This window comes from Mustela putorius, unplaced genomic scaffold (genome assembly GCF_011764305.1).
Source record: "Mustela putorius furo isolate JIRA1106 unplaced genomic scaffold, ASM1176430v1.1 tig00003853_pilon_pilon_pilon, whole genome shotgun sequence".
In the NCBI taxonomy this organism is placed as follows: Eukaryota; Metazoa; Chordata; class Mammalia; order Carnivora; family Mustelidae; genus Mustela; species Mustela putorius.
This window is the reverse complement of record NW_025422005.1, coordinates 81,326,409-81,470,587: the sequence shown is the minus strand read 5'-3', so window position 1 is coordinate 81,470,587 and position 144,179 is coordinate 81,326,409. Positions and strand designations below refer to the sequence as shown.

The 144,179-nt window shown below is 36.1% G+C and overlaps 1 pseudogene; it reads right to left on the bottom strand.

Annotated features, from left to right (window-relative positions):
- Positions 1-39,853: 39,853 nt before the first annotated feature.
- On the bottom strand, positions 39,854-117,541 carry LOC101671109 (annotated as a pseudogene).
- Positions 117,542-144,179: the final 26,638 nt, after the last annotated feature.

The following is a 144,179-nucleotide window of genomic DNA, read 5'->3' as shown; positions in this document are numbered from 1 at the left end:
AGGCTGATAACTGAAGGATAAGCAGAACATGGAGAGAAAAAAGGGGAAAGAGTGTTTCATAGTGTACCAAGGCCCAACAAAAGAACTTTTCAAAGCCAGAAACTGGATCAAGGAGAGTAAGTGGCAAAAGATGAGGCTGAATAGCTAAGCATCCTTCACATGAAGAAGGGCCTTAGAAACCGTGAAAGGATAGGATTTCATTTTGAGGCCAAAAAGGAGTCATTGAGGTTAGTAGGGGAGATACTAATTGATTTGAATTGTAGGAAAACCACTCTAGTTCTGTGTGTAGATTCACTGAGGAGGTAAGACTAAGACGAGGGGTAACACACAAGTGTAACCACTTATTGAGAGTAGAAAGTGCTAACAGCAGCCTGAGCTAGTATAATGGTGATCTTGGTAGTAGAATTAAGGAATCTTGGAAGTAGAATTAAAAGACTTAGTGGTTGGTGAGAAATGAAGAGTTATAAATAATAATCAGAAAATTATTAACAACTAATATTTCTTGAGTACTTGCATATATGAAAACGTGTCTATCTGTAGTACATACATAATCTCATCTTTGCACAATCTAGGTACCACTACTATCCCCATTTTCAGATGAACAATCTTAGGCACAATCTTACAGCACTTGACCTAGGTAACACAGCCAAGAGTTAGAACTGGTATACAAATTCAGGTAGCTTATCATTCTTACTTAATAGGCTAGGCTGCCTCAGAAAAATGAGCAGTGCCTACCTGCAACCCTGGGGTAGGCTGTCGTACCTGTCTTTTAGTACCAAGCAGGTGAGGTGAGATATTAGATGCTTTTCAGTGTGGCTGGAATGTAGTTTCTCAGTGGGAATGTGGTGAGTATTTCCTGGCAAAACTCTAGTTACATCAAATTTCTAAGTTTTCTTAGGAGAGGACATCTGCAGATAAAGCCTCAATCTATGAGGCTTTGCTGGAATGAGTAATGGTTTTGTTTAAAGGAGCAGACATTAATTCATACCACCTGAGGTAATGGTGAACCCAAACTGAAGGAACTCAATAACCAGGAATAGAACTGAGTCCAGAATGGGAACAAGAAAGTCAAAAACAGCCTCACTTTCTCATTCATTCAGTCTACATGGACCTTTGTTCTTGCTTCTTCCACTAAGTTAGTAACTTCCATGCTTCTCTCCATAGACATTGTCTCTATGTCTCTCAGTGTGCTCATGCCTAAAAATGGCTTCCAATTCTCAATTTACATGACCAATGACTAGTCTGGACCTGCCTGAATTCTGTATTTCTTAGAACAAAATCTGGAGAGAAGATGCTCATTGATTCACCTTGAGTCACATGTACGGCTCTGGTCCAATCAATTGGGATATAAACAAGACAGCATAGGATCACCATTTTGGAAGGAGATAAGAGTGAAGACAGATTTTTCTTAGAATAGAGAATTGGAACTAGTTTTTCCCCTTTTCAGCTCATTGTCATTTTCGCTACCACAGAGTCTGCTCAAATGCTCACTTTCTTCTGAACTCTTCACTAATCTCCTCTCCAACAACTAGTCTTTGTCAATTCTCCAATAACTCTTCCTTTTATTATTGGTGCTGGTATTGGGCTTCAGAATATTAAGGTTTGTGCTCTTGTTGTAATTTTGATGTGCAATTGCCAGTTCTTGACATCTGCCATCATGTGCTTAGTATCTTTGTATTTCCCTTAATGCCTAGCCTAGTGACAAGTGTACAGTAACCTTCCATAAAGGTTGGTTCAATGCAACAAAGAGTGTTAACAATTGGGAGTATACATTGGTGTTAAATACATGTACGGAAGTCTAACAAATCCACTTGTATATTTGTGTGTGCTCAGTGCAATTTAAATGCTCTCTATCTAGAACTTAAATGCTATTTGGCTTTTAGACAGGCATTATCATCAATCCCCAAAACTCAAAGTGGAAGGGTAGTATTGTCTATTATTATTAATATTATTCTAATACATCTTTAGTATTATGGCCTTTTGATATTTATAGGGTACTTTTTATAACATACTTTAGGATCATGGTTACAACTAATTTAATTGGATGAGAGATTTAGGTTAGGAAAACCCCATTTCTGATATAAATCCTGGTATTGAATTTTTGTAGAGTAACTTAGAAGTTAATTTTTCTCCATTTTTAAAGATTTCCACCATCAAAAGCACATTGGAAATGCTGGGTAAATATTTGGTCCTTATTGTGCTGCTTACGAAGTTTTAAATGGTTTGGATTTTTTTTTTTAAGAGTGAGAGATATGGGGGGGGGAGGGGCAGAAGGAGAGTGAGAGAGAGAATCTTCAGCCGGTTCTGACTTCAGGCTCGGTGTCACAACCCTGAGATCATGACCTGAGCCAAAATCAAGGGTTTGATACTTAGTTGACTAAGCCACCCAGGCACTCCTAAATGGTTTGGATTTTTATTTTATTTTATCATTTTTTAAAGATTTTATTTATTTATTTGACAGAGAGAGACACAGCAAGAGAGGGAACACAAGCAGGGGGAGTAGGAAAGGGAGGAGCTGACTTCCCACTGAGCAGGGAGCCCAATGCAGGGCTTGATCCCAGGACGCTGATGACTCGAGCAGAAGGCATATGCTCAACAACTGAGCCACACAGGTGCCCCTGGTGTGGATTATTAAGTGTTAAAATTCAAAGGAGCATTTGTTAAGGGTGTGTTTGTAGCATCTCAGGTAAAAAAAAATACATATATGGATTTTTTATAATTATCTCTCTTCCAGGTATTCTCCCCTTTTTTCAAAGAGAAAAATCAGTAAAAGAACACATCTAACAGCTAACTAATCCTCAGTTGTGTGCACTTACAAGGGCCTATACTTATAATAGATCATCTTGTCATAAAATGGCTCCTCCAAAACATACTGCAAAAACATTAAGCCCCTTTATTGGATTACATAGATCCAAACTGTGTGGAAAGCTCGGCTTTAACATATTTCTTCTCTGCTTAAATTCCATCTTCCTGGGGTACCTGGGTGGGTCAGTGGGTTAAGCCTCTGTGTTCGGCTCAGGTCATGATCTCAGGGTCCTGGGATGGAGACCCAGGGTGGGTTCTCTGCTCAGTGGGGAGCCTGCTTCCCCCATCTCTCTGCCTGCCTCTCTGCTACTTGTGATGTCTCTCCTTCTCTCTGTCAAATAAATAAAATCTTTAAAAAAAAAGAAATCCCACCTTCTTCTTTTAGTAGTAGAAATTGTGCTTATGACATTGGTCAAAACATTTGATTTTCTTTGGGAAACTTTCCCCTCAATTATAATTTCTCATCATCAAGGTTGGCTCTGATGAGGCCTTTGCTACTCTGCTGCAGCCTTAAAGTCACTGGAAAGTCTTATCCATACCTGACAGACACAGGCCTGAAATGTTCCAAGTCTGTACCCTGACCCTGTCCCACCCCCTGCTACCAGACATCATCCACCTCAGCTCACCTCAGGAAGATGGTCATGGCCTGTCATGGCCACAACAGAACATAGGACTCCACACCATGATTGTGACCTTCTCATGTACAACTTGACTCATCTGATATTTTTTTCTCAATGACTTTAAATTGGCACACAAAGCTTCATAAATTCAACCCATCTAAAATAGTAATAGCAATATTTATTGAGTGCTGACTATATACCAGACATCATATCTAGCACTTTACATAGATAATCACATTTGGTCTTCCCAATATTTTTAATACTAACTTTTTAAAAATTGAGTTTTAATTAACATACATTATATTAGTTGCAGGTATACAACAGAATGACTTGATACATGTATATATCATGAAAAGATCACCTCAATCAGTTTAATGAATAGCTAGCACCACACAATACAATTTTTTCTTCCGATGAGAACTTTTAAGATCAACTCTCTCAGTAACAACATTTTTAAGTAACAGCTTTATTATTATATTATTATTTCTAATTCACACATGACAAAATTCACCCTTTTAAACATAGAGGGATGCCTGGGTGATACAGATGGTTAAGTGTCTGAGTCCTTTTTTCGGTTTAGGACTTGATCTTAGAATTGAGAGATCAATCTCATGTTTGAGATTGGGCCCTATTGGGCCCTATTTTCAGTGTGGAGTCCGCTTGAGATTCTCTCCTTTTCCTTTCCCTCCACTTCTGCTTCTCTCCCCAATCATGCTCTCTCTCTCTAAAATAAACAAATAAAATCTTAAAAAAAAAAAAAAACACCCCAAAACCCAGCACCTTTAACTCCTTAGTTCCAGTTCCATAAACGAGTGGCCACATGTCACTTTCCTGGTCAGAAATAAATGAAGGTTGGATATTGTTAGATGGAGCTTTGAGTAAAGTTTCCTAAAATGTAGACAGTTTAGTTAAGATATGCCATTTTGCATCCACTATGACTTTCCTGGAATGTGATATAATAGCTGGAGCTGCAGCTACCATCTTTTTACCATGAAGGAAAGTCCAAGAGAATTGCTATTTTAAGGCTCTTAATCCTTGAACCACTCAACTCCAATGCCAGAAACTGTCTACTTGCAAACTTAATAGGAAGCATCTATCTTTATTTAGGTAAGTAATTTTTTTTTTTTTTTTTTACATGCAGCTGAATGAAAAAATCCTAATTTGGGTTATATGATGGTTTGGCTCAGTGCTATCCCTTATTTGTCATTACATGAATTTCCATAGTCAAAAATCATACTCATGTTGTAAGGTCCAACTCAAGTGATCTTTTTTAGAGAATTTCTCAGAATCCCAACTGGGAATGACCTCTTCTTACCATATTTGCTCTAATACCCAATTAGCATCTCTTACTCAGAATTCATATGTATCTTTATACAATTCTTTTTTTTCCATTTTGACTATAATAGCTTGAGTTCTCTAGAAAAGAGAATTTGGGGAATTTTTTAAGGTGTTGATAATTTATCTGGGTGGTACAGGCCTAAGGCAGTAAAAAATGAGGAAAAAGAAAAGAGAAGCAAGGAAAGATATGTTAATGTGAATCTACAACTTCATAATGAGAGACGGCAGATTTCTCAGCTCACATGTGTACTTGGCATTTGAGACTTCACCAGACAGATTTCAAAGAGGAATCAAGCCTCAGAGTGATGTATGGATGGGAGGAAGAAAAGAGAATTAATTTGTCAGACTTTCTCTCATCCCTTATTTATTATTGGGCAAAGCCAATGGGCCCATATCCTGTGAGAAATAACTAATTCTTCATTTGGATCCTCAGTAGCTTCTGAGGAAGCTAAATCTCACGTTCCACTATATGGCGTTTCATTCAAATGTAAAAGTGGAGGGAAATTTGATGAAGGTGGGTAGTCAACTGAGAGAGAAAAAGAGGCAGTCAGTGGAATCTGAGAAAACATATAAGGTTTGGGTCCGAACCTTAGATAGATAAAAGTTTATTTAAAAATTAATTTTTAGGGATGCCTGGGTGGCTCAGTTGGTTAAGCAGCTGCCTTCGGCTCAGGTGATGATCCCAGCGTCCTGGGATCGAGTCCCACATCGGGCTCCTTGCTCGGCTGGGAGCCTGCTTCTCCCTCTGTCTCTGCCTGCCATTTTGCCTGCCTGTGCTCGCTCTGTCCCCCTCTCTCTCTCTGATAAATAAATAAAATCTTAAAAAAAAATTAATTTTTAACAAGAAGATTATGTGTTCAGTATAAAAAATCAGTACCTTCAAAGAAACAAAAACAAGAAAATAAAAATTGCTATAATCATTTTTCATGTTAAAACTAATCTTTTTGGTGTGTATCCCACCACTTGTGTCTATGTCTTTTTAAAATATATACATATTCATTATGTGCAATGGCGTCATGCCATATCCAGATTTTGTGTTTTATTTTTTCGCTGATTATACCATAAAATTTTTGATGTCAATATTATTCTATTGTTTAATTTTTAAAATCTATTTATTTATTTATTTTAGAGAGAGTGAGTGAGCACAAGCCGGAGGGGTGAGGGAGAGGGAGAGAGAAAATCATAAGCAGGTTCCAAGCTAAGTGTGGAGCCCGACATGGCGCTCAGTCTTGCAACCCTGAGATCATGACCTGAGCCAAAACCAAGAACTGGACGCTTAACAGTCTCTACCACCCAGGTGCCCCTGTTTAATTTTTAATATCAGTATAGTATTATATGATGAGAAGGTGCCCTATTTTTTGACAAATCTTCCATTTCATGGTATATTGACTGTTAATGTTTTTTGGGGGGAGGTGTTTGTTTTTGTTTTAGCTATCAAAAGCTAGTAAGAATTGTATGATAAACATTCTCATTTCCATTTATGAAAACTTCAGTAATCCTTTCTCTCAGTTGAAATTCCTGGCTGTATTTGTCATACAATATGAATACTTTTAATTCTTTCAATACATGATGCCAGATTATATTCCAGAAAGAGTTTCAAATCTACAGTCAACTATTAATTAATTAGCAGGCCTATTTTTATGCACTGATATTGTGTATTATTGTTAGAAAGTCTTTTCTAAGTTGGTTGATGAAAAACAGAATTTCATTTTTATTTTAAAGTTGCATTTCTTGATTACTAGTGGAGATGAATATTTTATATATGTTTCTAGACAATTAGTTTTTCTTCTTTTGTGAATTGCCTATTCATGCCCTTTTCATGATTTTAATTTGTGAAGATTATAAGGTTCTTTGAGGGAAGAGACTAAATTTTATTCCTCCTGGAGTCCATTTCCATCACTACTGTGCCTTGGGTCTAGCCCAGGCTTGGATTTGTAAGATTTACAGAATGAATGAATGATAACCCACTATTATGTTTTTACTTAGTTACCAATAAAAGAGAATCAAATTAATTTTGCACATTTGTATGTAGTGAGCTACAAATGCCATTTTTCTCCACAAAAAGTTTTTTTCTCCGAAGAAAATTTCTTAACTTCTTTTCAACAATAACACCATTTTTAGCCTGAATGGATAAATACAAGATTGGACAGATTCAGCTATTTTCATGTTTTTTTTTCTTTTTTCTCAGCAACTGTCAGATTTTTTCTATTCTTACAAGCTATTTTGGAATACTCAGACACAAATAGGGATTTATTATCTCATTTCATTATAGAAAATGAAAGCACTAAAATAAAACATCTCAAAATCTCATCTTTGAGAATAATCTACAAACTTGTGCTTTTTCTCAACAACTGAGCCCACCAAGAAGATAATACTCAAACTTTTTTTGAGCCTAATTGTTCTTAAGCTGACCTGCTTCTTCTTTTTCAGAACATTTTATTTTCAGCAGGACTTCTATTTTCATTGAATCTGGGAATTTGAAAGTGACATGTAATAGATGTGAAGATTTTTTTTTTTTTTTACATTCTTATAGATGCTGGCACTTGAATATGCACACATAAATGTATGTTTATAGGGACCCACAAACATACATAAATTCTTCTCAGGAAAATTATTTTTCTCATTCACTTTTCTCAAAGGTTTCATATTATGCAGAGGAAATGGAAGCTGCCATTTTCTGAGGGAGTGACTGGGTCTCATGTGTATGTACTCACAACGATATATAAAACCGTAAGATTTTATGGAATCACAATTGTTTTAGTCCTTTGTTTTCTAAATAAAGTTACAAATATGAAAGCCACATATTAATTGTGTAATTTGAAAAATAAGAAAATTATAGAGGAAGAAAATATAGTTCCATCATTTAGAAACAAGAGTTATAACATTGTATTACAGTTTTACTATTTATTTTTTTATAGAATTCCACTATTTTCTATACATAACATGTACTTATAAGCCTGTAATAATAGTTGAAAATAATATGTATTGACATTTTTAATTATAAAAATAATAAATTCTCACTATGGAAAGTTTGTCAACAAATATTTGTATGCAATTTTTAGTCATTTAATATTTAGGGTTTTTTTCCTTTTTCCTTTTTTACTATTATTACAAGCAACTCTTCAAGGTCATTGTTTAAATTCAAGAGAACAGGCAATTCTGTCTGTAAATATTTAACCTTAGTATTTCCTCCAATTATATTGGATCCATCATTTATTCATTGACTTGAAATACCACCTTTATCATGTGCTAAATTCATATTTGTGTCTGGGGTTTTTATCATATTAGTGTTGCCATAAATTCATAGTCACTGACTTCAGCCAGGTTCTTATTACTCATTTTTATATCTTTATGCTTGGCTTCCATTTCTATTCCCTTCAGGTATTAGAACTTCACTACAGCTCAATGCCCTCTTCGAAACCTTCATGCTACTCTCTTAACTCCATCTTCATCAATTAGATGAGGCCACAGCGGAATTTCTTCCCAGCATCCCTGTATTAATTTTGTATGGCTACTGAAATAAAGTACCACAAACTTGGTGGCTTATGACAATAGAAATTTATTGTCTCACAGTTCTGGAGACTAGAACTCTGCAATCAAGTCACCAGCAGGGCCATGCTCCCTCTGAAACCTAAAGACAAGAATCCTTCATTGCCTCTTCCTAGCTTTTGGAAGTTCTTGGCAATCCCTGGTGCTCCTTGATTTATAGATGCATTACACCAATCTCTGTCTTGGTCGTCAGGTGGCGGTCTTCCTTCTGTGTGTATGTTTGTCTCCTAATTTCCCTATTTCCCTCCTTAAGGACTCCAATTATAATTGAATTAGCGGCCCATCCTACTTCAGTGTGGTCTCATCTTAACCAATTATATCTTCCAATGGCCCTATTTCTAGATAAGGTCACATTCTCATATAGTAGGTAGGTAAGGACTTTAACACATATTTGGGGGGAACACAGCTCAACTTATAACAATCCCTCTTTTTCTATAAACTTAACTATATTCACTCTCATCATACTCCCCTCTTTTTGTATCACAGGATAAGATTTTCTTTCTGTTCGAGTTAATACAATGTTCTTTATTCCAAACCCTCCTATCTCCTGTGAAACTCTGCTTCATTAACGAACCCCTCTTTATGGCTCCTTCCTCTGCTTTTCCAATAAAAATTCCCCTGCATTCTCAAAAAACATGCTTATATTTCTCATCCTACTAGTGATCTATCCCTTCAACCTAAACACCTCCTTTTAGTTATAATCACATCCTTCTCCTCTTCTTACCGTATCAGGTATTTGGACTTCTATCAGTGGCATTAACTGTTAGTTTACAGACTTCACAAAGAATTGACATTTTAGTCTTTTGACATGAATCATTGTGTGTCTGAGAACAATTAAAGAAAATCAAAGTTGAGTCAAAATGTCAGTGCTGTATAGTTGGTTCAGGTCCCTTCCTAATAAAGGAACTCAGTTTTCCCATCAGCCTGACAACATGTGAGTCAATACTCATGATTCAAAAGAATTATGACTATGTGTTCTGGATGTTTGCAATTGTCCATAAATTGTATTAACAGAATGTTATATATGTTACACTATAATTTTCTTGGTCACATTTATTAAATTTTAAGCTAACTAAGACTTAGGAACAAGATTAAATTATCTTTGTCTCTGCAGAACCTAGCAGAGATCTTGGAACCCATGAGGTGACCAGTAAATATTTTGGTGATGAATGGACTCATAGGTGAGCCAATAGCATTTTTTCTAAGAAGGCTAGTGTTACAAGGTGAAACTAGTTTGTCCATTAAAAGACCAGTTAGTTGTATGCCTTGACCCTATTAATTCAGTACTCTAAGCAATGAAACAGACGGATTATTATAAAAATATGTTTAAAATAGAACATGAAACTGTATTTCCCAAACAAGTATTCTATGGAACACTGTGTTGTGGAACGTTATATGAAATAAAAACATTTAAAAAAGGTGTTGTGTGGAAATAAGTTTGAGAAAGGTTGACATATGTATTTAAATGCATTCTCTCTCTCTCTCTCAAATAATTAAATAAATAAATAAGCAGGGTTTATTCTTCTCATGCAAGAAAAATAAATGCAGAGATAGGCATCCAGAATGGGATTGTAGTTTGGGCTGCCACTAGCAGTCAGACTTCTTCCCTCATTCTCCTCCATCCTTCATAGCACAGTGTGGGGCTTCCTTCCTCACACACGTTTGCATGGTGGCTGCTATACTTCTAGGCATCTTATTTGCTTTCCCTGTAGGTAGAATAGGAACTAGTCAAGGGACAAAGTTGGATGAGAACAAAATATTTCCCTTTATTTCAGAGAAGAATGCTTTTTTTAGTTGTCCACCTAATTAACTCATGCTTATATCTCAGTGGCAGTCAGTAGGTCTTGGGGCTATACATATCTATACAGGAGGCTAGAATAATGAGTGTTTTTAACTGATGCATTGCTATTCCAAGCACCATCAGGAATTTATTAGTAAGAAAAAGAAGAAGGAATGGATGCTGAGTTGGCAACCACTGTCTAAAACTAATGTACATTGTGACTTCCCAAGAGAGGAATACGGTCATATGCAGGTTTTCACACCATCTTTTTCCACAGTTCTTTGGTTTGTCCTTCCTTGATGGTGGAGAGTCAATCGTCTGTCTACACATAGGGATAGGAAACATGGGGGGGAGAAAACGCTCTTATAAGCAGTTCCTTTGAAAAGGCTTTACAGGCATTCTGGCAAGATATAATGGTCATCATGGCCTGAAGGTGGCTTTTCACAAACTTTAATCTCTTTTGCATATCATTCTGTTCTTTCTTTGGCAGGTAATCAAAGATGTTAGCCTTATTTTTTCAGACTATTTCTAAAAAATCCGAGCCTTATGTTGTTTTAGGTTACAATACTCTGGGAAGGTATAGGCCGGCTGGCGAAGATATTGACATGTTAAGGTATAATCTCAAGCAGGAACACATAAGGACACATTTAAAAAAATAAAACAAAACAAAAAGCCTCACCAGAGCTAATCCCCACTCTGTCTAGCAACTCCTAAATTCTCATAGTGAATGAAGTCAACTGGAGAAACTATACATAGGATAGTTCTTAGTTAAGCATGGTAGAATGATCATAGTAGTGGACTTGATTTTTTAAAATTTTTTTTTACTCCTTCCATCAAAAGGCTGAGTCTATACTTGCATTGGCAAATATAATGTGGGGGCTGAGGGTGCCAGTTCTCAGCCTAGGCGGTCTTAAGAGGCCTTGTGTGCTTCCTCTTCCTCTCTCTTGCTCCTCTATTCCCTCCTAAGAATAAGGTTGGGCCAGCTTGCTGGAGAAAAGCCATGAGCAACAGAGCTGAGATGGTATAGACATGTGAGAGAACACAGTCACCGTCCGCATTTAATTGACCTACAATTAGCCATAGAAACGTTAGTAAGTCTTGCTAAGCCCACCTCAGACCAACACAACTTGTAAGCAATAAGTGTTTATTGCTAAGCCATTGAGGTTTGTGTTTTCTGTTGTTGGTACGTATATTACTGTGGTGATAAATAGCTGATATCTTAACTCTGCTGAGAAGGGATGCTGAACAAGCCATGAATAAATAAGTCGAAGTGTCTGGCACACCATTACTTACCTAAAGACAACTGTCCATGTGTCCCTTCTTTGAATTTTTTGTCTTGTTTTATACATTCCATCCCAATTTGTGTACAAGCTTTCTGACTACTACCTTCGCTCCTTATTTAGTGTAATTTTAACAACTTTTTGCACGTTATATATAATTTTAATTTTTTAGAAGTAATTTTTATTTTCCAAAGCTCTAAAAATAAGAAAAATGATTTTAAAAAATCATATAATAAACCACATAGGAGGGTTAGTTTTAAACATTTTGCTCTATTTGCTTCAAGTCTCTTAGTTTATGAAAGTGTGCTCTTCTTGTGAAGTTACGAACCTCTAATAACCCAACTCCCCCATCTCATTCTCTTCCTCAATTCCCAGAGGCAAAAAAATCATTTGATGGATTTAGTGTATATACTACCAAGATTGTAAAAAAAAATACTTCAACATACACATATATCCATACAAATTTTTAAAAAGTAGGTTTTATTATTACTCAGGTGTGGTGAAGCCAACAGAGTAGTCAACAATGCCACTGAGAAGATAGTTCGTCAGAGTTCCCGAGAGGAAGAGGCACATCATCACACCACACAGGGCCACACAGGGAAGCACCCACTTTGGTCAGGAGTCAGAGGGAATGACGGGAAAACGTGGACAAGCACCTTTATTTTGATGGGAAAGGCAGGGTAAACAGGTTAAGATTGGCTACTTTGAATTCTTTCACCAGGCTTAAGAGTATAGAGATAGTCCTTAGTTCTCTCGTACCTGGCCCTGGGCCGATTAGAGCAGCAGAATAGTGGCCCTGGGTGTGAGAGCCCAAGAAAGGGGATAATTGAGATTTGGGTTCAGAATTAGTTGGTTTGCAATGAAAGGCAGCTCCTAGTCATCTACTATCCTTAGGAATTGCCTAACCCTGGGTGGAGCAGTGTCTCCAGAGTCAGGAAGGTTTCTGATATCACAGCATTAGAAATAGAGGAATAATAAAGCCTAATGTGTATCTATAAATGAGATATAATGTGTGTATTTTAAAACTTACAGATTAACTTTATTTTTCTACCCACCATCATATTCAGTGAAAGAAAGAACATACAGGTTAAGATGCATGTATTTTATTACCTACCTATTCATTTTTTATTGCTGAACTTTTATTACAATTTAATAGCATTCCTCACTTTATCTATACATTGTCTATTTTGGACATTTGGGTGATAGACAATAACTTCCCATGTTACCAACAATGCTGTGATGAGCAACCCCGTACTTGCACCTGTCTTTGGGTATGCTGGGTAATGTGGTAGACAGAATCCTAAGATGACTTCCAAGTCCCTTGTCCCCTAGGGTGCACAGCCTGTATAATCCTCTTCCTTGGGGTATAGACAACATTATAAATAGGATAGATTTCATTCTCATAATTAGGATACATCATATGACAAAGATGAAATAATTTTTCAAATGTAGTTAAATTCAGTTGAATTTGAGTTAATAAAAAGTAGACTATCTTGGGTGGACCTAACTTCATCACGTGAGTACTTAAAAGGGACTGGGCCCTCCTTGAAAAGAGATATGAAGTGTGAAGATATTCATTCCTTCTGGCTTTGAAGAAAAAATGCCCATGTGATGAAGTGCTTATGGATGAGGTCATGTAGAAAGGGCTTGCCCCCAGAAACTGATTGTAGTAGTTGGCCAACAATCAGCCAGAAAATGGGGCCTCAGTAGTACAACCAGAAGTAGTTTGCTGCTTTCAACAACCAGTGATCCTGGAAGAGGATCCTGAACTGCAGCCCTGAACTGTAGCCCTGATTTCAACCAGTGAGACCTTGAGCAGGGGCCCAGGTAATCATACCCACACTTCTGCTCCATAGAAACAGGAGATCGTACATTTCTGTTGTAAGGTGGTGGTAAATTGGTGGTAACTTGTTACATGACAGTAGAAAAATTAATACATAAGGTATGCACATTTTTTATAACTCTTACAAGATAATTTTAAGAATGCTTATTCCAGGACACCTGGGTGGCTCAGCCAGTTAAGCAGCTGCTTTAGGTTCAGATCATGATCCTAAGGTCCTGGGATCAAGTCCCATATCAGGCTCCTTGCTCAGCAGGGAGCCTGGTTCTCCCTCTGCCTGCCACTCCCCTGCTTGTGCTCAATCTCTCACTCTGATTAAAAAAAAAAAAAAAAAAAAAGTTAAAAAAGATTATTTACTCTAACCAGAAGAAAATAAGAGAAATGAGAGTTCTTACTTCTCACACACTGTTATTAGCAACTATATTGTCTGACTTTTTATTTTTAAAATTTTTGTCATTTTATTTAAATTTCCCTAATGACTATATAGAAATAATACATTCACATTACTAAGTCCCCAAACTGTGAAAGAACAACTGTAATATGCTATTCTACTTGCAAGCTAAGAATTTAGCTTTTAAGAGGTGGCCTACCATAGTTTGATTTATATGTTGCATATGTATACCCATATTTCTCTATGTGTGTGCTCTCTGGTCCAGGATATATATTCATTCACAAAGGATATCATCCATGATTAAGTTGGTTATCCATGCCGCAATGTAACATAAGGCAAGTCAATGAAGTCCAGATGTTTGCTGGCATACTGACATGTATAGAGTTTTTGAACCATAGGAAAGGAACTCCCAAATTAGGAGACTTGAAAATTATTTTGGGCAGATGCATACCTACTTTTCCTCTCCTGACAGAAAGACAGAACCTTATGCTTAATGTAAACAAATCCTCTCAGAGGAGAGGAGAAGAATATCCTTTATTGTAAGCAAATATCTTTGGATGACAGGGGAAAGTTGTCTCTGGGTTTTATCACTCTTAGAATATAAGCAAATGGCTCTAGGGAAGATAAATCTCTGAATCTTATCCAGAGCAATTTACTTTCTCTAACTTTCAAGGCATGTTTGCCATTCAACTATAAAGTCTAGGCTGTGCAGAAATATGAAAATATTCATGGAACATTGCCTGCCAACAATTGTTTAAGTCAAATGGTAAAATGGCACCATAAGTTATACATGTGTGTATAAAACCAGCAGTCTTCTGTTTTACCTTTTCCTATCCCCCAGTACTGCTCCTAAGAAGTAAATTTTTTTTTTACTCTTCTAGTTGTTTTTTTTTCTTTTTTTCTTAGTCGTTTTTTTCCCCTGATATTTATCTCCATATCTCTGTATAATCTGCATATCCCACATTTCTTTTTTTTTTTGATTTTATTTATTTATTTGACAGAGAGAAATCACAAGTAGGCAGAGAGGCAGGCAGAGAGAGAGAGAGGAGGAAGCAGGCTCCCTGCTGAGCAGAGAGCCCGATGTGGGACTCGATCCCAGGACCCTGAGATCATGACCTGAGCCAAAGGCAGCAGCTTAACCACTGAGCCACCCAGGCGCCCATATCCCACATTTCTTGATGTAATAGCTTTATCCATGACCTCTTCACTTTTTATTATAGCAGATCAAGACAATCAACACTCTTATATATTCCTCTACCCTGCCACTCACTTTGTATTTCCTTTTTCTTCTGGATAAAGTTACATCATAATTTGGGTAAAATAAATATTCCACGTTTTCATATCCATACTCTAGGAAAATTATTCACTGGTCAGTCAAATACAGATCGTCCCCAACTTAAAATAATTCTACTTATGATTTTTCAACTCTATGATGATGTGAAAGTGGTACACATTCAGTAGAAGCTGTACTTTGAATTTTGATTTCTTCAGCTAGCAATATGCAGTACAGTGCTCTCTTAGGAAGCTCGGCAGCCATGTGCCAGAGCTCCTGGTTAGCCATGTGACCATGTAAAGGTACACAACTGATAACTGACAACTATCTGTATTTATACAACTGCTCTGTTTTTCATTTTTAGTACAGTATTCAATGAATTACATGAGATCTTCAACACTTTATTATAAAATAGGCTTCATGTCAAGTGATTTTGTCCAACTCTAGGCTAATGTATGTGTTCTCTGAGCACAGTTAAGGTAGACTAGACTAAGCTATGATGTTTGGTAAGTTGGGTGTATTAGATGCATTTTCAACTCATAATATTTTTGACTTATGATGGGTTTATCAGGATGCAACTCCACCACAAATTGAGGAAGATCTGCAGTGTACAGTGATTGTATTTTCTTTCTTGCATTATTTTTGAATTTTTTGAAGATTACTATTTCCTTAATTACTCTTTTTCCTGATCTTTCTAAATATTTACCTTTCACTTTTTAAAGTCTTACTAAGATATAATTGGTGTGCAGTAATTTGCACATTAAGTGTATAATTTGATGAGCATTGACATATATATCACAGACCTATGAAATGAGGTCACAAAAAAGATAATGAACATATCCATCAACTCCTTAGTATCGTTTACTACCCCCCTTTAATCCTTCCTCCCTCCCATCATTCCCTTCCCTACTTCTCAAGAAATTACTAATCTACTTTCTGTCACTATAGATTGAATTTCATTTTCTAGAATTTATATAAATGGAATTTTACAATCTGTACTTTTTTTTGGTCCATTTTTTGTCAGTGTAATTGTGTTATGACTTATCTATGTTGCATGTACTAACACTTCATTCCTTTTAATGTGGAGTAGTATTCCAGTTTCTCCATAACCTCAAGAATATTTGATTTTTTCAGTAACCATTCCAGTAGGTATACTGTGGTTTCTTTATGATTAATAAAGGGCTTATTTGCTATCCATTTATATTTGCTGGTAAACTATCTATTTAAACCTTTTATCCATTTGAACATTTTAAAAAAATTATTCAGTTTTTGAAGTTATTTATATATTGTGGATACAAATTCCTTATCAGATTAGTAATTTGCAAATATCATTTGTTTTGATTTGGAAGTATTATCTTATGGCCTGAGGTTCATCTTTTCACTTTCTTAAAATATTTTTCAAAGAAGAGAATATCTTAGTTTTGGTAAAATCTATTGTACCAACTTTCACTTTTTGGATTGTGGTTTGGTTTTGCATCTAAGAATTCTTTGCTTAACACAAAATCACAAAGATTTTCTTCTATCATTTTTTCTAAAGTTTCTATAGCTTTCAGTTAACACTTAAGTTTATTATCCATCTCGAGTTTTTTAACCTGGTAGACAGAAGTACATTTTTTATATAAAGTTATCCAATTATTTAAGCACCATTTGTTGAAAAGATGTTCATCAATGAGTTCATTTCACTGTTGTTGAAAATCAGTTGCCTATATGTGTATGGATCTATTTCTTTACTCCATTTTTTTCCATTGATCTAGTAATGTATCTTTGTGAAAATGCCATGCTTTCTTGTTACTGTATCTATATAGTAAGTCTTAAAGTTAGACATTGTAATGCCCATTTGCACTTGGCAAGTCTTTGGAATTTTCTTATTTGGGTGTTGCTTGCTTCCATTTGACCCTGGTCCCAAACGTAGGATGGTTGCAAGTCACAATTTTTGAAGATTCTGATATCAGAGTGACAGACCAGAGGATCTGCTGCCTGTATGTAGCAGTTCTCCTCCAAGTGTGTTGTGGACCACTCATATCAAAAACAAACTTGAAGTGTGATTGTGTGTGTGGATGTGAATTACTATTTATATTCCTATGCTCATGCCTGATCTATTGACTCAGAATTTCTAGTTGTGAGGAACTAAGAATCTGCATATTTGGTAAGTTTTCTGAGTGATACTCAAGGACATTAAAATTTGATAATAATTTAGAGAGTGGTGCCTGAAAAAAAAAAAGGCTTTTCTTAGCTATTTTTCATATTTATTACACAGATGAGTGAAACAGATATAATTATTCAGGTGGAAAGGAAGAAACCACTTTAATTTACCTGGTCATTCATTCATTTATTTACTACAAACAGGTGGCAAAGACTAAAACATAATGAAACAGCTTGAAGAATTTGTGGAATCTATTTTCACAGACAGGATGGATATGTTCTTAGGTATTATTTGTGGCTGTCAGATGATGAATCCGCTGCTGATGCTTTCAGCAGTCAAGGAACAGAGAAACAATGGTCTGGCAGGGATGCCTCTAGGCATCTCTACCCCCAGGCTTTTTGCAGATTTCTTTTAAATAATCCCAGGCTAAAAGAAAGCTAACTTATTCTTAAGCCTATTTAGGACAAGAGGTTTCATAGCCTCCTTAATATATTAGATCTAGTGCTTAGTGCTACTTTTTCTACTACAAGTTCCTGAGTGTCAACAATAGATACAGATTCTTATCATGGAAAAAGCTGGGCTAGCCTGGGGCAAATCTATGGTGCCCCCTTGAGAAATATTAAGGAGTTGATGATGCTGGTATCCCTGTTCTTACTCTAGTTCCTATCACTGCTATTTCCAAACCAACAGCATAATGTGTTTTCGTTTTTGTTTTGTTTCTTTGCCCCACCTCCACCCCAAGTCTGGGTTAAGGAAATGGTTTTGGAAACTCATTCATGTCAATGACAGATGATACACAGATGCATGGAGCCTTATACTATAGAAATGAAGTGTAGAATTTCAGACATTAGAGCTGATTAAGGTAGGTACTTTGGCAGATGCTCTCCGGTGTTCCTGAAATCACTTGATAGAGGCAGTTTGTTATTTGCCTTCTCACTGAGAAGTTTTGGAGACTGTATGATGAAAACTTCCAAGAGAGGGAGAGGCCATGATTGGGAGTACTCATACACACACATAAATGACTGTGTGTTGCAGAATAGACATCACATCTATTTGGTTTGTAAGACAAAGGACTTAGGGATCAAAAGAAACTTTACTTGCATGGAACAGACTATGTTCGAGTTGACAGGGGTCTTAATACATTGGCCTCATTTTACAGGCAGGGAGGCTGAGGTCCAGGGTAGTGAAATGACATGTGCTAAGTCACATAGATAACTAGTAAGTATCTGTAATGTGGAAATCAGGTATAGCAGCCTCTGCATTATTCGGCTCAAATAATTATCATGGGCTTCCTAATAACCCAGAGCAAGTAAGGAGCATGCTAAGTACCTTCTTGTCTCATAATTATGGCAAGAGCTCTGCAGTACAAATGCAAACTAATGTCCTCTGAGCCCAGTTCTTTGCGGGAAGAGGCAGAGTATAAATAAGCAAGTAAGCAAGTAACCTCCAACTTACAGTGCTAATAATGAAGAGTTTTAATTTTTTTTTTTAATGAGTGCATCCCTAGGGGTATATATATATAACCTTATACTGTATACTGACTGGAAAATGATCCATGGTCCCTCAGAAGAAGCATTTCCTTGATTAGTGGTAAGTTAGATTAGTTAATTAAGGTTACTTTAATACTAATTAGTCAAGGCTTTAATTATGCTTTCAGGGCAAGAACATAGGAATGCTGTATTCTTACTGACCCAGTTAACCAAAGTGATAGGATTTCTCATCTTCCATCTAACAGTGATTTGTGATAAAGAAAAGAGGGAGTAGAGGTGATCCTAATGGGATTATAGGAGCATTCTTAAACCAGAGTTAACCAGAGAACAGCAGCGGACCTAAGACAAAGAAGTATCTTCTATAGCTTCTGGAATAGCCCTGTGGGGAGAAAGGCCAATAGGCTGAGGCATGACTGACTTTGTCACTGAAAGCTCCAAAGAAATTGCCCCACCAGATCAGTAGGTAAATGGATCATAGAATCTAAGAAATAAGTGAGGGCCTTAAGATACAGGAGGGGATGTCATGAGAAATAAATAGGAAACTAAGTGGGAAAAGCCTTTTCCCAGTCATGTCAATGTATTTCACTTACTAAGTGTCACCTGTATGCCTGGCTGTTAGTCTCAGTTTACAGGAAGTTGTATTATAATCTGGTGGGACAGACAGGTTTGCAGACAGATCAAATATATGGCAACATACTACATGTCCTATCTGTAAATCTGTCTGTCCCACCAGACTGCATGCAGACTGGAATACATTCTGTTTTTCACCAAATTCAGCATGAAAATGGGCTTATTTCTGGCCAGCACCAGTTCTGAAGCCCCCCGTTTCCAGGGTAATATAGTGAGAACAAAGTCATTCTAACTTGCCTAGGCTTAGAAGAATTTTTGACTTGGGTGGTACTCTTTAGGAGTGGGGATAGGAAATTTGCCAATTCAAGCCTTACTCAAAGGACTAAATTTGCAGAAAGCCGTTGGATTTGTAAAGTTTGTAGTTTTAATAGATTATATCCATTGTCATTCTTTATAAAATACTTTGCAATCCCCATTTAGTAAAGCTGTTTCCCTCTACCATAAACATGGTAGTAGGATAATTTATGAATTTTCCTTCCTACATATCAAGGCTTTGTAATTCCCCGTCAGAGGTTGTTTTGTATTGTGGACACAAGAAAAGTTTCTTTGTTTTTTAAAAAATCCAACCTAAATGAAGACACTTTGCTAGGTCTTCCCTGGAGGGGACAGTAATATAGATGGAGTTGAGAGTGGAGCTTAAAAGTAGAAGCACCCCCAGGCACCTGGGTGACTCATTTGGTTAAGTGTCTGCCTTTGGCTCAGGTCATGATCTCAGGGACCTGGGACTGAATCCCACATTGTGCTCCCTGCTCAGTGGGGGGCCTGCGTCTCCCTCTCCCTCTGCAGCTCCCCCTGCTTGTGTGTGTTCCCTCTCTTTCTCTCAAATAAATAAATAAAATCTTAAAAAAAAAAAAAAAGTAGAGGTACCACTCCGGAGTAGGGAGGGGCTCAGGGGAGGTTGATCAGGTCTGGACTTTGCACTTTCTAGAATTGTACACAGTACCTGCCTAGGATGGTAGTAGAGAATGTGAGGAGAGTCATTGACTGGCACATTCAGGAACATGGATGCTTTGTGCTTGACAGACATGTATCGGAGCTCCAACTCTGAAGAGATTCTGCTCTCTTAAACAATAAACAAATGGGCAGCAAACCTTCTGAGCAGGAAACCAGAAGGTCCTCAGAGAGTTTAGCCACACAGAATCCCAGAGTCTTTGCATAGCACCCTCAGTGATAAGGAAGATCAAGTTTTTCTGCTGGTGGGAACTCAAAGTATAAAATTTGTTTTAGAAAATTATGAGCCAGCGTGACATGACTACTGTGTGTGGCTTACACATTCTCACACCTTACCACATCTGTGTTCCGTCTTAAGCAAGTTCAATCTTTGGTCCTGAGTCAGAGACAGGTTCTCAGCAGACTCATTTCTGGGTGCTCAGCACTCTTGACACTTTAGTGCATAAAGCTCCCCTCCATTATTACTGGAAATATCTCCTTTAAAATTTGGATATCTGGCAATGGAGATGCTTAGACCAGTATTAGATATAACATGGAGACATTTCATATATCTTTTGAACATTCACAAATTCATCTCTACCTGCTACTATTTTTTGGTACAAACTATGCTTCATCTAGTTAGCACTCAACCTCAGAAGTAGCAGTCTCTTAAAACTAGAAGAAAAGCAGAGTGACTTCCTGAGGGATTTGTGTCTGTATAGGTTTGCATTATATATTTTTGCATTATATGGGCAATTTAAAAGATTTTCAAGAATAATTGAAATTTTGCCCTTATTTGACTGTAGAAACTAGTCTTTCAGGAAGACGTTTTGCCATTTTATATAGACAGATACATATCTTTCTCAATGACATAAATATTGTTCATTAAATTAAAAAACGTGAATTTTTCCATCTCTACCCAGATATTACTATAGTCACAAAAGAAGATGCCACAGGAGTTCAAAGACCAAAGGATGTTATGCATCTTCAAGGAAAGGCATGCAGGATATTTAGGAGCCATTTAAATGATAGGTTAGGGAAGCAAAAGAAAGAAAAAAGATCAATGCAGGTTTGACAAGTGTTTTTCTGGCTTCAGACCTCTGTCTTTTTGGCTTGGTACCTCCTGCAGTTCATTCCATTCTTTTTTTTTTTTTTTTTTTTTTTTAAATTTTATTTATTTATTTGACAGACAGATCACAAGTAGGCAGAGAGGCAGGCAGAGAGAGAGGAGGAAGCAGGGTCCCTGCTGAGCAGAGAGCCCAATGCGATGCGGGGCCTGATCCCAGGATCCCCGGGTCACAAGAGCTGAACGCAGAGGCTTTAACCCACTGAGCCACCCAGGCGCCCCAGTTCATTCCATTCTTGAGGAACATTCCCCTCTAAGGAGAACATTAATATTACCTAACAAATAAACACTTTCATAAGATTGTGGGACCTCAGTTTGCTTCCTCAAGTTTCCCCTACTGTTTTCCAGAGCTGCTCTCACTACTTTAAATACACACACTTTTCTGATGTCTCCTCAATTTAATTCTGTAACCGTGACCTCTCCCCTGACCTCTAGAATTTTCATCCAATTGCCTGCCTGACAAATCCACTAGAATTTTAATAGGGCATGAAATTAATAGCCCATTGCTTCTCTGACCCCAACATACACCTGTTCTTAGTTCTCCCCTTTTCAACAGTCATTTCCCTAAAAGTTTTTCTAGCCAGAGACCACGCACTGTTTTCTAATTCTGCTCTCTTCTTCACCTTAATAACGTGTCAGAAAATCCTGTCCATTATACCTGCAAAAATACATTTCCAGTCAGCCACATTTTCCCTTTTCCACCGCTACTTTCCTTCTCTGAGCACCTACTATTACTTGCCTGAAATACTGCAATAGCCTCTACACCTGTCTTTCTGTTGCCCCTTCCCTCTACCTTCCACTCTCTGCAGAGCAGTTATGGGGAAACTTTAAAAACAAAATTCAGATCATGTCAATTCCTAGCTAAAATCTCCAGTAGCTTCCCATTACACACAGAATACGGTCCAAACTGTTGAGCAGATTCTAAAACTTCCTCTAGGACTCAATGCCTGTTTATCTCCATGAAATTATCTCCTACTGCTCTCACTGCTCACTGCAGTTTCCACAAAGACATTCTTTCAGGTCTTTGTAATGCCAAGTTTATTACTCTCTTAAGGCCTCTGCACCAGCTATTTGCTTTACCTGCAGTGTTCTCCTGGGATCTCACATGGCTGATTCTTTTATGTGTTTCAGGTCTCAGCGCAAGTGATATCTCCTCAACAAGACCTAACCTTATCCCCAACTTGATTACATCAGCTCATTTTTTTTTTCATTGCGCTTATAGATACCTGCAATAGACTTTTCCTGTCATTATGGACTTGTTTTTATCTATCTTCACCTTCCTGTGCCTATCTTATTCTCTTCCATGTCTTCAGCATCTGGTTCCACGAGTGGACACAGTAGACTCTCATGAATAAGGGTTAAATTAATGCATGAAAGTCCCCACAGTGTATCTTATCTGGGTTCATTAACACATTTTTAAAAATTATCTTGTGACAATCATCACCTTTCTCTTGCTTCAATCACCCTCAGGGACTTGGCTGAAAACCCTTCTTGTCCTATAACTACATGGAGTGGGTTTTTGTGGCCCATCTCTTCTCTCCCTCTACCCTCTACTCCTTACCACAGGGAGGCAGGCAAAGGACACTTCCAACATTGTCATTTTCAAAGCTGCTTCTACCTTTCTAGAGTTAGGTCAACAGATCCATATAGGCCATGGAGCTATTTCCATACAACCTTAAGGAAAATTCCTTTGGTTTTTTTCATGGATATAATCAAACATTCTGCGAGTCATAATTTTAGTACTCCACAGAACTATCAATGAAATAAATTTTTGTATTTTTTCAATCTTCATTCCCAAGGATTTAGATAGGGCTTTAGGGTAGTAATTAACCGGCCAGGTGGGGTGTGTGTGTGTGTGTGTGTGTGTGTGTGTGTGGTAGGCGGAGGGGGTAATCTGAGAAATAGACCCAGTGCTCTGTATATACCATCACCTCCCACAAAAATTAATCTGGTCAGTGTTTGGGTCTGACACTTAGAAGGTACCTGGCTCCTCAAAGGGGAGCAAAGGGGTTCCACAGAGCTTTTCCCTCCAAGCTGCCAGCCTTGTCTGGATAAAGCTGGATCCCACCATAAACTACTTAAGCTCCAGCTGTAACCCCTAGTCCCATGCCAAAGTACTATTATAATACTGACACAGGACTGATTAACCATGCTTAAGGAGTTAGATGAGATTTCATGAGGGAGATGATACTTCAGCTTGTTTCAAAGGATAAGTTGAAGAATGTGAGGTAGGGAACTGAAGAATTTAAGAGAGGGAAGTAAAGGCAGAGGGAATGTCATATGCAAAGGCAGAGAATGATATAATTAGGACTTAAGGGAAATTTAGTAGGATGAAAATATAAACAGAAGAGGTAGAATGGGAAGAGAGGGGGCTGGTTAGGGAAGTTGACATCAGATTTTGAAGGTCTTGTGGGCCATTCTGAGGAACTTAGGTTTTAACACACAAGTGTTAATTTCTTAAGCAGGGGACTGAAGTGATTAAAAAAAAAGGTTTATTTGCTTTTAATGAAAACAACTTTAATAAAGTGGAGTGGGAGAAGGTATAAGACTGGACTAAGAGGGTGGTGGTGGGGAAAGAGTAAGACTTAACAGGCATTTCAGAAATAGAATAGAGTTTACAATGGCTCTGAAGAATCATGAAAAATAGTTTCAAGAATGATTACTTAAATTTGTTCTTGGGAAGCTGAGGGGATTATGATGGCTTCAATCAAGATCAATCAATTCAAGAAGAACAGAGATGGAGAGAAGGAATGATTTCTTGGGCTGAAATAATATGGCCCAGAAGAAAAATTTTATAACATAGATACAGTATTTAATGTTGGAGTTGTAGTCCTAGCAGGATTGGGAGACTTGCCTCCTGTTGATATTGTTGATGGAAGTGAGGAGTAATATGACAGATGTGGCATATTAACAGTTTGTACTAAGGATTTTGATCCATATTGAAAAGGTAAGTGATCCTCAAAGAGTCACTGATCCTTGTCTGACATTTACCTATGCTCTGCAACTTCCATTAGCAGTCTGTTGGCATTCCCACGCTGATACATACAGACCTCTTTGCCTTTTTGGTCTCGTTGCACAAACACTAAATCACTGTCTGTATTCTGGGAAGGAGAAACCAATGCTTTGTTTTTTGATTTTTATAATTTGTTGTATTTGAAGCAGAGAAGGGTTAGAATACAGAATCAAGAGTCCAAGAGTTTTGGTTCTTTTCCTGGTTCCTCAAAATAGGTAGCTTTTCTTCCTCCCTTCCTTCTTCCCTTCCTTTTTTTAAAACTTTGGTTTCCTCACCTATAAAATGGGGATGGGTGGTGGTGGCAGCAGTAACATTTCAGCTGCCTTGCAGGAACAAAATGTAATGATCAGGAGGGATGGTGGTTATAAAGATTCAGTGAAACTCTCTTGGATTGCTAGGTACTTAAAGCACAGTAGCAGTGACTATTTAACCAATGGAATTATCCGGTGTGTTGCAAAGAATGCTTCATGGTGCCTGGACAAGAGGGCCATGTTTCCATCCCAGTCAATCTGGTTTCAATCCCAGTGAAATAGGAGAGTCACTGACAGCAGAGACAGTAGAGAACATTGACCCAAGTACAAGCCCTAGGACAGTTACTTATTGGTGGTATGATCCTAGACAAGTTATTGGAACTCTTTAAACCTATTATCAATAAAAGGGAGATAGTTGTGCTTCCTTGCCAAAGTTGGTAAGATTTGAGGATATTGATTTACTCCACCATACTTGTATATAAGAAATGCTTTTAAAATGAAAATTAAATCTCTGAGTAGCCATTCACTAGGATGTTGAGGCAGTCATCATTCATATTTGTTCTTCCCTGCTTCTAGTCACAGATAAAGATTGCCTAAGAGTCTTAGTTGTATTTTGTGGAAAGAATAAAAGTCTTAACTCCTCAACCCATTGTAGTTGCTATTTGGGTGCTCCCTGTCCAGGTCCATATGATCCACACAAACATGAAAGGTTCTGCTATCTCTATTGGGTGTGGGGATTTTGCTAGGGCTAGGAGCTTAGGCTTTCAGTGCTCCTAGATAGAGGATAAACCATTCTTTTCCAGAGTTCTGAGAGAAAACTCATAAGTATATAATACATTTTCAGAGAAAGCTAAAACAGTTGGGTGAACCCGACATTTACTATTTGCAAAATCAGGTGAAACATCCATATCCTTCCCAGACTTGGGGGATCTCCCCCTTACCAGTTTATATATATTTTTTAAAGATTTTATTTATTTATCTGACAGACAGAGATCACAAGTAGGCAGAGAAGCAGGCTCCCTGTTGACCAGAGAGCCCGATGTGGGACTTGATCCCAGGACCCTGAGATCATGACCTGAGCTGAAGGCAGAGGCTTTAACCCACTGAGCCACCCAGGTGCTCCGGGTTCACAATTTTTAACCTCTATTGCTCCATGCTTCTTCCACTCAACCTTCGGCGTTTGTCACATAATCTTCCCTCAGGGGGTCTTTATAAACAATGCTGCTATTTCTTTCCTGGGTGTATGGTAAAGAGGGTGTTTATTGAAGTTAATGTTGTCATACTGAATCCCTGTTTTATACATATAAATCATTTATCCTACTGCTTGGCACAGGATAAGTGCTTCATTAATGACAGGTATGATAGATATCTTCTGTCTCTCCTGAGCCATACTTTAGACCTCTTGCTCTACCATGCTGCTCTGTGTCCCAGGGGGCTGACACATGCACAAGTCATTGCTTCCCATACTCTCTGGCTACTGGGTAGGTTCTGTCAATAAAAGAGACTAAAGAAGGAGAAAAGAGTTAGATTGAGGTATTTATTCCCCTGCTTCTCCCAACAGGATTGCAGTGACCTGGATGCCTCGCCCTCTGGAAGGCCACAGCTCCTGCCAGGTGGCCTGTGCTTCATAGTCCTTTCTCTCCTGTCCTTGCTTCTTCATGCCTTGGGTGTGGTAAGAGCTTCAGAGTACAGCCCCATTACTTGATGCTTTTCCTCAACCATACCCTCTCCTTTAATAACTCCCATCCTCATTCTTCCTAACAGCATCCTGATTTTATTCAAGCACTGGGATCTCAACTTCCTCATGGGTCAGTTCCCAAACCTAGAGGGGTGAATGCTGAGGTCGGTCATAATTTCATTCTTATGTTGGCAAAAACAGACATATAAGGATGCACTGGTCAATGAAATAGAAGAGGAAGTCCCTTGGAGGCACCATGAAAAGTTTTTCTTGCCCATAAACAGGAATGTCTAATAAAAGCTTGTGTTTTTATTTTTAAATCTTGTGTAAGGATGTGATACTTGAAGCCATTGAAGCCATTTAGTGACCATGAGCAAAATTTAAGAGAATCACAGAGAAACCTGAGATTGTGGAGTCTAGAATTCTAGTCTAGACTAGAATTAAGTCTAGAAAAGTCTACTGCCAAACTTTTGTTTTGTGATATAATTACTTTTCAGTGGTTTAGTGATTTCAGTTGGAGTTTTATGTTATTTGTAGCCAGAAAATCTTGACTGGTTAGTCTCAATCACTACTCATACTTGCTTACTTTTAGTGCAGAGTATTGCTGATAGAAAAATAATTTTTCAAATGCTTAAGTAGCTGCTCTTTTCCCCCTATTTTGCTAAATATATTTTAAAGCTAAGAACACAAAATAATAAAAGAACACTTAAATCTGCTTAAGGTAAAGCAGTAGACATTTCTGTCTCATCTGGGAATGGCACACTTTTGAAATGAGCATTATTGAAAGCAGGAAAATCTACAATTTCAACATATATCAAGAACAACAAAATAACATCTATAAAACTAAAGAAAAAACGTCACCATGCTTTTAAATTTTGTGTGGAAATTATGGAGTCTGAAAAGAAAAAGTATTTTCTTATAGGTTAAATGAAGAATGGACAACTTTGAAGACGCAGGAAATACTTAGTAAAGGTCCTTTCATCAACGACTAATTTATAATTTTCCATGTGCTTGGGAAAGTGGCTAGCCTATTGTTAGCATGACATAATTATTTAACATATCTGCTGCATGAAAAGAGAGGCAGAAGCCAGGATTAGTAAGTTTTCATTCTCAAATATAGGTAAGAGGTAAGGAAGTCACACAGTGGTATTTGCCTGCAAAGACTCTATTTCTAGTATGGATTGATTCATTCAGTTAACCTTAGTGATTCAAGTATCATAGAGTATAAAGACCGTATGTCACATGACTCATCCCATCCATGGTTTATTGCCAGAAACTCTATCAGCTTCCCAGAAATAACTACAGTTTTGTAAATCCCTCACCTTCTTTATGATTTCCTTCTTTCCAGTGCATTTTCCCTACGGAGAGAGAAAGCAAGGGACAGAGAACTGGGGATGGGGAAATTGTGCTATAGACATTTAAGTCCTGCTTTTTGTTTCCTTCCTCCTCACCTCTTTTTTCAATTTAGGTGTCAATTCAGGTGTTGTCCTCCCACAAATCTAGGCTGGGGTGGAGAGCTGGGTAGGAACAGATGATGGGTCTAAGAAATAGCCACCCCCTTTTTTTATACCTCTGATAGAAGATACTTATTGATACCAAAGTAAAAACAAAGTACTATACATATTATCCAATTTTTCTGTGTAAATTCAAAAAGACATTATTATTGACTTGGTTCTATATCAAGTCAGGCAAGTTATCCACAAATAGGGTGAAGATAATAAGCTCTTTGGGGCATCCCTATACTGTACAACAATCATGCCATTCCCTAGAGCCATGGAGGAATTCATTTACCTCACATAGGTGAGGCTTTCTCTTCCCCAGAGAGCATTTTGTTCATCTTAGCTCAGTATAAGATCAGAGCCATTGTCAGCAGTAACAATTTGTACCATGCTTTTTTCCACTGGGCTCAGACTTAAAGCATCTCTGAGTGGAAAATAAATGGCAATAGCTGTATCTCAATTTTTACAAGGGAGCAGGTGGAGAGGAAAAGAGAGGGAGAAGCTGAGAAAGATTAAGACCTTTACCTGAAGTCATGGGTCCATCCATTCAGTGATAACACAAGAGACTGAAACCAGGACTTGGAAAAACGAGTCCACTGATTTCCTAAAATCTTCTGTTTTCTTATTTGTTGCAGGTAAATGACAATCCTTGCCTTACTATAACTCACACAAAGACAGTGAAGAGTCCCTTGGCATTTGAAAAGAATTTTGTTTTTGCTGAATTTGGGAGACTGGCCTTGGCTGGCTCTCTATTAATGTTAGAGAAAAAGTCAAAGAACATTATTTTTCTATTAAAGCAAAGGTTTCTACATTAACTTTGAACTTTAGGACACCACATAGATCTGAAGATAGAAGTTGGAGTGACAGTGACACAGAAATGAATTGAAATTGCCACTGACAATAAAGCGGGAAGCAGTGGTAGGCAGTAAAGTCTTGTCCCTGAAATTTTTACAGCATTGCCGATGCTGGAGGGGACAGTAATTTAAGACAGTTATGGACTTAAAAAAAAAAAAAGGCAAAAAGAAAGCAATAATGTTGAAGTCAGACACAGTCTGTATGGGATGGTTATTATTTGGTTTAAAGCTGTGCAGGATGCATTTACGACTTTGGTAAAAGAGGAAGGCTGACCTTGATGCAGTGAAAATTTGAAATGGGATTGGAGGTCCTTGTTCTTGGATTGCTACTAAAGACAGGGGATCCACATTAAAAGAATGTCCTGGCACTAAGCAGACTTATGTGTATGCAATTCCATCCACTCAGGGTTTAGAACCAGCATTTTAGGGATAGGTTTAAAAAAGCTCTAAGAAGGCAGACGTGGTACTCTAAGGGCACATATGCATACATTACTAGTCCACCAGGGAAGAAGGCATTACACAGGAAGTTGGTTGTAGAATAAAGAATCAGGATATCAAAACACCACATGTATATCCAGGTTCTGGCTCTCTCTCTTATTATCTGTGTTATCCTGGGCAAGTTATAGTCCTGTGATTCTCAATTGTGCCATCTATAATATGGGATTTTAATTATATTTGGTTTATAATATTAGGGTGTAAATTAAACAAAGTGAGGTTGCACTATGTATCAAGCACTATATAAATGTTAAAAATTGCTCCCACTAGATTGGACTTATTTAAGAAAGAGAATGTAGGTTTTCCCTCTTCTAAATATAATTGGCTATTTGTATGTAGGCATTTATTTATTTAAAAGATTTTATTTATTTATTTGATAGACGGAGATCACAAGCAGGCAGAGAAGCAGGCAGAGAGAAAGGAGGAAGCAGGCTCCCTGCTGAGCAGAGAGCCCAGTTAGGGCCCTGATCCCAGAACCCTGGGATCATGACCTGAGCCGAAGGCAGAGGCTTTAACCCACTGAGCCACCCAGGTGCCTCTGTATGTAGGCGTTTGATATCAGTTTCTATCAGGGACTTGGACAAAATTGCAAAGGAGGCAAAATTTGAATATCACTAATTTCTCTGTGAGTACCTTGTCTCCTCAGATCTTCTTTCTCATGTTGTCCAGAGAGCCAGGTCAGAATAGGACTGAGAGGATGATAAAGTGAGTAAGGCAAGGATAATGACATGTAGACTCAGTGTCTCGGGTGTGCAAAAATCCAAGAACTATTATAGAGTTCAAGACTTGAAAAAATAATTTTGACTCCAACTGCAGCTCATCCCAATTTATGTAGAGTAACTATATTATACATTTATTGTGTGATGTGGCGTATTTTAATATGTGCCTAGAATATTACAAGATCTTAAAAGGGCCTGATGGAGATAGTAAGGAAAGGCTTCTTCACTCCAACGAAACCAGCATTTGGGAGCTGAGTTAGCAGAGAATGGGAGAAAATGTTCAGCTGGATCAATAATCTCTGATGGTGTGTGTGTGTGTGTGTGTGGTAAGGGATAAAGTGAGCAGGCATCACTCAACAGTAACTAGGGGACATATTAAAAAATTCACATAATTCTGTCTTTTATTATAGGACATAAGGTAAGATATGTTAAGTGACATGTCAGGCTGTGACAATTTTTGTTCCTCAGTGTATCCTCAGTTCTAGCAAAGGTACTAGCACATATTAGGCACTCAATAAATACTGGGTGAATAAATGAATGAGTGGTCTGAGTCAGGGAGTATCCAGTGGTGCCAGAACAGGCAGGGGGATAATGGTTTTAAGAGTGTCTTAAAGCAGGTAGTATGTAGTGACTGGCTTGGAAGTCCCCCTGATTGAGATAAGGCAGCAGGAGAAATTGAGTTTTTGAAGGAGTCCCTAAATAATAATAATAATAATCACCAATGATGATATTATTGTTTGCCAGGTGTTACAGCAGAACATCTTACTACATTTGTTATTACATTTCATTATCATATTAGCTCTGTAATGTAGGCACTTTTACCATAGGCATTTTATGGACAAAAACTTAAAGAAGTCAAGTTAGTTGCCTAGGGTCATGGCATGCAATAGAACTGAGACTTAAGCTCAGGTTAGTATGACTTCAGAACTGAGAGCTCTTAACACCTACAAAGTAGGAACCTTCAAGGGATTCAGCAAGAGGAAAAGAGCCCCTGTTGGAGAGAGCTAGGATGGAATTGTGGTTATTAAGGTAGGAAACTGATCTGAAGGGCTGGTAACAGCAATCTATTTCCTTGAATAGGAGGTTAAAATGGAGATTGAGTTGTAGGAGCAAGAAAGGAGCTGGTTTCTTGAACGGGGACACAGGACCTAGGTCGTGCTTGCTTCCAAAGCTCAGACTGGTGGTGCTAGGTTGAAAACAGAGCCACCAGCTGTAGAGATAGAGGAGCGCTGGATCTCACAGTCAACACGAGCATGCTCATTCACACTGTAAACATTCTCCACTGTACTTGAATCTGTCCTTTCCAAGTCTAGTCCCCTCTCTCTCCTTACAGAGAAGTCTTTCTCTAAACAGGTCTAGATCAGTGGTTCTCAGCTGTAACTGCTTAGAAGTGCCTGAGGAGCACATGACGCTATCCATGTGTGGACTTTACCTCACACCAATGAAATCACCCCCTGGAGATGAAATCCTGACATTACCGTTTCTTAAAACTTCCCCCAGTAGATTCTAATTTGCAGCTAAGGCTGAAAACCACTGATATAGATTAACATTTCAGAGTAAATGAACCATTATTATGTAAATTGGCTTAAAGTTCTTAGGTGACATATATGTATGTTATTTGTACATTTATTTATACTTTTAAATATTTTTGAATTATAGATAAAGATATATTCTTCTTTAAAGAAATTTTATTTATTTATTTGAGAGAAAGAGAGAGTGAGAGAGAGAGGGAGCACAGCAGGCAGAGATGTAGAGGGAGAGGGAAAAGCAGGGAGCAGAATGCAGGGCTCAGTCCCAGGACCCCGGGATCATGACCTGAACTGAAGGCAGATGCTTAACCAACTGAGCCACCCAGGTGCCCTGGTAAGAATATATTCATAATAGGAAATTTCAAAGTGTAAAAATATGAGAAAATTAGAATAATCAATGATAATGTTCATTTTAATAACATGTAATGAACTGAATTTTAATTCAGTTTAACAGAAGGAAAACAAGTGAAGCCCAAAGATTTGCTGAACTGCAAACAAATGCTTCTTCAAAAGAAAAATACTTATCATTTCTCAGCAGTCTGATGGAAATCTGAAAGATCAAGTACAACAGCTAGAAGCACAAGCTAAAAGCTCTTTGGAATGCATAGAAGAGTGTCCAAAAAAGTGACAGAAATTGCCAGGAATAAAAAATTGGAGGGAGCTGAAAGACACTTTTTAGGCTAGTGTTAATTGTAAGGCTGTAGCTGGGCCAGGGTTGGGTGGTAATGGCCCAACTTCTCATGGAGAAAAAGGTGCCAGATCTGTGCAAGATGAAGTCTTGGAACTGAGACCCCTAATAAAGAAAGGTACAAGAAAGCACTTACCATCAATGAAAAAGGTAAGTTAGGAAGGAAAAAAAAAAATAAGTTGTCTATACTAGCCTGGGCTCAAGGTAAAAGAAAGTTTTTTTCTGTCAATTTATACCACAGACCCAGTGCATTAAACACAGTTTATATGCCTTTTCAAATTTGGTTGGCCTCTCACATCTTTGGAGCCCTCAGCTGCTTCATCATGGAGACCCTCAGCTGTGGCATTTGTTGGATCAGCTGCAATTGCCACTAATCTTATCTGTTAGCATCTGTAATAGTTTCTTGCTTTCCATGAAAGGTGTAGAAGTTCTGCAGACCAGGCCAAACTCCACTGTACTCAAGAAGACACTATCTCCTCCAACCACTTATGGATTCAAATAAAGTACCATGCTGCATTGTTTGGCAAATTCCAGTTTAAAAATGATCATAATTTGAGTATTGGTTTTGAACACTCTGGCAATGCTAGTAAAGGCAAGAACAAATCTCTTAAAAGAAGAGACCATGACTCAAATCTTACAAGATTCCCACAGATAAACCATGCAAGATATAAGTTCACAATTCAAAAAATAACAAGCAACACACACACAAATAACCATAATAGGAAAATTTTTGTATAGTTTTTTTGCATAATTCATTTTTTTCTCATGAGTCATGAGAAAAAGAATGGAAAAGAAAACCCAGCAGATGTATCCTTTAAGAGCTCCACATAATGAGAATATCAAGTGGTAAATATAAATTTTTGAGACCCCTCCACCTCCACCCAAAGCAGATACTACAGGAAGAATTCAAATGCAGTGGTTTATGTAGTAGATGGTCCCAGGATATACCAGTAGGAGATTGGGAAAATGAGATAGAAAAGGGAAAAAAGTTGGTAGATAAAATGTTACTAAACTAGTCCTTATCTTGGGCAACAGGATCCCAGTGTCACTAGGAACTTTGCTAGAAAGGATAAGCCATACCTCACTGTTATCCCAAATGGGAGACAAGGAAGGTGATTTAGACATTGACTTCTCATCCATCATTGGATGAAGGATGCTTCTGGGAACATTAACTCTCCCAGCCTTTGGATTTGCCTTGTGCCATGGGGCTGAGTATGCTCATAGGGTCAGGAAAAATTAATCAGACAGAGAGCTGCAGGCATCCAGTAAAAGACTTTGGCTTATAGAGGTGAATGTCAAAGAATTATGAACAGGAATATCAGAATTTGACTGCTCAGAATATTTAAAAAAATATTTTTAAAAAAGCATGGTACTATTAGGAAAATAGATGACCAACAGAATTTTATAATTAGCTAAATAGAAATTTGAGGGGAAAAAAATCCAGATATCAAAGTTTGAGTGGATGAGTTAAATTAGAGACAGCTAAAAAGAGATTGAGTGAAATCAAATAAATATAAAAAAATCCAAAATAAATGAACAGAGAAAATGGAATAGAGGAAACATTCTAAGAGATAATGGTTGAGAATTTTCCAGAATTATTAAAAGATATATAACTGCAGAGTTGAGAATCTTCCCCAAATCTCACACAGAAATAACCAAAAAGTCTGCTGAACACACAATTAGGCATATTCTAGAAAATGCATAACACTGGAGACAAACAGGAATTGTTAAAAGTAATTGGAGAAAAAACTAGAGCGGATTTTCAAGAACGAAAAAGGACAGATGTATACTACCTTTAAGATGTTTGGAGAACTTGCTGTTTACCTAAAACAAAATTTCCTGCTAAACTGTTATTCAAAAAAAGAATAAAATCAAGATGTTTTCACACAAATGAAAATGAGATTTTACCACCAATGGAGTTTGTCCTATCTCACAAGAGACTTTTCTAAAAGACTCCAAGAAGATGGGGATAGATACCAGAAAGAAGATTTTTTAGATGAAAGTTAAAGAGACTAGTGCTTACAGGCCAAATCTGGCCTTCAGCCAGAATTTGTAAGACCTGAGAGCTAAGAGCATTGATTTTTTTAAATAGACTTTATATTTTATAAGTTTTAGATTTATAGAAAAATTGAGCAATAGTACAAAGAGTTCCCATATATACTCTTTCTCACTCTAGTTTCCCCTATAATTAACATCTTACATTAGTATGTTACATTTAAGACTGATAAATCAAATTTGATACACTATGTACACACACACATATAAATGAACATGCACATAACCATGTGAGTATTTGTATGTACACATACACATTAGTAGATGCACACATACACATATATGTGTGTGTGTGTGTATACCCATATGTGTATAAATGCACACACACATTGTATTGGTAGGTCTTCTCGGAAAACTGACCCCTTTATCATTTTATTATATCCCTGTTTATGCTTGCTATAGGCTTTTTTATGAAGAACAGAATGATCTGGGTACATTTCAAAAGGGTTACTTTTCCCTTTTGCCTTTCCAAAATAGGAGAGGGGTTTTCTCTTATCGGGGCTACTGGAAGTAGAACTCATGGAAGTGTAGGGGGCTGACTTAAGACTGGCCTTCTAGGAGTTTTAACTAGTCCATACTCAGTCTTCTGCAACTTAACAATTACCATCTCTGTTCTCACGAGTTATTTGCTCCAGCTCTGGATAAGCTATTCAATATTGTACAAAGCCACTAATATATGGGATTTATTACAAAAGCTAGTTTTACCCTACATAGTACATATATAAGTTTCTAGCCATTGGTAGAGGGAAAATTAATGTAAAAAAACCTGATCAATTCAAACACAAGCAGGAAAGGAGAAAAGAAAAAGAAGCAAAAAAAAAAGCAGAATAAATATAAAATAAAGTTGTAGAACTAACTCAAAATGTACTAGTAAGCACAACAAACATCAACAGAGTAAACAAACAAGTCAAAATACGCATATTCTCAAGTTTGCATAAATAACAAAACACACCTTAAATAGTTATCACATAAAAATGTAAAATTAAAGGATAAATATCTCAGGCAAACACTAAAAAATAATTTGGTAATACATCTCCGTAAATATGTAAATATAACTTTGTAAGTTAATCTCTCTTTATTGGACAAAATTGACTTTAAAGTAAAAATATTTTTGGGGGGGTGAAAAATATTCAATTTAATTAAATATTATAATATTCAATGATAGAAGATCCAATTCTCACAGAAGACTAAAAAAAAAATCTAAATTTATAAGCACCAAATCATAGTCTTTATATATTTATATATGTAATATATTTTTAATACATATATAGCAAAACTGACAGAATTGTAAAGTAAAATTATAAATTAGCATGCATAATAGGCAATTTTTAACTCATTCATAGTGCTTGATAAAGCAAGCAGACAAAACACTAGTAAAGATATGGAGAATTTAAACAACAAAATTAGCAAGTCTGATGTAATGGGCCATATACAGCTCTATATCCAACAATTAGAGAATGTATACATGGAAATTTATTAGAACTCACCACATTTTATACTATTAAGCAGCTATTAAAGTCAAAGAACTGTTGTTAAGCAAGTGATTTTTTTTCTGTTAAAATGTACCTAGTTTAGAAATCATTAAAAACACTAATTTAAAAGTTGATTTGGAAATTGTAATAAAAGACACTTCCAAATAATCTTTGGGTCTACATACAAATAGCTGTGGACACCAGAAAATGTTTAGGACCGAACATTGATGAAAACATTACATTTTAAAATTTAGGGGATGTAGGTAGAGCATTACTTAAAATAATTTTTTAACATCCTGTGATTTACAAAGTTTGAAAACTGATAATCTAAGTTTCCAAATTAAAGGAGTCATAAAAAGAACAACAGAATAAACTCAAAGTAAATTTAAATAGTGAAAACAGTAAGAGGAGAAATTAATTAGAAAACAATATAAAAGAGATGATCCACAAAGCCAAACACTTTTAAAAAGTCTAACAAAATAGAAACCTCCTGGCAAGATTGAGCAGGAAAAAGATACAGAGAGAGAGAGAGAAAACGAGAGAAAGAATCTGTTAAAGAAAAATATTGGCAGTGAAAAGAGTCATGTCATAACCCCAGAAACATACTTTATTTTTTAAAGAAGATATTATAAACAATTTTAAGTCATTAAATTTGAAAACTTAAGACGAATGTTCAATTTTTTAGAGAAATTAACTAGCCAGTAGTAATTCCAGAAGAAAGTAAAAACCTCAATAGTTCTTAATTATTAAAGAAAATGAATTTATGGTTAACATCTAAGCCTCACCCTCCCAGCCCCATCAAACCTGGCTATGTGAGCCCTTGAAATAAGACAAAATTCCAAACAAAATCTCAAAAGGTTTTTCTTTCTTTTTTTGTTTTACCTCTACAGAACTTGACAAGACAATTACATAATATATGGAAGTGCAAAGAGCTTAAATAGCCAAGATAATTTTGAACAAATATAATATAATGACATCTCTTTACCATATACAAATACTTATTATAAACTATAGATAATATAAAGCTATGAACAACAAAAGCACTGTGCATTGTTCTAGGAAAGATGAATAGTCCAATGGAACTGAACAAAGAATTGAAATAGATCAATGCACAGATGGAAGCCTGATATATGGCAGAGGCAGCACTGCCTACCAGTGAAGGATGGGCTATTGATTAGTGTTCAGACCTTTGGTTATCAATATGGAGAAAAAAAATTGAGAAGCTCTGTCTCTAACCAAACACCATACGTAATTCTATGTGGATTAAAGATCTAATTGTGATAGCAATAACTTAAAATGTTTTAGAGGAAATTATGAGACTAGATTTACAACTTCAGAGTAAGGAAAGGTGTAAATTTTAGTCAATTATTTGTTTACTTGGTAATATGAACTCAAAAATTAGGATTGTCTAATAATTTTTATTAACGTAATAATTTTGTTATCAGTTTTTTCCTGAACTGGTTTTTCTATGTTCTGTATGCAGAGCCTTGGTGGATCACATTTATTCTTCCCTTGAGTAAAATACTATTGTTCAAAGAATCAATAACATTTCATAGCTCAAGCCAAGTAATTTTAAAACTGAATTTAAATAGGCAGAATTCTTCAAACCTCAGGTTATTATATTTTTTTCCTCTAAAGCATGGGGAAAATGAGTTTGAAATGTGCATTCAACTAATAGGGGGAGGAGGATTGTAGCATTTAGTTTTACCTTTTAAAAGAGTAATAAAATTTGTGTTTTAAATGAGCCTATTTTTAAAAATAAAACTCATTGAAAAACTCATATAAATGATGAATTAAAATATACTTACATCAATTCTAGATTTGAAAGAAAATATTATAGAATATTTATAGCAATGTATATTACTCTTAATCCTCTTGATTTAGGACCTCACTTATAAATACAAGATTGAAGACTAGCATATAATGTTTTTCATATCATACTTTAGTCAACAAAAATGCCATGATTGTATATTTTAATGTAATTGTTAATGACAAACTTGACTATAATATGATTGAAAAGTCAAACCTATTTTTATATAGTCTGTGGTTTTACAAACATGGGATTTTCTGCTCATTTGATTGCATACTGGAGGCAAGTATAAATACTTTGTGTATTTGAAGAGAGAAAATGAAGATAAGGGTGTAATTCACAATTGTATTCCTTTTCCCTTTTAAGTAACAAAGCAATTTCATTAATGTACTTATTTGGAGGTAGCTTTAAATATTCTACTAATTTGAAAATGCAAAAACTATCTTTTCATAGACTAATAAGATACATCACCATATTTTCATTAATATTTTTCTGTAGCTGTTTTAGGAACACTATTTCCTTAAAATACCTGCAGGATATTGGCTATATAAAGGAAAGCAAGCAACTTTAAGTTTTATTTATTCATCCAGGAATAGAGGCTGTTTGCAGCATGCAACACCAGTTTTTCTTTTTTGATTAACGTAGGTGCTTCTGAGTGACCCTTACTATATATGCAAGGAATTTGAATGAAAGATGGGAATAGACGATATATTCAGTGCACTGACTTTGCATGGTAACATTCATCACCACAATTTCAAGACTTTGCTCCATCATGCAATATAGGAAAATATAAAATACTATTTTTCTTTCTTTCTTTTTTGTTTTAGCCTGGAAGACTTTATTCTGATAATAACTTTTTTATTGATTCAAAGGTGAAAAGTAATTGGAAATAATTTTTGAAATTTCTGGTCTGCATAGATTTTGATACCATTTTGAAGAGTATTTTTTATTGTCTTTCTGGCTTCTATTTTATCTCTCTCCCATTTGGGTTTTTTGTTTGTTTAATGCAACCAAGAATATTTTTATACTTAAGGAAGAAATTTGCTCCCTCCATTTTCTCAGCCTTGCAATTTGGGGAGAATGAATGCAAGCCCTGCTTTGTTGTGGATCTTTCCTATCTAAAATCAGTGATCCAGTGACTGGATCAGGGAAGGACATGAGTTCCAATTATCAGTGAAAGGAACTGATTGCCAGGACATGGACAGCAGCTACCGTAAGAAACTCTTACTTTTCTGAGTGTTTTCCTTTTTTAAAAGATTTTTATTTATTTGTTTATTTGAGAGAGAGACAGTGAGAGAGAACATGAGCGAGGAGGTCAGAGAGAGAAGCAGACTCCCTGTGGAGTTGGGAGCCCGATGCGGGACTTGATCCCGGGAGTCCGAGATCATGACCTGAGCCGAAGGCAGTCGTCCAACCAACTGAGCCACCCAGGTGTCCCACCTGAGTGTTTTCCTATGAGGATACGACATCTGGAATTGCTGCAAACATTTTGCTGAAATTCCCATAAGAACCTGGAGCTCAGAGGGCCACTGGGGCAGGATGGGGGAAATAGCAAACAGAGGAGCAGAATAGAGAGAATATAAGAAGGTCCTTGGAGATCTCATCTGAGGTCCAAGCCTCATTAGGACTTTGCTATTACATAAGTCAATATTCCCTTTATTGTTTAAGTTACTTTGCATTTAGAGCTTTGTATTTTATTTCATTTTTTGTCACTTGTTACTGAAACATTTCTATCACAGGGATATTTTGAGTTTGAGTGACTAAAGAGGGACAAATATCTTGATTCTTATTCAAAGATTCTTTGGTTTCAAGGAACAGAAAGATACAAATTAGAGAATGGGAATTATTGGAAAGATTTGTGGAGATGGAATCAAATAGGAAAAGGAAAACCTTTTCAACTTAATGGGACCTCAACTCTCAGTCTTTATGATATTAATGTGATGTATTACATTAATTGATGCTTTTCATTCTTAGGATACATTCTACTTGGTAATGGTATATAATTCTTCTCATTTATTGCTGTATTTAGTTTGCTAGTATTTTGTGGAGAATTTGCATCTATATTCATAGGGGATATTGATCTTTCTTTTCTTCCTTCTTCCTTCCCTCCCTTCTGTCTTTTCTTTTTTAAGAAGCCAAAAGTTTAAGAAGCCAAAAAGTTTAATTTTATTGACTAAAAAATTTCATTTGGGGCTTACCTCAGATCATATGAATACTTTAGATTATAACAGCTGAAGATCAATAGTTGATTAGAAAGAAGGAAGAAAAAAAACATTTTATTTTTAATGTAGAAAAATAATCTAATTGTTAGAGGTGTCTTATAAAATTCAATGGACAAAGTTCTAGCCAAATTTACTGTTTAGTGGACTTTTCTTTCTGTTTTCAGGGGATGAAAAGTGAGATTCAATATATTTATAATTGGTTATAACTAATATAACAGCTTGAAAAAAAATCACAAGATAGAAGCATAATATAAAAAGATAGGATTTTAAAATTTTATTATAGAAATGTTACCTATAAGCAGTGTTGAAGATACTTGTAGTCCCCTCTTGTTATTCAGTGAAGTGTCAAAGGTGATTTGACTGGGCTAACAGCTTAAGTTTTCTCTAAGGATTTGTAGTATTACTTCATCACAGTCCAGGTCTTGGGAGGCATGAAACCTTCAGGAGGTTTTTGGCCTTCTTCGGCAAGTTTGCACATTCAAGTTCCTGAAATAAATTCAAAGTCTTATTGGTGTTCAGGGTCATAGTAGTCTGTACACTTCTTTTTCTTATAACCTGCAACTCAGAAGGGTACTATTTTCAAGAAGATTAGGTCAGAGGCCACTGTCAGCACGTTGGCGCCATAAGTTGGCTCATAAAGATCTGTCCCTGTTTCTGAATAAGGCATGCCAGTAGGCTCTTGTCCAGCAATGTTAACATTGTCTCCTGCAATCATCCATGGTCTCTAATACCACTGGACTCCAGTTGGTCCTACATACATAGTGGGAGGTGGGAAGTTGGCCACTACTATTGTGTTAGGATATAGAACTCCTTCTTCTAGTGCTGAAGAATCCCGCTCATACACCCCATCAAAGTAACACCACTGTTCTTTGTCTAGGTACCAAGAGGGGGAAGAAGAAGGACAGGATGCCTATAGCCACCCTCCAGAAGTTGCTTATAGGTATCCTGCATTAATAGAGCCTGTCTAGAACATAAGGTTGCACCCAACCTAGCACGCACTGGGTTGCATAATTGAAATGCAATGACAGCCTCAGCATTCATATTTTCATATTTTAGCTGTAGCTCAATAGGAGTAAAACGATGCTCATCAAAACCATCATTCCAATAAATTCAGTTCAAGGCTTAAAGATCTCCAGTTAGCCAATCTCCCTGTTCCATAACCATCTTAATGTAAGGGTGGTTCTTGCATGTTGTTCCCACTGTCTGGCACCACAACCCTCTTTTCTGTGCTCAACAAACTTTAGCTTGTGAAGAATAGCTATACAGTGGCCCTCCTACATCAGAACAAATACAGACCAGTCATCCAGCCTCTTACCTTCCTGACTAGTCAGAACCATAGGCAATGCCCAGTTAATGATACCTCCATCCATAAGACAAAGAAAATGAAGGCACTGCAAGGACCCCCATTACAAGGACCCCCTCTCTCTCATAAAGCCATTCAGTGGGGTTTCCCAGCCTTCTGCTAAAACTTGCACCCACTGTATTTCCATTTTATTAATTTTCAATATTGGTAATATTTCTGCATCTGTTTTTGCCAGTTTAAGGTTTCTTTTCTAGCATCTACAGTTCTTTTGCTTAATAAGTGGCATCCACAGGTACAATATCCCATTCCTGTAGAAGTTCCATAACTTGTTGGACACAGTCATTTACATCACAGGAGTCTGTTTTCAGCAACAATTAAGGGGCCTCTGTTTCTTTCTTTCTTTCTTTTCTTCCTTCCTCCTTCCTTCCTTCCTTTCTTTCTTTTATTCAGAATCAATTCCAGTGAAACCTTTAATTTCCCCTGCCCTGTGCTTTTTTTGTTGCGCCCTTTGACGTCTCTGCATAACAAACATGCAGAGGAGCATGAATGAATACTTCAAAAAAATAAAAACAAAAACAAAACGTAAACCATGAAATTCTACTCCTGAAACCAATATTGCACATGTAAACTAACTAGAATTTAAATAAAAAGTTTTAAAAAAGGTAACATGTGTTATTGCACACAAGCCTGTAGTTGTATTGATTTATACATAGGAATGACCTGCCAGGATATAGGGTTTGTGTCTGCTCAGCTTTTGTTAGTAAAGCTGAAGAATATTCAGTGTGGTTAAGTCAGCTGAGACTCCCATTAGCAGAATTTTCCATTGCCCTCTCCTTGTCAAAACTTAGTATTGTCATTAAAAAAAAAATCTTTAGTCATACTAGTTTGAGTACAGTGGTATCACTTAATGATTTTAATTTGCATTTATCACAGCAAAGTTGAGCTCCTTTTTATATCATTTGTCATTTAGGTTGCTGCTTTTGAAAAGTGCCTCCTTGGCCCTCCTTCTTATTTTCCTACTGGGTTATCTATTTGTTTCTTGGATTTGTAGGAGTTTTAATATGTTCCAGATAAGAGTTAAAAACATAAAATACGGGGCGCCTGGGTGGCTCAGTGGGTTAAGCCGCTGCCTTCGGCTCAGGTCATGATCTCGGAGTCCTGGGATCGAGTCCCACATCGGGCTCTCTGCTCAGCAGGGAGCCTGCTTCCTCCTCTCTGCCTGCCTCTCTGCCTGCTTGTGATCTCTCTCTGTCAAATAAATAAATAAAATCTTTAAAAAAAAAAAAACATAAAATACAACATATGTCACAACACAAAACATAGTTGCTATCGACTCTACTTCTGTAGATAATTATGGAGCTTAAGTTGGGTTGTTGCCTTCCACAATGCATTTTTTGTTCCCATTGTTATCCATGTTGGTGGATAGTGTTTTTTATTTGGTGGGGTGACCCAAACCTTTATTCCTGTAGGATTTGAGTCCTTAATGATCCCATTTTTATTGGATTATCATAGTTTTCTGTAGTTCAGAATTACTGAGCTCACAGAATACTAAAATGCCATAGTGAATTTTCTGCCTCCAGTAAGTTTGTACCAATTGGATAGCAGCAACCCAATTTCCACTTGTAATCATGATCTGTCATCAGACTATTCAGTGATGTCCTTTTTGTCTGTTACATGGTGCAAGGATCCAAAAATTTCAGAAGGCAATCTCAGCTTTTAATTTAAGATGACTATGACTTTGTATCCTAGTGGATACACAGTTTCATTATTGGATACCAGCATTCCTCTGTTGGACACTAACATTCCCCAAAGCAAATTTGAAGGGAAGAAAAACCTCCTCTGGTAGGTTATTGGCATAATATTGAGAAGGACCATCCTCACCTGTATAATTTGATCCCTGGATCTATTAATTCTGGCCATAGGAGAGAAGTGCTAAATATTGGCTTCTGTTTTAAGAATATACTTCATGTTCTATGCCAGAACCCTATCCTCTCATGGTGTTTACTAGCTAACTCTATAACCATGCTAAAAGGCCATCAATCACACTGTTTTGTTTAGCTACCTGCTCTGGATGGGAGGGTGGGGGAACATGGTAAGGCCAGTGAATTATGTGGGCATAAATCCATTGCCACACATCTTTTGCTATAAATGTGTCACTCATTGTAAGGTTATATTGCATTGAATGCCATGGCTGTGATAAGGTATTTGGAAGGATAGTATTAGCAAAAGTACTGTGGAAGTTTCTGTATTTGAAATATGTCTGTGAGGACAATCACTGTCTCTTCTATGATAGAAATGTTTATTGCAATCAACTGCCACCAGGAAGTAGACCAGTCTCCTAGGGAATGGGTGTCATATCAACCTGCTTTTGGCAGATTGGCCACTTGGTGTGGTGGTAGCAAGACCAGCCTTTATGAGGAGAAATTCATGTTACTGAACACATGAATAGCTGTCAGGATCCTGGCCTTCACAAATACTCTAGATATGGCTCATTTAAGCAAGCACTGACATGGCTGGATAAAGAGGCTGACTGATAGCCACTGGAAAGGACAGCTTATTGAAAGGACACCTGATTATTGAAAGCATTCTCCACAGAGGATTTATTCTGGTGGAATAAAAATTTACATTTTGTACTCTTTCTAAGAAGTTCTATATAAACCTCCCTCATAAACCATCACTCATATAGCTTTATTCTTTCCATGTCCCTGACCACTTAGATAATCTATTGACCACTGCTCATGAATCAATATAGATCTGCACTTAAGGCTAGCTTTCCTTCCATGCAAAATAGATAGTCAGATGTACTATCTTGATTTCTGCCCACAGGAAATATTTACCTTTTCTACTTACTTTATTATTTATATATGAATTAGTGGCTCTGTAGGTTAATTTACACAATGGCACACTTTTTCTTATTTCATTTTTTCACATTTGTATTGCAGAGGCTACCTGTTGCCTTACACACATTCTTTCAGGGGTTACCCCTGAGTTGGACTATACTAAAGTGATGATCAACTCTAGCTTAAATGACCATACTAAGCAGTTCTATCTGTAAACCATGGTCTTGATTTTTCTTCACCCACTGATTGATCATAAGAAAGTCCTATCTGATTCCATGTGTGGGTTATAACATAGTCAGTGAAACTGTATCAGCAAATTCTTGGAACTCTGAACCACCAGCCAATGAAGTTAACTTGTGCCTTACAAATCTGTTTGGGCACCAAGCTGAGTATATCATTTCTTTTTTACAATGTAATATTATAGTGTACATCTAATTGATAGTTTAGTGAATCAGATAACTTCTGATTTATTAGATTACAAATCACTTGGGTTTCATAGATAAAAGTTCAGGAACATCAAGGCCAATAAGCTAGTCAAGAACTCTTTTTCAAAACAACTATAGCTAGCTAAGGTCATTGCTTCCTTCCCAACTCTTAGTGGTCTTAGTTATAATCCATCTGTTGGGATTGGTCAAAGTTTCATATGGTATCGCTGTTTGCCTCAGACACTTTCAAAGCCTTTGGGCCCAGAAGATTACAATGCCAATAAAAAGGGTCACTTTGCATAGAAAAACCTGGGAAGTCTAAGGTTACCAAGCCTTTGGGAGGGAACATAAATCATGTCCCCTCCCAAAGAACATGGTTTATGTTCCCTCCAAAACACAAAGAAAATCAGCAAGTTATACTTCTTCATGGTGGTCAATAAAATTTACAACTTTTTTTTTTTTTTTTTAATTAGGGAGAGGATATGCTGACAGCCCCCAGATGATTGGACTCCTGGAATATGGTATATTCCTGAAGTGTTGTAGGCCTTATTTCCTAGTCTCTGGCATGCATATGTCTTACTAAGGCATCTGAAGTGCTTGCTGCTTCCTGTTCATTAGATCCAGTTAGCATAATGTCATAAATGTAATGAACCAGTGTCATGTTCTATGGGATATCAGATCAGGGGCTCAAGACTATATTATGACAGCACAGGAGTTGACATAACCCTGAGGCAAGACCATAAAAGTATATTGTTGTACCTGTGAAGGCAAACTATGTCTGATTATCTTTGCTGAAGGGTATAAGAAAAAAAAAAAAAAAGCCAGGTCAATCAGGTCAATTGCTGCATGCTAGCTGCCAGGGGCTGGGTTGATTTGCTCCATTTAAGATATCACATCTAGAAATGCACCTGTGATTGGTATCTCCACCTGATTAAGTCTGTGATAATCTACTTTCATTTTCTACGACCCATTTGGTTTGTGAACTACACATACAGCTGTAAGAAATTGGGATATTATAGGAATATTTAAAGTCTTTGATGGTTTTACTAACCTCTAATGACTCTGAGAATGCAGAATTACTTTTGGTTTACTTTTCTTGACTGATGTGGTGGAAGGCGGGGAGTTCCATGGGTTTTCATTTGTCATTTTCTACCATAATAGATTACACTCAAAATTTCTACTCCTTCCCACTAGGACCCTGATTTTAGCACAGGACATTTAAGCACTCAATCTGTACTGCCATTCCACAACCTTTATAACTGGGCTTTGGGTTTAGTTTATATCTATTCTCCCCTGAGACTACGGAAGATGAAAGATCCTTCAGAGCTATCATTAGGGCTTTATGATTTTCAGTCCTGATTCTGAATTAGAAATTCATGACTGTCAATTTTTTTTTTTTTCCCTGGGGTAATCTCTATGGGGTCATCTGAAGCATCCAGCTGATCTCATAATCATTATAATCATTATTGATGTCACAGCAATCAACCAACACAGCCATTTGTTCTCCCAATGTCTAATCTCCTTTTGTATTTCCTCCCATGCCACCATATTAAGTAAGCACCTGGAGGCTACTAAAAGTGGAAGGCTATTAGTACTGCTAAGCCTGAAAAGGTAAAGGAAGGGAATGGTTACTAGAACTAGAAAGGACTATATAGAGAAGGATAACTGGCAAGAGCTGTAGTCTTTGGCAGGAGGACACAGTCACCCACTGTAATACAACAGAGGAAAAAAGTAAGAAAATAAATACCTAAACTCATTCTCTCCCATTTTATAATATCCTTTCTCCCAATGCCCAAACCAAACCAGAAGCCAGTGGTTAAGGGAGCCCACTAATGCAGTCCAATGGCTCAGCCTTCTGCCCAGAATGGAGAGGAGAAGGGTGGAGGGGGCCAGCAAAAGTATCTCACACCACCTAACTCTTCAATTGGGAACTCATCTTTTGTTTCATGACTCCCAATGTTATTTCCCCAAAGAAGTTTTCCTAAAGCTCTAAATGCAAAATTATAAAAAGCCTCAACTATCTTCACTCTTAGTATACTGTTGTATTTTCTCAATTGGATTTGTTACAGTATGTATTTATATATTAATTAGTGGCTCTGTAGGTTAATTTACATGATGGCACACTTTTTCTTATTTCATTTTTTTCACATTTGTATTGCAGAGGCTACCTGTTGCCTTACACATAGTAGGTACTTATTAAATATTTGTTGAAAAAATGGATGAAATTAGGGCCATGCAAATTGGTGTGTGGCCTTAACTGCCATACATAATATTTCTTTTAGAAAATGTGTTCTCAAATATAAATCATTGATATTGCCATGAAATTTATGAAACACAGAATGCTTGTAAATCATGACCAATCTGTGTGCATAGTTTATACCCAATCTCACGTGGTAGCTAAAAATATTTTTTATCAACTTCTATGTCTTCTAAGTTCTTATAAAAATTATAATGTTTCACTTACTGTTGAATCTAGACAAGTATTGGTATAGTGGTTTCATCCTTGGAGAACTAATGGACATTTCTGGAGGAATGAATAAATGTTTTTGGAATTTTGAAAGACTTTACACCACTAATTGCCTGCTTATGGGGAACCCAGAGATAAATGCAGAATAGGAAGGAAACTAACAAACACTACAGTATGTGCCAGAGAGGATGCTAGATGCTTTATATACATTACTTGATTAAATTTAGGATCGTAACACAGTAAATAGGTACTTTCATTTTACATATTAGAAAATGGAGGCTCAGAGAGGTTAAATGGTGGAAAAACTTCAGAGGACTGTTTCTGTAGGAACAATTTTTTTTTCCTGTCTCGGAGCATGGATTCACAGAGGCATATGCCAACCATCAATATACATTTGTATGCCAAGTATAGACACTGGCATATTTCCTCAATAAATATCTTTAAGTTTTTATATTTTATTTAACAGCACATGGAGAAAATTGCATCTCTTAGGCGATGCTTTATTTTATCAATCAGTAAAATATATTTTTAAGAAGAATGATTCACAAGAATTTGCTCATTAGTATCAAACTTCAAAGTCAAATAATTTAGCAGGTATGAAATCCAACACTTTCCTGGTAGATTTTATTAATTTTTTATTTTTGTAGCATGTCAGCATTAATTGATACCAGGACTGAATGCTGTTTCTCTGATGGCAGTTATCCATTGTGTGAGGCTGTATTATGGAATGATGTCAGTATTTTTTGTCCTATCAGTTTCATGAGGAACTAACTTGAAATGGTTTTCTTTGGTGGTTCTAACATATTTCAAAAAGATTAACAGTTTGTTATTGTCCTGCTATGGAACCATGGGAAATTATCTAGTCAGCCTTTGGCAATGTTGAAACATTTCACATGGGTAATTTAATGGTGACTCAACTCCATATATACGATTAGTATCTGCAGACAACATCCAGTGTATTATAATTCAATAAGGGAATTAGATCTAGCAATAAAAGTGCTTTGTGCACAATGCAACAATTAAGCATTATTTTAATGGTTCAAAACATTGAAAAGATGAGTTCTAGCTAAATTTGTTGATTGAATTAATTAATTCTGAGTCTTACTTTTTTTATGCTACAGGGTACTTTTACTTGTAGAAAAATTTGCATAAAGCTATGATATCTGTGTTCTTTAACTTATAACAGTATTGTGAATTATGTGGGCAAGATCTTATTTATTTTTCGTGACTGTGGAAGCTGATACTCAAATAAATTGAGTGCTGTGGCCAAGGTCAACAATTATCTACTAGTAGAGCTCAGAGCAGAGCTCTGATCTCCTGATCATTGTTCACTTTTAATTGTTTAAAATTTTGTGCTAAGCTAGTTGGGTACAAACCATAAAGATAAAATGAGCATGATCTGCATTCAATATTAACAGTAAACTAAATGTCTAATAAAATTAATCTGACATGCTTAAAGATATGCATAAATGTTATTGTCTTGCATAGTGATTAGGTATAGATTCTAAGACATTTGGATAAATTACAATAATTAGTATTACTTTTCCTAAGATACAATTGTCTCCTGGGACACTTGGGTATTCCATCAAATACATAAATGTAGTCAAGTGACCAGACCTGCTATCTAAGACTCCTCAGGAGACAAAGATTAACAGATAGCTTCCCTTTAATAAGACAAGTGACAAGATGAAAATATCTGTAGGTAGGGCTTTTAACTTAGAAGCTACTGGAACATTTAAGAGGAGTGAAGACAGGGATGGATTATGTGAGAGATTTGTAATAGAAGGGGCATAAAGAAGGGCAGTGTTTGGATAGAGAGGTTTGAGTCTATGGTTGAAATGTGTGGATGCTTAGGAATTACTAGCTTTCTCATTTGAACAGGTCATGTCTTTGGGGCGAAGGACAATTTAAGATATTCAATTGCAAGGACAGACTATTCCCCACCAAATGAGCCTAATTAGATGACCTAAAATTCTAAAATCTAAGGTTTAGTGAAAACTATGCTTATGGTTGCTTGTTCTCTACTGTTTAGTATTTAACATGCATTATTTTACGATTTTGATTCACATAATAAGTAGTTACAAGATGTATCAATCATTTTAGCATTTCCTTCTCCCTTTTTTCTTTTTTACTACAATAAAAATGCAGTGTGATTATTACCTGTCACATATGTTCCAATGTATGACTTTAGGAATTCAGAGTGCGAAATAAGAGATATTGATCTAATAAAAATAGGTAAAAGGCATATGGTCACTTACTAAGAACTAACCCAAGAACAACAACGGAGCTAAGATACACATAATGTATACACAATGTAGAAAACCCACTATCTCTATCCTCTGTGTCAAGAAATTTACAACTTTTCGTAGTAAAACATTGGCACCTGAATGCTAAGTTTCATTTTTCTGGATTTCTCTGTACAACAGATAAAATTAGTAGAATATATGAGGGAAATTACTGCTCCTTTCATTTTTCTACTTATTGCCCAGTGATAATGTGTATATATGTCAGTGTCCTTTAGCATTTTTAACAAGTATTTGGATGAAGCTAGAGTCAATGAGAAAATGAACAAATTCAAAATATTATTTTTAATATTATTGCAAATATATATGTATGTATATATATTATGTATACATGTTTTAGATTTTTTTACCTAACATAAATATTTTAAAAATTAATTATTAAAAATTGTTATAAAGTGCTCTAAAATGTCAACAAATATTAATGAAGTAAATACAGATAATATCAAAATGAAGTAAAATTCAGCTACAAATAAATCTTAATCCCAAAGGCTAGTTTCATACTGTCTCAAGATTCAGTACTTAGTTTTTAGTAGTTGCACGTTTCTGAGCCCTAAGTGGTAATACTTAGACATGATTATAATTTCATTTATAGATGTGAACTGGATCACTCACTTATCCATCATTGAGTTACTCAGCTTTAACACAGCATGACAACATATTAGATATTTAATCAGGAAAGTCAGGAATTGAGTTTACAAAAAAAGACAGAAAGTCTTATTTTTTGAGAAATTTTTACAAGTTGGACATTCATTAAACATCACAGACAGTTACAAGGTAATATAAGAAGTAATAAAACATACACACACATGTGCAAACCCATAACAACAATAGCCATTGAATAAAGACTAGTTATATCCCAGGAAATTTGCAAAATGCTTTACATGCATCTAATCTTCAGAGACACCCTGTGAGGTAAGTGTTAATCCCATTTTAGTTATAGGGAAACCAAGGCACTAAGAGATGAAGTACCTAGCTCAAGGTTATACAGGTTTGCTGATCCTGGATCCAGTCTTAAATCTTCCAGCGTTCAAAGACCTTATAGGTCCTCATTGGGTCATGCTGTCTTCCCAAAGCAATGCAGCCTATCAGATTAAAACTTATACATATAAGACTTGAGAATGGAGCACTGTCCAGATGACAATTTAGGATTAAATTTCTCCTTGTTTCTAAGATCAGAATACCCTTTCTGGAAGAGGAGTTATTTGAACAACACTTTGAGGAAAGTTATGGGTGTGGAATGGAGTTGATGGTGAAGAAACACATTTCCAGAGAGGACTATGATGTTAGATAAGGCACTAAGCAGTGTGAAAAATGAAAGTTAAAGCCAGGACCTGGAGTTAATGTCAGTACCCAGAGGATTAGGTCAAGACTGTAGAGGAATGTGGGGCAAGTGATAATAGAGTGGTGTAAGAACTCCAGGAGTGAGTGGTTCTGGAAATGAGCCACCTGATGGTGGGGGCTTGGGGCAGTGGATCATGTGTATACAGGAAGTATGTGAGACAACCAGATTAGTCAGGGCCAGAAGTCAGAAACCAAGAATTAGTAACAGAGAACTGTCTTGGGCCAGAATCAGAAGAGAACTATTAATGAAAGTTTCTGAGTTTTCGGAGGAAATCAATAATTGAGTATAAAAAGGAATCATAAAGGGGGAAAAAGTAGAACTAAAGTTTATTCAGCACAATGAATCTTAAATATTCTGCCAAGAGATGCTAAGGCATATCACAATTGTTATATTATTTGCTGCTTATGACAGACTTTCAATGTATATATTGTTATTTGGAAATGAAATAAATTGACCTCAGAATGCTGAAGGAACTTGCTAATACTCACATGACTAGTGTTTAGTGAGGTCAAGATAGACACTGTTCAAGTTTGTATGCTTAAAGTGCATACATTTTTTCCAAATAACAAACATTTATTAAGCTTGGAATATTAGCAAGGAACTTTCTGAGCACTTCAGAGTTGCAAGAATGAGTTAGTTTCTGCCCTCAGAGGATATACAACTCAACAGAAAGATGCCAGAAGTTCAGTTTTATATCTGTAATTGCATTCAGCTTTGTATTTGTGTCTTTACCAAGCATTTGGTTACAGTCTTTATCCTTGAGTAGGAGGCTATTGACAAATCTTTCTTTGATCCAGTCATTCAAATATTCCTACATAAAATGTTTTATTTTACACACACATTCTGTAAGATACAGATACATCGATTTTGGTAGTTTCCTTTAATTTATTTGCAACTTCTTCAGTGTGATCTCATTTGGGGAGAAAATCAGCTTCTACTCTGTGAAACTGTTTCAGAGGCTTCCCACTGTGCTGATTCTTGGCATATAATAATAGGATTGATACCCATATCATTTCATTACACCTCCTTTAGGCAGTACCTTTTTCACTGGAGATAATTCATAGTTGTTCATCTATAAAGAGATTGTGAGTGCTTTTTAAATTTATTCAAGAAACACTTAAGTAATTGGGGTCTATTAATATTGTGATAATAAAGCTTTGTAAGATGGTGAGTGAAACAGTATGTTTGCCTCACAGTTAAAACTTTCCCTTATAGAAATAGTCCAAATATCAAATCCAACATCACTTCTTTTCAATTAAAATGATTCACAGAACTCAAAGGAAATACAATGATTCTAATATGTCGTAAAATAGAATCAATCTCCATGTTGAGTTCTGTTTCCACAGAGGTATGTCTTATAGAAATTTTTTTTTTTAAGATTTTATTTATTTATGACAGAGAGAGATAGCGAGAGGAGGAACATAAACATGGAGGGGAGAGGCTGGAGAGGGATAAGCAGGCTCCCTGCTCAGCAATATAGGGCTCGATCTCAGGATACTGGGATCATGTCTCAGGTTGAACACAGACACTTAATGACTGAGCCACCCAGGCACCCCGAGATATGTTTCTAAAATTAAAAAGATTATATGTAAAAGGAATTGTTTTCATGTGATACTTTGATACTACCTTTAAGAATAAGGAATCTGGGATCTTCATGTGTCTTTGAAGTGTGGTATATGATCTTTAACACTTTATAAATATTCTTCAAACACTAATTTTTTTTTCTTTCACTTCCATGCATTCATTTTGGAAAAAAAGGATTATTCACTATCTGTTTAGAAATGTGAATGTTTGGCATATTAATATATAATTATCAAATTTTTAAAACTATCTCCAAAACACCATGATGAAGGAAAGGTACTTGAAGATATTGTAAGACGATAGCAATTTCTTGCCAAAATTTGTTTGATCCTTAGTCTGTTGGGAATTAAATAAAAAGGAAAACTTCAGTTTTCTCCGATGCACAGTTAACTTTAAAATGAAAATATAAATTTCCTTTGTTTTTACTTGGTAATATTTGTCATATCTTAAGTATTTTCCAACTCCGTTTTGACTTGTATGAGTCATTTGACTTGAATAATTTTATGACCCAAGAGATTAAGTTTTATAAGCCCATTGAACAAAGTCCTCAAAATATATATACCTCAGACATGTATGTGGATGTACACACACATGCACATATGGCATACTTATTCAGAAGTGGTTCAATTCAAAATAAGTGGCCAGGGAAAATTAAGGTCATTAAGGCCCATATCCATTACCTTTATTTTCCATTGAAAACCCTCTACCTTTATGTTCTTCCCTGTATATAATTTTCTTTCTTTCCCTTAATCACCAGATTTTTAAAGGTGTGTACATACTTGCTATATCCACTTACCGATTCTAATGAAACTGTTGTGCCGTAGGTCCCTTTCCCAAGCCATATGACACCTTTTTTCCTCGAACTGTCAGGTTATTTAACACTTTTAACCAACACTTCCTTTCTGAAACTCTTTCTCTCTAAGTGTTAACACTTTCTGAGGTTTACTATTGCCTCTGGCTTCTTAGTCTTCCTTTCATCTCAACATGACTACTTGTCCTATAAAATGTTAGAGTTCTCAAGGGTTATGCCCTGAACCTTCTGCTATTCTTTATATATTATTCCTGCCTGGGCTCATTCCTGCTCATGGATTTGATCACAATTTATATATAAAAGATCTCTAATGAATATTCTTGTGCCATGACCACTCTGTTGAGACCTAAAACCATGTTACACAATTAACTTACTACTACGTATCTCCACCTAGCTGCTGTTATGACCATTTGAAAGTCACCATGACCAGAACTATCCCCAGTAATTTTTTTATTATATATTTTTAATTATTGCTAAACATACCATATTTTAGCTTGGTGGCAACTATATGACCTTGAGAAAGTAATTATTATTATTTTTTTATCTCTAAGTCGTAGTTTCCCTATATGTAAAGTGAAAATAATATAATTTCAATTTTTTTAAAAAAGATTTATTTATTTATTCATTTATTTATTAGAGACACAGAGTGTGCAGGGTGGGGAGGGGAGAGGAAGAAGGAGAAGTTCAAGCTCAGCTTGGAATCTGACATGGGGTTCAATCCCACAACCGTGAGATCACGACCTGAGCCAAAAACAAGAGTTGGATGCTTAAGTGACTGTGCCATTAGGGTGCCCGTCCATAGGTTTTTATAAGGATTTAAAATCAGTTATTATGTAATCCACAATAATGAATGCTAACTACACAGAAGGTACAATCGAATGAAGCAAGTACTAATACTGTCCTCATTTCATAGCAGAAGAATGGCACAATGAGGTTAAGTAAATTGCCGAAAGTTATCTAGTCAATTTGTGATTAAGCAGGATTTGAATGAAATCTTGGTCTACAGTCTGGCTGCTTAATTGCTGAACTACCCTGTGTGATGATATATATGAAGTATATAATGCAGTCCTTAGCACATACTTACTAGATATATCAAAATCAAAGGTTTGTGGAGGAGGGCTTTGAATGTTCTGGAAAACTGCATTAAAAAAAAAACTCCTTGGTGAAGCTAATATTCAATCCAGGTTAAGAACCAAAATAGTAGACTCTCAAAAATGTTTGTTCCTTTCATTCAAATGAAAATAATTGAATCAGTTTGACCCCGTGAACAGTTTCACAAATGCTATAGCCATTAAGCCTAAAGTAGCTTTTAGGAAGGCTCTATCAGAAATCCTCTTTTGGAAGAGCAATAATAAAGACACACATATATTAAAAAGTCCTCAGTTATTCATATAGCCAGAAGCATTTAATTCATGCATTGTGTTTTCATTTATATTGCATGATTTTATCCTTAGGAACAAGAGTCTTAAAAATACTAGGCTTGTGTATAACCTAGAGAAATCACTTTCTTGAGATCATTAAGATGATAGGTAGATATTCCATCTGGCCTAAAAATGCTTCATTTTACCTTTCCCCATCCACCAAAGCATATGCTTTCTCTTCTAGCTATCAGTGCTTCCTCCAGTTGTTTCTCATATGATTAGAGTAGGGGATCTCATCTTTCAGCATATATGTCCAGAAATAAAAAATAGACCAATAACACATATAAAAGAAAGTAATTATAGTAAATTATGGCCCTTTTTTCAGGAGTCCTATAGTGTGTGTGTGTGTGAGAGATAGAGATAGAGAGAGAAGGAGAGATACACACCTCCAGTACAGACTTTATTGTTCAGACATAACTAGATTTTTGCTGTTGTTTTTAAGTAGCAGGATATAATGCTTTCTAGCACAAGCAGAAAGGAAATTACTTGGAATGATTTGGGCTGGCTTAATGAAATTGGCATATAGATGTAAGATCCAAATAGAAAGGAACTGGGGAAGCTATGAGGTCAACAGATCATCAGAAGTTCACAGGGCTGAACCAATCCACCCTCTTTTCCTAGTTTGGTGTTATTTTAATTGGGTTTCAGTGTCCCAAAGAGAACCATTGGCTTAACTGAGTTCCCACCTCCATCAACTGGGCAAAGCACCTCTAGGTGGTTACACCAAGACCATACACAGTGGAATAGAAGTGAGTCTCTTCCAAAGGAAACTGGGCATGCTGCTAACAAGACAAAATGAGAATGGAGGGGACACTCCAAAGCTACAACTATCCCTTCTCTTCTTAATGCTAAAAATATCACAAATGGTCCTCATGTAAAAATATATCATGTGATTTTATTTTCTATTTATTGTCTTCTAATTAAGGTTCTTAAGTCTTTACTGAATATTTGCAAATAGCTTTTAATGAGATGTTTATTCTTATTGTGCCAGAAGTTCCTCTAGGTTTTCCTCTTTATAGATAATCCCATCTTTTTTATTATAAAACATTAGTTTTTAAAATGTTTTTAATTTTTTTTAAAAGATTGTATTTATTTATTTGACAGAGAAAGACACAGCAACAGAGGGAATATAAGCAGGGGGAGTGGGAGAGGGAGAAGTAGGCTCCCCACAGAGCAGGGAGCCCAATGTGGACTCCATCCTAGGACTCTGAGCTCATGACCTGAGGTGAAGGCAGGTGCCTAATGACTGAGCCACCCAGGTGCCCCAGTTTTTAATTATTTTAAAGTAAATTGACATACATGTTATAGTAGTTTCAGATGTACAATATAGTGATTCAACAACTCTGTACAATACTCACTGCTCATCACGTGGTAAATATACCCTTAATTGCCTTCATCCACTTTACCATAATTACATTAGTTTTAAATGTCCCTAAATGGTCTTAAAACTTTCTGATCACAGTTGATTTGTTTCCTGATATCTCTTCTTGAACACATCATTTTCATGTCTATCCGAACTCACTCTGTAGCTAGTTTTGGCCTTAATATTTAGGTTTTGGCCTCAGGGATATGGGAGACTATGATACATGCTGTTTCTGGAATTTCTTCTTCATGAAAAGGATATGGGCTTTCTTCTATCCTTTGTGAAGTGAAGCCACATCTTAGACCATGAGATTGAGGGACCCATCCAGAGGATAAAGAGCAGGACCTAGATAATATCTATGTCCTAGGGATCTATGGAACTGCCATTATCAGTCATGAAACTAATTATATCGGACTTTTATGTGAGAACAAAATAAATGCCTATCTTCTTTAAACCATTGTTATTTTGGGTGTCTATTACATATAACTATGTATCCCCATTAATACAGTCATTTAGTATTCCTAATTCTAATGTAATATGGCATACCTATGTATATATACATATTAGATATAATACTAAACAAATGATACTGATACCAAGAATCATAATACAAAATTCAATCTAATCTCTTTATTGTCACAATATATGAGGTCTCTCTCTCTCTCTCTGTGCATGTGTGTTTTGTTAGTCTGCCTCTGTGTCCGTGTCTGACTATATTTTCCAAGCCTGGACTTGAGACTATTTTCAAATGTTGGAGAACAGGGTCTAGAGGTTAGGCATTGACATTTAAACCACAGCGTTTTGTTTTTTAAGAGTTGTATTTTGGTCACCTTAATGTACTTTTTTATTGCTGAAAAGGAAATAAAAATTTTAGATTTTGTTAGAGAGATTTAAATCAATGGGAGAAAAACCATTCTGCATGATAATTTTGAAGGGTCTTCAGTTTGAGTGGAATTGCAATGAGGAAGGTTATATTTCACTAGAAAAATGACTTTGAAATATAAATATACGTATGTTTCTTTGTTTAATTTGTTACTCTCTGAAGACCAAGGCAGAAACCTGATGATAGGAAGAGAAACTACAGCCCAGTATTCCCCCCTTGGTGGCTGAGGATCCTAAAAAGGCCAAGAATAAGAGTGTTTAACCTGGATATCCTGATAAAGACATTCGCCTAGACCAGGAACTGGTGAACCATAGTCTGCTGGCCAAATCTAACCCAAGGCCTGTTTTTGTAAAATTTATACACTGAAAGTGATTTTTACATTTTTGAAAGGTTGAGGACATGGGGAAAGAGGTAGGGGTTGGGGAAGGTGGTGCTAAAGAACAACAACAAAAAAGGTATATATAGCAGTACCTGCAGGAGACATGTATGTGAACTGCAACATCCAGATATTTACTTTCTGCTCTTTTACAGAAAAAGCACTAATCTCTGTCTTAGATCCACTAACTTCAACAACATAGAGTATGCTGAAGTGGAGTGTGTGACTCACAAAGGTTGTCCTTGCATATAGTAGAATTACAATGTTTGCTGATTAAATGAATCCGTTACTGAATGGATACTGTGTTTTCAATGACAATTAAAACAATGGATGACATATCATTTATTCACCAGTAGACACCGTCATTTGAGTGTATAGTATGGTGAAAGCAATGCAAGTGAGGAATACTTGAGAATGGAGTTGTAATATAGGGTTTGTATAATCTTACCCAGTAGCATTGTTTTATGGTTTGGATGTTGATTAGAGCTTGGTATGTGACTCCAGAGACTTGGCATCATGGCAAGTATAAATTCAATTACCATTCTTGGTGTCTGGCACATAGCATGTTTTAATTAATGTTTGTTGTTAGATAAATGGTTAACATTGTTATTATAAACTTATTCAAAAGCTATTGGTTCTCCTTTCTAGTAAAATAATAACATAGGCAATGAATCATTTTATGCCAGCTATTTCCTTTGCCTTGTCTTCATATAAGAAATATCTTTCTCTTGTATTTTCTTCATTTAAAAAACCTGTGAGAAAAAAACAAAAATCAATTATAGCTGACTAAAAAAATATTTTTTCTGTTGTGTGAGCCGCCAATGCCTGTGTGACTTAAAGGAAAAATGTCAAAAGGTGATCAAGAGGTTAAAAAAGACCATTGGTGGTGGCTTTTCACAGGGTGATAATGAGGTATGTACTGAATTTTTCTTTTTTGGTATAATTGTCTGGTGCACATTCGTTTTTTTTAATTTTTTTTTAAAGATTTTATTTATTTATTTGACAGCGAGAGATCACAAGTAGGCAGAGAGGCAGGCAGAGAGAGAGAGAGAGAGAGAGAGAGAGAGAGAAGCAGGCTTCCTGCGGAGCAGAGAGCCCGATGTGGGGCTCGATCCCAGGACCCTGAGATCATGACCCGAGCCGAAGGCAGCAGCCCAAACCACTGAGCCACCCAGGCGCCCCTGCACATTCGTTTTTGCAGATTGATTTCATGAGATGATGTAACGCAAACCCCAGTCTCCGGGACAGGCTTTGTTCACAGACTTCTCATTTGTGATAAACTTTAAATACTCATGTTCCCCTTTCTCTTCCCAGGGGTACCTTTCACTTTAATCTCTAAAATAAAGAGAGGTTGTACCTGGGATGGAATTCAAATAAGTTTATTTCTGTGACCGAAGTATACCTGAGAGACGCTTCAGTCAATTTCAGGAGTTTGAGCCTAGAGGAGTACTTTTTTCAGGGTAAGGTCAAGGCAGAGGGGGAAAAGAAAAAAAAAGTACAGCTGTGTGGTGCTCTATTGTCCACATTGACTCTTTGGACATTTTCTTCTCTTCATCACAGGATATCTGGGAAAACAACATATAGAAAATAAAATCCACGAGACTTTGGCTAATGTTATGAAAATAAATATCAGGATCAAAAGTTTAAAAGGACAATCTCAGGTTAAAAGAAAAATACAGAAAATCTTTCATTGCCTCCCATAGCATGTGAGGTGTTTAAACTATTTGGTGTGCTGCTTTATGGACTTCTGCACCATGCTTGCATTTTGAGCATTCAGCATAGTAGAAACATCCCTGTCAGATGTGATCATTTATAAGCAGATTTATAAATAAAGTCAGTGGAAAACACAACTCACTGAAAAGGAAAAATAAAATGGAATCTGTTAAAAGAAAAATTAAAAGTTTTTTTTAAATTTTGGAGAAGATATGATAAATTGAAACTTAAACAAGTATTTGTAAAGATGATTTTAGATAATCAGTAGTAACAAATATGACAAAATGATCATTTTTTTGTCATTCAATAAACACTGGTTATCTCATTAACCAAGATTGAACTAAGTATTGAGATGGAGACATGAAATAAAAACAATTTTATTCTTTCAAGGAGCTAAAAAAAATATTAAAATGGGTATAGGAAATCTATAGGTCCAGTTCTCATTTGCAGTAACTAAATTTCTTTTCCCTGCCATGGGTCTTTCAAAACAAATTATCATTTCATTTCATTGAATTAGCCAATCTCAGTGTATTTAATTAATTTTACATTCATTCATTAATGCAATGAATATATTTTTTGGGGGGGAATATCTCTAGCCTGGGAAATAAATGAACATGAAGAAGACATTGTCCTCTATTAGGAAATGTGCAATCTAGTCAAGTATAGACACATTCAAGTGACAAGTATTTAAGAAAGGTGCTGTCATATTACTAATAATATTCTTAACAATATTACTTACGTAATGCTTGCTATGTGTTTTACATATATTATCTTATTTAATCTTTATAATAACACTGTGACATAAATACATATTTTATCTTCATCTTATTAATGAGAAAACTAAGGCCAAAAGAAATAGATAAGTTGTCCAGAGTCATGGTGCAGGTTGATTCAAATGACCCCAAATTTTGTCCTACTACCTACTACATTCATAGGAATTTAGTGGAGGGAGAGACTATCTCTGATGAGATGATAAGAAAAAAGTTTGATGGAGGAGTAATCATTTAACATGGACTTATAAAAATATCTAGAACTTCATACTCCACCTAGGAAGAACTAGTTCATTGCAGACTACCCTCCTACTGAGAGCAAAGTTAAAAGCTGGATAAAATTTTAAAATTGTTGGAACACACCAGAAAGCAATCACAGCACCTAAAACTTGGAGACCTTGGATTCCAGAGAGACAGAAAACTAGTTAAGTGTGTTATTCTTGGCAGCCTTTTACTTTGAGTCATTAGTTAATGCATATGCAATGTGGGTGGAAAGGCTCTGAAGCTAAAAGCAGACAGATGCAAAAAGAAAGAGAATTATAGAGTATTTGGAGATTCAAAAATGGAGTTAAAGTCAAGCAAGGGAGAATATTACATTAAACTTTCTAGGCATTTATTAAGTCCCCTAAAGGATTGTGTACTAGGAATAATAGCAAATTAGAAGACCAAGCCTAAAAACATTTACAAATAGCTCAGTCCCTAATTGCATGAAGGGGATCAGCTTCTACACTACCTGGCTACAAAGAAGTGCAGAAGAGAGGATTATTGATTATGAAAGTTAAGTCGGTTCACAATATCCCAAAGGACTGAAGATATAGAAAAGATAAGAGATACCTAATATACAGAGTCTATATTTGTGACAAATAGACTCTTAAGACTGGAAGAAAAACTGGAGAAAGGCTAAAAATGACCTAAAAAAGATGAAAGATATTAAACCACAGACTCAAGAAACAGTATGAAACCTAAACATCAAGTGCTCAGTTAGTTACATGTGACTAGCAGTGAGTGCACTGAATGACGAAGTTATAGAACATATTCATCTCTGAACAAAGTTTTCTTAGACAGAGTTGGTAGAAGATTTTATGAAACTATCTTTATGACATAAGGTTGCAAAAATAAAATACCAACCATAAAGGGAAAATTGACTTAATGCATAAAGAACTCTTAAAATGAGTAAATGAGTAAAAACAAAAAGAAAGAAGAAATAGACAATATCATGAACAGTGTCACAAAATGATATACAAATGACTATTTAATATATGGAAAAAAATGCTGTATCATTCCTACTAAAAGAAAAAATATACACTGATGTATCAATTTTTACTTATCAAATTGCTGGCCAAAATATTGACCACAGACCATTCAAGATAAGTAGAGAAAAAGGGCACTCCCATACAATACTAGCAGGAGTGCAAAATGGTATAACCACAGTGAAGAGGAATTTGGGAATATTTTACAAAATTATAGATTCATTTACTTTTTGATTCAGCAATCAAATTTCTGCGAATTCAGTTTGAAGATACAATCCCAGGAGTACAAGTAAACATACACACAAGATTATTCATTGTGACATTAACAAAAAATTGGAAACTTAAATGCCATTGTAGAAAGTTAAATATGCTCTGGCACATTCACATTATAGTATTATGTAACTGTCCAAAAAATTAATAAAAATAATGATAAAGATCTCTTTAAAGTGATATGGAATGATTTCTAGGTTATATTATTTTAAGGAAAAAAACAAGGTGCAAATGAACATGTATAATACGCTACCTTTCTTTTAAGAACTAAGGAGAATTTAGAATTTCATATATATGTGTGTGTGTGTATAAAGCAAATTATATATATAATGTGTATACATTTATGCTTAAATGCAAGTAAACATATCTAAATATATTTATTAATATTTTATATATCAAATATAAATATGCAAGTGTATTTGCTTTTATATATACATATACATATATACATATATATATATACACACATATACATACTCATATATAACAATATATATGTGTATATACATATACGTGTGTGTATATAAGCTTAGTTTTGCTAAACAAATACACAGGAATAATGAACCAGAAAGTAATGAAATTATCATATGAATTAGGTGAAAGGAATAGGGATCTGTGATTTCTCTGAGTATATATTTTATATAGTTTTGATTTTGAGCCATGTATTTTTGCAAACTCAAAAAAAATTAACAGAGTTGGTGAAGAGAAGAAACCTGGTACTGAAGACAAGCAGGACCAAATAAACTTAACTTTGTATCTCAATAACCACGAAGAAGGAAAAATAATCCACGTAACTTTAGAATGCTGTATTCTGACTATATGTCACAGAGGGACATATTCTAAGGATAAAGAGAATTGCAGAGAAATTATGAACTTTGCTTACATGGTTTTTGGTAATCCTCTGGGTATAGCAATTCTGAAATTATTTTTTATGTATTATAGGATTGAACAAATGAGTAAATATGTTAATGTTGCAGGCAAAAAAGGAAGCTGTACAAGTGGCATGAGAGTCAAAAACATAGAGATGGAATACAAAACCAAGAACTAGATGAGGTTTCCCAGCGTGTAGTGATAGGAAAATACATTTAAGGAAGATGTGAGTAGTAACCACAATCATACTTTAAAATCTTGTGTTTGTCTTTGGACTGAAAATCTCAAGAATCAGAAAGTATCTGTCGAATCATTATGACTTAGTTTCAAGTGAAACGTATTTTGTTGAAAATTTAAAATGCCCAATAAAAAGTATGGAATAGTATTATATCAATATGTATCTATTTCTTAGAATTATTCTAAAACTTTGGACTGTGTGTTTAAACTCTGGGCAATTGTACATCTTATGGGCTTTTGAAAAATACATTTTTTTTCATATAAATTGGTAAACTTGACACTGAACATTAGATGTAATGCAAGAGTCAGAATTGAGATGTTCCAGGACCAAATTTATCTTGTGGACCATAAGAATGTTGAAGTAGTCACATAGAGTAGCAACTTAAAATAATAAACCTTCCAATAATACGAATTTGGATATACAGTAGCATAATCAGAGATTAGCCCCTGTTCTTGGTAGCAGGCTCACCTGTGTCATTTCATTAGCCTTATAAAAATATGATTGTGCATTTTACATAATTAATTTTTTTCTCCTTTTAACCCCCATGGTAAAATTTTATTGTGTATGTTTATTGAAGTTATTTATTGACCAGTGTTACACCCATAACTGCATCTTTTATGGCTAAAAATATTTCTTGAAAAGATTAAATAAGCTCTGTTTATCTGTACTGTAATGTTCACATCCATTATTTTCTGAATGAGCAAATCATTAGTGAAAATATGTTTCACTGCAGAATGGTGACTGGTGATGACATGGATTGAGCATGGTATCTGTGTCTGTCTGATTACAGCTCACATTAACAGAAAACTAAGCCTACTTAAAGAAAAAAAAAATCTCCATTTGGCCTCTAAAGTAGAACCTGAGATGGGAATTCTTATGCAAGAGATTATTGAAGGAGTGGATCTCAGGGATTTATTGGAGGGAGAGAAAATAAGGATATGCTTCTAGGATGGGTCTAGACTCAGGTCTGATCCAATGGAAGTTCTGGAGAGTATATCACATTAGAGTTTTGCCCACCTGGAGGCAAGGCACTAGGCTTTTAAATTCCCTGCCAGTTGTTGGCCATGGTCTAGGGTAAATCCTAGGCATCTCTAAGCAGGTGCTATCAATTAAGGGCAGTCTTCTGGAGAAGGTGCACATATGAGCATCAGTAGCTAATGCCTGCAGCAGTTAGGGTGTGGACTTACTAGACCACTAAAGGAAGTCTTCATGAGCACTAACAGTGTTAACTGTAGAAAAAAATGGGGAGTTTGTAATTATCAGTTTTCTTGCCTATATTATACTATATAGTTAGAACTCAGCTAACCTCCCTCATCCTGTGATTTGCATTTTAGAGCTTTGCTCCTGCTCAAGACTTGTCTAGAAATACCTAGACTTCCTTTTTTGCATCATGCTCATTGGGCACAAAATAGAAGCTGTTTCACCCACAAATAAGGACTGGCACAGCAATTATATTTTAAAGGTAAAGATACCCTCCCCTCCCCCCTTTTTAGGTAAAGTAAAGATAACATTGGAAGATAAAAATTGAGTTTTGAATCCACCTGGATTGTTCTTCCACTGATAGAAAACTTGTTTTCTCTGTTTACCCTTATGTTGGAAATCTGGGAGGTGTGTGACTGACAAATGGCATCTTCGTATAAATGGAAAGCTTATTATTGAATCATCTGTAAATAAAATGTTAGGATTTTTTTTAAAAGATTTATTTATTTATTTGACAGTCAGAGATCACAAGTAGGCAGAGAGGCAGGCAGAGAGAGAGGAGGAAGCAGGCTCCCTGCTGAGTGGAGAGCCTGATGTGGGGCTTGATCCCAGGACCCTGGGACCATGACCCGAGCTGAAGGCAGAGGCTTTAACCCACTGAGCCACCCAGGCGCCCCTAGAGTTATTTTCACATATCTTTAATTGTTATGCATGCTAAATAGGGAATATAAATAGAAATTAAGCTGCAGTGTATAGAGAATATGGATGCTTACTTCCCAATATCCATTCTTCCCTTTTTCTATCTTAATAGAGTGCTTGAATTTTAGCTGGGTAGATGACTACATAGGATAAAGTTTATCTTCGAGTTATGTGTAGCCACATGACTAAATTTTGTCAAAGGGATTTTAATTAGATATATTCAGCCTGAATCGTGATCTTCAAAAGAAGCTGCATGCCTTTTCCCTCTGCCTCCTCTTTTCCTCCTTCTGCCATTGGAATGCAGATATCATGGTGCCTACTCTTGGATTACTTTTATCCAAAAGCAGGATCTTAGGGATGGCAGAGCAGCAAGGTAAAAATCTGGTCTCTGACACTGTTGAGCTTTCATACCAGCACTAGGATGCTTCAGTCTAGTTTGTTACATGAGAGAGAAGTAAAGTTCAGTCATATTTAAACAGCTTTTATTTTGGGCTTCGAGTCCAGCAACTGAATCTATACTCAAATTCAGTGATCTATCTAACCTTTTTCAATATCATTATATACTCTGACATACCTAAGGCAATGGCAACAAGGTTAGAGATGATTCTCTTCTTTATATGGGAAAGGAAAAACTTGAATAGTTTCAAAGCATTTTTGATCTCTTGGTTTTATTGAAATGATTATTTATCATTTTTAAGCTGGGGATAAAGCTATGATCAACAAAAATATTATTTTACCAACAGAGAATTAATCAGGTAGTTTGAATAAGATCCAGCTATTAATCACAAAAGATATAGATTAGTTTGTATTTATGAAAAACTCTAAAAGTACCACATACATAAAAGCACAAGATATCATAATGCATTTACTTTGTGACAAAGATTGTGAACTTGAAGATGACTATAGCAATTGTTCAGAAAAAAATTCATCTAGAAAAAAGTAAAAGCACATATCTTAAAGGAAATAGAAGTGAATGGTAAATTGCTCTTTCTACAAATTATCTTTACCTATCTCAATCACACATCATTGTTAAGAGCATTATGGTCTGAAACTTTATAAAATGGGGTATTTGAATACAGAACATCTTATTAATCATCAATTCACAATAGCAACAATATCCTTGAAACAGTGATGTGTATGTTTATTGCTCTAAACCTGGGATATGTTGTACAACCTAGAGAGGGGAAAACATTAGCTCTCCCAGTTTAGGCTACAAGTTTTCCAGAGTATGGTTTTTCAAGAAATGCTGTCAAGATTAGAGGTTACATTGTTAATAAGTTGAATTTAAAATATCTCTTCTTACATAACACAATTTCAACCTCAATACACCTGATTCCAGGGAAGAAAACAAAGTTCTTTGAAGAACTAAGTCATCATAATGAAACATAAAGATTAGTAGGAGGCATGGATAGGTTGAAAACTGAGCTGAATTATTGACTTAAGACTATTTTTTAACTGGATATAATATGAAAAAGACTTTTGTTGTGTCAATAATTCATCCATCGTAGAAATATCGTAGAAATATTCGTATCGTAGAAATACGATAGAGGAAAGGAAGCAATAGTGATAGTAATTTTCCTACATTAGAATGTGAGCTAAAACAAAATTATTAAGCTTAAAAAGAAATAAAACTGCAATAATGCTCATACTATGTTCTTATTTTATGAAAAGTGCTTAGTATTAGTCTTAAATATTGGCTTGAGTAGTAAACATTTAGAAACAATTTTTTTCGTATTTCTATGGGCTAAGTTTCTGGTTGAAATGTATAAATTGTACTAAAACTCTATGACAGGTGCTGAGCAAATTATAAGAGATAGAAAGATGAATAAGACAAGATGCTTCCCTCAAATCTTTGAAGGTGTAAAGATACACATTCTGGGAGTGTAGACTTGCACAGGCATTCTAAAGAGCAATCTGTTAGTAGTTAGCTAAATTGGAAATATAAATAAGTGTGACCCAGCAGTGTCCCTCCTAAATATATGTTTCAGGGAAATTCTCACATGAGTCCATTAAAAAACAAGCATTAAAGTAGTCACTACAATATTGTTTGTGGTAACAGGGAGTTGGAGGCAATCTAGGTAAATGCTACTAAGAGTGCTCACTGTAAAATCCTATTCAGCAATTGGAGGCAAAGGAACAGATGGAAGTATACTGACATGATAGACCATAAAAACAGCTTGGGTTGACAGAGTAAAAATCAAGTCAGTTGAGTGTAATAGCATTAATGTCGTTTGAAAACATATGCATGTAAAATAATGTAGCCTGTTTTACTAGTACACCTAAAAATGAAAGATTATACTTTAAGCACTTTAAAATGAGTGGCCATTAGGAAAGAAGGAAATTGAAGTGCAGATAGAGAATGAAAAGAGATAAGTAAATAACTAAGTAAATGAAAGAAAAATAAATAAGAACTCAAAAAAGGGTGCTTTGTTGGAAAATGATGGTATTGAATCATTGCAATAGATTGGATGTTTGTATCTCCTGCAGTTCTCCTTCTCCCAAATTTATATGTTGAAGCCCTAATCCACTGTAATGGTATTTGGAGGTGAGGCTTTGGGAAGTAATTTAATTTTGAGGGTAAAACTCTCATAAATGGGATTAATGCACTTACAAATGAGAAGAGACATGAGAAGATCTTTCTCTTCATAGCCAGAACGAGAGCCTTCATCAAGAACCCAACCATTAAAAAAAAAAAAAAAAAAAGAACCCAACCATATTGACACCCAGATCTCAGACTTCCAGCCTCCAGAACCATGAGAAATAAATATTATTTGTTGTGTGAGCCACCCAGTCTATGGTAATTTGTTGTAGTATCCCCAACTGACTAAGACTGCCATGAACCTGTCGAAGAGAACAAAGTCTCTGCACCTAATATAAATAGAACTGTAACTAAAACAATTCTGAGTTGCACTTCTAATAATAAGGTGGTTTAGATTTTGAAAAAATTGTGTTACCAAAGAGCTAAAAAAGTACTAGAATGAAAAATCATATATTCTGGCTGAGTTTGCAAAGAAAGGACAACAGGCAAATTCTGTGGAGAGAAATGGCCACCAGAGTGATGAGCATAAACTAATGCTAGGCTTGCCTTGAGAAGCATCTTAAGCTTTTTAAAAAATGTAAAGGAGAGGTGCCTGGGTGGCTCAGTCTGTTAAGCATCTACCTCTGGCTCAGGTCATGATTCTGAGGTCCTGAAATAGAGTACCACATTGAGCTCCATGCTCAGTGAGGAGCCTGCTTCTCCCTCTCTCTCTGCTCCTCCAGTCCTGCTGTCTCTATCTCAAATAAATAAATAAATAAATAAAATCTTAAAAGAAAGAAAGAAATGTAAAGGAGGCAAGGCCTTGGATCCACAAAAGTATAGTGTAGGAACTCTTGAAATCCAAATCCTTGAAAGTCAAAAACTCTGATGAAAATGAGAGCTGCAAAAATCCATTCACTTGCAAATAGAGAATCTGTAGCCGTAGTCCTATATTTAAGAAGGTGTGGCATTTGAACTTACACTGCCTGGGTGATACAAGAAATTTCAAATAAAAATATAATTTTAAAGTGTTCTTAGGTTTTTCATGCCCGAATGCCTGGCAGGAAGAGCAAATACCCTCCTAAAGAGGGTATGTGCTCGAGGTTGCACCTCAATTCACACTCCTCTGGATACTTGCAGATTAAAGTCACTTATACAAAACAAAATTAAAATTACGTGGGGAAACCAGGTAAGAGAAAGAGTCCAAGAAAAACATATAAAAGATAACTAAATCTCCAAAGTTCAGATTTTTGAATAATTAAATTAAGAACACAAAGTGATTATATTAAAAATTATTCAGGAGGCCAAATGTGGGTCAAAATATGAGTAATGATTAAAAGACTATAAAAATGATTAGGCAGTATCTTTGTAAAAGGTATCAAATAGAACTCCTAGAAATGAAAAAGTATATATAATAATTGAAACTGAAGATGAAATCAGTGGTTTAGACAGCAATTAGAGATAGTTGAAGAACAAATTAGTTAAATGACAGATTAACCAGAAAAAAGTTGTCAAATAAGGTAGAGAAATAAAGGAGGTGGAAAATATGAGAAAGATGTAAGAGGCATGGAGATAAGAGTAGTCATTCAAAGATACAGCTATTTGGATTTCCAAAAGAAAAGAGTAGGGAGAATGGAGGCAAAATAGTAATGAAGACATAGGGGCTGATTTTACATTGAATGATCAGAATCAAGATTCAAAAACAATGAAACCCAAAGAAGATAAATAAAAGGAGATTCACATTTAGATACATGAGAGTGAAACTGTAGAGGACCAACAACATTAGAAAATGTTAGAATTAGCCACAGAGAGAAGAAGAGAAATTAACAAGGAAGAACAATTATAGTAGAATCTGACTTTCTTATAGTTATCAAAAGTCATAAGAAAGGGAAATAATATCCATGAGCCAAGTACTGTCAATAAAATTCTGCATTGTGCAAAATTATCATTACAGAATGTGGTTGAGATGAAGATGTTTTCAGACAAGAATTTGCCATATACTGATTAGAGGAAATTCTCAAGGTGGTAGTTAAGGCAAAAAGGGAAATGATCCTGGAAAAATGATGTAGGGTGAAAGAAAGAATGGTGAATAAATGTGTAAAAATGAATAGGTCATTCTAAACAAATAATTGTATAAACAGTAGTAGTAATCTCTACTTTTTGGGCTAAAAATGGCTAACAGTGATAGACAATATGGAATTGGAATTACAGGAGTTTCAGGTTTCTGACATATGTGTATCATTCAGAAGTGTAGAAATGTTAAATTTTAAAGAAAAAAAACCTGGTAACTAGATTTTAAGTATAATATACATATTAAATTTTACTGTTTGAGAGGAACTTAGTAACCAAAAGCTTTACCACTATGTAAGTCAGTGTGTATTTCCTAAAAACAAGAACACTGTTTTATATAACTATAGTACAGATACAAAATCTAGACATTAATGATGGTACAGTATTATTATCAAATCTATAGCTCTTCAACTATTGTGAATTGTCCTACTGGTGCTTTCTAAAAATAAAAGCAAAAAACAAACAAAATGAAACAAAACTAACAAAACATTTTTCTGATCCAGAATCTATTCCATGTCTTTTGTCATTTTTTTTTAAAGATTCATTTATTTGAAAGAAAGAGAAAGAGTAAAGAGAGGAGTAGGGGAGGGAGAGGAAGAGAGAATCTCAAGTAGATTCCTGCTGAGTGTGGAGGCTGACATAGGGCCACCCTGATATCATGACATGAGCCAAAATCAGGTTACTTAACTGACTGAGCCACTCGGGCACCGCTGTCATGTTTAATTTCCCTAAATCTGGAATAGATATTTCTTTGTCTTTCATAACCTATATATTTTTTTAAGATTTTATTTATTTATTCGACAGAGAGATCACAAGTAGGCAGAGAGGCAGGCAGAAAGAGAGGAGGAAGCAGGCTCCCTGCTGAGCACAGAGCCCAATGCAGGACTCGATCCCAGGACCCTGAGATCATGACCCGAGCTGAAGGCAGCGGCTTAACCCACTGAGCCACCCAGGCGCCCCCATAACCTATATTTTTGAAGAGGACAAGTCAAGTTTTTGTTTAGATGTCATTCAATTTGGGATTCCCTGATGTTTTATGATGATTAGATTAATCAATAATTAGGCCAGTTAGTCTTCACAACGATTCTGAGAGGGATATTTAAATTTTTTTTATAGATGAAGGGGCAGATATATGAGAGTGATACATGTATCTGTGTATATAGGTATCATATGTCATACTTGTATCACAGAGAAGGTAAGTCATACACCTACTTGTAAATAGCGGTGTTAAGATTCAAATCCATATGGATGTCACTACATAATCTTAACCGGAGTGTATGCAGGAGGCCCTTAAATATTTGCTGAATGAACAGTCCTTTATCACCTAGGTATAGAGTTGTTGGGGTGCTTAGTATAGCTGACATGATGATATGTCTTCCAGAGTAATTCTGGAAATACCTATAGTCCATTTTCTTAGTACTTCAAGTGCAAGTCTGTCCTGGTGGGCTCCTCAAAGCCTCACTAACTTTCCTATCCTTTTGTCTGATGTCTGTACCCCAGTTCCAGTTTGGCAGGTGCCATTGTATCTAGCAGTGAAAAGGTCATATTTGGAGTGGCTTTGAAGTATGCTCTGGAGCATTTTTGTGTTTCTTGTATGCCCATCTCCCTTGCTGCTTACCTCATAATATTTTGCCAAATCCTTCTTATCTATGGCCTATCCTGGTGCTGCAGAGAGGTGCATAATTTTTCCTCCAACCATCTCTGCTCTTGGTCTGGGTCATTTCACATGGAATCTGTACCCTTTTCCTACAGAAAAGTTGTTCAAGTTTTCTGTCTAATATTGTCTCCTATCCCATTACTGTGTGTCTGTGAATAACAGGCCTATTCCTTCATCCGGTTGTACAGAGAATAGGTACCTGTTCCCAAGTATGGTATTTGGAATTTAGTTCATCAAGACTTTCTTGGGGGCGCCTGGGTGGCTCAGTGGGTTAAAGCCTCTGCCTTCGGTTCGGGTCATGATCCCAGGGTCCTGGGATTGAGCCCCGCATCGGGCTCTCTGCTGAGCGGGGAGCCTGCTTCCTCCTCTCTCTCTCTGCCTGCTTCTCTGCCTCCTTGTGATCTCTGTTTGTCAAATAAATAAATAAAAAATCTTTAAAAAAAAAAAGAAGAAGACTTTCTTGAACTTACCATTCCTTGCAAACCCCATAGGAAAGCATGCTTTTTATTTTATTTATATTTTCATTGTACCACGACAATGAAGGTATTTTATATACCTTATACTGTAACCTGATGCTTAAATGTCCTTCTTGCTCTAACGAAAAGACTGATGAAGTGTAATCTGTTTAATAATCTTTTTAAAGATTTTATTTATTTATTGGAAAGACAGAGATCATAAATAGGCAGAGGCAGGCAGACAGAGAGAAGGGGAAGCAGGCTCCCTGCTGAGCAGAGAGCCCGATGTGGGGCTCGATCCCAGGACCCTGGGACCATTATCTTGAGCCAAAGGCAGAGACTTTAGCCCATGGAGCCATCCAGGCGCCCCCTGATTAATAATTATAGCCTGATAATTTTTGTTTATAATGTGTTATAATTCATATTTTATTTATTTCTTCTCTCTATAGTCTCTCAAAAGTTTTTTTGTTATAAGTTTAATATAATGAAAAGTAGAGAAAATGTTTATGTTATACCTAAATCAATAAAATACTCTTACTGACAATAAGACAGATGTTTAGATTTGAATTTTAAAATATCTTGCCCATTTTTGTGGAATTTTTGTCATCATTTATTGTAATTATATAGTTTGGTAGATATAGGTTGTGTCTGTGTTCTCCCAGTTCTGTTGCAAATATCTGTTGAGACTTTTAATAAAATTGCCAAATCAATTTAATTTTATTTACTAATTTTGAAATAAGTTATTGAGAAAGAAAGGAAATGGTAGGCATATGATACATATTTAGGAAATGAAATCGGTAGATGTTATTGACATTAAATGTTTTTACAAGAGAGAGAGGTTTCTGGATCTGACAATTAGAGGGCTATAGTCTTTTTAAGTATATAAGGGAATATAGAAACTGAAGTAGATTTTAAAGGAGAAATAAGTTATTTTTAAGAAAGGCAAACAAGATGATAAAACCAGTAAGTGGAAGGATATGAAATACAATCCATATTAAACCGTAGACTACTGTGTATCATTCTTTCTACATACGATTAAGGAGCCCAACAAGCTATTAGAACAAATTTTGGACAGGAGATACAGATTTTGTGAGTCATTGGCTTATAGAAGCTAATTGAATTTGTGTTTGTGGATATGCTAATTAAAATAATTTCAATTTCAAATGAGGTATTAAAGACATGGCATAATTGCATTAACATGATTCTCATACACAAACCCTAAAATTTTTAATAATTTCCAGATGACATATCAATTTCCCTTGATATGATATATTTAACTCCTGACTCTCATCATTGGATATGAAAAGCCCTCTTTTTCCTCCTCTTTTTCCCTTTCTCTCTCCTTCCCTAATATTCTAATAAACACCTATAAAACAAATTCCCAAACTAAAAACTAGAAAATTGACTATAACTTACAATTATATATATAGTTCTCCCTCATTCTGTCCTCTTGTCTTCCCTCATCTATACTAACCACTCTCTTGAATCCCATGTTTAATTCCTTCCTGTCCCTTTTCTTCTTGATGGATATTTCAGTTGTTTCCACTTTTAGTCAAATGTGAATAGTTTTACTATGAATATTTGTTGTACAAGTATAACGCTCATTTGCGAAAAATCTCAAAGGAGTGTACATGTGATGGTTAATTTTCTATGTCAAGTTGTGTGAATGACAGATACCCAAATTAAGCACTGTTTCTGGGTGTGCCTGTGAAGTTGTTTTCAGATGAGATTAGTATTTGAATCAGTGACTCAGTAACTTCCTCCATCTTTCCTAACATGGGCAAGCATCGTCCATTCTTCGTTGGGCCTGAATAGAATGAAAGATGGAGGAAGGAGGATTTTATACCTTTTTTGCTTGTTTCACTGACTGAGCTAGACATCTTATCCCATCTTATTCTGCCCTTGAACTGGGGTTTGCATTGCTGGCCTCTTGGCTCTCAAGCCTTTGGACTCTGGCTGAACTATACCACTGGGTTGTCTAGTTCTCCAGTTTGCAGATCGCAGATCGTGAGATTTCCAGCCTCCATATTGTATGAGCCAATTCCTCATATAAATCAGTCCCTCTATCTCTCTCTCTCCCCTTCTCTCTTTTACTCTCTCACTCATTCTCTAAATACCTGTGTATTAATACAGGGGTGAAATTTTTAGATAGTAGGGTAAGCTTATGTTTTCCCAAGGTAGTTGTATTGATTTACATTCTTACCAGTAGTATGTGAGAATTCCAGTTGTTCCATTACTTCATAAACACGTAGTGTTATTTGGCTTCTAAATTTTCATTTAGCTAACTGTTTAATGATACCATATTGTGGTTTTTATTTGCATTTTTCTGATGATTGATGAAGTTGAACACTTTTTTCTTTGACTTATTGGCCTTCTTGATATACTTTTTTGGTGAAGTATCTGTTGAAGTCTCTTAATCTTTTACCTGTGATTTTTTTGCCTTCTTGTTTTACAGATTTTAAGAGTTCCTTATAATTTCTAGATGAATCCTTCATTTTTCTCTAAGATTTTAATTATGTAGCTACAAGTACCATTCTTTTCCAGTATAGTTTGTGTTGTATGGGACATAATTTTCTTCTTCCAAGATTGTGAACATATTTCTCATATTTTGTTTCAAACTTTGATCCAAGGAGATTTCCTTTTCATTTTTCCAGTCATCCTTTATGTTAATTAATTGACTTTTTAAAAATTTTTTCTGGGTTTGGTTTGGTTGCAGTATGGTTAGTGTGAAATGGGTGATACCAAAAAATTCGCACTGAATCACTTTGAATTCAGAAGTTGCATTTTTCTTCCCTAGCTGCCTAATTGATCTCATTGAGTCTCATAGCTCTTAAAACCGTTTATATGATGATGATTCCTAAATTCATTATATTCTACCCAGACTTACCAGGTGAGTTTCCAACTCATGTATTTAAGTGTGTTATGACATCTCTTATTGACCAAAATAGGTCTGAAGGTTGTCTAAGACCTGCCATGAACAGTTTATATAATTTCCATCAGCAGAGATGTGATCATTTGGAAGCTGATCACATTACTTCTATTTATTAAAGAATTAGTTCTCACAATAAAATATTTCAAATACAAACTTATCTAATGTAAAAAATCTATTAGTAGATTATAGATTAATAGAAAGCAAACCTTTCTATTAATATACACAATTAATTATAGTGCCTCTGGGTGGGCATCTGCCCTTTGTTGGTGTGGGTATGGGTGCTCTTTCTCTCCCTGATGGGTTAGGTTCCTAATCCATTCCAGATTAGGATAGATATGAGGTTCTCAGCAGACTCAGGTCCAGAGCCTCAAAGAAGAGACTAGAGCCTTGATCTTCTAGCACTAGTTGAGTAAAGGGATCCCATGTGTTTCTTTGGTAAGAGCAGGTGTCACTGAGCTGTGAAAACTCAAGGTTTCAATGAATAGTGAACCCATTTATGTCAGTCTTATATTTGATTAGTAAACATGTTAATTCTGCTATTTCCACCCAACTGTTTGAAGACTTATATGTATATAAGTCAAACAATGCTAGTATGTCTATCAGAAGAAACTGGTGCATGTGACTCTGCCGCCCCTACTCATCTAGCTATAAGTTTTATGTGTTTTCACAATTAGCAACCTAATAAGTTGAACCCTGTATGATATTGTGCCCTTCCTGACATAGAAAGATTTTATGGATTTGTACTGACAAGCTTCCAGGGCCAGAGTGCAACTTGGAATCAGTTCATATATACAAACATTCTTGTGCTTCCTCTGAATTTTTAAACCTGACATAGCCTCTCATTGCAGAGATTTTTATTCTTCTCCTCCAGTCCTATCTCTCCTCTGGTCTTCCCCATTTCAGTAACTGGCACCAGCGTTCACCCCGCTCATAAGAAACCAGGAGAGATATCCATAAATCCCCTAGATATTTTACATCCACCACTCCCTGTCCAACCCACTAGTAAATACTGTCGATTCTTTCACCTCCATCGGGCTCTCTGCTCAGCGGGGAGCCTGCTTCCTCCTCTCTCTCTCTCTGCCTGCCTCTCTGCCTACTCGTGATCTCTGTCTGTCAGATAAATAAATAAAATCTTAAAAAAAAAAAAAAAGAGTTGGTCACTTAACCAACTGAGTCACCCGATTCTTTCACCTCCATATATTTCAAATATTCCCTCCACTGCTATCTTCTTAGTCTAGGCTATCTTCATTTCTCCTCTGGACTGTTGCTCTTATCTGTCTCTCTTCACACTTGTCAACCATATATTAATTCAGTTTCATACAACAGTCAGAATGGTAGTTCTCAAAGGAAAACTAGATAAAATTAATCTCATAAATAAAATACTCCCATGGCTTGCCTTTGCATTCAGAGTAAAATCCAAATTCCTTGACATAATCTAGAAAGCCCTGCATAGATTGGTCTTTGCCTTTTCACCTCTTGCCACTCTCTCCTTAACTCACTATGTCTTGGCCACACTGGTCTTTTTTCAGATGCTTAAATGTGCCCAGATCTTTTTTCTTTGATGGCTCTGTGCCTACTCTTTCTCTACCTCCAGCTCTTTATAGAGCTGACTCATTGTATCCTTCAGGCCTAGGGTTAAAAATGTTCTCAGAGAGGCCTATCTGACCACTTACTTTCTATCATAATACCGTATTTATTTTATTTAGAGTATTTAAAGAATTATTCATTTTGTTATAAGAACTCAACACGCCTGAACTATATACATATTTTAATTTTAAGGTGTTGTCTTCCTAGGATGGAGGGAAATTTAAACTCAGTCAGTCTTGGGGCCTTGTCCCCTCAGGTTAGTGAAAAGATCCAAGGTACTCTGGAGGCCCTCCCATCATGGCAAACCACTTGCTCCATTTCTTATTCAGAGGTAGGAAGACTAAATGGCCTCTTCTCTCTGAGGACTGACTTCCTTCCCAAGGTGCTGCCAGGGGCAGATTCCTGTCTCCACTCCTTCTGGAGCCTACAGTCTTCTCTGCCTTGAACCTTTAGGTATTCCTTTTATTTTCAAGCAAAATAACCTTTCTAGAACACCTAGTATAATTTTCTCAATTACTTTTGGCATTTGAAAACAAAAGCTAGAAAGTAGCCTAGTTTTAGCTTTTTTTTTTTTTTTTTTTTTTTTTTTTTTTTTTTTTGTGCCACAAACTTCCCCTGAACACTAATGAGGAAGGAAAAGGTTCAAACAGACCAGTATCTTAAAATACTATCGTACAAAGTAGGCCCGTGTTGGGCCAATTTGTTTATCGCCCATCTTCCTCAATAGGTTTGGACCATAATGAGGTAAGGACCATATCTGTCTTGTTCATCATTTATCTTTAGTGCCTGGCACATGTAATATGTAATCAGTAAGCATTTGTTGAATGCATGAATTAATGTGGTAGATAGTTTGCTTTATTCATTCTGTCAATGGACTGTTAGATCTATGGTGCTCTTTTGGATGTGCTGAGGAAGAACTTGCCAAAATTAAGCCACCTGGAATCCTAACAGATTATGATAAGTGTTTTGAATCATGAAAGATTCAGTGGTCTTTTATTAAAATGAGAATATTTCTAGAAGAATTAAAACCCGAATCTGTTTCTAACATTTTAACAGAATCAGTGTATGTTACCCAAGGCAATGCCTTACAGAAAAGTGGCATAGTTTAAGCTGAAGGAGAAGCTTAAGGAGAAGATAAAGGCCTTGCAGAGAGGAGAGGATCCTGAAGAAAATCAATTGTTTAGAGAAAAGTGTTCTCCCTACGCTTGTAGCCTTGGACAGTCATCTGGGAAACATGTGCATATTGTGAATACACACACACACACACAACTATCATCAGTGAAAGCAGGGGAGCTCATAAAATATACCCTGTTTGTTGGTTTACCATTTTGTAAAGGACAGCATAATCGAAGGTAGTTATAATGTCAGTGTAAGATAATAAGAAAGTACATGTAATAATATAATTAAATGGACCCATAGATGATTGTAAAGTCATCCCTGAAGAGTATTAATGGTTGACTGATGTCTGTTTCGTTTTATTCCTGAGAAGTAGTCTATGTTGGTCCTATCCTGGAATACTTAAGGTTCTGATTATCAAATTTGAGTATCACATAAAGGGAAAGTATATTATATTAAGTGTTTACTATGTTCTACTTAATATGATTGAATTTTATATATTCTATGTCATTTAATCCCTTCTACAACCCAGATCAGAATTTTATTTTCATTATTTTATATTTTAGTCTCTCAACAAAAGCACAAAACTATTGCTAATGTTATGCTGAATTTGTACTTTGAGGAGATTAACAAAGAGTTAAATCTAAGAAGAAATGTAAGTGGATTAAAATTAAAATTTGATACATTTGTTCAAAATGACCAACTGTACAAGATCAGAGTGGTAGAGACCTAGATTAGAGCATTTCATTCACAAGTGGCTGAGGAGTTTTAGTCAACTGTAAACTCAATATAAATCAATAGTGTTAATGGAGCTGCCAAAAAGCTAATGTAAATGTTGCTCCTGTGGAAGAATAGTGTCTCATCAAGGATTGAAATAATCCAACTGGAGTCTGTGCTGGTCCATCCACATTTGTTATAATGTGTACTATTGTGGACACTATTACCAGAGGGACTTTTACAAACAGGAATGCATCAAGAAGAGGGCAGTCAGGATGCTGGAGGAAGTTTTATATGATTAATGGTTGAAAGAACCAGAAGCTGTTTAACTAGAAAAAGAGAAGGGGGATGTAATAGGAATATTCAAATAATAACAACAAAATCATAATAACAAAATATCTGCATTCAGTGTTTCATTGCCTCATTTCATTTGATCCTCACTATAATGCTTTAAGGTGATACTATAATGCTTCTATTGAAAGATGTAAAAAAGAAACAAAAAACCCGAGTCTCGGGGAATTTAGAAAACTTCCTCAAATCTCAGACTTCAAATATTTCATGTTTGTTTTGTATATGGAATTATGTTAACTTTTTTCTTTGTATCTCTCAATGCAAATTCTAACTCCCAAGAGGGAGAAAAGATCTAGATTAACAGAAAAAAGATTTTGGTTTGATATTTAAAACAAACAAGCACCCAAAAACTTTCTAACAATTAGAAGCGTTCAAGAATTAAATGACCTTCCTTGAGAAACAGTGAATTCTTCCTTTCTGGAGGTCACTTGTCAAGTGTGTTGGAAAAATCAACTCTGGGCTGGATAATTGTATAAATGTTCTCTCTGGCCTCCATGAGTCTAGGGGTGAGGAGACATGCGCATATGAAATGTTAATTATGAATACATTCTGGGGAAATTTTGTACTTGTGTGGATTATCTCCTGTAAAAGACAAATCCCCAAGTAACTTTCTTCCTGCAGTTTTCTGATCTACTTTTTCTTTTATAAGTCAGTCCCTTGGTCATTTACCATTCATCATATTGCTATTTGGGATCCCTGGGAATTATGACTGGTTCCTGGTCTTAAGAATCTCAGTCTTTTGTCTACATAAGTAGATAATTATTCTGTGGTGCCATGATTTCTGAGGTGGTGACCAGATTCCTAGAGAATGGAGAATAGAACTCATTAGTAACTTCCAGTGAATTGAGCCAGAAGGAGGAAAAAAGTATTCAGAGGAGAGTCTGAGTTTTTTATGGTAAGGTGAGTAAAAAAATTGCCATGTGGAAAAAGAGTAGGGAATTTCAGCTACACTTTAGCCCATAGATGCAAAAACTACAGAGATGAAAGGAACTGCAAATAATTTGGTGTGATCGGAGAACAGAGACTGATGGAAGCATAGGTCACAGATCACAAAGGCCATGCTAGGGATTTTGGACTGTATCTAGTAAGTTATAGGAATAATTGAAGGGCTTTTAAGGAGGGAAACTATGCAAAATTATAGAAGTATATGTTCTGGAGGATATCACAGAAAGCATTTCTGTGGTTTAGATTGTTTGTTCCCTTTCTCTCTGTAAGTGTATATAATCAAGAATCAAACCTGAGTATGTTCTTAGCTTCACAATAATCAACTCTCTGAGGAACATCCATAATAACAGATATTTCAGAAAATTTCTTGTGAACTTATTTTGTTTCAACGCTAGTTATAAATGCCCGGTGACAGCAAGGAAAGGAAAGAAGCATGTTTAACCAGGCTAAAATTTCACAAACTTCCACAAATGTTAGAAACATGATTTCTCCAATGGAAAAAAATTACAAGCAAACTTTGGAAGTTTTGATGTATACCTTTCTTATAAAAAGACTCCTCTTGTCCTTGTTTGTAGCACTAATTTTGCCTACCCTGCAGCTTGCTCAACTTTGTGGTTCAACAGAGGTCTGTTTTTCTGTATTTTTGATCCTGTTCCTCAGAGACTGCTCAACCCAGTGGTCATAGTAACCCTTTGAGTTCGTTCTGCAACTTAGTGAGTTTCGCCATGACTTGCTAGCCTTCCTTGCATTAAGCAGGGGAAGCTTCTGTAGCTCCTGCTTTCCATGTAAAACTCAGAAATGACATTAACCTCACAGGTGAGTAATGATAAGGATAAGAATAATAATACAGACCTCCCAAAAGAAATTCTACAAATAGACCTCCTAATTAAAAAAAAAAAAAAAATACTGTCATCTAATGCTACATTCTCCCAGGCCTACCCTCCATTAGAGATATTAGAGGGGTGCCTTGAAGTTTTTGTCAGTTAAGCGTCTCACTCTTGATTTTGGCACAGGTCATGATCTCAGAGTCATGAAATTGGTCCTCACATTGGGCTCCACATTGGCTGTGAAGCCTGCTTAAGATTCTCTTTCCCTTTCCCTCTGTCCCTAACCACCCTTCCCCCGAATCATGCTCTCTCTCTTTAAAAAAAAAAAAAAAGGAAGGAAGGAAGGAAGGAAGGAAGAAAGAAGAAAGGAAATATTAGAGAAATTGCCCCATTTTATTTCCTTATTTCTAATTTATTTCCACATTTTGTGCCATCAGTCTGCTGAGACAGACCTCTATATTTCCAGCACAAAATTCTGCTAACAATACTGCCCATGCTGTCCTGATTAAAATCTTTCCATGGTACTTGAAAACACCTGGTCACAATGTAGGCTTATTTATATAATATTGTAATAGTAGTGTTTTTAAATATAATTTTTAGCTTAGATGTCCTCCTCTCTTAAATTTACGATGTAATTCACATAAAATGATGGTTAAAAAATTCTGTGGGACTCGATGTGCATTCTTTTATTTAAATGCTTACTTGATAAACGTAATTTTACATGCTCAATTTTGTTTTAGGACTGCCTCCTATTTGCTTTACTTTCCCTCAAATCTCAGAAATATTATTTAGATGCTAAACAACTATAATTAAAGAAAAATTTTCACTTTCCTCCAAATAAGTAGTTTCCTGATTTTGTCCTCGGAAATGTGTGTGACGAGTTTCCAGAATCAGCAATAGTGAAACCAGTCTTAGAGTTGGACTTGTCAGGCCATAGCTGGTTGGTAGAAGGAAGATACTTTGGTTGTATATTTGCACTTAACATGGAGAGCAGTCATGAACACTAACCAACATCATCTCTAATTACTGCTGTGATTAGTATCAAAGAATTGGGTCCCAGGAGGCTTGCTTTCCTAAAGAAAATACAGTGCCATATGTTGTAACATTTTTTTTTGCATAGTTCTCATAGGTTATTAAGGATTTTTGTGTCCTGACAATTGTCCTATCAAAATTCCCTTTATTTGAAAAATATTTTTAAAGAAACAAGTTTTCCCCATTCTCAGGATTAATCTTTCTGAAAAAAGTCAGCCATTTCAATTTGTAAAAAAATATATTCTGTTCATATTCTAGAAGTGTACAAATAAAATGTAATTCATTTAAAGACCAAATAGAAGAAAAAAGAGGGATTTATAGAAGCCTCAAGGCCTTTTCTCAACATGGCATCTGCTTGTCAAGCAGTGTTTCAGTAATTAATATAGTTTAAGACTGCTGAACAAAATATTTTTTACTGAATAAAATGTTTTCCCTAATTCTTATCATTTAAATGTGAGTAACCAAGGTTTCTGAAACACAAGGCAACATAAATTCGTGGAAAGCGTACAGTACTGGAAACTAGATCTCCTGAAAATTGTCTTATAGATTTTTTTGTGTCTTTTAAATATTAGACCATATATAAAGGACATGATACATTTCTCAGTGCATGTCAATTGTAGGGATTTATCATGTTGTTTAAGAACATTGCTTTTTGGGGTGCCTGGGTGGCTCAGTGGGTTATGCCTCTGCCCTTAGTCAGGTCATGATCTCAAGGTCCTGGGATCAAGCCCCTCTGCCTAGCAGAGAGCCTGCTTCCCCCTCTCTCTCTGCCTGCTGCTGCCTATCTGTGATCTCTCTCTGTCAAATAAATAAATAAAATCTTTAAAAAAAAAAGAACATTGTTTCTTAAAATATTACCTTATATAGACATCTGTATTCTGCTCCAACATAAAAAAAGCTTGGAAGTCATCATTCCCATTCTTAAAACAAGAACAAGTTGAACAGACTGAAAATGAACAACTTTTCTTGATTCACCAGAGATCTGAGGTCACAGGGCAATCTGTACTCTGAAATCTGATTCAGCTAGAAGTCAGAGATGAGATTTGCTTATGGGGAGCAGAAGACACAGGAGCCATATTTTGATGAATTGTTGGAAGCTAAGTATGGACAAGTGTGTCTGTGAGAAACTCCAGAGACCAGAGTGTTAGGGGACCTGCACAGTTTCATGGGTTTTACTTCCAGAAACCACACCAAGTTCTCCCTGTGAAGATCTGAAGATCTCCTCCTTATAACTCTGGCAAGGTTGGAATAACCATTAAAACAACATATGACCAGCATGTTCTCCATAACAAGGGTCTATTCTCCAGGGGGAATATTACCAGAACCTCTTTCCACTTGAGGGAAGGGCATTTTTCTCATTTCTGTCCCCTCTAGCCCTCCTGTCTCACCTAAGTAGTGAGAAAAATAACCTAAGAAACATTTTTGATGGTAATGGCCCAGATATGTGAGCCAACTGAGTTTTGATCATAAAATTATAAAATGCTTTCCCTCCCCCACACCTACCATCACACCAATGGGACTTTGATTTAATATATATTGGATTATAAACGGAAGAGCTGCGAAACACAGATGCTCTCTGAGCAGTGTTTAGAGAAGACCTCAGTCAAGGGAGGAGACAAAACAAAAACACTGGATGAATTTAAAGCCTCTGGAACCTATAGCTACAGTCAGAGGAACCTAAAATTTCCCATCAAAGGCCTATTTACCTCAGTTCCTATTACCCTATACCACCTGTCTGCCTTTTTAAAGAAGTTACAAGGAACGGGAGGTTAAGATGGTGGAGTACTAGGAGGACCCTATGTTTGCCTCATCCCTGAAACATAGCTAGATAAATATAAAATCATTCTGAATGCCCAGGAAATCAGTCTGAGGACTGAGAGAACAAACTACACAGCTAGAGGGAAAGAAGAGGCTGCATTATGGAAGGGAGGAGGTATGGAGATGTGATTTAGGGGAGAAAGGATTGTGGGTGCTGTGGTGGGAAGGGAGCCCTGATCATGTTGGAGGGGAGAGAGAGAGAGAGAGAGGAGAGAGAGAGAACAGTGCACAGGGGATCACACAAGAAAAACAATTTCCCAAAACTACTGACTAGGAAACAAGAGGAGCCGATGACTGTGAGTTTTTAAAACCAACAGAGCTCAAAAACTGGCGTTTTGAAAGTCTGTGCTATGGTTGGTGTGGAGCATGGTAGGCAATACAGTGCTCTTCTGGAGAAGGAAGGCAGAGACTGGGAGGCAAGTGCGCTATCTGAGGATCACTGGGGATGCACTGGAAGAGTCATTGCTCTTTTCATGGAGTACATGTTGGAGAGGTGGCATTGCCTTTAAGGGGACAAAGAGTCGTGGGCACTATTGTACTGCCCCATTCCCTAGTAGAGGGACACAGACACCTGTGAAGGGCAGCTAACCCAGACTCCATCTTTTTGCTGTGCTTTACCCTAAACCAACTCCTGCACATTGATGTGACTAACCTGGGACAAACTGACACCAGCTCCAGCTCAGTGAGACCCTTCCCCAGAGGACCAACATAAGTCTATGCGGTGCTGGGTCCCTAAAGTTTAGAGTTTTGAAACTCAGTCAGCATGCCTGAGATAAAACAGGTGCACTGCACTGCTGGTTGGGCAGATGGCCTGGACACAGACAAGATGTGTCTCACAGGAATTTGTGGGACACATGGAGGGAAATTGTACACTCTTCTGAGGACTTCCCAGACAGTGGTTGGTACGAACTCCCCAATCTGGGGCAGAGGGAAAGAGCTCCATTTCTCCCCCGTCCTTCAGCCCAGTCCAATTTCACTGAGTAGCACAATGCTTCCAGTGGAGGCCTTAGCCACTTACATAAGCCCTGTCCCCCTCTGCTTGGCAGATGCTTCTTTACTAGGTAAGTATGCCTGAGAACCAGAGCAGCAGGTCTCTCCCCCAGAAGAGAGCACAGACCTCCTGCACGCAGCAAGTCAACTGACTGTAGAGTGCTGCAAAACCTCAGCTATAGTGAAAATAGGATCTGGTCCCTTTTAACAGGAAGACCAGAGCACATCTAGTTAAAACTCGCGGACATTGGGGAGGGTATGTGCTTTGGTGAGTGCTGTGAAGTGTGTAAACCTGGTGATTCACAGACCTGTACCCCTGGGGATAAAAATATATGTTTATAAAAAATAAAAAAATTAATTAAAAAAAAAAAAACAAAACTCGCCACACTCTGAACAAGATCCAAACACTACAGACAAGAAGAAACAAGATCCCCACTGCAGAAACTCACTGGAGAAACTGCATAGGACTGACCTGAGGGAAAGATCAGACAAAACATAGCAGCATTTACCAGAAACACTTCCTGAAGCATCAGGCCCTATACAGTATATAACATGTTCTTCATAAAGCCATTATTCAAGAGCAGGAAACATAACAAGCTTTCCTAACACAGAGAAGAAGACAGAAACCTAGACAAAATGTCAAGACAGAGGAAATCATCCTAAAAGAAAGAACAAGAAAAGGTTACAACCAGAGATCTAATTGAAACAGTTATAAGTAATATGCTGATCCAGAATTTAAAGCAACAATTATACGGACACTAGCTCAGCTTGACCAAAGCATAAAGACACCAGGGAGACCCTTACTGTAGAGATAAATGACCTAAAAACCAGTCAGGCCGAAATAAAAAATGCTATAACCCAAGATGCAAAACCAACTGGATGTAATGATCACAAGTATGGAAGAAACACAAGAACAAATAACTGTTACAGAAGATAAAATTATGGAAAATAATGAAGTTGAAAAGAAGATGAAAGGATAATATTTGAGCATGAATGTAGACGTAGGGAACTCAGCAACTCCATAAAGCATAATACCATTTGTATCTTAAGAGCCCCAGAAGAGGAAGAGTGGGAAAAGGAACAGAAGATTTATTTGAGCAAATTATGGCTGAAAAATTCCCTAATCTGGGGGAAGGAAACAGATGTCCAGATCCAGGAGGCACAGGAATTCTCATTAAAATCAACAAATGCAGGCCAACACCAAGACATATCATAGTAAAATCTGCAAAATATAGAGAAAAGGAAAAAATCCTAAAAACAGCAAGAGAAAAGAAATCCCTAACTTAAAGGGAAGACTGATAAGGTTAGCAGCAGACCTATCCACAGAAACCTGGCAGGCCAGAAGACATTGCAGGATATAGTCAATACACTGAATGGGAAGAATATACAACCAAGAAAACTTTATCCAGCAGGGCTGTCATTTAAAATAGAAGTGGAGATAAAGTGCATCCCAGACAAAAACAAACAAAAAAAAACAAAACAAAACAAAAAAAAAAAACTGAAGGAGTTCGTGAACTCTAAACCAGACCTGCAAAAAATATTAAAGGGAAATCTTTGAGTGGGAAAGGAAGACCAAAAGTGACAAAAACTGGAAAGGAGCAGAGAAAATCCCAGAAACAACAATTTAACAGGGAATGCAATAGCTTTAAATTCATATCTATCAATGACCACTCAATGTAAATGGACTAAATGCTCCAATCAAAAGACAAAGTTATCAGAATGGATAAAAACAAGACCCATCCATATGCTGCCTACAAGAGATTCCTTTTAGACCCAAAGACACTTGCAGACTGAAAGTGCAGGGATGGAGAACTAACTATTATGCTAATAGATGTCAAAGAAAGCCAGGGTTATAACCTTTGGGATGCAGCAAAACTGGCTTATACTTATATCAGACAAACTAGATTTTAAAGCCTGTAATAAGAGATGCAGAAGGGCACTATATTGTAACATAGGGGTCTATCCATAAAGAAGATCTAACAGTTTTTAAGTATTTATATATTTGGAAGCACCCAAATATATAAATCAATTACAAACATGAAGAAACTCATTGATAATAGTATAATAATAGTAAGGGACTTTAATGACCCACTTACAGCAATGGAAAGACCATCTAAGCAGAAAATCAACAAAGAAATAATGGTTTTGAATGACACATTGAACCAGATGGACTTAACATATATTCAGAACATTTCATCCTAAAGCAGAATATGTGTTCTTTTTGAGTGCACATGCGACAGTCTCCAGAATAAATCACACTGGATCAAGCCTCAACAAATACAAAAAGATTATCAAACCATGCATATTTTCCAACCATAGTGCTATGAAACTTGAAGTTAACCACAAGAAAAAATGTGGAAAGACTACAAATAAATGGAGGTTAAAGAACATCCTACTAATGAATGAATAGGTTAATCAGAAATTAAAGAAGAATAAAAAAAATATGGAATTAAATGAAAATGAAACCATAGTGGTCCAAAATCTTTGGGATGCAGCAAAAGCAGTCAATGAGAGAGAGGAGTATAGCAGCAATATAGGCCTACCTCAAGAAGCAAGAAAAATCTCAAATACACAACCTAACTTTACGTCTAAAGGAACTGGAAAAAGAACAAGTGAGGCTTAAAGCCAGCAGAAGAATGGAACTAATAAAGATTAGAGCAGAAATAATGATATAGAAACAAACAAACAAAAAAACAGAACAGATCAATGAAACCAGGAGCTGGTTCTTTGAAAGAATAAAATTAATAACCCCCTAGCCAGACTTATCTAAAAGAAATGATAAAGGACCCAAATAAATAAAATCGTGAGTTAAAGAGGAGAGATCACAACCAATACCACAGAAATACAATTATCAGAGAATATTATGAAAATTATATGCCAACAAATTGGGCAATCTGGAAGAAATGGACAAATTCCTAGAAACATACAAAATACCAGTACTGAAGCAGGAAGAAATAGAAACTTTGAACAGACTGATAACTAGCAAAGAAATGGAACCAGTAATCAGAAATCTCCCAACAAACAAAAGTCGAGGGCCAGATGGCTTCCCAGGGGAATTCTACCAAACATTTAAAGAAGAGTTAATATTAAACTTTTCCAAAGAATATAATTGGAAGGAAAAATTCCAAACTCATTCTATGAGACCAGCATGACCTTGATTTCAAACCCAAACAAAGACCTCACTAGAAAGGAGAATTGCAGACCAAAATCTCTGTATCCTAAATGCATATGGAAAGTGAAAGAAGCCAACCGGGAATGTCAACTACTGTAGTACTCCAATGAACATGGATGCGAAATTCTCATCAAGATACTAGCAAATCAAATCCAACAGTGGATTAAAAAAGTTATTTACCAAACCATAAATCTGGGAAGCTCAGATAACACAAAGAGCTTGATAAATGTCAAAAATCCACACCCAGACATATAATATTCAACTACAGAAAACCAAAGACAGAAAAAATCTTGAAGAAGTCAGAAAAAAATAACTACAAAAAACAAAACCCAAACCAACTTTACCTGTAGAGGAACAAAGAAAATTAGAGCAGACTTGTATTCAGAAACCGTGGATGCTGGAAGAGTAGAATGAAACAAAGTGTTGAAAGGAATCAACCTAGAATTTGATATTTAATGAAATTACCTTTAAAAAAAGAAGGAAAATTAAGACTTTTTCAGACAAACAAACCTTAGGGAATGCATCACCAGCAGATTTACCCTGAAAGAACTATTAAAAGAAGTTCTCCAGGTTGAGAGAGAGGATATAGGTAAGAAACCCAGATCTACACAAAGAAAGGAGGAGTGTTTGAGAAGAAATAAATGAAGGCAAAATATAATTTTTTGTTTTTCTTGTTATTGATCAAACTAAAAGATAACTGTTTAGAATGGTAATATTAACAATATAATGTCTAGTTATAGCATATACATAAATGAAATGAATCATGACAATGTTAAAAGAGGTAAGTAAGGATTGGTATAACTTTGGAAATTCTCTGATATAAGGTACCTGCACTATGATGAAATAGTGTAGTTTTATTTTAAGGTAGACTTAAATTAATTAAAAATGCATATTGCAAAAAGTGCATATTATCGACTCTAGGGTATCCACAAAATTTTTTTTTTAAAGATGCTCTAAGGAGATAAAATAGAATCATACCGAATGCTCAAATAAAACCAATAAAGGCAGACCAAGATTAGAAAAAAAAACAAGGAACAAATGCAGCCAATAGAAGACAGTTGTAAATATGGTAGATATTGATCCAGCTATATCAATAACCATGGCCTAGATAGACTAATTGAAGATGCAGATGGCCTGAGTGGACAAAAAAAGAACCCAACTATGTGTTGTCCACAACTATATGTCATTTACAAGAAGTCCACTTCTTGAAATATAGAGACACAGATAGGTTACAAGTAAATGAATAGAAAAAGATAAACTGTGCTCACACTGATCAAAAGAAAGCTGAGTAGCTATATTAATCTGAGATAAAGCAGACTTCAAAACAGACAATTATCAGGGATAAAGAGGAACTTTACATAATGATAAAGGAGTCAGTTCTCTGAAAAGACAAAACAATCCTAAATGAAAATGCACCTAACAACAAAATATCAAAATATGTAAGGGAAGAGTTGATAGACTTGAAAGGAGCAAAAGTAAAATCCACTATTAGAGCTGGTGGTTTCAACATTACTTTTAAGTAATTGATAGGTTATGCATTCAGAAAATGAGTAAGGATGGATTTGACCTGAATAGCACTATTGATAAATTTGATCTAATTGACATTTATGGAGTATTCCATTTGATAACAGTAGAATACACATTCTTCTCAAGCTCATATGACACATTCATCAAGATAGACCACACTCTGGACCGTAAAACACATTTTCACAAATTTAGAAGAATAAAAGTCATACCATGTATGTTCTCAGACCACAATGGAATTAAACAGAAACTGACAATGTTAATCAATGATGAGGATGAAGAGTGACAGGAACTCTCATTAATTGCTGGTAGAAATGGAAAATGATATAGGAACATTGGAAGACCATTTATCAGGTGTTTTGTTTTTTTATTTTTTTTACAAAGCTGAACATATTCTAATAATTTGAATAAAGCAATCACACTCCTAGTTATATTCATAAATTGCCAGAAACTGCAAGCAGCCAAGATGTCCTTCAATAGGTAAATGAATAAACAAACTGTGGTATATGTTTATGATAGACTATTATTCAGCAGTAAAAAGAAATGAAGTATTAAGTTGTGAAAACACATTGGTGAATCCTAAATGCATACGGAAAGTGAAAGGAGCCAACCTGGAATGTCAACTACTCTAGTACTCCAATTAAATGATATTCTGGAGAAGGCAAAACAAGAGATCAGTATTGCAAGGGATTCACTGGGAAGGAATGAAGGGTAAATAGATGAAGCACAGGGGATTTTTAGGTCAGTGAAATGATCCTGTATTATCCTGTAACAGTACATACATGACACTACACCTTTGGCATAGGGCTTTGTAACACAAAGTGTGAATCTTTATGCAACTGTTTTAAAGATTTTATTTATTTATTTATTTAAGAGAGACAGTGCCAGGAAGGGGACAGAAGGGAAAGAGAGGGATGAACAGACTCTGCTGAGTGGAGCCCATCATGGGCTGAGATCATGGCCTGAGCCCAAATCAAGAGTAGGATGCTTTACTGACTGAGCCATCCAGACACCCCTGTATGCAACTATTAAAAAATAATTTTAGGAGGTTTGGGGATCCCAGGATGGAATGTAGAATGTAGTAATGCGGTCTAACTATTAGGAAGATATGAAACAACCTCATTGAAGGGATTGGGAGGAACAGGTATTGATCTGAGTAACTTTGGAAATAAGAGAAGCTTGTGGTAAAACTAAGCATAAGCACTGTGCTCTAAAGTTGTTAACGTTATTTCCTACAGGTTAGCAATTCTGATGTTACTATACATGCATACTGCCAGTAAACAGTCAAGTAAATGGATGATAGATAATAGGAGCCAGGTTTTTCCAGTTTTGGTGTGAAAGTTTGCCAAGAAGCAAGGGTAGGAGGCTAGAATGATAAATATCTCCAGAGTTGGAGATATCAATATGAACTCATGTGTAGCTTAATATAATACAGATAGTTACATACAGAATGATTTATAGATATGTACATGTGTATCTGCATGTATTAGTATACACACATGTAGTTCTTTGCTCTGTCAGCTGATAGAACCTAGAATCAATGACATTCTAGTCAAGCATGCTTAGCTCCATGACCCCTTGGTTTCTAATATTCTCTAATAAAAGGAACTGTTTTTTGTTTGTTTGTTTGTTTGTTTGTTTTTAGAAATGGCTGGTTCTAGAATGGAATGAAAAATATACAAGATGATTTTGGAGCATCTTATATTAATAGAAAGTCAGATAATTTTTAAAAAGATTTTATTTATTACAGTGAGTGAGAGAGAAAGAGAGAGAGGACACGAGCATGGGGAGGGGTGGGGAGAGAAGGAGAAGCAGACTCCCCACTGAACAGGGAGCCCGTATGGAGCTTGATCCTAGGACTCTGGGATCATGACGTGAGCCAACTGAGACGCCAACTAACTGAGCCACCTGGTGCCCTGAAAGTCAAATAATGTTAAGAAGAAGCAAACCAACCCATAATTATGGGAGTATGTCAAAGTGATACAGCAGGGGCCTATTGAAAGAGCTCCTTATGGACAAACCTGAAAAAATTTGAGCAAGAAAATAAAAAAATAAACATGAAGTACCACTTGTCTATAATCTAGGTTGTAAAATGTATATGGGCCTATAACTGATATGAGTTAATGATTGAAAAAAATAAATGGAGCCAGGAAATAATCCTCTCACCAGAAGAATTCAAAATGAGTTTTGTAATATTCTGCTTTGAAGGAGATGAAGCATAGCTCCCCACTCATTAGGTTCATCATAACTGAGTTCCCTTCCTTCAAGTATGAGAAGTGGGAAGAAAAAAGTAACTCTAAAGTTGAGAAATCCAATAGGTATTACCTTTGCCAAGGGGATCAAAGTGAACATCAACAGTGATAAGTCATAACACTGTCCATGATATGATGTAATAAGAAGGGTACTTTTTCTCTGGGTCATCCTCCAAAAAACCGTAATATAGTCTCATTATCAGAAAAATCAAACAAATCCCAATGGAAGGCCATTTATAATATTACCCCCCCCCAAAAGGGTCTGAGAACATGTGATAGCCAAACAGCCTAATAGAATAGTGATTTTTTTCCCCTTTGGAAAAGTTCAGTAAACAAAGTAGCCTGTTTCCAACCCAGAGAATAATATTGTTCTGATTGCTCTGTTGACTTTCTTTTTTGCTCAGTCAGTTGATAGAATCTCGGGTAAAGGTGTTCTCATTCCTCATTCAGGAAGCACTTTTGCATCTCTTGGTAGAAAAGTCCAACAGTTATCCAGTTTCTCTCTTCTTTTGGAGAAATCAAAGAAAACAGACTGTCAAGGAAAAGGGTGGGAAAAAAATTAGGTCTGATGAAAAAGTATGGAACCAGGAGAGAGTTAGGCCAAATGGTCACTGTACCAATCAGGCGGGCCAGGGAAATAGAAACAATCCTGCTCCATTTGGGGGCCCCAAGGGGGCTGCTAGATGGCTAAATGTAATATAGAATCATAGATGGGATCCTAGAATAGGAAAAAAGACATCAAGTAAAACAAAGGATATCTGAATAAAGTATGCACATTAGTTAATAATACATCAGTGTTGGTTCATAAAGTGTAACAAATGTACCATATTAATAATATAAGATGTTAGTAATAGGAGAAACTGGGTACTGGGGTATAGGAAAACTTTCTATGTTTTCAGTTTGCCTGTATATATAACACTAAAGAAATTAAATACTAAACTGAATAAAACTAACGTAAACTAGTTATAAGCCCCAAAGAGTAAATAACTAAAATAAGGTTTATTAAAAAAAAAAAAAAGTATTACCCTGTAGGGCACTCAGTGAATGCAAGGAATGGATTCTTATTGTGAAGCAGCAGTGGGAGAGTTCATATCTGTATGGTGATGGCCATGTCAGAATATATTTACGGAGATGTTGCAGTCCTCAGCATTTGCCACTCAACCATGCGGGAAGTAATTCATGAAGTCCCTTTATAAAAATAAGTTCTAAATTATGGAGTCTTTGATTTCTTCCATCAATGTGAGGGGTGCCATAGTTCAGCAAAATGCTCTGGATAATGTCTTTTGCAATGCCCGAGCATATCTCAGTCTATCTCTTTGCCATTAACATTTCAGGGGTGTATAAAAGGAAGGAAAACAAGTATGTTACAATTAATACCCACAATAGTAGATTAAATATTGACACTTTTTTCAAATATATATATTTCATATATATTAGGACTGTTTTTGTTTTTAATATTTTATATTAAAATATCTTTGAATTATATACAAGAAAAAACAAAGGTTATAAAGATATATACAAAATTTTAGGTCCTTTTCCATCTGCTGGGTTAGAAATTGTGGCTTGTGAGTTGCCCATTTTGAACTGGCCCCATTGTCTAAGAATCACACTGCTGCTAATTGATGTAAATTGTGTTTGCACAATTTAAGTAAAACGTCTTCTTTTAAAGGGACCAAAATCAATTTATTACCCTGCAAAGGGCAGTAAATGGCTCTTACATTGTGGATAGAGTGTTGAAATTTCTCAGACTACTTTGGTGACTCAAATTAAACTATTGGCCTTTGCTATATTGGCAGGTGTTACCCTGAGGTATTGTCATGTATTCTTTAAAAAAAATCCAGTATGATAAAGCCAAGAGCTATTCATACTTCCTAAAAAATTTTTCTTTTGGAAAATAAAAACTGTGGAATTCAGTGGAATTTCTGCTTATAGCACAGAAAAATTTGCTGTAAGTGTATGTTTTTTTTACTTATTCTACTTAGAATTGGGTAACAAGCAAATGGCACTGAGTTGTTCTGTCTCTGTCCCTTCACATGGAATCAGTAACCAACAATTTGCTAGTTTTATCTATCTACCTTTCCCTCTTTCTGTTCCTTCTTTTCCCCCTCTGCCCCGCAGAGCAAAAATAGATCAAGTACTGTGCACATAAAGGAAAATTTAAGTTGATCCTTTTTAAAAAAGATTTTATTTATTTGAGAGAAAGAGAAAGAACAAGAACATGAGGAGAGTAAGGGGTGGAGGGAGAGGGAGAAGCAGGCTCCCTGCTGAGCAAGAAGTCCTATGTGATATGGGGCTTGATCCCAGGAGCCTGACATCATGACCAAAGCCAGTCACTTAACCTACTGAGCCACCCGGGTGCCCCCAAGTTGATTCTTAATTGATCTAATTTTAGAGTTATTGTATAACAACAGAAAAATTAAAAACAATTATTTGAATTTTTGTTTTGAAGTCTATAATATATTGTTGAAAACATTAACTCTGTATCAAGATTTTGTGTATAATCGGCAACTGTAACCCCGCAGTCTATTTTCCTTGCCCAAGCTGCCAGGTTAAGTGATCAGTGTAGTCATTTAAACAGAAATGAGCCAAATATAGTGAAATCTGTTATTTAGTAATGTTACTGTATTTGTTTCACATTCTATTCATTTGCTACTCTTTTTAAGTGTGGGGGTGGGGCTTCAGTGAAACCCAAGTATCTAAGAGTTCATCATTTCATAGCTTATTATTTAGACCAAGCACTGGTTCATATTTGTCCTTAGAAAGTTTCTTTGACTTCATGCCTTAGTTACCTCAGATGAATGATTGAGTATATTTTGATCCACAAGGCCTGAGACCCAAAAGATACCACTGAAGTGGCCTATGGGGAAAAATTAAATTACTAAATGACTTTAAAGGGTTCTCTCTTTCTGGGCCACACATTCCACTGGGATTTTACAGGCCAGGTTATAAATTTAGAATCATCATTACTGATTTGAGCCCCAAATCAGTGAATCAGGGTTTTCAGTTTCATTAGATTTCCTGAAAGGAAACTCATTCTTACTTCTCTGAGTAGTAGAGTGAAGTTTAAGTCATCAGACTTAGGACTCATGAGTAAGTCAGACTGAGTGATTAATGCCAGTTTAAAAGGAGAATGGACCTTCCCCCCAAACAGTTCTATTTACTCAGTTAGTCACCTGGTCTGTTGCTCCCATAGTCTGGGCTCCAGAGGATGCTCGGCCATTGTGTTTAATGGCGGAAAGTGATGGCAGTTCCCATGAGCTATGCCTTCTATATGACAAATACTTCCATTTGTCTCTCAACTTTTAAGACTCTGTAATCTCATAAAATGGACATTTCTCTTAGGATACCAACATATCTCCTGAGACCTCTCATATTGGCTCTGATGCTTCATCAATATTTAAGAATAGTTTCTTTAAACAACTTTTTCAGTTTTTTAGAAATCCTTTAGGGGAACAAGCATGTGGTACCTTCCACTATGTCATATTCCTGCATGTATCAGTTAGCTCTCTTAAGTTCTTCCAGGACTTCACATTACGTTCATGATTCTTCTCCTGGAGTCAGTGATCAAATGGGAGTAGACCACCAATGTAGAAGTTTCAGGTGACCAGGAAGCCTTGGTCTAAGGGGGTTTATGGAAATGGAGTTGAGATAAAGATCCATTCCTTTTGATAAAGATTCATTTTTTTTTTTTTTAATCCATTCACCTACTGAAGGACATCTTGGTTGCTTTCAGTTTGGGCAATTACAAATAAAGCTACTATAAATATTTCTGTACAGTTTGTGTGTGGACATACATCTTGAACTCCTTTGGATAAATATTAAGGAACATGATTATAGATGATATGGTAAGAGTATGTTTTGTTTTATGAGTAACAACCAAACTATCTTCCAAAGTGGTTGTGCCATTTTGTATTCCCACAAGTAATATATAGGAATTTCGACTGTCTCACATCTTTGTCAGCATTTGTTATTGTCAGTATTCTGGTTTTAACCATTCTAAAAGGTGTCTGGTGGTATCTCTTTGTTATTCTATCTGGCATTCCTCTGATCATATATGATGGGGAGTATTTTTTTCATGTGCCTATTTGCCATTTGTATATTTTTGTATATCTTCTTTGGTGAGGTGCCTGGTAAGGTTCTGACTCATTTTTTAATAGGGTTGTTTTCAAATTAGTGATGAGCTTATCTTTTCATCCAGTTAGCAGTGTCTTTCAGTAATAGAAGTTCTAAATTTGGATTAAGTCTAATTTATCAGTTTTCAATTTTTGTTTTTATGGAATGTTCTTATGGTGTTATATCTAAGAAATCTTTTAGTAACCCAAGGTCACAAGGATTTTCTCTTATGTGTTCTTTTAAAAAGTTTTACAGTTTTAGGTCTTATGCTTACAGCTAGGGGATCCATTTTGAATTAATTTTTGTATAAAGTTTGGATTGGTCTTCATTTTTTATATGTGAATAATCAGCACCATTTGTTGAAAAGACTGCCCTTTCTCTGATGAATTTCCTTTGCACTTTTGTCAAAAATAAGCTGTTCATTTATGTGTGGGTTTATTTCTGGGCTCTCAATTGTGTTCTTTTTATCTGTTTATTTCTTGGGACACTAATAAGCACACTATCTTGATTACTGCAACTTTATAATAAGTCATAAAATTGATAGTTTTAATCCTCAAATGTTGTTCTTCTTTTTCAAAGTTGTTTAAGTTATTACAACTCATTTCTGTTTCAGTATGAGTTCTAGAATCAGTTTGTCAAATTCTACAAAAATCCTCTTATGATTCAAAGGGACATTTTGAATATAGAGATCAAGTTGAGAATTCATATCATGACAATACTGAGTCTTCTGACCCATGGATGTTTAAGTCTTTAATTTCTTTTGACAGTTTATAGTTTCCACTGTAAAAATCTTACCATTATTTATTGTATTTATCCCTTAGTATTTCTATAATATTACAAGTAATATTTTAATCTTTAATTTCTGATAGTTCATTGCTAATATTTAGAAATACAGTTGATATTTTATTTTGATTTTGTATCCTCCCAAATTGCCATTCATTTATTAGTTCTAGTAGCTTATATATAGATTTCATTATATTTTCCAACTATATGATCATATTGTTTGGTAACAAAGATTTCACCCTCCTTTGTTTCTTTTTCTTGCCTCATTCCACTAACTAAAACTTCCAACACAGTTCTGAATAGAAATCCCAAGAATATTCAGTCATTAGAAAGGATGAATACTTAGCAAACTCAACACCCAAAGAACAAATAATCCAATCAAGAAATGGGCAGAGGACATGAACAGATATTTCTGCAAAGAAGACATCCAGATGGCCAACAGACACATGAAAAAGTGCTCCATATCACTCGGCATCAGGGAAATACAAATCAAAACCACAATGAGATATCACCTCACACCAGTCAGAATGGCTAAAATCAACAAGTCAGGAAATGACAGATGCTGGCAAGGATGCAGAGAAAGGGGAACCCTCCTACACTGTTGGTGGGAATGCAAGCTGGTGCAGCCACTCTGGAAAACAGCATGGAGATTCCTCAAAATGTTGAAAATAGAACTGCCCTATGACCCAGCAATTGCACTATTGGGTATTTACCCTAAAGATACAAACGTAGTGATCCAAAGGGGCACATGCACCCGAATGTTTATAGCAGCAATGTCCACAATAGCCAAACTATGGAAAGAACCTAGATGTCCATCAACAGATGAATGGATCAAGAAGATGTGGTATATATACACAATGGAATACTATGCAGCCATCAAAAGAAATGAAATCTTGCCATTTGCGACAACATGGATGGAACTAGAGTGTATCATGCTTAGCGAAATAAGTCAAGCAGAGAAAGACAACTATCATATGATCTCCCTGATATGAAGAAGTGGTGATGCAACATGGGGGCTTAAGTGGGTAGGAGAAGAATAAATGAAACAAGATGGGATTGGGAGGGAGACAAACCATAAGTGACTCTTAATCTCACAAAACAAACTGAGGGTTGCTGGGGGGAGGGGGTTTGGGAGAAGGGGGTGGGATTATGGACATTGGGGAGGGTATGTGCTTTGGTGAGTGCTGTGAAGTGTGTAAACCTGGCGATTCACAGACCTGTACCCCTGGGGATAAAAATATATGTTTATAAAAAATAAAAAATTAATTAAAAAAAAAAAGGATGAATACCCACCATTTGCATTGACATGGATGGAACTAGAGGGGATTATGCTAAGTGAAATAAATCAGTCAGAAAAAGACAATTATCATATGGTTTCAGTCATATGTGGAACATAAGGAATAGAGTGGAGGACCACAGGGGAAGGGAGGGAAAACTGAATGGGAGGAAATCAGACAGGGAGATAAACCATGAGAGACTTTGGACTCCAGGAAACAAACTGAGGGTCACAGAAGGGAGGAGGGTGAGGAAATGGGGTAACTGGGTGATGGGTACTAAGGAGGGCATGTGTGGTGATGAGCACTGGGTGTTATGTGCAACTAGAATCATTGAAATAAATATATAGAGAGAGTCCTAAGAGTGGATAACCTTACCTTGTTCCTGATTTTAGGGAAAAAACATTCCATCTTTCACCATTAAAAATGAAATTAACTGGGGTGCCTCTGTGGCACAGTCAGTTAAGCATCTAACTCTTGGTTTCAGCTCAGGTCAATAACTGTAGGTTTTTGCCTTTTATAAGTTAAGGGCGTGTACTTTTCTCCTTCGTTTTCTGAGAGTATTTATTAGCTGGGTTTTGCAAATGCTTTTTCTGCATCTATTGAATTATCACACGGTTTTCCTTTTTAAATTGATTAATATGGAAAATTACATTGACCAATAGATGGTAGATAAACTTTGCTTGCATGGCATAAACTCTATAATTCCTTTTTATGTATATGTTAGGATTTGGTTTATAAAAATTTTGTTTATGTGAAATACTGGTTTGTAATTGTTTTTCATAAAGTCTATGTCTGGATTTGTGATCTGGATAATGCTGTCCTCATAGAATGCAGTAGGCAGTTTTTCCTTCTCTTCAGTTTTTCAATCTGACAGTCTCTGCCTTTTAAGACCATTTAACTTTTTAAATTAAGACCATTTAAACTTAATGTGATTATGTATATGGTTGGTTTAAACCTATCATCTTGTTGTTTGATTTCTATTTATTCTATTCTTTCTTTATTCATTCATTTTCAGCTTCCTTTTGCATTAATTGAATGTTTTCATTTCATTTTATCTCCTTTGTTAGATTATTTACTATAACCCTTTTAAATTTATCACAGTGTACCTTCAAAGAGATTATACCACTTTATATATAATAAGTTTATAATAATATACTTCCGTTTTCCCTATGCTGTTGTTGTGGTACATTCTATTAACATTTTAGAAAGTATAGGGATGCCTGGGTGGCTCAGTTGGTTGGACGACTCCCTTCGGCTCAGGTCAGGATCCCCGAGTCTTGGGATCGAGTCCTGCTTCGGGCTCCCAGCCGCATGGGGAGTCTGCTTCTCTCTCTGACCTTCTTCTTGCTCATGCTCTCTCTCACTGTCTCTCTCTCAAATAAATAAATAAAATCTTTTTAAAAAAAGTATAACTTATTATAAACTCTTAATACAATGTTATTATTTTTGTTTATGTAGTCAGTTCTATCATTTAAACAGATTTAAATATTAGGAAAAGATCTTTTGACAATTATATGGTCAGTTAATCTTCGACTTAGCAGAAAACAATATCCAATGGGAAAAAGACAATGTCTTCAACAAATGGTGTTGGGAGCAAAACTGGTAAACTACATGCAAAAGAATCTTACACCATACACAAATAAATTCAAAATGGATTAAAGAACTAAATGTGAGACCTGAAACCATAAAAATCCTAGAGGAGAGCACAGGCAGTAATTGCTCTGACATCAGCCATAGCAGCATTTTTCTAGAAATGTCTCCTGAGACAAGGGGAATAAAGGCAAAAGTTAACTGATAGGATTATATCAAAAATAAAAAGCTTCTGTACAGTGAAGGAAATAATCAACAAAACTAAAAAGCAACCTACTGAGTAGGAAAAGATATTTGCAAATGACATATCTAGTAAAGGGTTAATATCCAAAATATACAAAGAACTTATACAACTCAACACCAAAAAACAAAAACAAAAACAAAAACCAACCCCATTAAAAAATGAGCAAAAGATGTGAACAGACATTTCTTCAAAGAAGATATCCAGGTGGCCTGCAGACACATGAAAATATGTTCAGCATTACTCATCATCAAGAAAATGCATATCAGAAGTACAATAAGATATCATGTCACACCTGTAAGATTGGCTAAAATAAAAAATACAAGAAACAATAGGTGTTGGCAAGGATGTGCACTGTTGGTAGGAATGTAAACTGGTGCAGCTACTATGGAAAACAGTATGGAGGGTCCTCAAAAAGTTACAAATAGTACTACCCTATCATCTAGTAATTGCACTACTGCATATTTACTCATAAAATAAAAAACACAAATTCAAAGGGATACATGCAATATTATGCTTATAACAGCATTATTTACAATAGCCAAATTATGAAAGCAGCCTGAATGTACATGGATAGATGAATGGAGAAAGAAGATGTATATATTTTCATATACAATGGAATATTATTCAACAATAAAAAAGAATGAAATTTTGCTATTTGCAACAACATTGATGGAGCTAAAGAGTAGAATTCTAAGTAAAATAAGTCCATCAAAGTCAAATACCATATGATTTCACTCATATGTGAAATTTAAGAAACCTAGCAAATGTGGAGAGAGAGAGAAGGAGAAACAGATACTTAACTACAGAGAACAAATTTATGGTTACCAGAAGGGAGGAGGGCAGGGGGATGGATTAAATAGGTGATGGGAATTAAGGAGTGCATTTGTCATGATGAGCACTGAGTGATGTATGGAATTATTGAATCACTGTATTGTATACCTGAAATAATATACCACTGCATGTTAGTGATACTGGAATTAAAGTAAGATAAAAAATAAAAATGAAATTAAAAAAGAAAAAAAAACTTTCATATTTACCTATGTCATCACTATTTCTGGTTTTCCTCATTCTTTTATGTAAATAGGTATTTTAAATTGATGTTATTTTCTTTCTGCCTAGAGTACTTTCTTCAATGTATCTTTTGGTGTGAATCCACTAGTAATAATTTCTTTCAGCTTTTGTATGCCTTAAAACAAATTATTTATTTCATGTTTGGTCTTTTTTCACATTCGTTTTGGAAGATATTTTTTCTAGGTATAGAGTTCTTGAGTAAACAGGTTTTCTTTTTTTTCTTTGTAACTACTTTAATGATGTTTCTCTACTCTTCTCTTACCTTTTCTTTTTTAAGATTTTTTTTCAATTTATTTGTCAGAAAGAAAGAGAGAGAGAGAGATGGAGCATGTGCACATCAGAGGCAGAGGGAAAGCCAGGCTCCCTGCTGAGTTAGGAGCCTGATACAGGACTTGATCCCAGGACCCCAGGATCCCAGGATCATGACATGAGCTGAAGGCAGATGCTTAACCAACTAAGCCACCCAGGCATTCCATTTGCCTTGTTTTTTTTTTATGAGAATTCTACCTTTATTCTTATCTTTGGTCCTCTGTATTTAATGCTTTTTTTTTTCCTCTAGTCACTTTCTAGGTGTTTTTCTTTATTTATTTTTTACAATTTGTGAAGTGCCTTGATATTGTTTTCTTCGTGTGTCTTAACGCTTAGGATGGATGCATTGAACTTCTTGAATTTACGAGTTTATATATATATATATATATATATATATATAAGTAAATTTATATATAATATTTGTAGTTTGTATGTAATATATGTTTTTAAGTCAATTTGGAATACTTTCAGCCATTATTCCTTCAAATACTTTTACTGTGTTCTGGAAACTCTAATAACATTCATATTAGGCTGTTGGAAGTTGTGACATAGATCTCTGATGCTCTTTTATATATTATTCTCTTAGTTTCATTTCAGATAATTTCTCTTGCTATGTCTTTAGGTTCACTAATATTTTCTTCTGTGATATTTAATCTGCTATTAATCCCATCCAGAATATTGTATATATCAGGTCTTACAGTTTTCATCTTTAGGTGTTCAATTTGTGTCATTTTAACATTTTTAATATGGTTATCATTACTGTTTTAATGTCATTGTTGGCTAATTCTGATATCTATGTTAGTTCTGAATTGGTTTCAATAAGATTGATTTTCCTCCTCATTATGAATTATATTTTCCTGCCTCTGCATGCCTGATATGACTAGTCCTTTGTTCAGTGCTAGATATTTTTATATTCCAACAGCTATTCATGAGCTTTATTCTGAAACAGTTTGGTTACTAAGAAGTAGTTTTATCAAATTTGGTCTTTCTTTCAAGATTTTTAAAAGATTTCTATCTTAAATATAGGAACATAGCAGCATTTAGTCTAGGGCTAATTATTCCACACTGCTGAGGCAAGACACTTTTGAACATTCTACCCAATGTGCCATGAATTGTTAGGTTTCCTGGTCTGGGTGATGGAAGAGGCACTGTTCCTATTCACTGAGCATAGTTCCTTATATTCCTTTGAGATGATTCTATCCAGCCTTGGGGAGTTTCTCCACACATCAGTAGCACTGATCAATAGCTGAGGAGATTGCTCTAAGTCTTTAAGACTTTCTGTATGTGTAAGCTGTCTCTTCTCCAGAATTCTGTCTGGCAAAACTAGCTACTTTGTTCTCCCCAAATTTCCACCTCTGGCTACTCTACTCAAAGAAATTGTAGGCTTTACTTGAGAGTCCTCTTTGTGAACTATAGTCCCAGGACCCTTCTGGGGGTAAGCTGGGGAAATCACAGTGTACTCCTTGCTTGTTTTACATTTCTCAAAATTTATTGTCTTTCACTGCCTAATATCATGAAAACTGTCGTATTATATATTTTGTTTTATTTTCATTATTTAAGGTAAGAGTAGACTACATCTGTTCCCTACCCTATATCCTTTGATAGCAAAACAGTTATCCCTTCTAAAGCATGCAAATTGATAACCTTATACCACTTTCTATCAGTTTATCTGCAGTGGCAAGTCAAGCCTATGGCTTGTACACTTTGGGTACACTGCAGATTTGGAGCTCCCTACGAGTTTTTCTGTTACTGGTTGAGTTTCTCTATCTCACAAAAGAAAGTCTAGCCCTTCACTTGCATGAGGCCAAGAACTCTTATTTTAATACATATCAAGTGTTCACAATGGGAACTTAATGAAGGTTAAAAGTTATGTTGGATTACAGTATGTTTTCCAATTTTTTGATAGGGAAATTACATCCATTAATTTCCTTTAACAAATTCTATGAGGCAATCAGGCTACAAAATTTAAAGAAAAAAGCCAAACGGAATGAAAAATTAGGTCATGCCACAGTGGCTGTAAATTGTGGGAGAAAAATATCCTGATTGCTCAGCTCAAGTTTGAGCTTTAAATCTTTTACCAGCTTCTTAGCTTGCCTGTGATGTGCTGAGTCCTGGCAGGTGGCTCACCACAGGGACTAATCTGGGAACATTCAATTGCACAGAGAGCTACTAATCCCTGTAGGTTAATGGTGCAGACTGAACTGATTGTCTGGCATTATCCACAGTCCTAGTGAACAGTTTTTGGGACCCAGGACCATCTAAACAGGATGGAGATAGGGTTGAAAGTATTGTCACCAGTCTCCAGCTCCAGAGGCTTTGTAAAAAGAACTAAAGGACCTTGCTAATAGTAGACTGGACTACTGTACTTGTCTTTGAAACCTGGAAAGCAACCTTACTTGCCAAGCATCTTTCTAATCTTCTAATAATATTAAGTAAAAAGTAGGATACATATGTCTGGAATTTTGAAATAAGGAATCTATTAGAGTAATAATACTGTAAAAATTTCTCCCAAAGTACTTCTAAAGAGAATGAAGGTGCCTTAAACCCCTCTAAGTAGCTTCTCTGCTCCGCCTGCCATTTGGGGAAATAGCTTATGCAACCGAACATGGAAGAAATTTATTTGATGCCTCATATTTTTTTCAGGAGCATTTTGCATTCTGCACTATAATTTTTTCTATATGTGCTTTAATATAAAAACTATGTTTTGTGTTACTTACTATTAAATTACTTTGCCCTCCCTACCTCTAAATCATCAGATAAAATTGTTACTCTAGGAAGATGTACTGCATTTATCTCATGGTATTGTGCACCCAGAACATGACCATATACCCTGAGGTGTGTACATAATCCAATCTGAGAAGACCTCTATGAGAATAAAGTACATCAGCCCAGGTAATAGTCTTCTTTATGCTCTATAACAGCAGTCTCATGCCTAATCATTAATGAAGATGCACAAACAATATTTTTCAACTTTCTTACTGATTAAATTTTGCTTCTTGATTTTTAAACTCTAAAGTTCTATTCACAGATCTCAGTCTTTTTCTTATAAAGAAGCAAATAAGACACAAGCAATATGATCTTTATTTGTATTTAACTTTGGCATATATGCATGTGTGTACATCTGTGTTTTTTCAAAGAAATATATATATATTATCTTGAAGAAATTATATCTACAGATATACTATGGAGAAATACACTTTATTTTGATTTTTTGTTAGGTAACTTTCCCATTAAATGATTTCTTGGCTTAGAAACTATCTGTGAACATAAAAGTGACTAGGATATTTGTTGGAAGTCATTAAGAGTGCTTTAGTTAAATACCTGTTTCATTCTCTGAATAAAACAAAGAAGTTAGAATACTTGTACCTCTGTAACTACTTCACTTGTTGTTAAGGTTTTTTCTCCTTTATTGAGGTCAGATAGGTTTCTTTCTTGCTGTTGAAACTCCTTTGTCTCAACACATTGCTCTATTATTTTTTCCTCCCCTGAATAAGGTAGGAATGATTTTGCTTTTGTCATCATTCATATTATCCATCCTGTAGTTATGTACCTATGTGCAGTACTCCAACTTTTTACTTCTTTGATACCTACAAACTCTTCCAAAGTAAGCTCAGCCTCCACCTTGTGTGGAACCTTTTGTGCCATCCATGTCAATGAATATTTCCTTTATCTGGATCTAAGAATTTTTTTCATAATTTTGAAATTTTTACATTTATCAGCTTATACATTGTATTTTAAATTATCTTTTTGTGTATGTATCTTCTCTCTCCAACTAGGCTACTGAGTCCCTTGAGGGAAGGTACTCATGTCTTGTAGGGATCTCTTCTCTATAATGCCCATAATGGGTATTGATAAAAATTGATTAAATAACAAATTTCGTATATTTACTATACATTTTATCTTGACAGAGGCTGTGATGCCTGAGATTCATCACCTGCTTTTATATGTTCATACCAAAATGGGAGCTATCACCTAAACAACATGCTATTAGTTGCTATGTATTACTATATTATATTATTATGCTGTAAATTGTTATATATTAGCATATTACATATTACTAATATGTAATAATTTTTTTAAAATTAAAGTAATTTTTATATGATTTAGGAAGCACTTTTTTCACATTTATTGAGCTATAATTGACAAATAAAATTATAACATATTTAAAGTATGCAGTGTGATGATTTGGTGTACATATACATTGTCGAAGGATTTCTCCTGCCCTCAGGCTAATGAACATATCCATCTCTTCACATCTCTACTTCCTCCCCTACCCTTTTTTGGTGAGAACTTTAAGTTATAGTCTCTGAGCAAATTCAAGTATACAATACAGTGTTATCAACTAGTTGCCATGTTATACATTAGATCCTAAGACCATACAGTTATTTTATGACTGAAAGTTTATACTTTTTTAACAACCTCTTCCTATTTCCCCAACCCTCCATACTATGGCAACCACTTTTCTACTATCTGTTTCTATGAGTTTGAATTTCTTTTGATTCTACATATAAAAGTGAAATCATGCAATATTTGTCTGGCTTATTTCATTTAGTATAATGCCCTCCAGGTTCATCCATGTTGTAGCAAATAACAGGATATTCTTCTTTTTTAGGATAGTATCTCATTGTATCCATGTATCTATATCTATGTATACCATATTTTCTTTATCCATCCCCATCCCCCTATTGATGGACACTTAGGGTGTTTCCATATTTTGGCTATTATGATTAATGATGAATTAACATGGGAGTACAGATATCTCATTTCTTTAAGATAATGGCTTTGTTTCCTTTGGGTGCCTGTATGGAAGTGGGATTGCTGGATCATTTGAGAGTTAATTTTTTAATTTCTTGCGGAACCTCCATACTGTTTTCCATAGTAGTTGCATCAGCTTAAATTCCACCAGCAGTGCACAAGAGTTCCCTTTTCTCCATATCCTCACCAGTATTTATCTCTTGTCTTTTTGATAATTGCTATCCTAATAGGTGTGAGATGATATCTCATTGTGGTTTTGATTTGCATTTCGCTGATGATAGTGATGTTGAGCATCTTTTCACGTACTTGTTGCACATTTGTATGTCTTCTGTGGAAAAATGTCTTTTTAGGTCCTTTGCCCATTAGGATATTTGTTTTTATGCTCTTGAGTTATAAGTTCCTTATATATTTTGGATGTTAACAGCTTAATGGATATGTGGTTTGCAAATATCTCCCATTCCATAGGTTGCCTTTTCATCTTGTTGATTGTTTCCTTTGCTGAAGTTTAATTTGATGTAGCCCCACTTGTTTATTTTTGTTTTTGTTTAGGAAGCTGTGTTTTAAATATATACAAGGTGATTTTTTTTCCCCCTGGCCTTCAGAAAGCATGAATATATATGAAACTATAACTAACTGGGGTATTTTATTGTTGAATTAAAGTAATCTCTCTAAGGCCAAAAGTAGATTTAACTTTAGTAATTCTTCGGTGGTTGTTTTAGGGAAAAGTCATTTAAGAGAAGTTATTCAATTCTGTGTTGCATTTTTTTCCATTGACTTAATATAAGAAATTTAGTCAGACAAGGGTTCTAACTTGAGGAAAATTTGCAAGCGTCCAATTCTCCTAGATGTCTGGCTGCTCAGTTATTCAGCATGTATGGATTTCTTCAGGAGACTTTTGGGATGATTTTCATAGGTCTTTATACTTTCTTAATACAAAACTCTAAAAAAAACAAAACAAAACTCTAAACATGCCATAAATTTAGGTTGCTGCATCTCAGCACACAGAGAGAATACCAGCATGAGCACTTAGAAACATTAAAAAATATGTCTCTTTCCCTCTCTCTTTGTTATATATACTTTCTTTAGCACTGTCACTTAGAAATCAAGTCTTTAAAAGGAAGCCATCCAGACAGTGTGGGAAAAAATGAAAAAGAAAGAAAGAAAGAAAGAAAGAAAGCTAAAGAAAATACAAGGCCAAAGTATGATGAGAAAAAAGAAGCTGGTCATCTGAGAAAATTAGAGAGTAGTAGGAAAGCAAGAGGCAGAAACATCAAGATTTCTGTGGGGGTGGGGAGTCAAGGTCTGAATACTGAAATTATTTTGGAGAAAATGGATAGAAGACTGTGCCCAATACATATATAAATTAATTTTCTCTTGAAGAGGAAAATTTACTGCCATTTTTGGGAGGAGATCACTCAGCACTTTTCAGACTTGAAGAAATTTCCAAGCTAATGCAGTTATAAAAACCACAAGACAAGAGTGAGAGTCTATGTTGGGATTTGTTTTTGTTTCAGCTGTTTTTATGAGATATGGGATGAGAGCGGCTCTTCTGTTTGGACACTATGGACACTAATAGTATGTTTTACCTTAACTTTTATGGTAGTAATTACCAAATTGATGAAATTAAGGGATTAACAAAAATTGAGGCATACGATGACTATTTGGGAGAACTGTTTCAAGCTTGCAAAAGTGATAGCATCATCTCTTTTTCTCTTGATGGTTCATTTATTTGTGAAGTTCATGAAGGATAAACTATTCACAGAAAATTCTACCCCTGTTGGGTTGTTCTGGCTTTGCAGACAAACAGTGAAAAATTAAAACAAAAACACAACAAAAACTAATAACAAGATTTTAAATTTCATTGACCTTCCTTTTTAGGTTTCATCTAGAAACTTTTCTTTCATTTTTCAGTTGTTTACTAAAGGTCTGGAAGTTCACTGGTGTTTTGACTTACACTGATATTTAGAGTTTTTAATACCTTTGTCAATACTGAAGTTTTCTCATATTTCTTATTTACAGAATAAAAGGAATGTATGTTATGACTTGAACTTGTCTTTATTTTATTCTCTTACCCATATATTACTCAAGAAACTTTGGTTGTGAATAACAGAAAGTAGCCTAAGTTTTTGTAAGTGAAAAAAGGGAATTTATTATAAAAGGATAGAGGTGACTCATATAACCCGAGAACAAAAATTCAGGTGTATCTTGATAGAGAAAAGAGCCAGGAATAGGAAAAACATGCAAAAATCTCTGTTTATTTCCTGTTATTTTCTCTGCATGTTTTTTTTTTTAACTTCTCTCCATTTTAAAGCTGGGTTTCTGTTTGTATATCATGTTCATAACAACAGATTTACAATAGAAAAAAGGTAGAGAAACCAAGTGTCCATCAATGGGTGAGAGAATAAAGAAAATGTGGTACATATAATATATAGTGGCATATTATTCAGTCTTAAAAGGAAGGAAATTCAGACATGTAATACAACTAGGATGAACTTTGAGAACATTATGCTGAGTGAAATAAGTCAAAAAGAGAAAGACTTTATGCTTTCACCTATATGATGTACCTGGAGTAGTCAAATTCATAAGGACAGAAAGTAAACTGTTTTTGCAAGGGCTGAGAGGAGAAGGAAAATGGCGAATTGTTATTTAATGGGTACAGAGTTTTAGTTTTGCAACATGAAGAATTCTGAAGATTAGTCACACACCATTGTGAAGTGTGTACATTTCAATATATATTAAATGTATATACATGTACATTTTTAGATGTACATTTCAACACAACTGAAATGTACATCTAAAAATGGTTAAGGGGATAAATTTTATATTATGTGTATTTTACTACAATTCTTAAAAAGATAATGATCACAGGTAATTTAATTTGTCTGGTAATAGTGCACATGGATTTACTAAGCAGGGAAATGATGCTAAGTAGTAGACACATACAATTGAATGAGAGCCAGCTTCTTGTGGGTAGCAATAAATGTAAAATTGTCCAACATTGATTTTTGGTGAAGGAATATTGCTTAATAAAGAATGAAATACCTTCCTGAGGTTAAAAACAAAAACAAAAAAACCCTGCTTTCTCTGATTTGCTTGTTGACAAATGTGCTCCCATCCTTAGCATCTGACTTTATGTATTTTAATCCCTTAAAAAGATTCTAATAATCTTCCAAATTCTAAAATGTAAGCCAGTTTTTTTAAGTGCTCACTTCTGGTCCAATAAGGTATGATCAAGAAGGGCAGTTCATCTAATACAAAAGTGGCTGCTGGTTGCCTACCCTTGTGTCTCTGGAGGAAGAGGTAAGAATATCAGGCCCACTGGAAGCTGACAGAAAGATCTTGGAGATCAGTGTGCTGTAGACTAGGTTTGTTTATATGAGCCAGAGGGAATTGAGGGAACTCCTGAGAGAGTAATCTTATTATAGACAAGGTGACGACTAGAAATAATCCAAAGGAGAAGTCTTGGTGAGCATTTGGTCCATTTTAATTTCCCCCAAAAGAAAAGGAGTCAATAAACAAAACTAGGGATAAAAGCAGAGAGCTAAGAACATGAATTAGTTCTAATTAGATGTAAATTAAGGAGCAGGCCAGGTACTAGAATCCCAAGATCGGACATGTATAGGGAGGTCAGAACTCAAAACTTGAACCAGAAGGCAGGAAGTTGAGGAATTAGAAACTATGCTAACAAATTCGGACCAAAATGGGCCTTGTTGGAAGCAGCACTATGAACTAGCCCTAGCCGCATTTGAAGGTTCTTGGTTTTGATCACTAATTCTATTGTTATCAGCCATCTTGCCTAAAACCACACTGGTAAAAATCAATAAACATGATTCTTTTTTGTAATTGGTTATTCATATATTATTAATGTTAAAACATTGGAAAAGGTATCTAGAATTTGAATGCAATAAGACATTTTTCAGAATTTGGGGGATTTTTCTCCAAACTTTAAACTTTTATTTTTAATTCATGGTGCATTTTCATCCAGTCATATTTGCTTTTCCTAGCAAATCTTTAATGATTTTGTACCAAATTGTGCAAATCAAGCCAGTCTAAAATACATTTTAATTACCATTTGTTCTTTTATTCTATACACCAGGGAATCTGCAGAATTAAAGACATGATGTAGTAAAGGTTGGGTGTAGAAAATAAAGTTATTGAATGTCATTGAGGTTTCTATTCACTGTACTCATCTAGAATATTCTGAGTTATTTTATTTCAATCTTAGTCTTTCTGCTATCAGAATAATGTAAGGATTAACTGGGTTAGAAAAGCTAGCATGTATTTCTCTTCTCCCCTTTCTGTAGTGAAGGTATTGATGGCTCAGAGTCATCTGCTATCAAGAATTTTATTCATATATCATTTTATACATTGTTAGGTTGATAAATTTAAACCTAACCTTAAAGTTGTCTGAGAAGCCACATTGAGACTGCATATTTTTCATTATAGCTTCAATTCTGACAGCAACATTGAGTAGCAAAAATACTTTTCTGTAAAATTTGCTTAAATACAGAAGATGTATGACCAAAATGGAATACAAAATAAGGTTAAGTAAGTGAAGTTAACATCACTGGCTAAAAAATGAAACTAAACGTTTTTAAAAAAGCAAAATTACATAGAAAAAGTAAGATTTTTAATCAAAAATATGGGTGAAAGTTGTAAAAATCATACCAAAGTTCAAAAGTTATAAAATAATGTTAACTGGTAGTTGGAAACATTGATTTTTGAACAATTACATTTCAGACAAATAAGCAGAACAGGCATAATTGACTATGTGAATTAGGAGTGAGGAAGAAAAGGAACTTTTGTTCCCCCCAAAAAAATTCTGGAAAGAAAAATGACAAAAAGGCTTAATGACTCATGAAAACTCACAAGCTTCTTCAAGTGCATCAAAATTACTAAGATGAAAAATCCATATCAGATAATACTTTTTGACCAATTTATCCTTTCCAACAATTTGACTTTGAGAAAATTGTTTTAGGTCAATTTGTTTTTGACAATTCACTTTGAGCTCTTGGTTACTCTCAGCAGCCCAGTTCCCTCTGGCATTTTCTCTTGTTAAAAGCCGATGATGCAATAGGAAGACTCATCCTTTCCTGTTAGTTGTTGGAATAAAATTGGGAGAATATCCTTAGAAGAATTCATCAACACTTAACAGAGATACTTAAGGTTATCAGCCCGTCACTTTACAACTGAAACCCATGGAAGCCTGGGCATTTGTGGTATCCTGCCCTAAGTCACAGTAAAACAATGGCAAAAATGGAAGTGGAGATTAGACCTCTTGCCTCCTACAGTTTTAAACACTGGGAGAAAATTACTCTGCGTAATAATGGATACATACTTTGACTTGAATTTAAAAATCTGATTTAAAATCATAGCGTTGTTGTCCTATGCTAAGAAGGTGGCATATGTGTTGTTCTGCCTGGTTCCTTTCAGGTATTAAGATAAAAATAAAAGCAGTGATCATTAGCCAAGTACTGTGCTAAATTCATTTAATCCTTACAGTAACACTGTCTAGCAGATGCTATTATCTCCACTGTGTTAGACTGAATGCAAAATACCCTCTAATTTGAATATTCCCTCTTCGTAAACACCCTTTATAATATGGCATTGCAGACTCTTCTGTCAAGTGATAGTCTTTATTTTTACCCTCTGAATTTTGTGTAGATCCTGTGATTTGTTTTGGTCAGTAGAGTGCACTGGGAGTGACGTTATGGCATTTCTTAGTGCAGAACTCAGTGGCCTTGCGCACTTCTCTTCTCTCTCTCTCAGAACCCTGCCAGCATCATGTGCACAAGCCTGAGCTAGCCCACATAAGGGTGGGAAACTACAAGCAGGAGATCTGTGCCAGCCAATGGCATCCTAGATTAACTTTCATCCAAAATACGTGAGAGAACCAAGCCAAGATCAGCAGATTATATGGTTTATGGTTGTGAAGCCACATAGCATATAGTTTAAGAACATGGACCCTGGAGTCAGATTCATAAATCGTCCAACTGAGATCTGAAGCAGCACTGAGTTTGAGACCATAAACAAATCCAACTGAACCATATAACTATGGGCAAAAATGAATGCTGTCTGTGTTAGACCAGTGAGTTTGTTATATTACATAGCCATGACTAACTTACACACTCGTTTTATAAATGAGGAACTGAGGTACTGAGTGTTCTAATAACTAGCCAGTGGTTCCAGAGCTAAAAACAACACATCTGGGATTTAAACCTAGGCAGTGGGATTCTGTTCTCCATGCTCTTAACCATTATGACATATGGTTTCAAAATTGTGAACTACACAACACAGTGATGAAGAGCTACCAGCCTGCCATTATTCATACATGCTGTTAGCCCTGAACTATTTAGAGTAACAAACTACATAAGGAGTTCCCATCTCTTCCCACTTGCATGTTTAGGTATGTGGTCTTTTTATTTATTGCCTCACTTCATCTCCATTACACTTAATGGAATAACTTTCTCAACCGTAGTTCAAATTCTGTCTACACCTAGGAAACGGGAAAAATTCTTTCCTCTACCCATTTTAGGTTCTCTGCTTGGGGTGCTATACATTAGACTGATAAAAGATTGGCAAGAGAAAAATAAACAGAAGTTTATTAACATACGCAATGCTCATAAATGTGGGAGCACCGGATGATGAGTAAGAGGTGGTTGGAAATTGGGCTTTGTATTATCTTAAAAGAAAAATGTATTTTTAGACAAATGGCAAAACACAATGGAAAAGGACTTTGAATTTCTAGGATGGCAAATTATGAGAAGGCAGACACATATGGGGGAACTAATGGAAGATAAGGGCTAGTTAGTAAAGTTTGATATATAGATTTATTTGGTGCTTTCTCTGGGAGGATAAGAATCTAGAGTTGTCTCTCTGGTGTTTAATTTCTGTCCTTCCTAGTGGAGACGAGAGTGGGGGAAAGCTGTACAAAATTATGTGCTGCTTAGAGGGGCAATTATGGAGAGGACAGAGAGATTTGCTTACATGTACTTTTTTTCAGTTCATAATAATTCTTATGCCAAAGCTGAATATTTTGCAATGGCATATTCTGCTACCCTTTATCATTTATGTTGTCACTGGCTGTCACAGTAAATATCTCACCTATTCCAACTCCTTCTCAACCCAAGGGAGACCCCTGTGAACACATAACAATCTGCTATTGATCAGTTCAGAACCACATTTTCTGACAACTCTATCTGCCAGGAAATCTGTTACCATATCAGGTGTAGTATAAAAGGACACTCACTCCATGTTTGGGCCATAACTTCCTAAGCCATGTTTTACTTTTTCAGTATCTCCCTTTTTATCCTATTTACTAAACTCCTCTGATTTTCTGCCAATTTTCTTGGCATTGCATCTTTAGATCACCACCAAAATCCACCTGAGGTCTTGAATCAAACTATTATTATTGCAAGTGACTGAAATCTACCTGGTTGGCTTAAGCAGAATGGGGGAATTCATAATTATCAAAGGTGTCTAATGAAGTGGGTGTCTTATTGAGTCCAGAGTAGGGGCATAGCTGGGCCTTCCAAGTGCACTGAATCTGTTCCTTTCTAGTATGTATTTTCTCTCTGCAGATAGGCTTTGATTGAATAATTGGTACACATTACAGAACATGTAGAGCTGATAGTTTCCAGTTACATGGTAAAGGACTCAGTTTGCCTGAGTTTCCATTTCTTACTCAGTTTGGCTAAGAGGCTGATCATATCTGAAAAAATCAAGTAAGGTCAAAGAATAAGATAGGAAGATCACTGATTGTCCCAGCTATGTCCAGTAACCCATTTCTAGCCCAGGAACCTCAGCCAGAGAAGAGGGTCACCTAGGGAAAAATGGTTACCAGGGGCAAACTACTATTAACTCTGTAGATGTGAGAATCCTTTGAGCTATTTTTGAAGACATGAAGGTTCAAGTGAGACAACTTGGTAGATATCTACCGGTCTTTTCCAACTGCCATTTTAGCCATTTCCTGACAGTGGCTGAGAAAGCTGAGTAATATGGAGAAAAACAGAACCAAGGAAGACAGTTTCAGGGTTCTGATGGCTTGTATTTTAATTTCAGTGTATTTAATTGTATAACAAGTGACAAATTAGTTTACATCCTTGGGATTCAGTTTTATGTATAAAATGGGTTTTGTGAACTTCTTCGGATAAGGCATACCCAGGCTTATCTTCTCACCCTCTAGAATTCCTTTCTGTGTTCATTCCCAAGCCAGTGCACTTCTCTCACATCTTCTCACCCTCAAAGCCCTGAATATCGAGGGAGAGTCAATATTCTAATATGTGTGGCAAATTTTACAAATTGAAGTTTCTCTGTCCATGTTGGCAAAACTTGGTTTACAGTTTTGAATTTGCTTTTGTAGTCTGTTTTTACAGGGCATGTCCCCTTAGTCTTTTATAATTTCTCTTTTTATTCCTTTGTCTTTCTGCAGCCCAAATTTTATTTTTGTGTTGTTCCATGCTAAATCTATGTAATTACAGGGTTTACTATCCTAAATTGGAAAAAAGAAATACAAGCTTATGCCGATATAGCAGGTACAATTGTAGCTATTTTTCTGCATCTGATCTACATTTGCCAAACTGGCAGTTGCTTATCAGCTCTATGAATGTGCTTAGGTTGCTTAACCTCTCTCAGCCTCAATTTTCTTGTCTATAAAATAGAGATAACAATACCTACCACATAAGCATAATATGAAAAATAAAATAATTCTATAAATGTGTTGTTACAGTTTCTGTTGTAAGTGCTAAAAAAGTTTCGTTATTGTCATTGTTATTGTTATTATTGATAATTGTATCATGACTTAGCTCTTGGCATAATTTCATTCAGTGAACACTCATTGAGTTTAGTATGATTGTAAAATCCTGAGCTAAGTCCTGTAGGAGATATTAAGATCTCTTGTTTCCAGATTTAGAGGAGAGTCCAATCTGATGGGGATGAGATACATATACAACCTAACCATATTATAGGAAGAGGATAGTAAATGCTAGAAATGAGGTATAATCCAAAATGAGTGGGAGTGAGGATTTAACAAAAATGTGGAATCTGGTCAGTTTTTATTGAGAAGTACCATCTGAACTAAACTATGAAGAATAAGATGGAGTGAAGGAAACTATGAAGGAGGAAAAGCATTGCAGTTTGAGTAAACAGTAGAAGACATAAAAGTTGGCCTATGGGAAAAAACTGGATAATCATTTTCCATTCATATAATATTTCAGTCCAAATTTTTTATTTAGTTATTTAGTTATTTTGGCAATAATTCACATGCAAAGAGAAAAGGAAGGATTGCCCTGAACACTTCTGTGGTCATATACATTTTGATATTGCAAAACACTATGCTAACCTTTTGGATTCTGCTAACAGTTTTCTTAATATTTGCCACCTAACTACTAACACATTTCATATATTTTAGGGTTTTCTTACAGCAACACCTAACTTTTTTCCCCCAAAAGTCCTGTTTGACATGAGATCAGCCAACTTATACTGCAGTAACAAACAGCCTCAAAATTTAGCTTAGAGCAACAAAAACTTGATTTCTCAGCCATGTGTACCGTGTCCAAAGCAGATCAGCAGAGACGGTTGCACTGCTCATTGTCATCACTCAGCAACAGACTGATTGAAGTTCCATCTAACTCATGTTTCTGCAGTGTCCATGGAAAAATGGGAATGGCTTTGATCGGTCCACCCAGAAATGTTACGTGTCACTCCTTTGACACTTTTTTGTCCAAAGCAAATCATAGGACCACATCTAATTTCAAAGAGTGTGGAAGTAAAACTTACCATGCTTCTAGGAAAGTAGAGGGAAACTTGGGTATTTGTAAACATGGCTAATGACTACTGTAATTAGATTACACTAAGTTAAATGAGACTGAAGAATTTCTCAGTCTTTAATATACTAATGTAAAATGTGTATCTCCCAAAGGGTGTTATAGTATGCAGGCTGTGCTCTTATTTGAATCTGGGACCCTTTTCCTTCAAAAATTTCATGACACTCTTGTTTTATGGAATCCAAATTAGGACATTTTTATAGATACGGAAGACTATCTTTAATTGAAGTAGGGACTGAGATAGGATTAGTATTCATAGACCTGAATAGCTGGTAAAGCAGTCAGAATGTTTTTTCAGTATATTAGATAAACTAGATAAGCCAGTTTTGCCATTTGTGATCACCTGCTAAATGCCAGATCTTGTTTTGTCTATTTTCATATATATATTTTTTCTCACTTAATTCTTATATAAGCAATACTAGGAAGATAAGGAACATTACTGATATTTTATAGTTGGGATTAAAGACATTGAGTAACCTGAAGATTTTACTTATTTATCTATTTATTTATTTATTTAAAGCGATCCCTATATGCACTGTGCGGCTCAAACTTACAACCATAAGACCAAGATTTGCATGCTCCACTGACTGGGCCAGCCAGGTGCTCCAAGACTGAGTAACTTATATAGAACTTTGCTAGTGATTGGCAGAGTTTGGATTTGAATTTGGGCTATGTGACCCCTGAAGTCATGCCCTATCTCTTAGTATACAAGGTTAGAGTGTGATCAGAACCTCAGAAGGATGACTGATATGTTAAGGGCTCTCCAGAGAAACAGAACAAATAGGATACGTTTATTTGTGTGTGTCTATGTATTTATAATGGGCCTGGCAGCTCTGAAATTTGTCGGGCAGGCTCATAGGCTGGAAACCTAGGCAGGATTTCTGTTATTGAGGCAGAATTTCTTCTGAAAACTTCAGTTTTTTGCTAATGGGTCCTTCAACTAATTGGATGAGACTCCTCTATGTTATGGGGGCTCATTTACTTTACTTAAGGTCAACTGATCGCAAATGTTAATCTTATCTACAAAATACCTAGTATCTACAAAATATCTAGTAATATCTAGATTAGCATTTGACCAAACATCTGGACATTATGGCCTAGCTAAGTTAACACATAAAATTAGCCATGTCAACTGAAATAAATTGAAAGTTTCTGCTAAGAAAAAAAAATAGATGAAATAGATAATCTAAATTCTTAGCTTCGTATATCTAGGATTAGAAGTTCCATTCAGAAGACATTTTGTTTTGTTAAATTTTTTGTTTTTTCTATTCCTGCTCTTCATCATCCAAATTAATTCTGTCCTTGAGCCCAGCAAAGCTCTTAGGACATTCTGACCTCGCTTCTATACCCCACCTTCATCTACTTCTCAGGAATGATGAGAAGAACTCAAGAACTCAGTGTGAAATATGCCTCTTGTTTTGACTTAATTTCATTCTCCCTTCAACTCCCTTTCTGTTTGCCTAGCATTAACCCTTTCTATAAATCAGTTGAAAAACAGAACAAAACAAAAACAATTTAAAAAATAATCAGTAACCCTTTAAACATTGTCTGGCTCAGAAGTCCAGTATGTAAAACAGATGTTCAAATCAGCTATTCTGAAGTTTGGGTAGAGATCCTGGAACTTCACTTCGGCCCCCCAGTTTCACCGCCCCATTCATTACCTCTCCAAACTGCCATTCCATGTAGAGTGAACACCATGTCACTAAGGTCCCATGTCAGCAGTTCCCTGGGCTGATGTGGGGGCCCCAGCACCTGTTGGGTGCTGTCTCACCTGTCGGGGAGATCCCCCAGTATACCTTCACATTGGTCCCATGATGTCCCTGTGGATGGAGCTCCTATATAATAATATTTCTCCTTTTGCCCTGTGAATGTTTTCAGGTTATAACCAGTGACTGTTTCAAGGTTGTCATAAACTACCCAATATGATTCTGTTATGGAAGAATTTACAATAGCTGCCCTGAAAATACTGTGCTTTGGATCAATGACTTTTCAAGTAGCTTAGTTCTGCCACAACTCCATAACCTTGTGTCAGATAAATACAACAAAAACTAGTAGTTATTGTTTGTTTACAATAGTCATAATTTTCCTGTACTAATAACACATTTACTTCAAAAGTGCCTCACAAAAAGATAATGTCAAAAGGGCTTGCAGCCTGTAGCATAAAATCTGACAGTTTGGAAATTTTTGTATTAGAAAACAAAAGCCCCCTTCTCCCTTGAATGAGTAGAAAATTAGCACTTCTAAAGCAACAAAACTGAGTTAATTGCTATATCCTTAAAACATATTATTCATGTTTAAGTTCTAAGCTAGCCCCCTCCCACATTTAAGGTTCTACCAGTATTTGAGAAATCCTCATTTTGCATTAAATATACTTATTGTCACCAACTGCATTCTGAGAATAAATCAGTAAAACAGGATTCATGTCAAGTGGCCTATGACATGGCATGAATACTCTTTGTTCCTCTTCTGAAAGAGAGCCAGGCTCCTCTGAACTAGATGCAAACTGTAAGAGCAAAACTCTCATTCTTCACCTCCTCTATGTTAATACATGCTTTATGTAAACTGAAAGATCCCTGGTCAGGCACCTCACCTGTATTATGCACTCTCTTGAATGCAAATTATTGGCACTGCTTGTAATGCCAGTTAAAGCAAATAACAATGCTTTTTTAATAAAAAGGCACCTTGAAACCCTGTGACTTGTCAGAGCTTGATTCTGCCAACTGGTTCCTTGCCCAGTATCCTCTGAATACTCACTAATGACAGTCAGGGATGCCATGTAATCCTCTACCAGTTAGTGTGTAGTAGTCATTCTAAACTGATCTGGGCAAGCTGACATATCAGACCCTGTAGAATGGTCATCACCTAGGAAGTCCTGTGGTGGTGTTGGGTCCAAGAGGTCTGGTATTCCCAGAAGCACTAAATACAGCGAAAAGCCTATTTTAAAAGAGTAGCTGGTCTCAAAACCCATTGGAGTGAGCACTAAGCTAGGCAGGTGACTAGGGCTTGAAAGGAGATCTGCACTGTGGTGTGATTGGGAAATCAAGTCCTACCCCTTGGGACTTCTGTATTTTTTCACAGTCTTTCTCCCATACTATGCCCACTACTAAGTTTGATTCATCATAGTTTTCACTATCAGGTCAAGAAGTTAGTTTATAAAGTTGTTAATAAATATTGCTTCCTCACCTTATCCCACCTATAGGTACATTTCTAATGTAGCTCTAGAATAAACTAGGCATAGTAAGGCCAAGGAGAAGGCCATAGGGGAGATCATAATGATGATGATGATGATGACAGCAAACATTTTTATTTTTTAAATTGTTTTACTAGAGAGAAAGCGCAAGCTGGGGGGGAGGGAGAGAATCTCCAGCAGACTCCATGATGAGCACAGAATCTCACATGGGACTCAGTCCCATGACCCTGACCTCATGACCTGAGCCAAAACCAAGGGTCAGATGCTTAACCGACTGAACCACAAGAGTGCTCCAAAAGCAAACATTTTTTAGAGGGTTTACATTAGTTGGGCGAACCCATGTATTAAGTGCTTTACATGTAGAATCTAGACATGACAGTTGTACAAGATGTTTCCTGAGCAAGAGTGGCCAGGTAAGGGGGTGAGTAGGCTGAAATCTAGTAGATTTTCTGCTGTGCTGTGCACCCTAGGGAGGGTATGTGTTCACCCTGAAGGGCACCTTTATCTAATTTCCATGATGTGCTGCTGGCTAGCAGCTCTGTTTATATGAATTCATCCATTTCATCCCCACAGCAGTGTTTTGGAGTACGTTTTCAAATATTTTCAAATCTGAGACAATTATTGCACAGAGTTTAATGAAATCCCCCCAAATACAAGTGAATGTGCCAGGATTTGAGAACACCAGTTGGAACAGAACCCGTGCCCCTGTGAGCAGTAGCAGCAGGATAAATGGCCGTGACTGCATCCAGGTGCTGCCCTGTTTTCCTCCTGCGATGGTGCTTAAGACATTTTCTCTAATATCTGCATCCTTGTTCATGCTCACCCTCTATCTAGGGTATAATGCACTTTACAGAAGTTTTATGATATGCTCTAAATATATTCTAAAATCTTTCTATTCCTAATCTTTAAATTACATTTTTCAAGGGATGCTATATCACATGAAATCAATTACATCCAGAAAGAAATGGTCATCAAATGTGGAGAAAGCGCAGGTTCTCTTTTTATTCAGCAGCCTCAACCTTACCTATTTATACACTATCCAGTATACAGATAGTTGTCTGGATGCACTGAAATGCTTTGTAAATCTTAGTGATAAGTGGTTTTTATTTAAATGTAAAAATGATACCTTTGTCCTCAGATAGTTGACATTAAAAGGTTTCTGTGGGGAAATCAGAACAGTAAGAAGGACATCAATGTGATTACGCCACCTTGTGGCTGCTGGTTAATTTTCAGCCTCTTTGGATCTCTTGGTGGAGAATTTCAAGGACTTTCTTGCTGTTGATTATCCCCAACTCTTTCCTGAGGCAAGGACTCCTATGTAAATTTAGCCCTGAGAATCATCTCTTTTTGTGTCTAGGGGAATTCTCCCTTCACAAGTTTAAGAGAGCACATTAAGTACATTGTAGCTGGTGGCCATTTTACCCCATTCTTCAGATATGTTTTTCCAACCTTAGTAGCTATGAGCACAATGTAAAGAATTGAAGCAAAAAGGAATGCTGTATAAACCTCAGTTCAATGCAACTTAAAACCCATTTTAGGACACAGCACAATTGTCACTTACTCAAATGTTACTTTGAGAAATGTGTTACTACTAGAAAGTCTGGCTCAAGATTTCATGTTCTACCAGGGCATCATGTGGGACTTAGTGCCTTGTGGGCTCCAAGTCATGTCAAAGCATGGTAGAAACTCTCAGGAAGAATTAGAAAATATGTTAGTAATATCTGTAGTTATAAATCTATAATAGTTTCTGAAGGAATGAGATGGGGGAGGAAAATGCATATGAAGATATCCATACTTCTATACAGGTCTTTGTCAAACACAGTCAATCTCAAGAAAAGAAAGGGGATTGGAGTTTAAACATGTAATAATAAAAGGAACTGAAAAGCAATAAAACTTCAAGATCTGCACTACACTGTGTTAATGCCACAAATGTTTCTAAGATATTTCAAAGTGGAATGAATACTTTTAGTAATTTATTGGAGTCAAGGAGATAAGAGCTTTAAACATTCTCATTCTTAGCAAGAACAGTCTGTGGAAGATGTTGATTTTTCTGATCAAGAAGGAGTATATTTAAATGAAGAGAGTACATTTTTGAAGCCTCACAGATTTATAATTGTGAAGCTTTTAATATAATGTGGGGATGTACCTCTAAATTTACTGAAAGGAAAAGATCTCCAAGAAAAGAAAAAAGAAATACTGAGGAAAAGGATCTGAAAAAGAAAGCAGATTATTTGAGGTGATTGTTAATGCTTTCTCAAAAGTGAGAAGAGAATATAAATCTGACCAACATCTGAAGATACATGCAAACCACTCCAAGCCATGGGGCAAAGGGACAGAGGCCTGGATGTTTGGCAGTTCAAACCAGGCCCTCTGGATTGAGGCATCTGTGAATAACTTATCTGAGGAGGAAAGAATTTGCTCTGACTTAGCGATAAGCATGTCACAACAAGGAGTTTCCAGAACACAACTTTCCCAAGGCATCACTTGCACAATTTGCAGGCCTAGGAGGGGTTTCCACAGGAGGCACACGACTTCTTAGGAATGAGAAAAAACTAGAGGGGAAAGGATAGAAGCTATCATATGAGATGAATAGAAATTTGGACTCACAGGCAGACGCTGAAGACCATAGAAAAAAAGCCCTAAGGATGCGAAAACCTATTACTGTATAATAAAAGGCTTCTGGCCAGTGAGTCCTAGAATAGATAAATATGAGGCAATAATTAGCAGGATTTTAAATATCTCTCTAAAATATTGTAAAAGATTTTCCTCCCCCAGGAGGTCTATAACTAAAATGGACATAAAACTGGAGGAAAACTCTAAGTTTTTAGTGTCTGAGTAATTCACCAGGTCTCTGGAAAGAAAAAGAGGAACTGTCCAAATTTTCAGTCAATATTTATCTCTTAGGTTAATAAATCTTGTTCCTGACCTCAGCAGAAGTCAATACTTCCTGATTATTATGTGCAGGTGTTTCCTCGGCCTTTCTATTTGCCAAAACTCGTCATGGAATGAGTCACCAGTTTCCCATGAGCCCTTCTCTTAGGTGATGAGTGTAGACTGAATAATTGCTCACATTTCAAAGGTGTGGGCAGGTTGCCAATAATCAGGGTTATAGCTCAATGTTTATTAGAATCACTAATTCTGATGTGTTGGCTTTTCCATTTTAGGCTTTTGGGGTGGTACTTAGAAGCAACGTAGGGCTGAGGTATTCTTGTAAAGCTTTCAAAGCCTGCAATGGAGGCCATAGCATGGAAGGCACATGCAGACAAGGAAAAGTATATAGCATTTAGAGAGTGAGAGAGGACCTAATTTTGAGTCCTGTCAATGGTATGGAATGCCTATGAATTAATCACTAGTTTCTTTGCACTTGATCTGCTGCCTTTGTTAAAGAGGGCTGATAACTGATTTAAAACTGTTATGGTGAGAATTAGATCACAATTATAGAAGTGATTTGTCATCTAAAGCATTAAAGGCTTTTCAGTTGAAGCCTAAGTTCAAACATGAGTTTGGAGCAATCTCTGCAATGAGCCCATTTAAAAGGAAAAATAAAGAAGATTTCTTTTTTTTTTTAAGACTTTTAAAATTTATTTATTTGAAAGACAGAGATCACAAGCAGGCAGAAAGGCAGGCAGAGAGAGAGGAAGGGACGCTGAGCAGAGAGCCCGATGCAGGGCTCGATCCCAGGACCCTGGGATCGTGACCTGAGCTGAAGGCAGAGGCTTTACCCACTGAGCCACCCAGGCGCCCCAAAGCAGATTTATTTTTATTAGAAAAAAAGATTATAAGATTTCATTAAAGGTATATTTATTTGTTAGGGACATCATATTTCAAGAACATTTTTACAGTGAGATTGGGATGTATGCATTTCCTTCTTATTCATATTCTTCCCCTAACTTAAGGGGCTGCTGCTGTGAATTAAACATCTTAGCTCAGAAGAAATAGTCAAGGTTGAGATTCTGGCCTCTCACCTTCTTCAAAACAAATTTTTCATATAAGAAATGCAAGTATATGGGGCTCTTGGGTGGCTTAGTTGGTTAAGTGACCCAGGGTCCTGGGTTTGAGTCCCAGGTCAGGCTCGCTGCTCAGCAGGGCATCTGCTTCTCCCTTTGCTCCTTTCCGCATTCATGCTCTCTCCCTTTCTCTCAAATAAAAAAAATATTTTAAAAGTATTTAAAAAAAAAAGAAATGCAAATATACTTATATCTTTAAAGTTCAGTTTGGCACATTAAGTTGACTAGAAGAAATCCAATTTTGCCAAGACAGAAAATAGAAACATGAGACAACTAAGTCCTGTCATGTGGTTTGCTAGGTAAAAGCTATAGTTTGCCATGGAAAGAGCAGAATTCTGGCTCGTCAGCCTGTTGTGAAAGTGATGGCTGCTGGACCTTGTGCATGTTGTCTGCCAAACTACAAAAAACTTACTGATGTAAAGTGACCAAATATAAGGTTTTGTGTTTGTTAGTTTTATCCCAGATCTGTTTAAGTGTATACACATTTCTTTCAATTGTACCAATTTGTGTTGGTAGGAATAAGATGTCAGCTAATGGCACAGACATGGAGAGATGTGCCCTATTCCCAGTTTATTGGAGAGCTCTGATCCTTTTCAATTTTATTTCCAAGGGATATTACTTGGCTGTCTTCCCCATCAAGCCCACTTCAGAAATAACAATGCTTTAAATATTAGTCACTTCATAGGCTAGAAACACTCTGCACTCTTCTGATGAAAAGCGTCTGATGAGTTTCCCATTTTAAACAGAACTGTGAGCAAACTTTACAACAAGGTTGGCAAGTGAAGCTACACTAAGAGCAATGGTTTCTTGTTTACATTTAAAAGTTCTTTTATAGTGGACTATAAATTTTTAAAATTTATTTAAAACATTTAAAATTGAATTTATTTAATTTGTTTATGGTTGTTGCAAAAGTTAGACACAAAAGAAAAGAAAAAGTAATTTAAAAAAATTCAAAATCCTGTTACCCAGATACAGCTATTGATATTTTGCCCCACTTTTCTTTAGTTTATTATGGCTTTAAAAATTGTAAAAGCAACATATCATCTTTATACAATGCAAATAGTAGTAATATAGATTAAGAAAAAAACTTATACTCTCTTTCATACATTAATGAGATAACCAATATTAGTTTGGTATGAATCATTTGGTACTTTCCTTTGTACTCAAATATAGACAAAAAAGTAGATAACTTGAGATTTTTTTAAACAAATATTGAATCATACTATATGCATTATTGTATAATCATGTTTTTGATATTATTATGTCCAATTTAAACAAGTTAATATAAACACATATGCATATATCTAAATCATTCTTTTTCAATTAACAGTATAATCTATATATCTAAATCATTCTTTTTCAATTACAAACTATACTGTGTGTATGACCATGCACAAATCTTATAGAGGCTTAAAAATAACAATTCTTATCTTGCGATTTCTGAGTGTCAGGAATCTAGGAGTAGCTTAGCTGGGTCATTCTGACTCAGGATTTCTCATGAGGCTACAGTCAAGGTGTTGGTTGGGGCTGCAGTCATCTGGAGGCTTGACTGGAGTGGGAGGTTCTGTTTCTGAAGCAGCTGGCTATTGGCTAGAGACCTCAGCTCCTCGCTAGCTATTGGAAGGAGGCCTCTATTTTTTTACATGCTGACTTCTGCTTATGGTTTTTTTGAGTATCTTTATGACTTGGCAATTGGCTTTCCCATGGGTAAGTAATCCAACAGAGAACAAAGCAAAGGATTCAATGTCTTTTACGACATAGCCATGGATGGTTCACAGTATCATTTCTATGGTATCACTAATGAGCATCTAAATTGTTCCCCTTTTAGTCAACAGATAAAGAGGCCAAAAATATATATCTCTATATATGCTAGTACTTTTATGTATTTAGAGTCTCAAGAATAGGATTCCTCATTTAACAGTTCAGTGGAAACTGTTCTATTACTTTTCTATATGGTTGTAGTGATTCCTTTATTAGCAAATAATGTAGGGGAGACATTTTTTACAACCTCAGACGTGGATATTAAAATCTTGGCCAACAATGCATGTAATCATATAGAACTAGATTTTTTCTATGTATGTATGTATTTTACAAATATTTATAGTATACATAAGCAGAACAGAGATTGTTCTCCCTCTTTTTTTTTTAACAAAAAATGAACTATTTTATATATAGTGCTTTGCAACTTCCTTATAAAATTCATTCATCAGTATATTCTAAATACATTTCCCTGAAAACATAAATACAGTTTCATAATTAATCTTAAAAGCTGAATAGCATACCATTTATAGGGGTATTGTAATTTATTTAGTAACTTAATTATTCTTATAAAGGTGAGTTGGTTCTCATTCTTTCCTATAATTATAAACAGTACATTAAATACTTTAAAATGTACAATTTTTAGTACTGATATGATTCTTCTCTCAGTTCATTTTATAATTGTACACTTGGGCAGGGGCTAAACTAAATAGGTCATAAACTTTTGGGTGCACTTATAAAGCTATAAGAATATGTAAGTTTGTATTAGAAGACAAGAGTTGCTTATTGTTGATAAAAAATATCCTTTTTAATTCTCAATTATTGTGGTTTCTCTTCAACAGAAGAAATAAATAAATAAAAGTTGTTCTTTCCTCTTTCTATCAACTACCAGCCACATAACTTTCTACGAAGGGTTTCACTGAATTTGCAATTATCATGAATTGTTTCTAAGGTCATCTGTTTAAAAACTAGAGTGAAAGTAGTTCCTATAGGAGAAGATTCCTTCTCCTCCTAGAACTAATTAACATTTATTTAGCCTTTATTTTGATGCCAGGTGCTCTGCTGAATACTCGTTAACCATTACCTCATTCAAGTCTCTCAATAATTTATAACTATTCACTATTGGTATTTTCAGTTTTCAAATAAGGAAAGTGAATCTTAGCACTCACCCAGAATTTTACAGCCAGTATAGAGAGCAGCTTGAGTACAAACCACATAGATCTGAGTCCACGGCCCGAGTTTTTGACCACTGCTCTGTTCTGCTTCTCAGTATTAATACCATCAAAATTGCTGTAAGTGGAGAGTATCGGAAGACATTTGTGGTAGGCAGTAGTTGTAGGAGGTCTTTACTAGTGCAATAATTTAATGCTTCTTATCTTCTTACATGCTACCTTTATCAGTGTCAATTTTTTGCTTCTTACATGCCTATTTTGCTTTGTCAGTATCGGTATTTTCAAGGGTAAATTTTGTGCACAGGAAAGATTATTCAAAGGTTGGGTTTAGTTGAAAATATATTTGAATTATTAGTTGTAAAAATTTAAAATCTTAGCTCTTCTTTAATCTTGTATTTGTAAGACTAGCAAATTTAGCAATCACTTTTATGAAGCCTTTGATTAATGTTAAGGCCCATGTATAAACTAAGTTAATTAAACTCCTTCAAACACTTTAAACTAAATTTATAAATTAAATATATGTGACTTCTTGTTTAGATACTTCAAATGTGTGATTAAAACAAACTTTCCAGAATACTTTAAATACCTCTAATGGCGCTAATAAATTAGACCTTGAAATACTATGAACCTCAAGTTCTCTTAAATGTTTTAATACTTTATATACTTACTGTAATTACTATATAAACTAAATTAAATTTCTACTTAAATTCACAGGCCTAAATCAATTGCTTAATTATGCATTTTAAGTTGAATCACAAATTTCACTTGTTCTCTAATAAACTAAAATATCTAAACATTATAAATACTCAAAAGTTAATCATGTTTCTTTAACACATAAATATTAACACTGTGTGTTTGGTTCTCTTAAGTATTTCTGCAGTTAATTCTAAACTTCCAAGTTAAAAAAAAATGCTTATCTACCAATGAAACAATTTTATCATCTTAAGCAGTCATGGGGGATAATTTCTTAATCAAAATTGAGTATCAGCAGGTATGGGTTAGCCAATTGAATGAATCATTTCTAGTGAACAAATGGGATATATAGAGTCCTAATCATAGTCATTATGTCATGAGCATCAAAACTTAAAAAAAAAAAGTTGGTCTCATAATCTGAATATCCTTGACCTTCATCTACTCAAGGAGGTCTGTTACCTCACCTAAGCTACTGAAGAGTAGGACAAATGAGAAAGTTCTGGTGGGTCTTATAAACCTATCACTAAAAGAAGACAAAGGGCTAAGGTTATGTCATTTTCTCATCTTTGTGTACAGAATATGTGTGAGGCACAGGGCAAGATAATATACAATTATCACAATTAAAATTAGTAAAGAGTCAAAATGGAATTTCATAGTTTTTGTGGAAAAATCACATATATATGGAGATACATAGAATCTGTATAACAGGGTTTATTAGATTAAAAAATAATTTAAAAAAATTTTTTTGATAGAAAGAGAGCACATGTGCATGAGAGGTGTGAGGCAGAGGGAGAGAATATTCAAGCAAAATCCCCACTGAGCCAGGAGCCTGAATTGGGGCTCCATCCCACAACCCATGAGATCATGACCTGAGCCAAAACGAAGAGTTGGATGCTTAACTGACTAAATCACCCAGGTGCCCTGAAAAACGTAATTTTTTGTGGGGTGGTAACTCAGAGCCATGCCCTAACTACACGCTTGTCTCATGCTGTGCTTTCTCATATTTATGGTGAAATGCAGACATTTTGGTGTATGAATGTGGATGTGTTTCTATAGTATTATCAATATACTATTATATATTAGATGACTCTTCAGTACCATTTGGATGTATTCTCATTGTAGAACTATTTCCTTCTCACTAAAGACCACGAGTTCTAAGACTTAATTTAATTGATCATTATCTCTGGCTAACCAACATTTTGCCACATTTCCAGTGGCTCTGGAATCATTTCAGTATAATTACTGATTAGTCCTGAGCTATGACTCATTGTAAAGTTCTTAAAACCAATAGATAGCTAGGAAGATCTGCCATTTAATATAGAGAGTGTCACAGAGCTTCCTAGGAGTTAAGAACTCTTACGTGAATTTGTATAGATAAACTAAATGAGGCTGTTTATGAGAAACTTGTTCTCAAAGTTAGTAAAGGCTTTAGGCAGGAACTTGGCTGCTGATGGCAAATGCACAAGTAGATGTAAATGTAATTCAACCATTAAAATCTAAACCCATAGAAGCGAAGAAATTCACAGTTAAAGGAGGAAATGGGTTGTGCAGAGCTTTCTCCAGCCGTGAGGCACAATGGGGTGTATTGAGGAATTGGAGGCATCCCGTAGTGTGAGACATTGAAGGCATCTCTCATGTTTCATTCCTAACTTGCAGATTACAGAGCATTTATGGATTTGAATATTCCTTATGAAGTACCATCTTTTGGGAACTGGTTAGAAAGGAAAGAAACTTCATGGGTTTTTACTTTGTTACTACCTTGAGGCTGCAGACAGAGGTATGAGGATGGATTCATTCGCATGAGAGAATTTTGGGTTAGTAGTCTGAAACATCGATGTCCTGGCCGAATATTCCTCCAGGATTTCATGCATTCATGATCCATGTGTACAGACCTCAGTTCAGGCAAAGCTACAAGACAAACAGAGACTTAGTGTAACCCAGCACGCTCTGTTCAGCTTGGATGTGCAGAGTTTGATTTCTTATCAACATGAGAGCTATTTGGAACAATGGAAAATTGTTTTCCATTTCCACTTCTCTCAACTATGGTAAAATAAACTCTCTTTTTAGCTTATGTGTTATTGGGTGGTTAGTGTGAATAAAAAACTCAAAATGACCTGGTAACACCCTGCTTGCATATATCTTGTGGTTTCAGAAAATATACTTTTTAAAAAGTGTCCTTATCTTGACATGCTTTTAAGATTATCTGGAAAATATAATATCTCATTTGAAGAGCAGAGTCATCTTAGCAACAAGCACCTTGGAAGGAAATATACCTGAAAATATAAGAATGTTAAGTGGGCACACAGAACATGTGCAGGTGTCCACAAAAACACATGTGTGTGTGCATGTGTGCGCGCAGACACACACACTAGAAGCAGCAATCAGAGATCAGGAGAACACCTGAACTACACTGTAGAGAAAAAAAAAAATGAAGTGAGTGTTTTTTCCTGCTTTTTTCCCTTCACACAAAGTTTCATCAGACAACTGGGCCTTCCACATTTTAATTTGAAGTTAATCAGGATGAAAGTAACTGAAGTACAGGGAGAAGAATGGTTGACACCACAAACAATGATCTAAGAATGTTACTGATGTCATATGAGTAGACACATTTTTAGTAAGCCAAGGAGCCTATGTGGGCCACCACTACGGTATAAACAACCTGTGGCTATATGCATTTGAGGTCTTAAAAATGACTCCACCCCTATCATCTACAGTAAAAGAAAAATGTTTATAATAATACATATATTGACTTCTGCTTTCTAGTCAATAACAAGATTTATTGTCCCACTCTTCAGTCAATTTTAACCTCTTTGGGTCAACAAATCTTGATATTGATCTCAACAGAAGTCAATACCTGCTTATTACTTACCTCCACGTTTAGATGCCTACGAACAATTCTTATGGGCATTTCCTTGACAGGCAAAAGTGAATCCTTGCTCTCTACTTTCTATACAAGATACATTTCTGTGGGCTTCATATATATTGTCACTTTTACAAGCCTAAGTTCACATCTAGTTATAAAACTAAATGAGGAAAGAAGATAGATGAGTTCAAATATCTGTAATTATAAGCCAGAGAGCTTTAGTATTCCCTTATCATTTCCTAAATGATAAAAATCATGATATTTTGTATTAATTATTCTCTAGTAATTTCCTACTTCAAAGATAATTAGGCAACATGATATTTTTTATTCACCAAAGAAAGAAACACAAAAATATTTTTAAGAGTGAAAACTGTTGTATGATGGTATTCTATAAAGGTTAAAATTCTAGACTACTTTAAATGCTTTCCAAATCAAGAAAAGCAGACTAATCATGCATTCCAACAAATGTCTGCCAAGTTCCAACATCTAAACGTGGAGATATTTGAGATTTGTAACTTCTACCCTCGTCAAAGATATTCTAGGTTAGATAGCTAAACAGCTTTCAGGAAAGAATTTTTGTTTGTTTGCTTGGCAACTGAAAAGAAATGAAGATCAAAGAAACAGCCTCACCTAGACTTTTTAATGAATGTGAGACAAGTCCTACCAAAGGCAATTATTAAACTATCCCCCAAAGTTGTTTGTTCCGCTTATGGATGCAGTCCTGGTTCCATAAGACCTCTAGGTGTAAAACAGCATCATCAGCCGTCTTGCTAACCTCACCTGTTGAAATATTAAAAAGGAAAAAAGAAAACACCAATATGTACAAACCCAGGGGCAGACAAAGCAAAATACACTCAAGGCTGTAAGGAATTAATTTTTCAAATTCAATAAATAAACCTCCATTGCACATGTATGCTAAAATGCTTAAAATTAAAATTCAGAAATACTTATCTTTTGTGTTGCCCTTGAAATACTATGCCTTCTCTAGATTGGCTCACAACATCATGAAGTCCACATTAAAACCTATGTCTTGCCACAGGCAAAATGCCAATAAATAATAACAAAAAGGAGAAAATGGAGCCATGTAACACAGATTGCTTTAACTTCAGCTGAAGTTTGTTGTTGCACACTTTTTTTCTGTTTTCCAGGTAATATAATTGTGAATTAAATGGGAAGAAACTGAAAGTGGAACATTAGGAGAAAAAAGAACACTGAAGTACTTAAATGTATATTAATGCAGAATATGTGTAAGCTTTCATAATAATTTAAAGCAGTTTTCTTAAAGATGTGGAAGCATGTTCTTTAAGTAGTCACTACTACTAGCTTGTTAATCAATTTTTATAAGCTTCGTCTAAGAGAGTTAATTTTTTAAAACTCTGCCACTTAATTTGCATTGTGCTTCCTGAATAAATTCATTAGCTTCCTCTACAAGTCTTAGTTTCTGTTTGCCAAAATAACCTGATCAAAAGTGAAAAATGCAGTATAGAATAAAAAAAATAAAAGCCTATTGTGTTATTGACACCAAACTTCTTTTGCAAATATAATTTAATCATCTTGCAGGTCCATTTCTTAATTCCTTCCCTCCTGACAGAGATTAGGAAAAACAGGATTGTGTGCCTTCAACTTTGTAAGGTCGGAAATGTAAGAAGTCCGTGAGCAAGATGTCCATGAAATGGCTATATTATAAGAGGTTTCTGCTAATTTAATGGACTTAAAAAAGATGAAAAAGAAATGATTTCTTAAGCTCAGCCTTTTGGGGTGGATAATTCTTTGTCACAGGTGGGGAGGAGTTGTTCTTCTGTGTATTGTAGGATATTTAGCAGAATCCCTGGCCTCTGCCCTACAAGATGCTAGTGGCACCCCTTCTCAGTTGTGACAACCAAAACTATCTTCAGACATTGCCAAATGTCCTATAGGGCATAGAATTGTCATACCAGAATAGACTATTGTAGGTAAAATGTCAAGATATATTGCAAAATCATCTATTGCTCTACTCATGATGGGCTAGGTCTAATTGATAGCCATTTTGGATTACTGTAGGCAAAAAGATAATTATTAAACCATCCCTGACAAAGTTGTTTATTCTGCTTAAGAATTGAGTCCTAGTTCTGTAATAACTCTACGTGTTGACTGAATCAATAACCTTCTATTAAGTGAAAACAGAATGGCAGACCTTAAAAGCCAGGTGCACAAGTCCAGATAGAGAATAGAATCTTAGAATTTTAGGACTGGAAGGAAATCTGAGGAGCATCTATGCAAACATCCTCTTTTTTACAGATAGACAATGAATCTAGCAAGGATGTACAACTTAACCAATATCATGTAGCTATTTAGTGGCAGAGATAAGAATCCAAACCTTGAACTCCAATTCTAGACTTTTTCCCCTAGACCCTCCGTAGGCCTATTTCCTATGGTAGATTATGAGTTACACATAGAAGTCTTTCCAATACCATTTGTATGTGTAAATTTAAAGGATATTGACAGTGTAAATAAAATTTGCTTCAGATTTTTTAAACGTAAGACTTTTGGCTTTGCTTGTCATCTCAGATGATAATTTGCCTGGATTTGATCCTCTATTCAGGACAAGGCATGTTCAATGTGTTGCTTTCTTTTGGAAGATGTTATGACCATAAGCAATAAAATATTATTAGATATTTTCATTTAAATATTTCTTTATTCCCTAAAACTTACCCTTTTCCCAAGTTCCCCCCAGATTCAACTAGATGGTTTTCCTAGTTTAAAAACTCACATTGGCCTTTACTTACTTCCTTTTATTTCTTATGTTGTTTTCCAATTTTGAAGTGCTATCAATTCCTTTTCTTCATAATATTTTTGAAAAAAGTGATTTCTTGGGGTACCTGGGTGGCTCAGTGGTTTAAAGCCTCTGCCTTTGGCTCAGATCATGATCCCAGGGTCCTTGGATCAAACCCCACATTGGGCTCTCTGTTCCATGGGGAGCCTGCTTCCTCCTCTCTCTCTGACTGCCTCTCTGCCTACTTGTAATCTCTGTCTGTCAAGTAAATAAATAAAATCTTAAAAAAAAAAAAAGAAAAAAGTGATTTCTTTTCATATTCATTGCCCTTACACTATAGAGTATGTATGTAGACTAATAAGCCATGCCAAATCGATTTTGCCCCATCTAGTCTTTTTTCCCATATACTACCCAACCTACCTTGCACACAACCATCTGGGGATTCCACAGTGTTTTATGTCATGAATCAACCAATAAATATTAATTGAACAATTCCTGGGTCAAGGCAATATTCTAGGCATAATTGCTACATAGAAGTGGTGAGGTGGGGTGGGGGGAAGGGGATTTGTAGCTAAAGAAGTTTTAGATAAGGCCCTTACTTTTAGAGTTTATGTTTTGGTTGAAATGTATATTGCACTAAACTAAAAAGTTTAAAGAGTACATACACATGCAAATTGGTATATATAGAACTTGACATTTTGCACTTCAGTTTCCTGAGATGATATATCCTCTCAAAATTCTAGTTTAATGATGAATCTTAATGATAGTTTGAAAAGATCTTAAAATTCCATTTGTGATCATCTCAATACTGTTCTTTCCCATGTGTGTTTATTACAGCAACAAATTTTGCAATGGCAGCAAACCTTGTGCAGTAGTAGCTGGTGTTACCATCTGCTCTTTGCCAATTAGAAGGATGTTTATGGTACATGCTCAGACTGACCAGTGAACATGTGGCTACAGCCATTTTGAGGGGACCCTTCTCATTTTTCAGAAACTATTGGCCATACCAATATTTATTCAGAGATTTTTTATTCACAAGTCACCTCTCTGGCAGTGTCCTATCTTCAGGCTTTCCTTTTTCATCTTCATATTAGAGATGGTGCCCAGACCCTTAAATGTAGTAGTATAGCAGGACTGAGACTCTAGTGGTCTATAGAATTACCTCAGTTTGGTTTAAGTTTTGGGTAGTGATTTAGCATTCCTGTGTAATAGGTGTTCTTTTAGTTAAAAGTTATGTAAAAAGATGGTTGTAATTGTCAGTTTTGCAATTAGACACTTCTTTTGTGTGTGTGGCCTGTTTCCAATCTTCCTAGGGACATCCCCTCTTGCCATCCACAATTACTATGAGAATGGCCATTTTATTTTATTTATTTATTCATTTATTTATTTTTTTTAAAGATTCTATTTATTTATTTGACAGACAGAGATCTCAGGTAGGCAGAGAGGCAGGCAGAGAGAGAGGAAGGAAAGCAGGCTCGCCGCCGAGCAGAGAGCCTGATGCGGGGCTCGATCCCAGGACCCTGGGATCACAATCTGAGCAGAAGGCAGAGGCTTTAACCCACTGAGCCACCCAGGCACACCGAGAGTAACCATTTATTACAATATGACTTTGCCCTTGGGTGCCACAGTCGATTAACTCAATAGTTAGAATCCTGTCCTAACTGGGTCACTGAACCTGTTCCCTGAAAATTAGAATTTTAAATTTTTTAATGATTTTTAAAATTTATTTAACACAGAGAAAGAGATCACAAATAGGCAGAGAGGCAGGCAGAGAGAGATAAGGAAACAGGCTCCCCGCTGAGCAGAGAGCCCAATGTGGGGCTTGATCCCAGGACCCTGAGATCATGACCTAAGCTGAAGGCAGAGGCTTAACTCAGTGAGCCAGCCACCCAGGTGCCCCAGAATTTTTAAATTTTTAATTATTTTGTTATTGAGATACAGGTGATGCACAATGTTACATTGGTTTCAGGAGAACAGTATATTCAAGTCTCTTTGTTATGCCTCTACCATCTTTCACCATAGGATGCTATTACAGTACTATTGACTATATTCCCTGTACTCTAACTGTTATCCCCATGATATTCCATAACTGCTCCATATCCATACCTACCACTCCTCTTCATCCATTTTGCCCATCCCTCCACCCACTTCCCCTCTGGCAACTATCAATTTGTTGTCTGTATTTATAGGTCTGTTTTGGCTTTTTGTTTGCTTGTTCATTTGTTTTGTTTTTTAGATTCTACATATCAATGAAATCATACAGTATTTGTCTTTTTCTGACTTTTGTTACTTAGTGAAATTTTGAATTTAGGTGAGAGTTTTGGCAATCCCTCTTGTAATTACAGATGTTAAATGTAAATTAACCTGGGAGTTGCTTCAGTGGCCAGTATTAGGCCATGCCATGGAACCAGCTGGTTTACACGAGGAGAAAGAGAAATGGAAAGATGAATAAAAAGGTATAGTTACTGGAGATAGTCTTCTATTCCCTGGTAATTCTGGTAGTGCCTGAACCGTGCTATATTATTGACCTTTCCATGTGAGATTTTTCTTGATTTCCATGGGTTATGTCCTTATTCTCCAAATAAATCCTCCTATTTCTGTACTCCTTTCAAGTTTTTTTTTGTCACTTGCAATTAAAATATGTATCATAAATACCTTCTGCCTTTGCAGATCCATGGGAGGAAAATGTAGTTTTAAATAAAAACCAGTATGAGGGCCATGAATGGTTAAACAGTCACATAGCTCTGTGCATACACCCTCACACTCCCACGCAGATGCTAAAATATGTGGTATAGACTCTATCTTATATAAAAAAATAAAGCCCACAAATAACATAATTGTTAAGAGACAAATTAAAATTTGCTATATCATTATTTGGTTTAAAATGTTTATTCGCATCCTATTGTTACTAGAATGTAAAGTCTTGAGTCTGGTGTTCTAGATCTGTTCCTAAGTTCTTTTGCCATGTTCCCTGCCTACAAGGCCCGGCCCTCTTCCTCGCAGCCCAGTGAAACTCTGACTTATCCTTCATGGTCACATATAATTCCCACTTCTCAAGTTCTTGAGCCCACAGAGGGCTCTTTATTCTCTGAAATCTTGTAGCTGTTATAATTTTAATCATTATTCTTAACATTTTCTGTTTGTGCCATATATAGTTAATTAACTATTTTCGAGGTATTGGTTTTAATTCTTTCTGGGAGTGTAAGCTCTTTGAAGGTAGAAACTGTGTTTTCTCGATTTGGTTTTGTTTTGTTTCTTACTGTACCCTCTTCCTGCCCTGCATCCACTGAAATGAGCATTTGGTAGAATGCTTTGTTTGAATTAACATACAAAAGAGTAAAATGTGGTATATTCCCTAGGGGAACCAATTATAAATTTTACTGAAATGGGCATTAAAATTAAATTAAACAGCTCATATTAGCAGAAGGTAAGAAAGTTTAATCCGGAAGCTACTATAGATACAGGGACATTTTGAGATGTCAGATATAAATCTGACAGTATATAAATAAATTGGGAGGCATGATGGTTAAAGAGGAGAAAATAGCCAAATCTTACTTAAAATATTTATTTCTTTTTCCTAAATCAAGGAAAGTCTGTGCATTCTCTAACCCTTTAGACTGTGAACTCCATGAGGCCAATTATCATATCTGCTCTGTTCAACATAGTAAAGTCCGTCTCTGGCTCTCTGTCTAGTGGAATCAACCACTAGTGGGAACCACCAATGCTTAACCAGGATACATGTTGTAGTGAGTATTTCTACAGAGACTGCATGAACTTCTAGCATTTCCAGAATTTGTACCCTAGTTTTTGTAGTAGCAAGTAGGGACTGATCAACCTTAGTGAAGTATTAGAAATGCAATTGATGAAATGCATATGACCAGGGGAATAAAACCTCTGTGCCATGGAAACTAAATTCACCAGTAGTTGCAGTTAGGAGAACTGAGAGCTTCCGTTAACAAGGGGTTCTGATAACAAGAAGTGAGCAAACGACAAGGAAGAGCATTGGCCTGGACCAGAGCAGATAAGCAGAGGACATAAAAGCTGATGTGAAGAATGGCATAGAAGGGGTTCAAACTAGAGCCAAAGGGGCATTCCCTAGCTTCTCCTAGTTAAGGGCTTCATTACTATCCTAGTGAGGAATGTATGATGATTTTATCAGTCATATTTCTCTAAGCTGTACTTCAGCAACAGCGACCTCCAACTCTAGGTGGCTTGAAATCACAAAACTTGACTGCAGTTTTGGTTGGATGCAAGTCCACTGAGGTCTTAGTGCACCTCCTCTTCATTCTAGAACACAGGCCAATAGAGCACCTGCCATCTGGGATCCTCCAGAATAAGGATTGTTAAATACAGCAAATGATAATATAAAATACCCAGTTAAAATAAAATTTCAGATAAACAACAATTATTTATTTATTTATTTATTTATTTTTTATTATTTTAGTGCAAGTGTGTTCTGTACAATATACATATACAAAAAAACTATGTGGTGTTTATGTAATTGAAATTTAACTGCATGTCCTTTTTTTTTTTTTTCTTTCTGACAACGCTTTGCCAGGCCCATAAATGGGGAAAAAGAGAAATGAATTGACCTCTTAACGGCTTTTAAGCCTTCTACTCAGAAATGACACTTGACACTTCCACTTCTCACTCACTGGCCAATGAAGATGTGATTAAATCTGACATCACTGGGATAAGAGGTATAATCCTCCTTTAGAGGTAGGCCTAGCAAGGAAGGAGCAGCATTATGATGATGATTACAGTATCTTCTACTACAGTACTAAGAATGGAAAGTTTGTTTCATAGTATGTGTGGGTTTGTACTTTTCAGTCATCTTTTTCTCATCTCTGAAAAGGAGCTAGAACAGCTTCTTCAGTTAGTGTGAAGTAACTGAGGCAGGAAAGCCTACCTACCATTTGCTGTCTCTCATTCTCTGAGCTTCCAGAGGAAAGCAGTTCTTTGCACTTCTGCTCCTAGGTAAGGGGAATACTTGAGTTTGACAATGAGGAGTCGTTTCTGTTGGGTTGATTGTTGTAAGCCCCATTATCACTCCTGATGCTAGTGAGTGAGCAGTGAACTGAGAATGGAAATCTGAGAGGGTGAAGAAAGTGGTTTTGTCCATGGAGGCTAACATATGTTTGAAGTGTTCATGTTTGCCTGTGGCCCATGGACCCTTCCATACCTCATTTTGGGGATTACCTTCTATCTTTGGACACATAGTGCAGGCTCTTCTTTATAACTATTTTTCCTGTTAAAGGTATTCCTTGTTCATATTTCCTTACATTTCAAAAGATATTTTGCTGGGGGGAGGGCAGTGATGGATGGAGATATGGGCTGGTGCCCAGGATTTTCCCGATCCCTGAAGCCCTTCTAGTTTGGTCCAAGATCTTACATATATACAAAATCTTTACTGAAAACTAATTTCTAACTTTTCTTACTTTTCCTGTCCCAGAATTCATTGTTAACTTAGTACAACATGTGGAAATTTCTCCCAGTTGATTTTCAAGGTTGACCATAATAGAGCTGGATCCCTGAAATAGCCTGGAATGTAATGAATACATATCATCTGCACTGACTTCTGTTTTGCTGGGTTTTTCTTTTCAGTTAAAGGCTGTTTCTAAATATTATTTTCCTACTACATTATAATGTACTTTATATTCAGAGTTTGCCTAAACAGGACATTTGGCTAATGAAGTGAGATAATGGGGAATTAAATGGTTTTCAGTGTGAAGGGAACAACATTATTTACAGGGTATATTGCCGATTAAGGAAGAGACGGCTTTTTTTCCTTTAAAAAAAAGAAAAAAGACAAGATAATAATTAAGTTCCCTTAAACATAAAGTCATTCCCAACTTGTGATATGGTGTGATCGCATGGGATTTCCTAATTTAATATCAACCACGAGATGATAATCTTTTCATATTGAATATGCTGGTATAAAACGAGACTTCTACATTGTCTGTCACAATTTCTGAAAATTATCATGTACTTTTAGGTGAAAAGTATGGTTCATCTGAAAAAACATGAGGCTATCTAAAATCTCACAAATATATATTTTTTTGGATGCTTCACCACAGTGCCATCAGCACTAAGAAAGAGAAATGAAATCTATGACTTTTTTTATTTTAAGCACTGGGGATTGACAAAATAGTTTAAAATAATGGGGCAGAATTTGCAGATAGTAAGACAAATTTTTATATAAATACACTATGGCCCCAGGCAATGATAAAGCTTATCTGACCCTATTAACAGCTAGTTTTACTTTTAAATATGTAATTTATTAATAATTTTTAGTTTTATTTAAAATACAACTTGATAATACTCAGTTTTATACATGTATATAGTTTTGTTTTGTTTTAAACAACAGAAGTAAATTATTCTGTAGTTGAGAACAGAAATTCCAAAACTAAGGAGCATTTTAAGATCATCTAGTTCCAGGGTAGTATAATCTGGGCCAAGCCCTGCTACCCTCTACTACTTTGCTTCTGGCAGATCTTGCGGATCAATGGAAGAGCTAGGACTGGGAATCAGTCCTTCTTAACACAGCAGTTCAGATGGTCAGCGAGCAAACCGGTCTGAGTCGGTGGACAAGATGGAACAATTTTGCTGGTGCTAATGGGTCCAGCCCTCTTATCTTAGAGAAGAGGACACTGGGACCTAGATAGGCTGTGAGACTTGCCAAGCGAGGGCAGAAGTGGGACTGGGTCCACCTTGATTTACAGATCTAGTGCTTATCCTCCTTACCAGACTGTTCAGGCAATTTAATTTAATGCAGTTACTTTGAAATGGCATTTTATTTTTTGTAAGGCATTCTTGATATTAAATATTACATAACCATTTTCTCAGTGTCAGAAGAGAAATAAAGAAGAAAATAGTCCTCTTATTTTCATGCACAATTAAGAAAAAAAAATGGAGTTGTAAAAAGCATTAAAATAGTATAGAAAAATAATGTTATGTGAATAATTCAAATTATTTGCAGCATTGTTCTAAGAACGTTATATTCTGAGTTGTTTAAAATGATTGGGGGAAGGGAGAGAGCAAATGAAACCCAGAGCCCTTCAAATGCCAGATTCTGTCTCTAGAGGACTCAGACCTAAACTGATTCTAAGACTGGTTTAATCAGTAATCTGCCATCTGATGATAAAGTGATCTGCTGTAGAAAATAGGAGGGGACTAAGAACAAAGAGACAGGGGGAGCCCAGCATTCCTCGTAAACACCACAAGATAGGAAATCTGCATTTTCACCCAGTGCTCCAAACCTCTAGGTATAACAGTAATTAGTGCCTGTTTTCAGTTTTGAGTCACATAGAGAATACGCACAGAGAACTGTTTATTTTAGTCATACTTGTTTATTGTGTTAGAAATACCTGTTCCCACACTTGTAGCTTCAGGTAGGGACAGCTCAAGGCATAACGCTGAGCAAGGAAATGAGTTCTCAGTGTCACTAGCTTTCTGTTGTTAGAACTTCCCCACTCTCCTCTGCTGCCCCTAACTTCCCTCCCCAGTTTGGTGACACATACTTCACCTCTCTGAGTTATTCTCTGCCATGGACTTCTAAGACTTGTGTATTAATACTTGTTATTAGGTAAAGATCTGATAATATCATTAATAATGAAATATAAGTGATTAACAATATGTTATCTTCCGTAGGGGTATTTGCATTTTAACAGAAAAACAAAGCCCTAAGCCAAAGAAATCAGGATTTTTCTGTTTGGTTTGGTGACAGATATTTCAGTGGGATCTTCCTTCTGGAACTTCTGTCACATGTAGGATCCAATCTTATTAACTGGGCAAGATTGTGAAGTGTAAGCTTCGAGGTTGTTATTATATAAATCAAACAGCTTTGATGGACTCGCAGAAGAAATGGCCACCATGGAGATTGAGTTCAAATGTAGAAATGTGGGGCACCCGGGTGACTCAGTGGGTTAAAGGCTCTGCCCTCGGCTCAGGTCGTGGTCCCAGGGTCCTGGGAGCAAGCCCCGCATCAGGCTCTCTGCTCAGCAGGGAGCCTGCTTCCTCCTCTCTCTCCCTCAACTGCCTCTCTGCTTGCTTGTGATCTCTGTCTGGCAAATAAATAAATAAAATCTTTTAAAAAAATGTATAAATGAACTTTGTCTCCTGAAAAAGAATTTTATTTATGATTGATCTTGATATGAAGAACTCAATGATTTTGTTTTCTCTTTGAAATGGTTACTGTCCTTTCACTGCCCCACTCTGAGGGACAGTGTCTGGTCTCTTTTTTGAGATCTCTTCCTTCTGATTAACATGATGCTCAACCCCTCTTAAAGACCTTTCATCCTTCATCTTCAGGCTGACATCTTAAACATTGACTCATGAGAAAAATCATGCATAAATGCTGTTTAATTCCTTTTTCTCCTTTTCATCCCCAACTGGGACTACTATTTCTTATGTTCCCAAATGCACTTTGTTAACTATAAAATATTAAACAAAAGTGAATACACCTTATCTCTGTGATCATATCATCATCTCAAATTTCTCCAGAGCCAGGAGAAACTGGCATTGGGTAATCAGATCATTGTGGAGTGGATTATAAAAAGTGAGTCAAATTGTTAGTATTTGCAGGGATATTGTCTTTTTTTTTTTTTTAAAGATTTTATTTATTTATTTGACAGAGAGAGATCACAAGTAAGCAGAGATGCAGGCAGAGAGAGAGAGAGAGAGGAGGAAGCAGGCTCCCTGCTGAGCAGAGAGCCCGATGCGGGACTCGATCCCAGGACCGTGAGATCATGACCTGAGGCAGCGGCTTAACCCACGGAGCCACCCAGGCGCCCAGGGATATTGTCTTTATAGAATTTGTTTATTTATTTTTTTAAGATTTTATTTATTTATTTGAAAGACAGAGATCACAAGTAGGCAGAAAGGCAGGCAGGGAGAGAAAGGCAGGCAGGGAGAGAGAGGAAAGGAAGCAGGTTCCCTGCTGAGCAGAGAGCCCGATGTGGGACTCCATCCCAGGACCCTGGGATCATGACCTGAGCTAAAGGCAGAGGTTTTAACCCACTGAGCCACCCAGGTGCCTCTGCAGGAACATACTCTTAAGCATATATTTTGGTGGTAGCTATCATAAAATGTTTAAATGTCAAACTAGGGAATTAAAGTGGTCCTGAGAATAAGACAAAAAAAGATAGCAAAAGGAACATGATGGTTTAAGTTTTGATTATTGTATGACTAAGAATTCAAATCCAGTTGTGTTTTGAGCTGTAGGCAGACTGACAAAGAAAAAAGGACAAGGACTCATATACTCTTCACTTGACAGAAAGATTGCTAAAGTTAAAAAGAAAATAGTGGGACAAAATAAGGGCTATAAAAAAAATATTAGGATAGAATTTTCTAGTTTTCCTCAGTATAAAAGGGAGAGTGACTGTGTCCTGCGTCTTGAGTGAATGTTATTTTCTAAGGTGCTCTTGAAGCTCTCCCTGGCAATTCTCTGCACTGTGCAAAATTGAGTGACCACTGGGTGTGTGTAAATGGGGAAAGAACCAAGGAATATGGAAAACTATGGACTGATCTCCGCTCTTGCTGAGCTTTTAAACTTTCTCACAAAATGTGTGTCCAGTACTAGTAATGTAGATAAAAGGGCTTTTCACCCAGAAGGAAGTAGGTCAAAAGCAGATATATTATGTTCTGTGTGCATTCTTATTTCTCCTTTAAAAATAATTTTTAGAAGACAGTAAAATATCTAGAAACACAAATTTAAAAATTAATGTAATAAAGGGATGAATCACTAAAGCTGCAAGAAGAGACTTCTGCAAATGAGATGCTATAATGTACTCTCCTTCCGATCCGTAGGGACAGTCTGAGACAAAAAAAAAAAAAATTATTTTTCTAAGTCTAGACCTTCATGTAACCAAATTATACATTATGCCTTGAGATATTTTGCCAAGGAAGTGGCGTTTCACTCTTTACTAAAGAAAACCACATTCTTCCTCACACTCAAAAAAAAAAAAAAAAAAAAAAAAGAAAGAAAGGAAAAAAATCACACCTCTATTCAGAGCCCAAGTTGTCATCAGAAAGGAAAAGGTTGGAGTTCATTTATCATGTGCATTTCTATGGCTACAGAGATAATTGGGTTGATTCCATCTAGCCTTCACTTCTCTTGCATTTTAATTGAAAAACCTCCAGAGTGTTAGAAGCACGGAGCTGGCCTGAGACTTGAAGGGACTTCACTTAGGCAGCAGTGGACCAAAATGACAACCAGAGGACAGACTAAGCAGTGTGTGAGACCAGGGGCCTGTTGTGTTACTGCTTGAAACTTATGGCCAAGGGGCTGGGGGCAGTCTATGCATTCTGTACTTGTATTTGGCTTGGAAATACAGTTTTCATTTCTGGCTATATTTGATTTAACATTTTATCACAGCATTTCTGTCAAGGCGAGTGTGTGACATCAGGTTCGTCATCAGCCTGCAGAATTTAAATTGAGTCTAGTTGATTAAAATACAGGACTCAACTCAGGAAGCAAACTGAGGGTTGCTGGGGCCAAGGGGGAGAGGGATAGGGTGACTGGGTTATGGACACTGGGGACGGTATGTGCTATGGTGAGTGCTATGTATTGTGTAAGACTGATGATTCACAAACCTGTACCCCTGAAGCAAATCATACCTTACATGTTAATTTTTTTTTAAAAATTAAGCAATAAATAAAGTGCTTTTAAAAATTCAAAAAAAAATATACAGGACTCAAGAGGAAATAGCATTGAAAGCAGCAGAGAGTGTAACCAGCCTATAACTTTCAGAAAGTATTAAAATGGGTATACATTTAATTTTGTTTCCATTTTTTTCATCATCAAACCCATCCCTATTAAAGCTTTGCAGGTTCAGTTGGTCAAGTTTTATGATTGAGTGGACTCTGAGCATGCTCAAGGTATGTGTAGGAGATTAATTTATAAGCTCTTCTAACTCTGAATCTCTAAGGTTTATTCTGTCTATGTGTTGTTTGCATAATGCACTTTTCTACAGCTAAAGCAGTACCTAAAAGGGATTATTTTCATATTCAGCACATTAAAAATCTAGCTCAATTCACAGATCCCATTCTGTGTTTATGCCTGAGATAACAGGTGAAAAGTATCTCATTACAAGTGTCCATGAAGCAAACATAAGAATGAGAATGTTTGGGGAGAGAATGTACCCCTACTGAAATTAATTCCCCAGTGGTTTTATTAAAGTCTGCAAATTGCATTATTTTCCCATCATATTTGAAATATTGCCCTCCCTTAATGCCTGCTCTAACCCATGCCATGCCATCTTCCCTGGAGTGTCTAGACATGGTATCTTAGATTTATGTGTATGATCTCAGTGTGTTACAACATCACTCCTGACTAATGCATTATTACAATACTTACAGATATTCCCAAGTGCCACTGTATTGATTAGAAAATCACCAATCTGCATATGCACACCATCTGTGCTGTGGAGAAGCAAAAAATGCAGGATGACATTTGCCTTATTCGAGGGAAGATTCGGAAACCACTAATAGAACGAAGAGGGAATTCTCTTTTGCGAGGAAGGAGTTTGGCTTTTTAGAATTTAAAAAAAAAAGTACATAAGAGTTTTTATAGAGCTTATACAGTATAAACCTAAAGTGTTTGAAAACTACCCGTTTCTCTCCCCTTTCACCAGTAGTTGGAAAGGCCAGGTCTCAGCATGCAAACAGCATGCTTAACCATTTAGATCCTGAAAATGATACCATATCAGGACCACTGGTGCCATGAAATTGATAAATCTCAGCTCAACTGCAGCAGCCCTTTGGTAGAAAAGCTGCCTGTAGTGAGCAGTCGGTTGTGTCTCAGTGGAAAGGCCAAAAGCGTGCCTGCAAAAGATGAATGAGGCACTCACCTACTGGGCTGAAATGCTTTTAAAGGACAGGAATCTGTTTATCTTTGATTGATTGTTCAGTCTGATACTTTCCTTTATAAAGTTTATTGACTACAAGAACATAAATCAAAGAAAAACAAATCACAGGTTCAATTTTGGGGGCATTGACATCCTGCCATCTCTGCAGCAACTGCTCATACAAGTCAAGGGGCAGGAAGAAGGATGCAAGTAACTAGGGGGGAAAAAAATCACATGATGGAAATGGCCACTAGGAAAGCTCTACTCCTAGGATTCTCCTAACAGCTCTTTAGGTGGTAAATGTCTTGATACATACTACAGTGCCAGTTTAGGCAGCTGCTAGAATGTGAATGGTCCAAAAGAAAAAAAAAAAAAAGAAAGAAAGAAAGATAGATAGAAAAGTGTTTTTAAAAAATAACCAATTATAAAAAAGTGACACTTCCAGATCTGCCATTTTTTAAAATATTCTCTATTATTGATCAATCTGTCTCCAGTCTTAAACATTTGAGTGTATTTATTTCACTGCCTCCTATTCTTAAGAAAAAAAATGGAAAATATTAAAACAAGAACTCTAATGACATTTTAGTGAACAGGGGATAGCAGCAACAGGCTCTAATCACATGCCCACCCAGTCCTGCCCTCTCCCAGTGCAGGGAATTATTGTCTTACCATCATTACCTTTAAGGAAATCTTGTCTGCAAGGTTTGTGGGGTAAACTCAACAACGGTTATAACCCAGATGGATTTATGCCAGTGACCCTCATGAAGGATTACACTGTATCTCCTTTTATTTTATTTTTATTTTTTATTTTTAAAGATTTTATTTATTTATTTGACAGACGGAGATCACAGAGAAGCAGGCAGAGAGAGAGGAGGAAGCAGGCTCCCTGCTGAGCAGAAAGCCCAATGGGAGGCTCAATCCCAGGACCCTGGGATCATGACCTGAGCTGACGGCAGAGGCTTAACCCACTGAGCCACCCAGACGCCCCACTGTATCTCCTTTTAAACTAAACTTACAAACACTAAAATGTCTATAGTCCTCTGTTAGTGTGGACATGTGCCTTTCTATATAGTTTGGTTAGATAAACAACCAGTTTCCCATTGTGGAAAGTTAACAGCATCATTCTCAAAATTTGTCCTTTTGAAATATCTCTGACTTAAAAAAAAGTGTATTCTTCATTCCCTATGCATTTTTCAAGATGGTTGTCCTCTGGTTTTTGCCTTTTAGACAGCGGAAAATTATTTAGGGGCTACTTTGGGGTTCGGGGAGGTGTTGTCTTTGGTTTCAGAAGCCTGTCTCTGAACAAATTTTCTATATTTCATGGAAAATCAGTGAGGGTTGGGGGCAAAGGAGTAAGCATAAACCAGTTCTCTCCAAGTGGGTGTCTGTCAGAATTTCCACCTATCACCCCAGGCAGCAGTAGTCATGGGCGTATAACTGAACCACAGAAAGTAATGCTCGCCAAACTGACAGTGGCTGTAGAAGAAAAAGGGAAGGAGTTTGCTGCTGGAAAGAGCGTAAAACATGTCTTTACTGCTTCTCTGCATGAACCCGGAGCACCTCACAAAACCTTCCCAAGAGCAAATATCACTTTGCAGTGGTCACCACTGGCAGAGCCACTAATGAGGCCTAATTGGAGCGACAGGGTCTGCCTGTGCACATTAGCATCTCTAAGTTATCCCAATTAAGGAACAACATACAGCAGGGTGGGCATTGTTTGGATACTGGTGCCCTGCTTGGGTGTGCTGCAAGGAACAAGGCCAAAGGCTGAGAGCCTCGAACCACCCAATGTGTGACCTAATTGCTAATTGATGCACAACCTTGGGTGGCCTGCTGCTTCTTAATGATGTTTGAGACAGTTTGGGGTCCTAAAACAACAAGGTTGTTTTGGAACAAAGCCAACAATTTATCTTCATTTATTGGTATTTTACCCTTTTAGGAAAAAAAAATACACACTGGAAAATGGTAATAAGAAAGACAGATACCAAGCTGTAAGGAACACAGTCCCATTGTAGCTAATAAGTAGAAAGTCTAATAGGTAGAAAGCGAGGTAGTGTTAGAGCAGATATTTCTGGAGCATCAAGAGGTAAGGAGAAGATAGAAAAATGTATTGCACATTATAGTTCAAAGATGAGATCGCAACAGAAACTTTTAAAATTTAGAGAATTTCAGAACCCACTGCCTATGAGAATGCCTTCATTATCACATTCTCCACAGTTCGCTTCTGGCCTTCACATTTCCAGGGAACTGTAGAAGAAGTAGACAATTTCCAGATGAGTTACAAAGATTGAGAAAGGTGGGCTATTTTTGACAAGATGGAAATGGAGACAGGTGCAAATTTTTCATTCATTATTTTATTCATTC